Raw genomic sequence first — 144,179 nt, forward strand, 5'->3', positions numbered from 1 at the left:
AGCCTAACAGTTGAGTTAAATCTCAAGGCACCACGTGGTGGGAGGAGAGAACTAACCCTAGTAAGCTTTTCTCTGACCTCCCCATGTGTACTTTGGCATATGGGTGCCCACAGACATATGAATGAATGATGAATGAATGAATGAATGAATGAATGAATGAATGAATGAAAAATAGGGGACCCAGCTACAGAAAACAGTTCTCCAGAATCCCATTTCACCAGAGGCTCTGGGGGAGGATAGTACTTGAGTCTGTGCATTCAAGAACCCAATCCTGCTAACAGGAGCCTGAATGCAAAAATGGTAGTTGCCTCCCCACTTCCACCTCTTACATCCCCCCACCACACACACACACACACACACTCACTTTTCACACACATTACTTCCCTAAATTCTGTAAGCTTTCCTTGGTCTGTGAATTAAAAAAAAAAAAAAAATCCAATCCACCCTTCTGTTTTCTCAGGTGCTCCATACTGCCCTCTGATGCCCATTTCTTCCAGAATGGAGAAAAACTGACTCTGTTAGTTCTTTAACTAAAGGAACCAGCAGAAGTCCCTATGAGATTCATCCATCCTGCAAGCAGCTTCACCCTTTACTTGTGGGATCCAGGACACACCGTCTGGCTAGACACAAAACCAACAGTCATTAGAACTTGTTTATCTTGGTTATTGTCCTAGTGCCTAGTCTTTCCCTGGGAGAACGAGGCAGAGCTGCCTCTGGCTCTCCACTCGATGTCTATTGCCCGTTTCCCATCTAGGGCCAGTCATCTGTTCCTTCCACAAACACAGAGTTTCCCAGAGTTAATCTTCCCCTAAATGTCTTCATGCTTGTGAAGCTTCATTATAGCCATCTCAACCTTCCAGCAGATGCTACTCTATGTATAAGCAGCTTAAATCACACACATGTGCGCACACACGTGCAAGCACACACACACACACAAACACCACCCACTCATACTATGCTATTATCTTTCTACCTCTCATTAGTCTAGGGACCCTTTCAGCATGCTTTGTCTTCTTTCTATTTCAAATTAGTTCAACACCCCACAGGTTCCCTCCAGTGCTTGGATGCTATGAAGGCTGCCTCCCCTGAACACTCCTTGGGGATGTCTGGATTTCCAAGTCTTGCTTTGCAGTGCTCAGACACTCACCTTTACTTGGACTCCTTTCCTGCTCTCAAAAACTCCCCAAGATGCAATGCAGCACACTGCTCCCTGGAATATAGATACACATTCTTTCCCCACCATGTACAAAATCCAAACTCTCTTTGTCTGGATTCCTAGGGTCACAGATGAGGCCACAAGTTCAACTGGGGAGGAGGTCACATACATCTTGCATTCCCTCCTTTTCCTGGAAATAGAAATTAAAGCATGAACATTTGTTTTTAAGCAGATCAGTCTCCTAGCTGTGTATCACAGAATGTTCTAAGAGCATCTAAACTGCAGCTGAATGTTCAAGGACACCTCAAATAGGTACCCAGGGATGTCTCTTGATCTTTCTTCACTCACAAGGTATCACTCCTGTCTAACAGTGGGGCAAAAGCAGAAGAAAATAAAGCCACACTGACCAGAGAGGCAAGGAGCCATAGAGGCTGATGACTCAGATAAGGTTGGTGGTGATAACTGCAGAGCCTGTGGACAGCCCAAGGGTAGGCTGTCTGCAGCATGAGAAGGCACATAAGCTACAGTCAGCTACAGCTCATGGAGCTAATCAATGTCCAGAAACATGGTGATTGGCTCAGATCAAATGTGAAGCCAACACTAGGAAGTCCTAGAGCTTCTGACTTCAGACCCAAAAACTGGTGGGACCTGAAGTGAATGGAGTCTGAATGTTGTCACAAGAGGGCTCTAGTGACAGTCTGAGACTCCTACCAGGAAGTGTGTTGGGATATGCCATGTGTGAAGAGGGAATGCCTAAACTCACTACCAAATAAAACTTAATGATTCCCCTAGCATGGATTATTTAACTACAATGATTTTCTAATCAATACACAAGCTACCAATAAAACTGTAGACATAATCTAATATCACATTTTATTCCATCTGTTACTTACAGAAGAAGAGAATCTTTAAAAATTCTACATAATTCTATGTTCAGACAAATTCTCTTTAACATGTAAAATATATAAAAAAAATGGTATGGTATGGACATATAGGAATTCAGAAAATATACTTCCTCATGTCCCATTCCAAAAAAAAAAATTATATAAAGCTATATAAAGGAGCTAAGGAGTTGCTGGAATGCTACATATTGATACTGAGTTCTGCTAAATATAGATCTGTAAAAGTGTCTTTTATCTGTCAGATGTAATTGTCATCTTGGAGGCTTACTGCAGATGAATAAGTTCAGCTGTTTTAGTTCGTTTTGAACTCTGGCTGGCTGGTTAAACTCGGGTGTTCCTGTGCAAACTCCCCTCCAAGCTGACTGATCCAAACTGGCTTCTTCCAGCTTCTGACTAAATTGCTCTGCTTGGCCTTAAAATAACTCTGGCAATCTGTCTTCTGGCTCCTTCTCATTCTCTGGCTCATTATGTCTTTACCTACAACCTATCTCTGTAAAAATGGCCCAGTAAAACCATTCTCTCTCTCTCTCTCTCTCTCTCTCTCTCTCTCTCTCTCTCTCTCTCTCTCTCTCTCTCTCTCCCTCTTCCTCTGTTTTCTGTTTTGTTCTCATGAGAATTGGGAATATCCTATCTCTGACTTATTCTGTCATCTTTCTCTGATTCCTCACTTTTTCTGACCCTCAATGAGATGTCACTTTTAAATGTGACTGCTTGTTTCTACAAACTAACTTACCTACATTGAGATTAAAGGTACTAAGGGTGTGTGTGTGTGTGTATCCCAGTCAGAGGGATTAAAGATGTGTCATTCGAGTTGGATCACACAGATCTAGAAGGTCTTTGGATGTGCTTTCTTGCCAGAGTAGCCATGTTGGTGGATTAAAATTCCTCTACATAGATCTAAATAATTGGTGTAAATGTCATTGCAAACAAATTTAAATGTCAGAGCAAAGACTTGAAAGAGAATCTATATAACATAAGTATAATGTTTTAACATCAACATCCTTGTTTATACTAAATAAGGTAGGAATTTGGGGCAGTAAGAAGAAAATAATGTTGTCTGTGGAAGAAAGTATACTTAAGTCAGATTTACTTTCTAATATACCATATGCCCTGGTTACCCTTAACTGACAACTTGGCACAGCTTAGAGTCATCCAAGAGAGAAGCCTCAACTGAGCAATTGCCTAGATCAAGTTGGCATGTATCAATGTCTAAGGAGGATTGTCTCAAGTATTAGTTGTTGTAGAAGGGACCAGCCCACTGTAGGCAGTGTCCTTCCTAAGGAAGGAGGTCCTGGGCTAGTAAAATAATAATAATAATTAATAATAATAATAATAATAATAATAATAAAGAGCTAACTAAGCATGGCCTATTGAGCAAGCAGTGTTCCTCCATGGTTTCTGCTTCAGATTCCTAGCCCAACTTCCTGCCCTGACTTCCTTCAGTGATTAATTGTGACCTGAGAGTGTAGGCCAAATATAAACCCTTTCCTCCTTGAATTGCTTTTGGTCGGGGTAAAACACTGAATGAAACTAGGACATCATAGTCAAAAGTATGATTTTATTTGTTATTTTATCATCAATAGAGATGGACATTTCCATTTGGGTGATAACAATATCTAATAAGTTAATTCAATACTCCTGCTAGAAACCACCAAAAATACCAGAAAGATGGCTGTTGAATCTTTCTTTAAATCCAAGAAGGCCAGACAACACACTAAGGAATTACCATACTAAAGTATAATTGAGAATGAATTTCCCTGGCCAGGGAAATTGAGCAAAAAGCAGTGTTTGTCCTGAGGGCATGTCTCTACTAACCCGAGCTCCAGTTCAGATCCAGTTCAGTGACTGACCTGGGTGGAAGGAGCAGGAAGTATTTCAATTCACACGGATACTTCCTGTATGAAATAGCCTCTTCCAGATAAGAGTGAGCTCAGAAAAACCCCTTCCTCCTCACCTCATTGTTACCACAAGCACCCTGAGACACCAATAGGAGAGCTGTTAGTCAGAACCACGGGGAGAAGATGAAACTAAAAACACGTCTGAGAAACTGTAAGCACACAAACCGCCATCAAATAGATTTGTAGCTTTGTGAGGGACAAAAAAAAAAAATGGAAAGAAAAAAAGCCCTCAGGACATGGATTTAACTTACTCTTTCTAGACCAGGAGTTCCCTAAGGCATGCAATCGAACTAAACAAGAGCCTTCTTTGAACAGCACACCTGCACAATGCCTCAAAGAATCTCTAAACATAATTTATTAGAGGAATACCACCCAGATACTCAACAACGGGAAACCAGAGAGGATGCTAACAGGCAGAAACTGATTCACAAACCTCAGATGCACCCAGTTGTTAGACTTCATTTTTTAAAAAATATTCAGTGATATACTGTGGTTAAGAGTTCTTCCAGAGCGTTCCAGATCCAACACACAACACCCACACGGTGATTCACCGCCACCTGTAACTCTAGTTCCAGGAGATCCAGTGCCCCCTTCTGTCCTCCCTGGGCACCAGTCACACATGTATACATGTAGGAAAATAGTCACACACAAAAATAAAAATAAATATTTTCTTTAAAAAAAAAATCAATGATGAGGCTCAATGGAGAACACCTGTGTAGCATGTCCAAAGCTCTGGTTTTCATCAACACACATAAAAAGTTCAGCTGCCCTTATTGTATTGTATAAAAATGACCTTTTAAAAGAATATGTGCAGTAAATCTCTACAACAAAGTTATAAACTATTCCAGTTATAAAATATTTCAGCACCCTCTTTTGGTAACAGAATGCCTGGAAACATCTTGAAATAAACAACAGTGGATGGTTCTAGCCACTGACAAGCTGAGCTACAGAGTACAAGTGAGAGAAGACATGGATTAGAAAGTAATCCCTTATGGTTTGTATGTGATTGGCCTAAGGAGTGTCACTATTAGAAGGTGTGGCCCTGGAGTAGGTTTGTCACTGTGGGTGTGGGCTTTAAGACTCATCTGAGCTGCCTGGAAGCCAGTCTTCTAACAGCCTTCAGATGAAGATATAGAACTCTCAGCTCCTTCTGCACCATGCCTGGATGCTGCCATGTTCCCACCTTGATGATAATGAACTGAACCTCTGAACCTGTAATCCAATCGCAACTAAATGTTGTCCTTAAAAGAGTTGCTTTGGTCATGGTATCTGTTCACAGCAGTAAAACCCTAAGACAGTAGAGCAGCATTTCAAATGCAGTGCAGTGTTTCACACAGAGAAGAGGGAGAAAATCAGGAATTGTCGATATTTGAAAGGATAGTGGTGGAATGTTGGTGAAAGTCACCAACAGACACATTTAAGAGTCCAAACTTCCCCAATAGTAATGAAAAGCATGCATGCATATCCATCCCTGTGATACATAAACTGAAGAAGAGGGAAGGAAGCTACCTGACCACCAACTTCTTAGCTAAAACAATGATACCCAGGCCAAAAGGGTATAGCCAATGTATTGAAAACAAACAACTGCCAGTCAAGAATTCAACTTCTGGCCAGGCAGTGGTGGTGCACACCTTTAATCCCAGCACTTGGGAGGCAGAGGCAGGTGGATTTCTGAGTTTGAGGCCAGCCTGGTCTACAAAGTGAGTTCCAGGACAGCCAGGGCTACACAGAGAAACCCTGTCTCAAAAAACCAAAAAAAAAAAAAAAAAAAAAAAATCAACTTCTGGAAAAAAGAAAAAAAAAATACAAACTTCTTTCAAAAAAAAAAAAAAAAACCTGCAGCTTTCGCTGGTTCTGTTGCCCACCTGTGGATCCTGTCCCCGAACTGGGCTGTCTTGGCTGGCCTCAGTGGGAGAGGATGCATCTAGTTCTGCAGTGACTTGAGATGTCAGGGTGGTTTGGTACCCAGGAGGACCTAACCCTTGTTAGAGATGGATAGGAGGGACTGGGAGGCAGGGAGGCTGCATTTGGGATGTAAATTGAATTGATTAATTAATTAATTAATGGGGAAATGAGGCTGAAAGGGGATTTTCAGACCAATGGCATCTGAGAAACCACTCTGAGCACACCCAGCCAACAGCAAACCCAGAGGATGTCCTTCACAAAAAAGACTAAGAACAAAGTGTCAGAGTAGATCTAAATGTTGCTTATATAAAACAGCAGTATAAAAATGCGTGGAGGAATGAAGATAAACAAGGAATTAAAACATGCAGCAACAAGAGGCTGGTGGTGCTCAGCTGGTAGAGTGCTTGCTCAGTGTGTACAAAGCCTTGGGCTTGGTCCCAGCACCGCATAACCTAGGCACCGTGGCTGGCATGTGCCTGTCATCCCAGAACTCAAAAAGTAGAAGCAGGAAATAAGGAGGTTACATTCATCCTCAGCTGTGTGAGTGAATACCAGGCCAACCTGGGGTATACAAGACCCTGTCTAAAACTAGAAAGGAAAATAATAATAATATTCAATAATAGTCACGTGTCCACTTACACATTAGCAGTCCTATAAAAGTCTCTCCTCACCTAGTAACCTAGTTGCCATTTTTGTTTTTGTAAGTATGCTTCGTGATGTTCCCACGACAGAAACCCCTACCCTCTTCTCAATACATTTCTCAGAATTCAGAAAGGGACACAAGCCTATATCAGCAAGGAGGGAAGAAAACAAAACAATCCTGACTTCTTGAATTATCAGAACACTAGAGATACCAGCCAACCTCAGACCTTGATAAGATAACTGCACAGACAGAACGTTCACAGATAACTACCAGAAAATATCTCCCAACAGGCAAAGAGACAAAAGCAATGATTATTTTAAATACCCCATACCTTCAACCAAATGCAAGCAGGCAACATAAAAGATGCTTCCAACTGGAAGAACAAATGGAGACCACAAACTTAGGAGGCAGATTTAAATACAAGCATACTGGTAATTACATTAAATCTAAATGTTCAAGCAGGGGGGAAAATGAAGTAGTCATGCTTGATTAAAAAATAAATAAATAAGACCTGCAACATCATTCTGGCAAGAAGCACATGAAAGCTCTAAGGTTATAAAAACATTGAAGGTGAAATTGTCATTTATACTGATAGCTACTTGATAATTATTCAATAAGCTGGGCATATCCTATTGCCTATTTGTCTTTATTTATTTTAAAAACATTGTTTTATATATGGCAATATAGTTTATATATTAAATAACACTATACTAGGATGACTTTATACAGTTTTAAACAGAAGGAAAAAGAAACAAATAAAAATTGAGGAGTTACAAACCTCTCTTCCCCAAACTATTTGTCTTAGTTAGGATTTTACTGCTGTGAAGAGACACCATGACCAATACAAGTCTTATAAAGGACAACATTTAACTGGGGCTGAATAACAGGTTCAGAGGTTCAGTCCATTATCATCAATGTGGGAGCATGGCAGCATCCAGGAAGGCATGGTTCAGGCAGAGCTGAGAGTTCTGTACCTTCATCTGAAGACTCCTAGGAGAAGACTGACTTCCAGAGAGCTAGGATGAGGGTCTTAACCACACACCCACAGTGACACACCTACTCCAACAAGGTCACAACTCCTAATAGTGCCACCCCTGGGCCAAGCATCTACAAGCCATCACACTATTTTAATTGTTTTTTTTTTATGAATAGTTCAGTTTTTAAAATGTATTCAGTGACTTTTCATGTCTAATTCATAGTGCACTGGTGGTGGATAGAATTAAAAAGAAAGCCCAGCTTTCACAGTTACTGCATCAAAGGAAGAAAATATGTTTGACTCTTTGGGAGTGTTAACAAAAAGGAAGGAAAGAAGGAAGAAGGGAAGGAAGGAAGGAGGGAAGGAAGGAGGAAGGAAGGAAGGGAAGGAGGGAGGGAGGGAGGGAGGGAGGGAGGGAGGGAGGGAGGGAGGGAGGAAGGATGAAAGACAGAAAGGGAGAAAGAAAGAGAAATGATTCTTGATGCATCAATACCCAGAAAACTGAATTTTAATATCTACCACAAAAAATAAACAGCCATGATGGAACTGAAACTAGAAAACAAAATTAGCTTTTTATCTTCTCATGACTCATGTGTTCCTTTGCCTAGGTAGATTTCTTCTTTCATATCGCCCCAATACTACCCTCTCTTAGTCTCCTTTTAAATAAAATAAAGTTAACATTTTGTATACTGATGGTATACAAATGGTATGTTGATATGTATTTATGTTTTGAAATTGTTAATAAACTAATTAATGAACTGTGAACTCACATACTTATTTTCCAGGGTAAGATCCACTTACAATCTCTCAGAATTTTCAGGCATAAAATATCTTTTTATCATATGTTCTCCATCACAACAAGACGTTCTAAAAGTACACTATTTAAATATTCCCAATATTCAAAGGCAGCGGGTAACATCATTTAAAGTAGATATGTCTGCTAAGTCGCTGGAGAATATAAATGGATATAAACACTCTGCACAGCTTAAGACAGAAAACAAAAAAGGGGAAGGAGGAAATGGAAAGTGGAAAACAGCAAAAGGCAAACCAAAAACACATAAATCAATCATGAAATAAATATAAGGATTTAACTGCCCCATTAAAATAAAAATATCCTCCAATTCTGCAACAAATTCAAATTCCCTGATATATTGACAACAATAAATAGACATAAAACAAAATAGTAGGGAGAGTGGCAATGAATACATGAATGAGTACAGATTTTTTTTTTCAGCCAAGTATCAAACAACCCCACAGAAGCGGCTGTGTTGAGTTCTGCAAAGTATTTATTCCAAGCATGTAACACTCAATAAAATACAAAATGTCACTTTCTATTTATAAAAGTTACAATTCACAATGAAAGTATAATACTCATAAATTTTTATGTCTCAAATAATTCAGCAAATGAAGGGAAAAAAATTGGTTGCAACCATACAGAAAAACTGGTAGATACAATGATGACACAGCACTAAAACACCCACTCTTTCTACACCAGGAAAAGAGCAACGAACGCAGACACCGATGATGTGAAGGATAAAGTGATGTGGACACTTTATGAATACATCATATGATACATCAGATGATGGACCCTATGATCTCTAAGTGCACCTCTCCAAGCATCCATGAAATGGTCACAGGGGCTGAGTACAAAGGGGACTTCAGTAAGGTCTTAAGTACATTCCATGTGTATGCAACATTTTCTGACCATACGGTAAGACTAGCAATTCACAAAAAAAAAAAAAAAATACATTTATGTTCAAAAACTTGAAAACACTTTCATAAATAAGTAGCTCAAAGACAAAAAAAAATATGGTAATCATACAAAGTTACATGGATGCACCCATCAAACATTCGTATCACTGGAAAATCTGATCTGACTTGAAACTCCACAGCAGAGGGACGATGAAAATATAGTACTTTTATCACACAGTTGATAAGAAATGGGGTTATTTGAGATATATTCTCTCTCTCTCTCTCTCTCTCTCTCTCTCTCTCTCTCTCTCTCTCTCTCTCTCTCTCTCTCTCTCTTTCTCTGCTGCATGTGCAGGTACCTGCAGAGGCTGAAAGAGGGCATCAGATCCCCCTCAGCTGGAGTTAGTTACAGGTAAGTGTAGGCAGCCCATTCTAAGTTCTGGGAAATAAGTTCAGGCCCCCTGCAAAAAACATCAAGCACTCAGCTAAGCCATTTCTTCAGCTCCCCACATAAAGCTGATATATGATCTCATTAGCTAGCCCAGGTTGGTCTTGAACTCACAATTCTGTCTCTATTTCCCTAGTGCTATGAATACACACATATGCTACTTTGACTGTCATGCTATAATACTAAATGATTAACATTAACTACGTACCATAATAATTATTATAGATAATATCACATTGAGTGCCATAAAACAGAATCTAGACAAAACCATATATATGTTCAGATGGGTTTGAGCTTGTGTGTAAGTTTCTATGTGTCTTGTGTGTTCATATTTTTATAGCTGCTTTTATCTTATTTTATTTTATCCTCCTCTTTGTTTAGAGTATGCTTGCGCTTTTTAATACTTAGTATATGTCTCTATTGCTTTAAGTGCACTTATTTTAGAACCATCTTCAAAGGCAGATATGGTGCTACAACGTAGCCTGTAATCCCCGCATGTACTTAAAGGAATCAAGAGGGCCCTGATTTCCAGCCTGGGAAACACAGTGAGACTGTGTCTCAAAAATACAAATAAACCAAAGGACAACAACAAAACAGTTTCACACCGCGTCACAACTCTCCTTTAATTGGAAATAAACTTATGGAGTCCCTGTTACTGTTGCTGGCAGTTCCACTCTCTGAGTCTTATTGTGTTTCAGGTTCTTGTTTCCAGAAGTTTCTCTTCCTCTCTCTCCTGCTTACTTCATCACTCACCCTTATTCTTGTTCTCTCAATCTTTCTCTTCCACTCAAAACGGTTTGGTTGTTCACTAGCCAGTATCCAAGGTCCCCAAAACAGAATCAATCACAACGGGCTTTCTTTACCTTACTTCCAAGATGGGGGTATAAAAACTGAGTTTACCATATAGGGCTATAATAATTAAATACATTAATTAAATACAAGCAAGAAACCTAAAATAGTGTCTAATCAATGGCAGGTCCCCAGTTTGTGCTTGCTCTAATTCCAGGGAGCAGTGCCTTTCCCAGAGAGGAAACCCCTACCCTAGCCCTCATTTCAAAGAGCAAACCAAACACTAGTCCACTTTTTTTAAGTGGAAACATTTTATCTTCCTTTAACCCAGCAAGATATAAACTCCAGGTGTGGGGAGCAGGTGTGGCGGCAGTCCCAAAGGCACCAGGGACTGCAGCTAAGTCTTATGACTTGCACCTGACTTCCTCATACATCTGAATATAAGCCACAAACATCGTGAGAGCTGCGCAGGTGTACCAGGTTACTGGCGAAGCCATTTTGGTGGAGATATGCCCCTGCTGCCCTGATTAGCTGAAGCTGCATACCTGGTGAGGTGATGTGGCCTTCTGTGAGTGGATGGGAACTGATAGTATATAAGAGTGAGAGGCCCAGGGCTCAGGGTCTTTTGCCTACACAGTCAATGCGCAGCCCAATAAACGTGTGCAGAAGGATCCTATTGTGGCGTCTTTCTTGCTGGCGAGACGGGCGCTCACAAATGGTGCCAAAACCCGGGAAGTAACATCTTCAGGCATGAGCGAAGACCCCCTGTTACAGGGAGGATTCAGAACTGCATCACGGGGAAGGAGCGGTTAATGAAGTGTTCCTGCAACACAGACTGTTGAGAAGGATTCAACAGCGTGGATTCAGAACTCTTCAGCTGGGGAACAGTGGTACCGGTAAGTAAAAAGAAATTAATGTGAGTCTCTGAGAGGTATGCTTTCTTACGCAGTAGGTCCAGTAATTGTTGCTTGCCTTGATAAGAGTAGCAACTTTTGCAGGAGCACCAGGGAAGCATATCAGAAACAGAGAGAAATTAAAAAGAAGGCATGCGCAGAAATCTAAGTAAAATAAGAAATATAAGAAGAGAAAAATGAAAATAAGCCATTTCAGAGCTCTCCTAGGGACAGAAGGAAAACGGGAGACGTCCTGTTTCCTCTCTGGCTCCTATGGAGATATTCTTAGCTCTGGTTAGGATACCTGGGTCCCTTTGAGACACCAAGTTCTATTCCCTGCCTGTCTATTATCTGTTTTTGGTGCACCAAATTGTCCATATGTCTGTCAATTCGTGTTTGTTTTTGTTTTGTTGTTTTAGAGGCAAATATAAAGTTGCCAGGAAGCAGGCACAAAGTAATGATAAGGTTCCTGATTTTGGGACAAGTTAAGGTTCATGGTTTTGGAACAAGTTAAGGTTCACGGTTTTGGGACAAGTTGCACCAAGCACCATGGGGAATTGAGGTTTGCAGAGGAACAGAGGGTTTTACCAAAAGGGGTTTTGCTAGTCTGGAAGTTAGTGAGAAATTGCATAGAAGATAGAGAAAGATGTGGCACAGAACTCCAGAGAGGTAATGAGGTGCTGAATCAGATGAGAGAAGAGCGCTTTCAATTGGCTTGGGAGAGAGGGTCTGTTTGTGTTTCCTCAGGATCATCGACAACAGCTGTGGGTCCCAGAATGGCTGACCAGAACAATTCAAAACAAGCAGAACTATGAGGACGTGGATGTTTCTGTGGCTGGGAATGCTCCGGCTAGTGAGAACTGAAGAGCTATGAAGAACTGAAGGGGCTGTGTTCCTGAAACCCATGTCATTGACACATTCAAGTGTTTGCTCAATTCTTTACATCTAATGCTTCGCTACAATTGCCTTTTTTCTATGCTGCTTCAGCTAAAGGGATTGTTATATTTTCAGATGATTCAAAATATTTCACAGATGAGTGATTGTGTTCATCTGTATCTACTAAAACTAATGCTACCTGGATTCGAGGGGTGTGGCCTGCCAGTATATCCAAGGGCAATGGCACTATACCCTCCCAACCTAGATGGGCCCCTCTTTCCTTTTTGTAGGAGTGTTCCTGATTCCCTTCCACCTTGGGCAGTGCCCCTTATATGTATGGTTGTTATGTGGGGTGAATTGTAGTTGCACTGAACTCCCCCCCCCCAAGCATGGTGGTGGAAGGGGCCTGGGGTAATGCAAATTTTATTGGAATGATTCTAATGTGTTTGAAACTTCTGTATTTCAATTTGCTGGAGGAAGGAATGTTTCTTTTCTGGCTATGCCTGTTTGTATGTGATCTCCTTTTGTGTTTATTGTTTATAAGAATGTTAATTGTAGTAGTGATATTCGTTATATCATTTGGCTGTTGTGACTAGGATGCCTTGCTTTGTACCTTTGCCTTTTCAAATTACTTTGTTTACAAACTGTCTATCCCTTGCTTCAGGGCTGATGAGCAGGGATGGGAGCCCTGGGATGTATGCTTGTAATAGTGTGTGTGTTGTGTGTTTGGCACATGTGTTAGGTGCAGCATGTGCAGGCCCGCGCTTTTGCCATGGTTGCGTAGGCTTTTGCTGCAGTGGAGGCGAGACAATCTCCTCAGATTCGGTTTGCCACTCTAAAAGAAATTATGCTGCATTATGCCATGGGTTGCGAGGCTAAGCACTGCACAGAGGATAGCTTGCTGTTGGCATCCTGTGGAAGGCATGTCTGATTGCATGAAGGTTCAGTGTCCTAGTTCCCTTCCCCCAGGAAAAAACGACACGGGAGCTGGCCAAGACCTCTCTGGGTGAGGAGCCCAAGGGATGGTTTTGTGTAAGGTCCCTATGCTTGCACACTGGGGATCAGACCTCTACCTTCACCCATGAGGCTTGCTTGCAGCAATCAAAATCTGGCCATAGATTAATCAACATCCTGGCCTTTTGATGCACCTGCCACAAGCAAAACACAATCTCCCCAAGTGTGGCTTGGCATGACAGAGAAGTAGTCAGTGACGGATAAGACTCCCTGGGCATGTCACCAACCTAAGACAGGGATCAAACCAATGCTGTTTGTCTCCCAAGGACGGGTAAGGGGCATGGCTGTGGGGGGGCTATCTACAGACATTCTCTCTGCCAAAAAAGAAAAAAGGGGGAGATGTGGGGAGCGGGTGTGGCGGCAGTCCCAAAGGCACCAGGGACTGCAGCTAAGTCTTATGACTTGCACCTGACTTCCTCATACATCTGAATATAAGCCACAAACATCGTGAGAGCTGCGCAGGTGTACCAGGTTACTGGCGAAGCCATTTTGGTGGAGATATGCCCCTGCTGCCCTGATTAGCTGAAGCTGCGTACCTGGTGAGGTGATGTGGCCTGCTGTGAGTGGATGGGAACTGATAGTATATAAGAGTGAGAGGCCCAGGGCTCAGGGTCTTTCGCCTACACAGTCAATGCGCAGCCCAATAAACATGTGCAGAAGGATCCTATTGTGGCGTCTTTCTTGCTGGCGAGATGGGCGCTCACATCCAGGTTCCCTGGGCCTGCCCTAGTCCTGGCTCCCAGTGGTCCCCCATCAGTCACCCGGTGACCATTTCATGTCTGTTCAGATACTATTTCTAGCCACAGAGGTGGCATCTTACATTTGATCTTGGCTAGTCTTTCCTGCCTTCTCTTTTCTATTATATCTATCATTGGAGACAGTGGTTAATCATGTGGTTGTAGCTCCTCTTGAGACATGGATTGGTAATGTGTCACGCATGCACACACACACACACACACACACACACACACACGGGTGTGCGAGCGCGCGCGTGTATGTGTGTCACTGCTCTGATATTGGTCCCCTGAGCCATGTTGCACCCCACCCTTAAGTGGAAACTTAAGGGTTCTTTGGAAAGTCAGTTGTTTTGGAAGGTGCTTTGCTGGGGCAAACACATGAAGGAGTGACACAAGGGAAAGACTAAGGCAGACTTGTGAAGGAGTGTTTTCCTGAAATGGACACAAGGGAAAGAAAGACTAAGGCAGACTTGTGAAGCAAACACATGGCAGGACATGTGATGAAGGATTCTTCACTAACAACACACATGTGTTTGTTGGTCCACCTTAACATTTCATCGTTGAGCTACATTTGTCAGGACTCCATAGAGAGAAACACACCAAAAAGCTTCTGGTGGTATGCTGCAGTTTCCTCTACTTCCATGGACTCAGGCTGATTGGCAGAGTGATGTCAGCTGAGACAGGCACACTGTGCTGAGGCAAGACCCATGGAGGACACATGATGTTTGGAGAGATATAAATAGGACTCTACAGATAGTGTCAGAGGCTGAGCTTGGCTTGCTTATGGAGCTAGCTGTACAATACTTGTTGGTCTGGAGTCCCTGCTGACTCGTGCCAAGGCTGAGGCCTGGCTGTCTCTGCTAGGTAGTACCACTGCTGCTGATAATGTGTTTGCTATCCTGAACTAGACTATTGGTGTATCCATGAAATGTTTGCAAGTGGATCAAACTGCCGCTGCTGACCTGTGAGCTGAACTGCTAATTTCCAGACAATACGGATGGGAGTTGCTCCAAAGAACCTTTCTAAACAGGTCCACACCCCTCCATCCTTTTTTTTTTTTTTTTTTTTTTTTAAGATTTACTTATTATATGTAAGTACACTGTAGCTGTCCTCAGACACTCCAGAAGAGGGCGCCAGATCTCGTTACGGATGGTTGTGAGCCACCATATGGTTGCTGGGATTTGAACTCTGGACCTTCGGAAGAGCAGTCGGGTGCTCTTACCCACTGAGCCATCTCTCCAGCCCCCCCCCCCATCCTTTCTTTCCCACTATCTCTGGTGGGTGGTGGACTAGAAGGAAGGTTAAAGCATTTAAGAGCCATCATTAAAAATTGGACTTGAAAAAAAAATTAAAGTTACAACCCCCCCCCCAACACCATGCCAGTTCAAGCCCTCCAACAACAATAATGTGAATCACCCAGAAGACATAAATCAAGGTCTTCTCTCTTAATTCAGGGGCTTTTTAAGATGGCAGATTTGGCTCTGCTAGATGGTACTGATCCAACACAAGCCCAGCTAATTAGACAGGCTTCATCCTGAAGAAAAGGTTGTTTCTGGCTGCATCTCTGTCTCCTCTGCCTTCCTCTACCACTTGTTAGGGTCCCATCCCAGCTCCTTTAAGGAAGCCATTCTCATTATCCCTCGTTCAAACATAACTGTATTAACAAAAACACAACACCCAAGCCCTCTCAAAAGTAGCTAGAATTTATCAGGATTCAATGGGATCCAATGGATTTTTTTTTTCCTTATGCTCCAAATCTAAGTGGCCCTTGTCACTATCAGAATGACTAAAATCCAGACAGCCATATCAAGGGGTTGTGAAAAAAGTGCAGCTTCCACACACTGTTGTTGTCAGTGGAGATGTTAAACACCCAGCAACAATATGACCCATCCACTCTACCCCTAGATGGCTCACAAGAGACACGGGAAGAAAAAGCAAGAAAGGGTTACATAAATGTTCTCAACAGCATCACTCAAATGGTTCACACAGCAAACAAGCTGAATGTCTTTCAACAGCTGAATGGCAAAACCAATTGTGTCACAAACATACAATGGACAACAACTCAGCAATAAAAGAAACATGAAACAACATGGCAAAACTTAAAATAGCCATGCTCACCGAAAGAAACTGGACTGTGTACTAGTATATCCCACTGGTATAAAAGCTGAGAGAGTTACAGCTATTTATCAGTGACAAAAGGTAGAACATTTATTGACTTCAAATAAAATAGACTATTACGGGACAGGAAGGGATTACAAAGAAAACAGGGGAGAATGGTCATAAATTTGTTTATTACCTTAAATGTGATGATTGTTTTGTAGGTACATACTTGTATCAAAACTTAGCAAATTCTACACTATAAACATGTGTGATTCCTGTACTTTATTTTTAAAAAAATCTAAATGCTGTGGCAGAGAGAGCTTGGTCCTATCTAAGGAAAAAGCAAGAGAGCTACCTAGCATGCCTTTACATTGCACCTCCACACCAGCCACCAGGTGGCACCAATCCCGACTGTGTACTTTAACCTTCACTCTGGCTGTCCTCAGCTCTAAATGGTACATTTGCATCATGCCACTCCCCTTAGGACTCAGGAATCTTTATAGAGAAGTGGGTGGAGAGACGGTAAGAGCTGGAGAAAGTTGATGTCTAATAGCAAAACAATTTTTGCCAGGAGTGATAGTGCAATTGCAAGTGTGAGCTCACACGCACAGCAACTGGGACTGCATGCACCAGACTGCATGCAGAGGACTGCATATAATCAGGCTAGCCACGATCCCACCATACATGCCAGAAGTGGGACACCTCATGGAATCCCTAGACCTAATTTCCCTAGACCAACAGTCTAGTTCAGTAGAATCAGGATATCAAACACAAATCAGTAGCTGTTTGACTACTGATGGCTTCCAGGGTAGGGACAGTCAGTTTTCTTTAGGAATCCAGGGCCTCAGAGACTCCCCATGCTCCAGGAGGGTCCCTACACCAGTGTACACAGAAGCAATATTAAATAGACACCATGGGGATTTGAAAAGAGAAAGATCTTAGGAAGCTGGGAGGAGATTTCAGTAAGAGGGGTGTGAATGGAATTTCAGGAGAGGGAATAGGAAGTCGATTTGACCAAAACACATTCCATACATGTGTAAAATGCTTAAACAGTAAATTGCTAAGATTTAAAATATGCAAAACAAACACAGACTCTTAAAAATAAATTTACACTCATTATTTTGGCTTTGGCTTTTTTGCTCACTTCTCAACAGATACTAGTAAGAAAAACCCTTGGAGAAAATAGTCTATTGCTTTTCTGCCCACGTGTATTAAGCACCTACAGGAAGACACAGGGTGATTCTGTGGAGTGGAGGGGCACAGGAGAACGAAATGAAGAAAATGAATACACGGTATCCAAGTGCCCTCGTCCGCGGCTGGCAGTCTGGGGCTGGCATTCTGACGGCTAAAACAGTCGCGTGTGGGGGGGGGGGTAAGAATGGCGGTGTGCTAGCTGAATTTTTCACCTTTCAAGTAATTAGATGGCATCCAACGGACAAGCAGAGTTTGGCACAGAAATTGAAATTAGTGTGGTGTTCTCAGGGAGAATAAGCAGGGCAGAAATAAGAGTCTGTAGAGTGGAGGCCATTGTTGGCGAGCGGGTGTGGGTGAGTGGAGGCCATTGCTGCAGAGTGGGTGTGGAGGAGGGGGGTCATATGAGACCACAGAGGGATGCTCTTGGGAAATGCCTGATGCTAGAGAGAAATGGGCCTTCAAGAGGGACTTGACATTTTAACAGGAGGAAGGCATGATGAGATGCAACACAGAAAGTGAGCAGAGGGGATGGGTTGGGTCTGCATGAGACTGAGCCTAAGCTGAGGACTGGGCAGGATCACAGCCATCTGGGTCACAACTTGTGAAGCACTGACCTCAGGGAGGAAAATTAGCCATGTGGAAATAGCAAACAGCGAAGTGTAGGTAGTCCTCTCTAGGTTCCTCTCAGGGACAAACTAACGATGCAGTCATCAGATATTTCTGGCATCTTAGTTAAGATTAAGTGACATATTTTATCTGATAAGCAGAGAATTTGTAGACACTTGAACTGTCATTAATTAAAGTTTGGCATCAGAGCATGGGTTTGAAATTCAATCATTTGAGAGCCTGTGCCCCTATGTCACTGCCCACCATCACCATCATCACAATCACCATCACCCTCATCACCACCATCACCACCACCACTATCACTACCATCACAATCCCCACTACCACCACCATCACCCTCACCACCACCATCACCATCAGCTAAAGAATAAGGAGAAAGAAAAGGAAGTGCCACGAGATTACAAATGAAAATTCAGAGAAACTAGTAATTATTTTTAAGAAAGTACAAGAAAGGAAAGGATTAAAGGGACCCTACAAAGTCTAACCTTTGGAGGAAGTAAGTGTGTGTGTGTGTCTGTGTGTGTGTGTCTGTGTGTCTGTGTGTTTTCAAAATTGAAATTATCTGTGAAAATGGTCTAAAGACTAGAGCTGATTCTAGCATAGAGGTCAGTGGTTTGGCAGAACCAGAAATGGGAAGTGGATGCTAAGATTTTGAAATGACAAGAGTTTCTCTTTTACTTAAAGCCAAGACTGAAAGGCAGGGGCTGAGTCCCACCAAAAACTAGAAGTTTAAACAGACAGCTTTTTTTCATATAGAAAAAGAGAGAAAAGTTTGGAAACTAAATTGAAAAATAGATATGCCGATGATCAGTTAAACATGGCTATTTAATCTGTATATTTATCTCTTTGCACTCCCAGACCCCTTACTAACATGAGAACAGGGGATTAAAATCTTCCAAGCCTACAGGGACAAAGAAGGTAGAAAATGAGCAATGGCACCAGATGATGAATGATGGGAAGGGAAAGCATTCGCAGACCAAAGAGAGCTGCATCCCAAGTACACACGGAGGATGCCAATGTCAGCACAGGATGCAGAACAGGAAGGGCAGGACATGGCTCCAGGAAGGAACATCACCAATAAGAGGAGGAAATCGGCCATCGTAGGACTCTCCTACGTCTCATACAGCCAGCCTTACATGAGCTGGTGGGTCATCTCCTCCTTCAGGGATACCAGGCCAGCAGTAGAGTGAAGATCAGATGCCCAAGTAAATCAGGGCCTTGTGAAGATCATGGTCCTGACTTCCTCTTATTGTTCTCTCTGAGCTACAGTGCTAGGAGGACAGATCTCAGGTGGGAAATGGGTAAAGGGACCTATGAAACTCACAGGTGCTTATATTTGTAAATTACAAAATAAAGACAACATACACACAAACAGAGGCACACACAGCACACACACAGAGGCACACACATATAAACATACAGAGGCACACACATACACACAGAGGTACACACACTCACACATGCACAGGGACAAGCACACAGAAGCACACACACACAGAGGCACACATACGCACATGCACACATACACACACAAAGGCACACAGGCACACACAGACACACACAGATGCGCACATGCTCAAACAGACACATACATAGAACCAAGCACACACATACACACAGAGGTGCACACACACAGAGGCACATACACAGATGCATACATATATATACACAGAGGCACATACGCACACAGATGGACACACACATATACACAGAGGCACACATTCACATGTGGGCACCCTCGTCACCCACTAAAGCGCAGTGAGTAAGCACAGCTCATAGGAAGGGTCAACCAAGGATTCCAAGACCTTGGAAGCAATCTTCCAGAATGAAGAAGGAGGCCTGATGAATCAGGATAAGAAGTGGGGGCAGGAGCGGGAGGGGAAGACGACAATGAAGAGAGTGAAAACTAACGCTAACATTTTTAGAGGAATAAGAGTAGATTATATGCATGACACAAGTGCAGACAAAAATAGGTTGCTATAAAAAGGAACACTCGGGGAATAATAAAAAGGTCATAAAATTTAAAAATATACATAGAGAATAAATGAAATAAAATAAAATCAATAGACTACTTGAGAAAGTTGAAGAAATGTCACAGAAGACAGAAGCAGAGACCAAGGCAAGGAGAACAAGGCAGAAGAAATGGGATCAGAGGGTTCAATAATGAAATATCCAAGGGGAGAGAAGTTGAGAGAAAAATGATTATTTATATAGTAGTTAAATTCTCCAAAATGGAGAATTGGGGTTTCCAGAATAAGACACCTGCATGAAGGTGGTTTTTGTTTTATTTTGTTTTGTTTTTTTACTACTGTACCAACTGAACACCCGTGTGGGGAATAGGCCACATGTCCCCTCTGACGAGCACTGGAAAACAACAGAAAGATGTCTCCACAGATGTGAGGAGCAATTATTTCAGCTAAGAATTTAGACAAATCATCACACTTCAAATAAAAAATAAGACCATCAAGAAACTTCCAGAAAGCACAGGTAAATGGTTCACTTTTCACAAAATACTTCCTAAGAGGCAACTTGAGAGTGAGCCCAAAGAGGATCTATAAGATCCAGAAAACAGACTTTGTACAGGGGAGGGGGCCAAGGGAAGGATTCGCTATGGAGAATGCTAAGGAGCGAGCAAAGGGGACCGACTCGGCAAGTCTGCCACCTGTGTGGCTTGCAGTTGTGGAGTGTGTGGATAGAATTGGTGACACATGACAGACAACTAAGAAAAAATTACAACCAGGGCCCTGCAAGATGGCTCAGCTAATATAGACGTATGCCCACAAGCCTGAAAACATGGAAGACGAGAACTTGCTCCTGAAAGCTGTCCTCTGACCTGCACATGGGCCCAAAGGTACCTGTGTACACACACACACACACACACATGTGGTAATAACAAAAAATAAAATATTAAGATACAGTCATCATCTTTTTAAAATTCATTTATTGTTATTTATTTATTCATGTTACATACAACCCGTTCACTGTCCCCATCTCAGTCACTCGCAATCTTTCCCCCCATCCCCTCCCCTTCTCCTCTGACAAGGAAGGGATCCTCCTGGGTCTCCCCCCCACACACACACACTCTGACAATCAAGTCTCTTTGGGGATAGGTGCTTCTTCTCCCACTGAGGCCAGACAAAGCAGTCAGACTAGAGGAATATATCCCATGGGCAGGCAACAGCTTTTAGGATAGCCCCTGCTCCAGTTGTTTGGGACCCTATGAAGACCAAGCTACACATCTGCTACATGTTGGGGGGGTGTGCTATGTCCAGCCTTTGTATGCTCTTTGGTTGGTGGTTCAGTCTCTGAGAGCCCCAAGGATCCAGGTTAGTTGACTATGTTGGTCTTCCTGTGGAGTTCCTATTCCTTTCAGGGACCACAATCCTTCCTCCTATTCTTCCATAAGAGTCCCCAAGCTGCGTCCACTGTTTGGCTGTGGTCTCTACATCCATTTGAGTCAGCTGCTGGGTGGAGCTTCTCAGAGAACAGCCATGCTAGACTCCTGTTTGCAAGCATAACAGAATACCATTAACAGTGTCAGGGTGCTTGCCAATGGAATGGGTCTCAAGTTGGGCAGGTTATTGGTTGGCCGTTCCCTCAGTCTCTGCTCCATCCCCAGTGCCTGCATTTCTTATAGATGGGATAAATTTGGGGTAGAAGATTTTGTGGGTAGATTGGTGTTCCTACTGATCCACTGGGGTTCCTGCCTGGCTACAGGAGGCAGCCTTTTCAGGTTCCATATCACCAGTGTTGTGAGTCACAACTAAGGTCACCCCATTGATTCTTGGGTGCCCCCCTTATCCCAGGTCACTGACACATCCTGGAGATACCCCTGGGAGGTTCAGAATCAGGTGTGGTGAGGTACAGGAGAGATGGCCAGATGGCCATGAGAATGAATAGGACTCTGTAATCATTGTATCTTGACCTGAGTTGTATTTAAAAACAAAATACAGCTCTGATGACTTGTAGGCAGATGTAGTGACCTTTTTGCCATTTTAAACACAAAATTGCATGTCATTTATCAATATGTATAAGTTAATACAGGAGTTAACAACAAATCAAATACTATAAACTCCCAGTCAGCATCTTATTTGCCTATAAATAAATAAAAATAATGAACTGAGGTTCATTTTTTAGATAGTGTGTCAGTCAATAGGCTATGTGGGCAGGCTGTCCTTGAACTCTGGGTGCTCCTGCCTCAGCTTCGCAAGCTCTTGGATTAGAGGAGTGGAAGACAACTGGCACCTCCTTAAAAACTGAATAAACTCTCATTTACAAGCAACTGCAGTCTTTTTTGTCTGTCTGGCTAGGCTTCTACTGCTTGCTTGCTTTTTGTTTATAAAAGAGTAGATGCTTATCAGAAATGTCATCAGAAATCTGTTTATAGGCTTATCAGAAATAATACTTGAAAATGGAGAGATTAAAAAGACAGGAGAAAGAGCACAAATTAAGATTCTGAGTATTTCCCTGGAAAAGAGCATACACAAGATAAGACATGTTTAAGACACACAGGGTGTGCTTGTCTCTCAGTTAAACTCACTGTCAGTGAGGATACACAGTTCCATGCTGTGGGGAGGAAGCTGGTTCTGTGCACAGATATCTCTGAACAATACTGTGATGGTTTGTACATGCTTGGCTCAGGGCATGGCACTGTTAGGAGGTGTGGCCTTGTTGGAGTAGGCATGTCACTGTGGGTTGGGCTTTAATACCCTCATCCTAGCTATCTGGAAGCCAGTCTTCTGCCAGTTACCTTCAGAACAAGAGGTGAAACTCTCAGCTCCTCCAATCCCATGTCTGCCTGTACACTGCCAAGCTCCTGCCTCGATGACAATGGACTGAAACTTTGAACCTGTAAGCCAGCCCCAATTCAATGTCATGCTTGTCAGAATTGCCTTGGTCATGGTATCCGTTCACAGCAGTAAAGCCCCAAGACAGATGCCTTTTTGTGCAGCTTCTCAGCATCCTAAAGGTAATTTCTCACAGAGATAATTCCACATAATTCCTGTGATATGAGTTGAACACCACTGTGACCAATCCACGTGATCACAGTTCACTCTCTGACCTATATGGGCTGGACACTTACGATTTCTGTACTGTGACACCAGTCCACTGGTAGATAGAAACACAGTTCGTGTGATCTGTCTCATTCGGACATCATCACGGATTTTTTGGTCTTTCCAAAAAAAATAAAAATAAAACCTAGTTTAGTTTAGCTTGTCTCACGTTTTCATTACCCAAATAGAGAATTGGCTATGCCTCAAGAAGTGTTTTGTGGGAAACAGCTGTAGAAACCTGAATACAATAACTAGATAAGTATATTTCGTTTCATAAAATTAGCTGAGGTAGCTTGGTGAAAGTATAAATTACCTTTAGAAAAGAAAAGGAAAGGAAAGGAAAGGAAAGGAAAGGAAAGGAAAGGAAAGGAAAGGAAAGGAAAGGAAAGGAAAGGAAAGGAAAAGAAGAGAAAAGAAGAGAAAAGAAGAGAAAAGAAGAGAAAAGAAGAGAAAAAGAAAAGAAAAGAAAAGAAAAGAAAAGAAAAGAAAAGAAAAGAAAAGAAAAGAAAAGAAAAGAAAAGAAAAGAAAAGAAAAGTTTAAGAGCTGGTGAGGTGGCTAAGTCACCTAAGGCTTGTCCTGCAAGTGGAGCTGAGACAGACGACCTGGAGAGAGCGAACTCCCATACCTTGTCCTCTGACCTCATGTACTGTAGCATGTGTGGGGGCACATATATACACAAAAGAAATAAATACGTAACTAAAATAAGCAAATATGTAACTAAATGTAATTTTTAAGGGGGGGGGGGGCTATAGAGATGACTCAGCAGTCAAGAACACTTGCAGTGCATCAGAGTTAAGTTTCAGCACCTATATCTAGCCGCTCATACCACCACTAACTCCAGATCCAGGCGAACTTACAGATCTTACACTGTCTTCAGGCCTCCATGGTCGTCCACACACATGTGCACATATCTATGCTCAGAAACATAGCTCTAAATAAAAATCTTTTTATAAGTGAAAGAGGGCTCTTGTGGACATTTTTGTTTCCCTCTCTTTACTAACTTCCCTCTTTCTATTTGAGCTACCAATTTACAATGTCTCCTGCCAAATCACTGGTGCAAATTATACACTTTCCCTCAAGTTTCGGTCCCACTTTCTTACTTTTTCTTAGATGTGTATGACTGTTTTGCCTGCATCAGTATATGTGTACCACATGTGAGCCTAGTGCTCACAGAAGTCAGAATTGGGCACCACATCTCCTGGAACTGGAGTTTGAGGTGGTTATGAGCCACTGTATGGATGCTGGGAACTGAACCTAGGTCCTCTGCAAGGGTAGCCAGTGCTCTTAATTGCTGAGCCATCTCCCTAACCCTATTCTTACTCTCTTCTATCTCTGGCCCCAGTTTTGTAATTGGCTGCAAGGTGTGCATACCTATTTCCATCCCTTTGTCAATACTACTTAAGCACTGTCTAAAAGGAAAAGACATTCCCGGTCTCCCTGCAGAGACCTCCAGAAACATAACACAGGCTTTACATCCATGATTCTCACAAGCAAATAAGTAAATAAACTCAAGCAAAAAAATCGACATGGCCATTAAAAGTGTGGTAGAGACAAATGCCAGCTTCCTTTCACAAGTATTATACCAAACTCAGCGTTGAGGATAAAACTCATGGCTTCCCCTCCAAGGCTCAGGAATCATCATGGAAGAAGGGATATAAAGAATGGAAGACCCACAGGAGGAGGAGGCCTGTTACAAAGAGACACCTGAACATAAGGTGGCCATTGCATTGAAGCACTCAGTGGTACAGATGTGGTACCTGATAAAATCTGCATTTCATCTTAGAAAATGGAAGGGCTCGAGAGGCCCCACCCCTCCCTGAGGGAGGACTGACAGTTTATGACAAGGGGAAGGAGTGTTACTTCCTTCAGTGAGGTTGCCACTGCACTGATAAGTTAGGGATGCTCCAGTAACTAACACCCCGCCCATGCCCATGGAAACAATTCTGATTAAACCCCAGTCACACATACAAAAAAGAAACTGAAGTCGAAGAGGAAACCATTGGGAAGAAGAGTCTCAATGGGACAAGGATAAAAGAAGGTCATGGGGTGAAAATGACTAAAATTAATTAAAAATATATATGAAACTATCAGAGAGTAAATTATATAATTAAAATATGTGTAATACAAATAGATAGAATAAAAGGTTCTTGTGCGTGTTAGCAAATACTTTACACGTGAGCTACATCCCCAGCTCTGATTCTCCATTTTCATCATAACCAGTCAGTGTTGTATTTTTATCACAGATAATTTAAGCTTTGAATTATAATTTCCTTTTGGATAAATAGGTGGGGCTTTGTTTGCTTTTGTTGCTGTTGTCATTTTGGTTGCTCTGCGCCAGTCCAACAATTCAAGAATAACAGGAAACGAACAAAAAAATTCAAAATCTTAAAATGAAAATACAAAACAGCCAAGAATCACGGCCAGCTTTTTTACTTTTTAGTTTGAGTGGAGCAGTCAGTGTGCTCCGCATTCCCAGGTGTGGAGCGTCCTGTGGACTCCTCAAGGGCAGACTCGACGAGGATTTTGAGATGGAACTCATCGCCATTCCTGTGTGATAGTCACATGACATTCTCATAACACCTACTGTCAGTTCCACTAACAAGGCAAATAGATTTGTTCCATTTTGTATTTACAGCCAAGCCAGCAAGCCAATTTCTTATCGGCAAGTTCGCAGTTCGTCAGAGCCACACACTCATCAAAGAGAAGGAATTTGAGCACAACAATTTCACCCATGACTAGGACTAAATAGAGACCCATAGTATGAGGTATTGTTTGGCCAATGCAAACAAGTCTATCATCAGGTACCCCACTGCCTGCTTGGACCTGGGCGAGAGTCAATGCTGAGTGATCTGCATTGGCTTTAAGAGAATATCCGTCCATGCAATGCCTGAATAACATCGTTTCAGATAAGCCATCTTTTCTAGGAGGACAATGAAAACATCCAGTCTTTCTGTTTATTGTGTATTACTACCACAAGCAGCCACCATGGTATCAGAGAGGTGACCCCCTGATCTGAACTGACTTCTGGTCACCTTTGGGGTACACCAAGCCTTCCCTTGTCGGGCTGCAAGTTTCTGAGCAGGCCCCCATCTAAGCTATCCCTGTATCTGGGCACTTTGCCCACTTTTCAGCTCAGCGAGGATAGGCTGTGGCGCGGCTGTGGCAAGAGCTGCCGCGGGCATGACGGAAGCTGCCCAGGAGAGCTGCGGTCCTCAGCTAGAGGAGAAGTCCCAGGCGGCATGGCCTCGAGCTGAGATTTTAAAGTGGTCTACGTAAAGAGGGGGGGAGCACGTGTCTCTCCCCAGAGCACTTGGCCGAACTTGTCCAGGCCGTGGTCACCCCCTACTGCTCTTCTTTCATAGGATGTCTGTCTTTTCCTAGCCAAGTAATGGCCGAAGGAAATTACTTCAGACTTTACTTGGACGGTCATGAGACTGTTTTGATTTGGAATTTTTAATATTTGACTTAAAAGTCACCTTTCTGGAATATGAAAGTGTCCCTGGGATTTTTTTTTTCTCTGAAAGCAATTTAAAAAACAAAAAAACTCATTAGGCTTACTTGAACAGTAAAAGCCAAGGTCACAGCTCTGAAAGGGTTTTCTACAAAAACAAAGATTGACTCGCCCATGTTAAAGCGATAATACAACACTGCACATCCATGTTTCTCTTTGAAGCCAGCCTCCCTATCCTAAGCTGCTCCTACAGCTCAGTGCAGTGCCTTTGATTAAATATCTTCAAGGCTGAGCTTTCTGCTTCCAAAATCTAAACCTTGTGGTGGTTATTTGGTTATATCTCTGGCACCTTCTGCACCTTTTATATAGCTATATATGTATGTACGCAGTGTGTGTGCATGTATGTTGACATGCGTATAGAGGTATATGTGTATGTGAAGCTAGGGGCATGCGCACATATATGTGTATGCATGCATGTGCAAGTTTAAGGTTGATACTAAACATCTTTCATGATCTCTCTCCCTTTTATATATTGAGACAGTTTCTCGCTGAACCTGGAGCTCAAGGGTTAGGCTGGTCTGGCTAGTCAGCTTGCTCAGGGGATTCTCTGTCTCTTTCCATACACCATAATTATAGACAGGCTGCTATGCACAATATGCTAGTTTAAGTGAGAATGGCCCCCATAGGCTTGTATATTTGAACACTTTGTCCCCACTTGGTGGAACTATTTGGGCAGGATTAAGGGGTGTGGCCTTGTTAGAGAAGGCATTGCTCTATTGAAAGAGGTGTGTTACTGGGAGTGGGCTTTGAGCTTTCAAAATCCAACCTGTAGATCAGGGCATGAGCTCTTAGCTACTGTTCTAGCAACATGCCTGTCTGCCTGCTACCATGCTTCCAACCATGTTGATCATGGACTGACCCTCTGACACACAGTAAACCAGCCCCCAATTAAATGCTTTCTTTCATAAGTTGCCTTGGTTACAGTGTCTCTTTACAGCAATAGAAAAGTAGCTAAGACTCCCACCCAGAATTTACATGGGTTCTGGACATCCCAGATCCAGTCCTCACTGAGCCATGTCTCTAGCCCTATACTGTCTTTGTGTTAGGAGGTAGGGATGGGCTCAAAACTAGGATCACATCCACTGTAAGGTTAAATTAAAGTATCTCAACATATCTACCCAAGACTACAGAATCACATCAGAGGTGGCCACACAGAGCTAAAACAAGTACAGCAAAAGCCAGCCTGGTTTCCTTTGCCCTCCTATGTCTTTAATGAGCAATGACATGAAAACACTCGAGCTAAGGCCTTGTTAGACATAAACGGCTTTTCTCTTGCTTGCTTTCAGCTTCCATGATGCATTTTTCTGACAGTCTGTGCCTATTAGCACGTCGGTGTCTCTCCATTGCACATCTGCCCTTCTAAACTCTACTTTGCAATGGGACGGAGGCCCTGCAAAGCATGTCTCTGCTCTGCCAGATGTGGAGCACTGTCCGCTGGGAGTGATGTGGCTGCTGCCATCTTGAAATCAGAACAGCTGTAAATATCCTCATGAGATTCTCGCACAATCAATTATTAGTGTTCCCTCGTGGAAGGGGGTGTGTGGAAGGTCATTAGACCTTCGTGTGAGGTTCCAACCACTCTTCTGCACACCACAGCTGCACACAATCCTGCCCAGATACACGTGATATCCAGAGGTGATAGACTTCATAGGCTACAGGGAGTTAAATGAAGGGGCTCCAGTATGAAGTTTTCAGTAGGTCATCATCAATACTGAGATGGGCTTTTTGGTGATGTTGCTGTTTGGGTTCACCCACGTATCATCAGTAAGCAAGCCAAACAAACTCTGGCTTCACCAACCTGTTTGAGCAGGATTGTCTCTTTGACCTGCCGTTGGTGCCTAGGGGAAACAAATGATTGCCCTCATCTCCCCAGGGACGCTGAATGACACCATGTGGCTCTGGTTAGGTCTGCCAACAGGGAGAGCTAGAGGGTCCTTCCTGTCCCTTTCCAGGTCTTTTCATGGTTACCCCAGGAAGAAACCTCCTGGAAAACCAGTAGCTGGTCACAGTAAGAGCCTGTTCCACTTTTCAACTTTTTTCGAATTCCCCAAATCACACCGGTGGCTCAAAGGTACCATGGCCACCTCCACTCAGGTACTCAGCTTTCCCAGAAGTCCAATCTCAAGATTTTCAAGGCAGAGGCTCTTCTGAGCTCTTAGAACAGTGGATTTTAGCCTGTGTGGCTCGACCCCCTTGGTAGTGGGGGAGGGGGGGCGGTGTCAAACAACCCTTTCACAGGGGTTGCATATCAGATATCATGCATATCAGATATTTACATTAAGATCCGTGGTTGTGTCCGGCCAGCAGATCACAGGTTTGGGTTCTAGCCTGGAAAGGCATTTTGGAAACCTGGAAGAGAAGAGGGGCTGGGCTGCGCGAGATAAGGAAGGAACCAAGACAAAGGTCTCTGCTCAAGGTTTAATTTTTACTATTTCGGCACTCCGTTATGAAGGAAGGGGGAGGGGCCCAATTCCCGCCAAATAATCTTGGGGTCCAGTAGCAGGGTGACCATGTGATGGCTCCAAACAGCAAAGCGGCAGGTTCCAGCAGTGGGCGTGGCAGAAAGATTGAGCGGGAAGCTCCACCCCTGAGCAAGCAGGTTTCAGGCTGGGGGAGGGGAGACTACAATCCGTAGCAGTAGCAAAATTACCATTATGAAGTAGCAAGGGTTTTATGGTTAGGGGTCACCACAACATGAGGAACAGTATTAGGAAGGTTGAGAACCACTGTCCCAAATTATTAGCACCAAGCAGCCAGAGTCCCCTCCTCTGGAAACCTGAGTCTCAAACTGCGGGATATTCCTAGAGGTTCTGGGTTCAGAGAGCCCCATCTGTTTCCTTTGTTTCTCCAGGATGCTACTGCACATAATCACTGGCTGTGTGTTGCTCCAGCATCCCCGTATCTTTTCAGTCCCCTGCACATGTGTAGTTAATTCCAACATCCACCTCTCACTATAGAAATAACTGTATGGATACTGCTTTCCCAGCTCAACTCTGCCGTAAAAAGCTGCTGGTTTCAAGGCTCACCCTCACCAAGTGTTAGGCCACTTGTATTTCCTAGAGCTGAGCTGAGAACCAATGAAAGAGAAGCAGAAAAATCATTTCAGTGAAACCAAAGATACTAGATATGGATCAACTAGTAGAGAAGTAACTTACCACCGGCCCAGGGTAACACCTAGCTGAGGACCTCGCTAAAGCAGAGGCCATGGGAATGATGCTTAGTGGTTTGCTCAATCTGCTTTCTAATTCAACCCAGGACAATCTGTCTAGGGATGGCACTACCCAAAGTGGACTGACTAGGCCTTCTCACATTAATCATTAATCAAAAAATGTCCCCAGAGGCTTTGCCTATGGGCCAGGTAGGTAGAGGCATTTCTCAATCAAAGTTCCTTTTCCCAGGTGACTCTTGCTTGTGTCAAGTTGACAAAAAACTAACAGGAATTCCTTGTAAAAAGCACTCGGGGGTAGAAAAAGGCAGGTCCTGAGGCTTGCTGGTCATGAATCCTGCCAACTTGGTGAATCCCAGGCCAGCGAGATACCCTGTCTCAACACACACACACACACACACACATTCACACACATGCACATGCATGCACACACACATACACACACATATGCACACACACTCTTGCACATGCACAGGCACACGCACATACTTACACACACAGAGACACATGCACTCTCACACAGAGAGACACCCAGACACACACACACACACACACATTCACACACATGCACATGCACGCACACACACACATACACACACATATGCACACACACTCTTGCACATGCACAGGCACACGCACATACTTACACACACAGAGACACATGCACTCTCACACAGAGAGACACCCAGACACACACACACACACACACATTCACACACATGCACATGCACGCACACACACACATACACACACATATGCACACACACTCTTGCACATGCACAGGCACACGCACATACTTACACACACAGAGACACATGCACTCTCACACAGAGAGACACCCAGACACACACACACACACTCACTCATGCACACGCACACACATGCACACGCACACACACACTCACTCATGCACATACACACACATGCACACGCACACACACACTCACTCATGCACATACACACACATGCACACGCACACACACACTCACTCATGCACATACACACACATGCACATGCACACACACACTCACTCATGCACATACACACACATGCACACGCACACACACACTCACTCATGCACATACACACACATGCACATGCACACACACACTCACTCATGCACGTACACACACATGCACACGCACACACACACTCACTCATGCACACGCACACACATGCACACGCACACACATGCACACACTCACTCATGCACACGCACACACATGCACACGCACACACATGCACACACTCACTCATGCACACGCACACACATGCACACGCACACACACACTCACTCATGCACACGCACACACATGCACATGCACACACACACTCACTCATGCACACGCACACACATGCACACACACACACACAAAGAAGGGGAACACTCAGCTAGCAACTTCAGAGTTACTGGGAGGAATTCATAAGCACAGGAAGATTCAACTCCCACCTTCCTTCCTGGGACACCTTTGCCCCCACACATATGCATCTATCTTCCCCAGCAGCCCTGACTTGTTGACCTCAGAATGAGGTAAATTTGTGAAGGCTGCAGTTATAACCGCCCAGCAGCCGTGCCTTATGACTAAAATGAAATGAAATGCAACATTTCTGGAAAAGTCAATTATTTCCAACCTGTTCCATTAGAGTCAAACATGCTAAATGAGCATGTAACATATTGACTTCTGTGCCCCGTGGCATCTGGGGGCCATAAATGCTCTGCTTATCATAATGCTCATCTCCATAGCTCTTGCAAATCAGGACCCTCCCCGGGAAGAGCATCCGTGGCCTGTTCATAACTCAAGATGGGAAGGAGACAGGCTGCCTAATTGGGGGAGAGGGAGGCACCGATCCCTCCTGCCCTCACACTGCTGCGCACATGGCTGGACCTGTTACATGCAGTCACGTGACCCGGAGTCAGGGTTCTCTCCACCTGCATCTAAACAGATGGCGACTGCCCCATGCAGCAAGCCGTTCTCTGTGAGAAGGAAAGCAGGCTGCCACCAGGATCGCTTCAGGCAGGAGAGAGACAGAGGAATCCCAACGAAGCAGCGGAAAGACAAGATAGTGCATTGAAGTCGGACCAACCTGCCTTTGAAGCTGCCCTCTCTGACTTGCTAAGGTGCTGGATGAATTCTTTAACTTCCCCGAGCCTCACGTTCTCTCTATAAAATAAAATAAAATAAAATAAAATAAAATAAAATAAAATAAAATGGAAAGTGCCAACTTCATAGGCTTTTTGCAATAACTAAATGATGCAAAAGGTACATGGAGCTGCTTATGCAGAAGCCTGTATATTGGAAGAACTTGAGAAATGGCCAATATTATTATGGTTTTTGTTTTATGAGTATGACCAACTTTTCAGTTTTTCTGTTTGGGGGGACTAGGCTTTCAGTATGCCATCTCACCACCTCTGCTCTGAGTATACCATAAGCCAAAGGGCAGATAAGTAAATGTTACAAATGAGAGCTTGCTATATAGGTCCCTCCAACAGATGCACACCTTGACCCCTTCCCCTTGCCCTACCCAAACTCTACGACATTCTTTCCTTCCCCTTCCTTTCCTCCAAGCCCAGCTACAGAGAGTATGCTGATGTAAGGATATGAGCATCCTGAACTCTGCTGTCCCAGTACTCTCTGTTCCTGCCCAAATTCTTCCACTTCCCATTGCTGGTTGGCTGAATCCTAATGGACCTGCTTCTAATGAGTGCCTAGGGGCAGAGGCATGGCTTTGTACGGATCCAGCAGCCAAGCCCTGGGCATCCATCCAGCAGAGGTGTGTGCTCAACCCTCCTCTCCCACCCTGAACTTTCACACAGGTGTGGCACTTTGGGATTCTCCAGGAGATCTGCATGATTAGTTAGAAAGAGTCCCGGCTGACTGTCCCTTTCTCTGCAAGTGCAATCTCTCCTAATAGCATCACCCAACTGAATGTCTCCTAATTCTGCCGGAATGCATTTTAATTATCGCTGCTTCTTATGTTGGTGAGCTGTTGCTGGAGTTTTTGATTTGTGATGGAAAATAGGGAAGCCATAAAGTATTTTGGTGACAGCTCCCTGATTAGGCAGCATAGCAGCAAAACAAGTTGTCACAATAAAACTGATTAATCAAGTTGTCAGAGTAAAACAAATTAATGCCACAAAAAACCTTTGCTAGAAATTACCTCCGTATCTGGGAGTCTTTGACGGATGGATTCCTTCCATTGGCAGAGACTTTCATCTCATGTGCTACCCTTGCAAATCTGTGCTTGGGATTTGAGGTGGTCCCGATGCCCTGTAGGAAGGGACCAAGCGAGACCACAGAGACCTAGTTACAGAGCAGCTACTGACTTGATGTCTAGAGACGCGTTGTTCCTGCCTAACTGATTTGGAAACTGTTAGTACCTGCAACATAATTCAATGGCCATTAAATTTTAATGTGAAATAGATACAAAAGCCATCTACCCGAGTTCTTACCAAGAAGCCTGGATTTCATTGTCAACTTATTAAGATGCTTAATCCTAATGTTCTGGTTGGAAGGACATTCTGCAATTCTTCTTATATATCTTTCTGTCTCAAGGAGAGATTTTACCCATGGTGGAGATGACAGTGATAGTCCTGTCTGCTACTACAGTTTATCACAATATAGATGATGGCATCTGACTATGCAGAATTCCACCACACTGTGTCAACTGGTGGCAGCATGACTTTCTGAAGAAACCCATACCCATGTGCTTTCCCCCACCCCCTGAAACACCATGTTTTGTAGCTCAGGCTAGCTTAAACTTACACTGTAGCCAATGATGACCAAAAAATGGAGAGATATGGGGGAGACAGTAGATTGAGATGTAAAGACCAGAGTTATTTTCAATTTCTACTGTCTCCCCCGTATCTCTTCATTTTTGGTTCTCCTCAGTAGAATCCCAAGAACCAGACATGGTGGTTATCATCATCTCCACTTCATGGCCAAGAAAAGGGTCCTTAGTGATCAATAACTTTGCATCAGAGGAAGACTTTTGCGGCATCCATCCCCAAGCCACGTGGGCAGGAAAGCTCTCGAGTCTTATTCTTCCAGTAATAAAGCCTGTCTCATGCCACCTGGGACCCTAAGCAAAACCCAGCAGCAGCAGCAGCAGCAAGACCATAGACTGGCAGCTCTAGCATCCACTGTGGGTGATGCCCTGGATAGCTGACACCACTGAATCCCACTTGCCCGGTTCTACCTCTCCATTATCAGCTCCTACCAAAATGTGATTCAGTCTCCATGCTCACTCCCTGAACCTTTTCAGCCTTTTCCCTTCTACAGATGGCCTCCAGCAAGTCTGGCTCTCTGAGCCTTTATTCCGTGGTGAGAACCCAAGCCCTTTGATGTCTCCTCATGTCCACAGAATCTAAATGTGTTCCTCCTCGGAAGATGGCTCTCCATCATGTAGAGGCACAGCCCCACTGTCTTGCTTTCTGAACATGACCTGCTGTTCCAGGCCACCTACCTTTAGCTACAGTGCTTATCCTGGCTCTAATTCTACCTGTAAGCATCAATTCCTTTGTCAAGATGAATGGATACCTTCTCTGGGTACCCCCTCTGTCATGACTATGCCCTAGGCAGATTTCTCTTTTTTAATCTTTGTAAACAGTTGTACCATTATATATTAATTTGGGTAATAATTGGTTTCATTGTGGCTGTTTAATACATGTGTATAACATACTTGGATCATATTCACCTTTCATTTTCCTCTTAGACAAGACCTGCTCTTCATGGTCTCTTTTCTTTTCCCTAATAATCTCTCTTCTGCTTTCATGTCTTTTGTGTGTGGGGTTTTTTTTTTTCTACATTCCACAGATATGAGAATGTGTGATATCTGTCTTTCTGAGTCTGGTTTATTTTGTTCAACATGATGGTTTCTGGTTCATCCATTTTCCTGCAAATGTCATGATCTAAGTAGATTTATTTGATAGTCAAACTCAACATTCCATCACAGTCATTTGCTAATGAGCCTCTTCTCCAAAATGCAAAGACAGTATGCTATCCATCACTGTGTCTCCTAGCAGTGCCCAACACATAATATGTTTATGATCAATACTCACTGAATAAATATGAGCAGAGGTGAATGGATAGACGTGACAAAGCAGGAGTCTTGTAAAAACCTTCTCATGAAGACTCAATGGTCTTTCTGTTACCGAGATGCCAGAGACTTTGCGGAGAACAGCCAATCGAGAACACACTACCGCTGTTCTTCCTCAAACATTTACCAGCCTCTGCTGAGCTGTGTCAATGGCCTAAAAACACAAGCAGAGCTGAAGGTGCTGACTCTAGTGTCACTGTCCCTGACTTCTTATGTCGACGCCACATTTCCTGTGCATCTGGGATCTGTTCCAGCTTCACCAGATGTTCAGAAAGAGAAGAAATGGTGAGACATTTGGTACCACCTCCTTGTTTTGAAGGTGACTCAGAGAAATGAACTTGTACCAGAGCCACAAGCATCTTAGGAGCAGATATTGAAATCTAGTAACCTGCTAACTGGGCCATTGCTCCATCTTCTGTATGAATGATCTTTCGTAATGTTAGAGGTAGGAGTCCATTATCCTAGACTTCAATAAGTCCACAGACTTGTACCATATACAGTTGTCACAGAATGGAATTGTTTTGCGGTCAGACAGCATTAGTCATAATCACACAGTACCATCTACTTGTCTAGTGACGTGGTACTGGTTAGGTTTTCTGAGCTTCAAACTCCTCACCTACATTTATCAGGGCTTTGATCTTAGTTGACTAAGAATTCCTCTTTCTGTGATAAAATACCCTGACAAATGCAACTTCAGGTAGGAAGGGTTTGTTCTTGGCTCATAGTCTAAGAAGATATAGTGGCTACAAAGGCATAGCAGCAGGGCCTTGAGGGGGCTGGTCATAATATGTTCACAGCTGGGGAGCAGAAAGCAATGGATGCTCTTGACTGGCTAACTTTCTCCTTTTGATACAGTTCAGAGTCCACTCTCAGGACCCATCTCCCCCGCCTCTCTTCATTAGCCCCATAATGATAATTCCTCACAGGTATGCCTAGATGCTTGTCTCTTCAGTGATTCTAGACTCTGTCAAGTTGGTAATCAATATTAGCCATCAATAGTTAATGCCAGAGCTTTTGGTAACACTTGGCACACATTAGATGCTGAATAAATAAGCATCTTAAATTGGTTTTGAGATATGAGAGTAATCACTTTGAAGCATTCTCTCAAAGGAAGATTAAAGTCTCCCTTGACAACATTCTGCCAAGGGTCAGATATTCCAGAACATTCAGCCCTTTGTTCTAGACTAGAAAGTTCTCCCATATTTTTCCCCAGGTCAAAAACTTTTTCTAGCCAGGCAGTAATGAAATATGCCTTTAATCTCAGCACTCAGAAATCAGAGGCAGGTGGGTCTCAGTTCAAGTCCAGCCTGGTCAACAGAGAGAGTTCCAGGACAGCCAGAAACCCTGTCTCAGAAAAACAGCAAAACAATACTACCTTTAATAAGGTCCTTCATACAGTCTTGGCTATCCAAAATCATTTTCTCAATTCAAGCAGGAAAAATATATTTCTTGCAAAATGAAAAGGAAGTTTCATAGTTTTAAAATATACTTTCATGCTAAATCAATGCTCAATGCCCCACTATTTATAAACTAGTCTCTTTTTTGTTTTTTTGCTTCCACCTGGTTTATTTTCCATTTTGCAACTTAGTCTATTTTTTACCAAAGATGTATATGTGTGCCATTTAAGGAGGAAATCATTCTACAAAGCTGAATATTAAAATCAGTATGTCCCCTGCTACCACCATAATCTCCATTCCCTCCCTCGATCCCTGGAGGTAAGCACTTTCCATTCTCTATCCTGGCTTTCTCTTTCTATGTCAGAAAATAACATGCTTGTGTCTCTACTTTAAAAAAAAAAAAAAGGTTGTATTTTATTGGCATACCTGGACGGTGACAATGTAAGTCTGCCCCTTCCTCCCCTATCACTTGAATACCACCTTACATCCCCATATCCCCATAACGCCACAAAGCAAAGTTGTTCAGATCAGCTTACAGTTTCTCTTCATAGCAAATCACTTCTGTATTTTTATTGCTCTTCTATTCTTACATGTTTTCCCCCGTGTTTAATAATGGCCTTCTTTGCTCCTATATACTTATCACCAGTTTAGCTCCAGACACACACCCTTTATGTAAATCTCTTCCCTGAACAGCCAAACACCCTAGGGATCCCATCAACTCTGATTGGAGATGATCTCTTGAGATGCACTCTGCTCCAGACTAGGTACTCTCAAGGCCAGCTACACAACAGTCACTTGGGGAACTTCTTTTCCCAGAAGTACTGAGTATTTCCTGCACCTCAGGCTTCTGTTCAAGGGGATCCCTCAGATACATCATTCTTTGTCTTGGCCTTGACCTCTCACCTTGGTATAGTGCATCAACAAGGTTAGACATAGCAAACAAACTGCCTGAAATATCAAAGTCTTAAAATATCTCTCTCCAGGCTCATGATTAGCTGTTTGGCGATAGTTTGTGTTGGAAATTTCTCTCCCCTTGGATTTTGAAAGCATCGTTCCATCACTGTCTAGCTTCCAACATAGCTGCCTTTAACGTTCTACAGTCTTGTCATGATGTGCCTTGGGGTAGCTGCATCTTTCTCCCAGTATGATAATCATAAAAACTCAAGTCATTCATCCTGGGGAGGTTTTACAAGATCCTCTTCCCCATCTGACTTCTTTATCCCTCTCTTCCCACATTTTGAGCGTTGGGGTTCTTTGAGACCTTTTGCTTAGCTCAGCATTTCCCACCCTTTTTGCTCTATTCCAGGGCCTTGGTTTGTGCAGTAAGTATATAATCAATATATACTGTTGGTATTATCCTTGCAGAGCTGCTGATACTGGTTTTGTTAGGTCTTTCCCTTTGGACTGCTTGGGTTTCCTGGGGCTCCAGCATTCGGTCTATTAACTTTTACTTGATCCTTGATTTCAATTCCACAGTGCCACTATCCACCCCTTGGATCATTGACTGTGTCACCTGACTATAGTGGCTTATGGGCACTTTTCTGTTTGTATGACAACAACTGTAATAATCATGCTTGAACTTTTTAACAATTACATTAATTATCTACTGCTGAACAACAAATCACCCCGAAATTTTACAACTTAAAACAACAAATACTAACTCTTAGCAGGACTCACTATCTAGACACGGCTTAGCTGCCAGCCTCAAGTTTCTCACAAGGATCCAGCAGGTTGTCCCTGTGGCTGTTAGTCTTATCTGAAGGTTCAACTGGGAGACAACATTAGCAATGACCTGGGTTTTGTTTTGTTCAGAAGTTATTTCTGAAACCATAGCATGGTTTGCCATTCGGAGACAGAACTAGTTTTCAGGTTCACTAAGTCCTGGCTTCTTTCTGTCCATCGGTCTGTCCATTGATACTTCAATTTATCTCTCTTCTCTTTTTAATTTTACTAAAAGAAAGATGAACCGGGCAGCACCTTCAGCTGCCTGGGAATCTCCTTAGCCAGATTACACCGTCCTTTAGGCAATCTCCTACTTTTCATATTATGTTGGGCAAAATGTTAATAGCTTCTGCATGGCCTAACAAAGATTACCCTTCCTCCAGGTCCCATGATGTATTTCTAACTTGCTTTGAGGCCCTGAGTACTAGAGGCTCATATTTCTACTAGCCATCTATATCAACTTAGGTTTTCTATAACTCTCCTCTGCCTTCATCTCCTGACAAGATAAAGTAGTCCATCTTTAGATATTTTTACAGTATCACTCACTGATGGAAACAAAACTTACATTTGGAATATATATATATATATATATATATATATATATATATATATATCACTATCCTGTATTAAGACATAAAACAAAAACAAAGAATCTCTTACTGTGAATCCATGCCTTTGGGCCCAAAATCTCAATTTGGGTTTTCTGGATATCTCTGCCTCAGGTCTCTCAAGAGACTGAAATCAGTGGATGCTATGATCCCATTGTAAAGCTAGATTGGGGGAGATTCCATTCAAGCTTCCTCACATGGTTGTTGGTAGAATCCACATTTCCTGAACTACTGAAGCATGAGGTCCTCTGTTGTTTGCCTGCTGCTGGTTAGGTGGGTCCTCCAGCTCCCTGCAAACGGAATTTCTCCACTGGGTAGCTCAAAGCATGGCAGGACTTAGACAATAAGATAAGGAGGCTTCAGACAGAACCACCATCTTGCTTCTATGACCTAAGCTATTGTTAACACTTTTGCTGTATCCTATTAGTTAACAGTGTGACAAAAAGTCCAGTCCTTTTTCAAGATAGGTGATTATCAGAAAATAGCATGATATCAAGAGGCAGTGATCAGTGGAGACTTGCCAGGAGGCTGTCTACCAATATATAATGTAATTACTAGAGTAAAAAATGAGACAACATGGCACATCAAAATAACAGAAACACAGAACACAAGACAGACGCCTTCCTTTATGGTGATATTTCCAGTCTCTCATTTCTCTGTTGAGGGATGTATCACACTGAACGGCTTTGATGGCTGCTGATGCAAACTTTCCTAGAACTTTAAAGATCTAATTATAATACTTATGCAACCATTTCTCCTGGTATTAAATTTGTGTAAGTCAAGTATTATGCAACCAGGAGAATTACTATAATTTGGAGGAAAGAAATACATATTGAGAAACATAACCACAGCATCCATGAAATAAGCAACACTGGAAGACCCTCAATTTCCTACAACAAGCATGACAGGTCATGCTGTGTCTCCTCTGGCTTGCCTGCTTGTCTCTCTGCTTCACGGTGATGTTGGATTCATTGATGATTAGCACATAAGTCATTTATCCATTTGCTGCACAAAGACAAAGTAGCAAGTGAGTACCTGCTGTGTGCTAGGCTCTGCACAGAGCCCCCAAGGGAATCAGTCATGGTCCTATCCCTTCTGGAATACATAGTTTGTCAGGGAGATACAGGAATCAAGGAAAATCCTACTTACAAAAAAACCCTGAGCAGGGACAACAGAGCTAGGAAAAAGGTGTGTGTGTTGGGGGGGTGGTGTATACATGTGTGTATGTGTATAGATGTGTATGTGCTTGTATATGTGTATGTGTGTGTATACATGAGTATATTTGTTCATATATGTAGGTGTATGCATGTGCTTATATGTGTGTATGTGCGTGTTTGTGTATGGATGTATGTGTGTGTTTGTATGGTATGTATGTGTGTGTGTGTATGTGTATATATGTGTAGGTGTGTGTATGTGCTTGTATGTGTGTAGGTATATGCATACATGAGTATATTTGTATGAGTATATTTGTATATACTCATGTATATACTCATTTGTATGTGTATGTATGTGCTTTTATGTGTGTGTGTTCCTGTTTGTATATGGATGTATGTGTATGTGTGTGTTTGTATGGTGTGTGTGTGTGTGTGTGTTTGTATGGTGTGTGTGTGTGTGTGTGAGAGAGAGAGAGAGAGAGAGAGAGAGAGCAGACAACAAACAAGGTGTCATTCAGATCTTTCAAATCTATTTTGCTTGTTTTTTTTAAAGTCTTCTTCAGATATGAAAATGAAGAAAATACTCTTATGGTGTGTGTGTGTGTGTGTGTGTGTGTATACATGTGTGTATGTGTATAGATGTGTAAGTATGTGTATGTGTTTGTATGTGTGTATGTGTATGTATATGTGTATATACATGAGTATATTTGTATATATGTATAGGTGTGTGTATGTGCTTGTATGTGTGTATGTGCATGTTTGTGTATGGATGTACATGTGTGTGTTTGTGGTTTGTGTGTGTGTGTGTGTGTGTGTGTGTGTGTGTGTGTGTGAGACTCTCATAGACTTTTCATCATATGAGAATAAATGCCACAGATGGTTAGGTTAAAATCCATAGATATATTAAAAGAAGAGCTGTCAGGAACAAATTTCTGACTCAAAGCTACCAAAAATCAAAGTGGGTAGCCATAGAAACCCATTCCTTTTGCTCTGTCTGTTTGTTTGAAACACATTAGTCTGCCCTCCCCACCCTCCACTAAGCCCTTGTCCTCTTTTTCCATGCTTAGACTTGGAAAACACTGCGTCTTCTACCTACTCCACTCTTTTCCATCCAATATCCCTTCATCTTGCTAGTTCCCACACCTCCTCCAGCTCAGCTTGAATGTCCCTCCCTGCTTCTGAAACTCTCCATGAACAGTGACACCCATAAACCAGAGTACCCCACTAGCCCCAGAGTTCTTCCTAATACTGCATGTTCACTGCCCTTCTGAGTTCCTGATCTATGGTCCACCTAAAGACAAGCACAGTGTTTATCTGTGCACCACCAAGGCTCTAGAATGGAGTTTCTAATGTAGGCATTTGAGGGGTATAGGTGAACTGCTGCATGATTGAATAAAATGCTCTATACCCAAGAAATAGACTACACGGTCCCATGATAGCAGATAGATTCTGAATAAGACAACAAAGGTGACAGCTACAAATGGAATCCAAGGATTAGTCACTGAATTTCAACTTGACAATGTAAGGATACAGCAAGGAGTAGTTCAGTGACAGCAACATTTATTCGGTAGAAGCCAAACATTCTGCAATGCTAGGTATCCAATAAGGTCTGGCAATTTAACATATTCCGTGCAAACGGACCCCTGAGTTCTGCCAGGTATTCCTAAGAGCATAGGCCCTAAAAAGCATTGTCTTCCTTTTCTCAGACCTTTCTGTGTGACAACAACAGACCTGCTTGTCTTTAGGCAACCCATAGGCTAGAAACTCAGAAGGGTAAATGTCACCAGCCACCAGCATAAATTGAACAACATGAAATACCCACATGTAGTCACCCAGTTGTAAATTCTTGGAGCTTGTGGGGTGTGTGTTGGCTCTATTTGATGTAGGAACCCAAATAAAAATCCGAACAAGAGGCCAATACTTGAGGAATTTTTATTTTAAAGGAGGGAGGAATAAATGAAGAGAAAGATGTAGGCTTGCAAAGAAAGCCAGAGGAGGAGGAGGGGAGTATCCATGGGGAGCTAGGACCAAGGCAAGCTTAGCTCACAGCCTCCCCGTGATTAGCTGCATGGCAGCCATGAGAGACTAAGCTGCCTCACTGTAAAGCTGTTTAACTTGTTAGGACTTTAATCAATAAGAACCAGAGTAACATTTGTGCTTCATGTTCCTTTTATTTACACAGAAGACAAACTGAAGAGAAACTCTATTTCTCCAGCCAAAGACACATCCTCCGGGGAGCCTGGTTTCTTCAGAGTCAACAACAAGCTGGTGGGGGTGGAAATTAAGCACTGGAGCAAGGCTTGTACTTAGCTCCAGCCCAAAGACGGTCTCTTAGCTTGCTCCTTTCCAGCTGGTTCCAACCTCAGCATACTCCTCAATTAAAATTTCACCAATTTGCAGTCTCCTGCTGAGGCATCTGGCTGGCGAGAGGAAGGGCAGTAGCAGTGGGAACCAAGGTCAAGTCCAATCCCACATAGCCTAGGTGGATGCCAATCCCACATGCCCCTCAGGTAATACCACCTGCTGACACTAAGGGCCCAGGAGCCTCTTCTAGAGCCTCCTAGAGTAAAAGAAGGACCACACTTTCAAGACCTGGCTTGGGATCCCCTCCCCCTACTTCTTACTTCCTGTGTTAGTCGCTTTCCTCATGACTGTGACATCTACACTGACAAGAAGCAATGTAAGAGGGAAGAGGTTTGCTTCTGCTCATAATCTAAGGTGATGTACTCCATCTTGGAAAGTCAAGGCAGCAAGATCTTGAGAAGACTGGACATTGCATCCATAGCCAGGAAGCAGATGTTAGTGGATATTAGTCACCAGGCCACTGACAGGGGCTATTTTGATACGATGGTCCTGTTTCCCAATTGGTTCTTGATCTGTCAGTAAAGAAAGCCAGGGGATGGGGGGATGGCAATTGCTGGGTAGAAGGTACAGGCGGGACTTCACAAGGAAGGAGAGGATTTGTCTGTGGTGCTTTGGAGGGAGAAGAAACCAGCAGTCATGTGAAGTCTCAGGAGGAGCTGGAGCCTGTGGCCACTGCTACAGGTAGCTGTCCAGGGATGATTGACAGGGGCTAGGTGGTACCAGCCACTGAAGTTTAGGGAAGGTAGGAGGAGCAGAGATAAAAATATTATTAAGGGCATGCTTTTCCAGGTGGGAGATAGTAATGCCCAGCAATTGTGTCCTAAGGCAAGTTAAAAAGGAACAAACTCTGTGTGTGTGTGTGTGTGTGTGTGTGTGTGTGTGTGTGCGTGTGCGTGTGCGTCTGTGTGTCTGTGTGTCTGTGTGTCTGTGTGTCTGTGTGTGTCTGTGTGTGTCTGTGTATGTCTGTGTGTGTCTGTGTGTGTATTTTATCCTTGGATTCAAGAGAAGCTGGGAGGGGTCTGGTAGCACAAATCTACACGTAATAAGCCACTTCCACCAGGAAGTGTATTCAGTCCAGGACCCCAGCCCATGGAATGGTGGCATCCATACCTAATAGCTAATAGTTAATCTTCTCACCTCAATGAACCTATCTAGCCAACCCCTCCCAGGTGTGTTTGTGTATGAACAAGCATGCAAACCATGAACACAGCCATGTCAAGGACACCAATGCCTCAGACTCATGGGAATGGCAAGACCTTCCCCTGCTCCTACTGCGGCATGTGTGTTGACAGTGTGTGCAGAAAATACCTACCACAGCTTCCTCTGCCTAGGAGACTGCAGTTTGAGACTGTTCCCCTCCAGAGACCCCTCCAGATACCCCTACTGAGATTAGCTCTAAACTGAGTCTTCATTCAGTCACAACTGCTGGAGCCCTGCTTACATCAACATCAGCCCATGGCTGACCCAATACAACTTTTCTGTAGTGTGTCTGTCCTTTCTTCATTCCTGGTCACCCCAGTCAGGTCAGTTCCAAAGGTGAGCAGGTTGCTGTAGACATAATGAGGTTCTTGGGTCCTAGGTGATTCTAGATCACATCAAATTGACAATCAATATCAACCATCATACTTCCTATGCCCCGTCACCCATGAAACAGGCTCTCTAAACCCCAGCTCTGCCATCTATAAATGGAAGCGTCCAATGTGACTGGTAGGAATTTGGCAAATATCAGCAACTATGTTCAATCTGTCCTATCCCCACCCAGGCTCCAACAAAACACTGAGCTATGCACATGGTTCTGGCATTTCCCACACTCTTTTAATAATCTGACAAATGTCCATTTTGGCTCTGCGCAGAAAAGCTTGGTCTCTAGCCCTGCATCCATCACACTCCAGGGGTTCAATGTCTGTCAAATAATCACAGTGGAGAGTGTGCTCCAGGGTCATCTCATGCTATCAGTACATGCTCATAAGAGATCCATGGAACTTACCCAAACTTCAGGAAATTTCTCTGTGTGTGATGTTCCTGGTGCTCTATTCTCTCCTTGGTTTGTCTGTTAGCCCCCTGGCTCATTAAAATCAAATCCATCACTTAGGGGGAGGAGCCCATACCCCACTTAGGACTTGTAGACTAGGCAAAAGCTTCAGCAGTCCAGTGGATGAGAAATTAACATTCACAAGGATAACGACTCTCAAGCCAGCGGTCCTGATGCTCTCCTCATCTGCATGGGCGATAACACACCTCATGTTGTCTTCCAGGCAGCAACAGCCCAAAGAACCACTCAACCAGCCCCAGGAAATAGCTAAATGGCAGGTCAAATTACCCATAACTTTGACGAGGAGGATGGCTGGCTGATTCCAGCTCCTCTTTAGGGAGGAATGAAATTCAGAATTCAAGCATCAAGAAAGGGAACCATAAAAAATAATAATAATAACAATCCACCCCCATGTGGAATTTATATCCTGCCATAAAACTGCAAGGACTTAGGATTCAAAGGCATCTTGTATTAGCAGGGAGCAAGCCTCCCCCCCCAGCTAGACCAAGCTGGTTGCCTTCAGACAGTTCCTGTCCAGGCCAAACAATTCAGACTTTTGAGATGACAGCACACTGGTTTGTTTTTAAATTATAAGGCTGCCGGGAAACATTGTCTTCTGGCTGGAGCTGTGCTGCATGGTATTCTGTGACAGTCACTGTGCGATGTGGTTGGTAAGTTCACCCTCCTGCCCAGGTACAGTCAAAGGAGGGACATGCCTGGTGCACAGCCAAAGCGAAACAGAACAGGAAAACTTACTCCGCCACAGCCCAAAAAGACACTAAGTTTCCCAGTGCCTTGCACATGTGCCTTGGGCATATGTACCGGTTGCTAGTGGTTTTTTTTTTTTTTTTCAAAGGATCCTGAGACTTAGCTAAATATTTGTGCCAAGCCACAGGGCAAAATTTGGATTTGGATTTGGATACATTGTATTCATTCTCTGTTACGGTGATAAAATATCACAACTAAAGCAACTCTGAAAACAAAAGTGACTATTTTAGCTCTGGTTATAAAGGGGCAGGGTCTCCCATGGCAGGCGAGCATGGCAATGGCAGTGTCAGGCCAGCCAGGCAGTCAGAAAGCAGAAGAATCACATTTCACACACACACACACACACACACACACTCACACACACACACACACTCACACACTCACACACACTCACACACACTCACACACACAGGAAGCAGAAAGAGAGCTCAGAAAATGAGACTAAGATATAAAACCTCAAAGCTCACCCTAGTATCATACTTCCTATACTTCCTCCAGCAAGGCTCTACCTCCTCAACGTTCCATACTTCCCCAAACAGTGCCACCGACCGAGAAACAAGTGGCAAATACCTTAGCCTATAGAGGATATAGTTCATTCAAAACACTACACAAATGAAGGGTTATAGGAGGAGAAGGGATCCAGGGAAGCTGGGCTCCCAGTCTCTCAGGTTAGGAGCATTTCATCTCATTGGGAATCTACCTCCTCACCTACCTTTCTCACTCATGCTTCAAGGGCATTGTTTTGTCAGATGGAAGATGCAGGCATTGCTTCATCACCTGGAGGCCACCAGTGGTCATCTCACTGAAGCGCACGTAGACTGACCAGCATTTTGATTGCAACCCCATGAGTACTGAGCCGGTTCCTCATTCCTAGACACTGTGAAAGACAAATATTTATTGTTTAAAGTCACCAAATTTTCAGATCAATACACTATAACTAGTACATAATGAAATCAATACCCAGTTTTCATAGGCTTCATATCCAGCTATCTGCTGAATGAATACCTCAAAGGTTGATCAAACCCAGCACTTCCGAACTAAATGTACTTTCTCTGTGGCCCTCTTCCCACTGCCAGCTCATCCACTTGCTCCCTATCTCACTGAGTGGTAGCAGCAGCTTCCTGTTCATGGAAGCTGGAAACTCAAACACCACATTGCCTCCTTCCCTCCCCTCCAAGGCTTATCTCCCAACTGACTCTTCCTGCTAAGTAATGCCTCAAATCCATCCTCCTTCCCCCTCGTGCCTTGAGTCAGGCCATTGTCACCTCCCTCTTATCTTACCAAAACCTCCCCTTTACCTCCTCTCATCAGGATTATATGAATTTAAAAAAAATCAAACATGTCACCTCCTTCTGTGCATGAAGCCCTTCAATGGCAAGGAGATGTCTTTAGAGTAAAGCTTAAGCGCACAGTAGTTGATAAGAGCCCCTAGCCTCATGCTTTGTTTTATTATGCCTTACCTGGGCATACTTGCTCACATCTTTACCTGTTGAACTATATGGGTTCTCTTGGAAGAAACACCGTTTCCCTGAGACACATGGCAGTCTGCAGAATGATCCTTTCAGCCTGAAGGTCACTTCGTCCAGCAAGATGCCCCTAAACAATATCAACCTCTAAAGACCTGCTTCAGGTTGTAATCCCCACATCTCCAGCCTGATCCCAGGGTGTACCCGAATCAGTAGGGAGTGCCTTTGCCATCCATCATCAGCAATGGGGGAGGGGGAGCAAGCAGGATTGACACCAGAAGGAGGTAAGCTATGGTGTAGCCTGCCCCTCTTGAGGATTCTGAGCCTTCCGTTAACCCTCAGACCCCAAGTCAGAACAAAAAAGGGTGACCTTTCTACATGTGTCCCCCAGTCACTAGATGCAAACAGCACAGAAACAAGGTGTGATCCTTTGAAGACGAAGTCTTCACGGGGCGCTGGGGGGCTGAAGACCCTCCGTCTGTCTCTGCAACAGTATTCCCAACAGCTCTGCACTAAGTTCTTCCTTCTGAAGAAGGCTCTAGGGAGTGGTGCTCCTCGGTAGGTTGTTATTGGTCCCCAGCACCTGGTACCAGCAGCTGATTGCAATGGCAGAAGTCTAGTCTGCGAGTTCATGGGGTTCGGTTTGTGTTTTTGTTTTTATTTTTGTTTCTCTCCAGCCTTAGCACTTAAAACTGCCTGGCATACAGTAAGTGCTCAATAAGTCTGCCGCGTGAATGCAATAGACCATCATTAGCTCATACATGAACCATGACCCGTGGCCCTCCAAAGGAGGGAGTGTTGGAAGAGTGAAGAAACAAGGGTGGGTGCAGGCCACACCCACTGGGTAAGCTCTCTGCTGCTGCTGGAAATACAGAGCTGGAATTACCAGTCTAGAACAACCAGATGCCCCAAAGGGATATTTTTTTCTTCCTCATTTTATTCACACTTATTAAATTTTAAACAGGCCTCAAAGATTCCAGCCTAGCACGGAAATCAAAGACAACAAAACAAAGGGCTTGTTTTCTATTAATACAGTAGAGCAGACGGCCCTGCTGCTGCAGAGCTGTGAATTATGGCGGAAATTAACTGTCTGGCTGCTCTGTGTAGATCCTGAGCTCCATCTGTGGTGGCCCCATCTGGGCTGGGCACTCCTCACAGAGGTCAAGAATTCAAACCCGGGGGACCTGAGTTGCCTGCAAATGTACTCCCATACAGGCGGCTCTTGGATAGATGTTGGCTGCCCAGGAAAGCCAACCAGGTCAAGAGACTGTGCTCTGAATAGCTGATTGCCAGTATACGTTTCCTGACGCCAGACCCATGTCCTGGAGACTTGAGAGCCCGAGAGGGTTCTTTAAGATTTTCCCTATGAGGGCCTGAAAAAGATGACTCAGAAAGTAAAGTGCTTGCTATACAGCAAGAGGATCTGAGTTCAGATCCCTCCCTGGGTATGGGAGCATGCTCCTGTAACCACAGTGGTGGATGAGCACTGGGTAGATCCTGAGGCTCTCTAGCCAGCCAGTCTAGATAAAACAGTGAGCTTCAGGTTCAGTGAAAGACTTATCCCTAAAAGCTAAGGTGGAGAGTTATAGGACACTTCCAACATTGGCCTCCATATGTGCGTGCACGCGCACACATACTCATATAGACATGTGCACCTGTGCAACCATCACACACACAAAACGCCATAGAACAACAACAACAAAGAATACCAGGATGGCCTATTAGGAGGTCCCAAGATCATGAGTGGCTACTCTCTACCTTCCCTGCCTCGGCTACACCCCAGCCCTGGATAGGAGGTTTTCAAAGCAGCCTTTTAGACAGACTTTCTCGAGGAAGAATGAAAGTTCAGCAAAGGAATTGTGCTTTTTGGATATTTGTGTTTGGTAATTTTGGGGTCTTAGAGAGCCCTGGCTAGCCTCCAACTCACTAGTAGCCAAGGTTATCCTTGTTTGGTTATGGGTATAATCGTGTGTGTGCTTGTGTATTTGTATGTGTGCATATGTATGCTCAATTGTGTGCATATCAGTATGCTAGTGTGTTTACATATATATGTGCAATGTGTGTGCCTGTGCTCGCGCAATGGACTGGTGTGTGCACGTATTTGCTGTTGCGAGTGTTTCTGTGATTCTGTGTGGGCTGCTGTGCATCTATACACATCAGTGTTGTATTATGCTTGTGACTGAGCATCAGTGTGAGGTTAACATTTATCCTCACTACAATCACCAGAGAGTAACAGCTTAGCTCATGATCTCTGAGGTTTGGGTCCAGGGTTAGCTGGTCCCACCGCTGTGGCCCTGAGGTAAATCTGAACAACAAGGCTGGGTGGATATGCTAGAGGACAAGGTGAAAGACAAGGACAGGAGGTGGCCAGAGGCAAAATAATATTTCCAGTCTAACCCAGGGACCTATTTGCTCCAACTGGTTCCACCTCTGGTCTTTGCACTAATTTTGAAAGTACTGCCCCCAGTTGGGACCAAACTATCAACGTGTCAACCTGTGGGGGACACTACAGAACAAAAGCACAAGAGTCTCTGTCCATGTTTGCTTCTGTGTGGGTGCGTATTTGTACTCACGTGTAGCTTATGTTTATATGCTAGTGTGTCCTTTTATGTGTTCTCTCTCTCTCTCTCTCTCTGTGTGTGTGTGTGCTTGCTCATGCTTCTTCAGAAATGGTAGTGTGTTTTCACACAGCCTTCCTTCTCCCACGTTGGGTTTTCAGCCCAACCTGAAAACCTTGGGCCTCTGGGGATTCCCAAATGAAAACACACTAGGCTCCTGTCCTAGTCGGGGCTTCTTTTGCTGAGATGAACCCCCATCACCAAAAAGAAAGTTGAGGAGGAAGGAGTTTATTTGGCTTCCCTTTCCATATTGCTGATCATCATCAAAGGAAGTCAGGACAAGAGCTCAAGCAGGGCCCTGGAGGCTGCAGCTGATGCAGAGGCCATGGCGGGTGAGCACACCAAGCCGCTTGCTGGCTTGCTTCCTTCCCCAGGCTTGATCAGCCTGTTTTTCTATAGGACCTAGGACCACCCGCCCAAGGATGGCACCTCCCATAGTGGGCTGTGCCCTCTCCCATTGATCAGTAATTGAGAGAATAGCTTACAGCTAGACCTCATGGAGGCATTTCCTCAACTGAGGCTTCTTCATCTCTGATGAATCTAGCTTAGGTCAAGTTGACACAGAAACAGGCAGTATGGCTACCAAGATTGCCATCCCCAGTGAGATGGCATGTGACAGTCTTGGGTGTTTCAAATGCAGGAGCCTCAAAGTCCCCACATGCAGGAAATTAGATAATTCTACAACTGGACTAGTTGAATTTTACCACACTTCTAGATGCACCCCCGAACGTAAAATGCAGCATCTACAGAGCTTAGTAAAACACAGCGACCTTCAGTACAGTTCACACACTAACGCAGTGGTCCCACAACTATCCACACACTGTAGTACAATCACTAGGTCCTTGCTTTTTCTTCTTCCGTTTTCTCCAACTTGACTCAATATTTAGCATCAGTATGAGGAGCACTATGCTGAGTCCCAAAGAGCAGGCAAAGCTGGAGACACACCAGCCTGCCCTTGAAGAGTTTCTAGGGAAAGAATTGGGCGAATGTAGAAGACAAGGAAGCTAGACGAACAAATTTAAAAACAAGAAGCTTTAAGGGTGACGGATGGGGCACACTGGCTTATCTGGACTTCCTCAAGATGGTGAGGACATGTGGGGTCAGCGCAGTGGACAGGACAATGACAAGAGCTCCTATGAGTGGAAGGAGAGAGACTTACTTGAAATAGAGTCGATAAAACCAATGTCTTTCTGCTTCTTTTTTATTGTTTAGGTTAACGTATAAAATAATAGAGTTCATAATGGCACTTTCATTCGTATGTGGCTGTATTCTTTGTTCTCCCAGAACCTGCTCTTTCTCATCAGAAACACCTGAAGTCAAAGTGTGGCCACACCACTCACCAGCTGAGTAGTTTAGCCAAGTCCTTTAACCTGTGTGCCTTTAATTGAGAGCTAAGCTAATCATCAGGGCCCCAGGGTCACCAGGTGGCCGCAAGGACCAAATCAGCTAACACTGGTGAAGAGCCACGTCCAGCACACAATGGCAACAGTGAATATTAATTCATTAATTCCAGACATTTCACTAAATTGTCTTGGCATTAACTCCACATCTCCCTTCTGATGTGCTGCCGGACAGTGAGGAGCAGACATTGTCACAGAGCCAAACAGTGATCGACTTCTGTTTTCTATGCCTGACATCCTTCTCCCTGGGGTTGGTGATATGGAATTTAAAAGGAAACTAAAGTCAGCATACAGACACACACACACACACACACACACACACACACACACACACACACACACACACTTCTTTGTAAAGAAGGTTGCTATGGAGATGAAACAGAGAAACAGAGAAGACAGAGCCACTGAAATGGCTATAATTAATTTAAATATTAAAAACAATTAAAATTGTATTAAAGAAAGTTCATTTGAATAAAGCCTAAATTGGAGGAGCAGATCACATAAAACATGAACAAAAGAAAAGCGTTGCTTTGGGGGTTGGGACAGCCACCCTGGCGGCCTTCAAAGAAGAAAGATAAACGATTGCACAATATTTAGGCACAATAAAATATGCAACCTAATTTATCTCATGTTCCCCAAAACTAGGCAGTTCTCCAGCAATGTTCTTTGCTCTAGTGCCTAATGCCAGGCTGGGGGACACAGCTTACCCTGTATCAGGTAAGTTCATCCAGGTTGGGGTTGTTTGTTTGTTTGTTGTTTTTTTCTGTCAGTCACTGTGGTCACAAATTATTCACCCACAAAGACGAAGGCAAAGGGAAGGGATGAGTGTCAGGGGCTGCACAGCATGGACCATCCATAGTCCTAAGTGCTTGTGACCCTTCCCATCATGTAACGCTATCAACTGTTGCGCACACCTCGCCGGCAAGGAAGACACAACATGGTCGGATTCTTCTCAACAGCCTTTATTGCAGGAATGCCTCGATGCTGCTACAGGGACCCCGGGAACCTAGGGAGGTCTGCTTATATGCACCCCAGCACAGGGAAAGGCTTCGTGTCCTCCTGGGATAGGTTGAATCACTGTCACCTAATTAGCATGTACCCGCTTGGGAGGGGTTGGCGCCAGACTCAGGCTTACGCCTGCGCAGTGGTGTTGTTTATGACAAAGGCACACCAGAAACCGGCGCCATCTTAGAGTTGGCTTCCTACAATCAACAAACTCCATAAGAGAAGCATTGGGAGGGGAACTCTGTGTTCCCAACACTGAATTCAGAAACATTTGTAACTCATGAAAGATCCCACAGCTATTTGGTAGCAGACAAAGCATACTAACTCAGACCTGGTCCTGAGTTGGTTCCAAGTCCGTACTCTTACTTCCATACTACCCGGAATGCTCATGGGAGAGAACAAAACTGCAACCAGATGACATGCTTGACTACCCACAGTGCAGCAGGCCCTCGGCTACACACTGTGGGCTTGGCATTTGGACTTATCCTCACCACTAACATCCATTTCATACAGAATGAAGCATAGGCTCTTACATGGTGTAGCTTGCTGAATGGCACAGCCAGCTCCAAGATCTACCTAACCCATTTGTGTGTGTGTGTGTGTGTGTGTGTGTGTGTGTGTGTGTGCATGTGTATTTGTGGGCATAAATGCACATATGTATATGGATGTGGAAGACAGAAGTTGATGTCAAGTGCCTTTAATTGACCTTCTTAGTGTGTGTGGAGTGGGGGGGTGTATGCATGTATGTATACATATGTGTGTGTATGTGTGCGTGTGTGTGTGCGTGTGTGTGTGTGTGTGTGTGTGTGTGTAGAGGCACACACAAATGACATCAGAGGACAACCTTAGGTGTAGGTCCTTGCCTTCTAACTTGTTTGAGATTAGGTTTCTTGTTACTCACCACTGCAAATGCCAGGCTAGCTGGCCTTCAGACTCTGAGTGCTCCGGGTCTCTGTTTTCCACCTCACTCTAGGAACTCTGGAATTATACATGTGCACTGTGGCCTTACAAAAGTCCTGGGGATCCAAAATCAGACTCTCACATTTATGTACCAAGCACTTTATGCCTTAAACCATCTCCCCAGTCCTCCATATTTTTTGGATACAGCATCCTTTGCTGAATCAGAAGCTTGTAGATTCGGCTAGATGAGCCCCAGGGCTCGTCCAGGGATGCTCCAGCTAATGTTTTCCAAGTGCTGAGTTTCAGGAAGTCTAGTCAGCTCTTTTTATATACTCAGTTTTTCAGTTTTATATAACAAGCAGTTCACTGACTGAGCCATCATTGGGCCCCATCTAATTCTATCACATGACCGTACATGGGCTACCTTCCCCTGAACTCCCAGAGCACTGAGGTCTATCTACTGCTGGCACATCCTGCCCTAGATTGAGTAACATTTTAGCAAGAAGGAAAAGGTGAAGGGAGGCTGGATATTTCCTTAAGAAAACTGAGGATAAAGCTTTGCAAAGGGGACTTGAACAGAGAGAGCTTGTTCTTGTTCATAAGACCACAAGAGCATGGGCATTCACAGCCCAGGTTAACAGCCCTCAGCACTGGGACAAACACAAGGCCTTTCGGCATGGGCAGCCTAAAGCCCCAGAGTCTGGATAGAGTAACAAATCTATTTATTCAAACAAAGCGGTGTTGATTGTCATAACCAATGTCAGGGGGAGGAGTCTGTAGACGGAGTAGGTTCAGAAGGTCCACCTCAGGTTTGTCAGGTGACTGACAGAACATGGGAGCCAAAGCGGAAGTGGGAGTATATGCACTGGAGCCTTAATTATTTGGTGTCTTTTAGTCTATCCAAAGAAAGGACATTCCAGAAACGTCTTCAGCACCTCACCAGCATTGCTACCAGCTTGGACACATAAACACACCTTGAATCTTGCCTGTAACCATGAAGTGGACCTATGAGACCCCTGGAGAAGATCCCGATTTTAACAACAGAGGTTTCTAGGGACTTACACTATAGCCTGGAGGAAATAATCACGGGAAAATGGGATTAAGAAATGGTCGAGAGTACTGGAGCGAACCAGGAAAATGAATGGTGGCATCGGCTCTCTCAGTGCTCAAGGAGCTGAGTTTGGATTTATTTCCTATGGGTAGAGTTTCTGTGGGTCACAGGGGGAAATGCCAGACCATAAGCTGCCAAGGAAGGGGCTGTCTAATTCAAGGTTTAATTAGCCCACTCCCTGGATACATTCAATACAGATGGGCAGGTTCCAAAGATGGATTTATTGATCATATGAAAACTCAGCATTTGAGGGAGACCTCGGGGGCACACAGCAGCCCCCTGCCTGCAGTGTTATATGTGAATAAGGGGATAATGATGCCCTCCCTCCAACAAGGAAGATAAAAGATTAGCTGAGGAACTTGTGTCTCTAGAAATATTTACTCCACCATGTAGTTCATTAGCGCACACAAATATGGTGTGACAGCAATATGCCCTCTATGTTGTTTCCAGAGCAGCAATCTGCTAGGTCTTGAGAGAAAGCGCCTGAGCTAGGAGATGTTCACACCCATCACAGAGCAGCCTGAGCTAGGAGACATTCAGGCAGAAAAGGGAACAAGTTAGACCTCAAGAGTTAGAAGGTGAGCTATTTTGACTGGTAGGGTGTCTCTGATATACTCGGCAAATCTTTTATAGTCATGTCTGCCTGCCAGGCTCTGTTCCAGATACTAGAGAGGATCCAGTTCTGCCTCCCACATTGACAAGCCATGTTTCTCTCCTCACTCACAGATGGACAAAGGACCCAAATGACCCCTGGGGCTGTAGAAAAAACACAATAGAAGATGGCCTCATGCCTGGTCTCTGCCACCCACCAGCTCGATGACACTGGGGAAAGCAGTGCCTTAAGCTTCTGTTTGTCCCAGTGGGAAAATAGAAACTCTTGAATTAGCTATGCTCTTCATCGCAGTGACAAGAAAGCCTGACCAAAGAGACTCAAGGAATAAGGGACTTGGGTTTTGGTTTGATTTGGTTTTTATTTGCTTCTAGTTTGGGTTTACAGTCTATCATGGGGGGGGGGGGGTCATGGAGGCAGGAGGATGAGGTCACAGTGCATCTGTGGTCAGGAAGCTTTCTCCTTCTCCCCAGCCCACTGGATACTTCCACTCACACTCAGGATCTGTGGTCCTACCTCTGTTACGTCTCCTTGGAAATGCCATCACAGACACACCCAGAAGCCCCCTAGGTGATTTCAAATCCCATCACATTGACAATTCACACTGCTACCATTTGAATAACTGAATTAATACCACACATAGCAAGGTCATCAGGCCAGATTTCCTGGTTTCTCCAGTGCAGTTATGAGTATTTGGGGTTTTTTCCCTCCAGGATCAAGTGTAGATTCCCTAGGAGAGAGAGGAGAGTCTAAATGTCACAGCCCATATCCTTCAGAATTGAGGGTCAGGTGGTAAGGCAAAGGATGTTGGGACCAGGTGAGAAGTTGGGGTCTGGAGTTGGGAATGATGCGAATCCTTCCCAGGTTTATAAAGCAGGGGAGGTGCTCTCTGTCCTCAGGAGCATCTGGACCACAATAAAAGATCATGTTCCCATCACAACCCACATGTCCCAAAGTGATTCCAACAGATTGCTTCACTGGAGCCCTAGAAGAACCTGTCGGTTAGCTGTTGTTACTTGCCCCCATATTAGAAAAAAAAAATGAGGCTTAGTTAAACCACTTGCACAGACAGCAAACCAATAAGCAGCAGATCTGAGTTTAGACTCAGTCTAATCCTCAGTCATCACTACCCAACAGAAATCCAACACGAGCCACCACTGTGACTTCCGATTGTCCGACAGCCACATTGTTAAAAAGTAAGAAACAAGGACAATCGACTTAATCTCCCTGTCGAGTTTTTCATTTACTTATTTTGTACTTGGATGTGGGTACACTTGTGTCATGGTGCACGTACGTATGTGGGGGTCTTTTTAAGTGATGCACCTTACCTTCCCCTGGTTGGAGGCAGGCTATCTCTCTGTTGCTGCTGCAGTACAGCAAACTCCAGTCTAGCTGACCACCAGCTTCTGGCCAGTTCTCCATTCTCATCACAGGGACACTAGGATAATAGACACGAGCCAATGTAGCCACCCACGAGTTCCAAAGCTCAGACTCAGGTCACTGGGCTTGTGTGGCAATCTTCCTCTGCCCTCCTAATTCCTGTTCATCTAACCCCATAGATACAAGAACACTGTCATTTTAGCATACCATTTAAAGGAGGATAGTTTCATTGTCTTTGCGTATAGTCTTTGAAACTCCATTTGTGATTTCTTTTTCCCTTTCTATTGTGATTTTTTTTAACTGTGACTGATCTGAATTACTAGGCACATTTCAAGCATTCCATAGCCACAGAGGACACCACACTGGATACATCTAGACCAGAATCCTGTTGGTAGATCCTTCCATCTTACATTTTGCATATTTTTCTTTTCCCATCTTTTTTTTTCAAAACTAGTATAAGTGTAAACTCTTTCCTTAGCTTGAAGGTTGTGCAGAAATGGCACAGGAGCTGGCTTTGTCCCCTCTGCTAACTCCTGCTTAGAATCAAAGCTCACAGGGGCAGGCGACAGATCTAACTTATACACCACTGTGACATCCCCCAGCAACTAAATCATAGCAGGCACTGACTAAATATTTGTGGGATTTCGTTTAACTGAAGGAGGTCAAACAGGATTTATTATTTCCACTTGAGAAGTGGCAGAAATGAAATCGTGAAGTGATTCGTACAATGCACACGGCTAAATACAAGCCCCAAGCTGGGTTACTGCTGCCCGCTGCTCCACCCACGTCACCTGCTGCTTTTAATATCTGCCAACACCCTGCTCCACAGTGGCGTTGGCCATCACAATGACCCCGGGTTGTCTCTGTCTCTTTGCCTCTGGGTTTGATCGCGGGCCTCGGCAGCATGGATGAGAAGAGAAGTCAGTGATCCTATATGTTTAGGAGTGAGTCCCAACCGTGTTCCCAGCAGGAGTGCTGAGCCTGAGGAGAGCCTATGTCATGTCCTCTCTCTCCAGGCCAGGATCTCTCCAGGCCTGGAGTGTTCTTGAAAGTTTAGAGGGAAAAAATGCATTTCCATTCTCCTTTTCGAGCTAAAAGCATCCTTCTCCTTCCCTGGGAAGCTAGTGAACCAGTTATAATTACACCCCATACACTGGGGAGTGTGAAAGTGACAGTTAGCAACACTTAAGCCTGGGATGTGTGGTGGCTGCAGTCAGCGTCGTATAATTGCTACAGCATCGATCCCAACAATTAGCACGGGGAAGTAGAGATAGAGTGGAAGGTCTCCAAGAAAATGCCACAAACGCAGAGTAAAAGGGGAACCTAAAATCTGTCTTGGAGACAGCTTCCCTTCCTCCAAATGTTAAGACTTTTCTCTTATTACTGCCCTCAAAGTTTTACTAGAATCTCCCTGGGGTACAAAGGGCCTAAGAGCAGAGCCACTGGTGAAGAGAGAAAACCCTGGACATTTCCTGATGGGCTGTCTACTTCCCAAGTTCTAGCCCAGGGGGTAGGGAAATGCAGGCTATGGCAAGGTTGGTGATGCTGGATTACGAGAGGCATGATGGAGAGGGTAAGGCTGGGAGGGTTGGGACCACGTTTGCTGCTGCAGGTGCTGCAGTCATCAGAAAGCGGCCTGATGACAGAGAGCATGGCCGCTTCCTGCTTTAGATAGAATTGGGGACAAGGAGAGAATGCAACGGCTGAAGGAGGATGAGCAGGCACATTCTGTTACTCTGGGGCCCCAGGCAGAGCCCCTGTACAGCTAGGGAACACATGCTCACCCATTAGAGTTGCTATAGCAACACCCCACAGACTAGCCGGTCTAAACAACATTCACTTTCCCACAGTTGTAGAGTCTAGAAGTCAAAGACGATCAAAGTCGTTGCACACTTGGTCTCAGGCCTCTCCTCAGCTTCCAAGTCATGACCTTCTTACTGTGACATCATATTGCGTGTGTGTGTGTGTGTGTGTGTGTGTGTGTCTATGTGTGTCTCTGTGTCTGCTTTTCTGTGTGTGTCTATGTGTGTGTGTGTGTTTCTGTGTGTGTCTGGGTGTGTGTGTGTGTGTCCCTGATGCCTCCTTGCATCCAGATCTCTTCTTATATAGACATCATCCAGTTTTCATTAGGACACCTCCAGTTCCTCATCTTAATTATCTCTTTAAAAGACCATTCTCCAAATACAATCACATTCTGATGTGCTGAGAGTTAGGAACTTGGGGTAGAGGTGACATGATTCAGCCTGTAATGGATCAGAAACACTCCTTTAGCCTTGAAGGATGCCCAGGTAGATGTCCTCAACCTTGGCCATTAGAGAGCCTCTGCCCCTGAGGAAAGGATAGACCACTGAGACTGTCTTACCATCAAAATCCACAAACACAATACCATACAAAGTAGAGTTCTATCTATTCTTCTCGAGTGAATATAGGATTCACTGATCGTCTTACACAGTAAAGACTGAGTAGTCTAAAAGTGGCCATCTGCACACTGGGAACAGAGTCCAGTAGCTGCTCCATCCATGAAGCTGCACTCCTCAGCAGTTCCAATCTGGTGCTGAAAGCCTGCAGGATTGCTAGGAGGCTGCTGCTCTTCACACCCTGCTGGAAGGCTGGAGAAGCTGTGTTCTGCTGTCAGTGAAAACTGGCAGCGGAGGCAGCCACAAGGCAGATGCTGGTCACTCAGAAGCAGGAAGCAAAGGCAGGCAAAGTTTCTTTGGACCTTTTTACATCTTGGCTGCCAGTGGCAGGTACCACCCACTCCAGGGGAGGGTGTTCTCCCCTCAGTAAATCCTTCCTGAAAATTCTCTGGTTTTTGTACCGGTCAGCACATCTTGCTCGGCAGGTCTGTGCTGGACAAGACAACTAATGTCTCTTCCCCCCCCCTGCAGCTTGCATGGGACCTTTCAGTGCTATGAAGCCAGGGCGAGCTTCCTGGTCCGATGAAGCTTCGTTTCTGTGTCCTACTTTTAAAATAAACAAAAGAGTGGAACAGACAATTTACATGGCAAGGAGAGGTAGCCAACATCAGAGGGCACCAGGGAGATACAAATTCAAACCACAATGAGATGCCACTTCACAGCTAGCACAGTGGCTAAAATGATGGCGAGTTGATTCCTGCAAGTGCCAGCAAGACTGCAGAGCAACTGCCTGGTATACACGCACCTGATTCAAAAGGCATGGCCGCCTAGGAAAACAGTTTGGTCGTTTCTCCTAAGGAGAAACGTGCTCTTATCAAATAACTCAGCTTCCGTCCTCCCAGGCATCTATCCAAATGAAATGGAACTTACACTTAAAGAAACCCCGCGTGTGGACTTGACTGTCCTGTGCCGGCACGAAGTAAGATGCCTTAGCTGTGAGTGTCCAGACCATCTTATGCCCACAAGATAGCTCCACAGCTCTGTTCGCCCGTATTCAATTCTGACATTTCTTCCACGGGGCTCATTCCCCTCTTCCACAGCACTCCCTGTACCTCAGGAGAGGATGTATGGTGAGCAGTCACTTGTTGTCTGCACCTTGACCAGCCACAAGTCTCTGCAGTCACCACAAATCTCTGCAAATAGATGTCTCATTGATCGAGGCTTAGGGCAGCACTACTCTGCAGGGATGGACATAAACATTTAAGGGGAAGTTTAACAACGCGTCACTTAGCAGAAGCATGAGACTCACCCTTAGTGTCTCTGACTCATGGGCCTTTGACCAGCCTATTCACAGGTAAGATATGGGAATAGCCAACAGAGGACTCTCTGCCTTCGATGTCACCTTCTACAGACACCAGAACTCGGTAAGAGCATCGAGTTGAGTACACGTGCCAATCCCACCATGTGACGTTACAGCTTTCCATACAAACAGTATTGGAATTTCCTCCTCCTCTTTGATTTGTTTAGGTTTTTTCTCTTTCTTTATATATCCACCCTTCCTCCCTTCCTTTCACTTTTTCTTTTTCTACTACTTTTGAGACAGGGTCTTACTATGTAGCCCAGGCTGGCCTGGAACTCATGGCCCTCTGCATCAGTGTCTCAAGTGCTAAGATTACAGAGCCATACCGACACACCCAGTTCTTCCCTCTTGAAGTTTCTCCATTAGCTCCTACCAAATTCCTGCCTTTCTGGTGCTTCACAGTCTCTTTTGTGCCCTGATGAACATGCACCTGCACTTTAGCATTAAAACAGGACCAGGATTTGAATGGTAGCTTTATCACTTTCTGGCAGCAATCTTGGACATTATTGTCCTCTGGCCTTCAGGTATATCTTCTAAAATCTATGAATTAAGATAAGGGATACATCTCAGTAGTATCTAGTATTTGCAAGGCCCTGGGAAACACACACACATACACACACACACATACATACACACACATATACACACACACACATACATACACACATACATACACACACATACACATGCACACGCACACACACACACACACAGAGCGGGTTGGGGATAAGAAGAAATGGGAGAAGGCAGGAGAGGACAAGAGAGAAGAGGACAGGAAAGGAAAGCCAGATATGGAGGAATACACTTGTAATACACATGAGATACTGGAGAGGCAGAGGCAGGTGTATCCCTGGGGCTCACTGACAACTCGCCTAATCTTCTCACCAAGCTCCAAGATAAAGAGAGAGATCGTTTCACAGTCAAACGAGGTGGACAGCACTTGAAGAACACTCAAGATTGGTCTCTACCATCCACGCGCATGCGTGCACACATAGGTGCATGTACACCTTGTATACATTCATATAATCACACATGCATGGAGATACAGAGACAGAGAGAGCTACAGAGAGAGACAGAGAGACAGAAAGAGACAGAGAGAGACAGAGAGAGAGACAGAGAGGAGAGAGAAAGGAAAAACTAAAAACCAAATCTATACAATGATTTCTACCTCATTGGATTGTCACAAAAGTGAAATTGAAAGAGACTATGCACACAAAGGGAAAATTCTGTATAATCCTTGAAATAGATCAGTGCCGCAAATGTAGCTCCTGGCAGTATAAAATGTTTCCAGTAGTAATTCTCAACAATAAGGACGTGGCTAATAAGTTAAGCTATATATGCCATGATTTATTTATAGAATGCTGTATAATACAACCATTAAAATAATGCTCTGAAGAATATTTAATGGCACAGAAAAATGATCACAATATAATTTTAAGAGAAAAATGGGGCTATAAAACTCAGGTCTTAATTCTGTTCTTAAAAGAAAAGAGTGGGGTGTGTGTGTGTGTGTATTGTGCGTGCATCTAGAAAACGAACTAAGGGAAAATACGGTGAAATATTGATTGACAACCCTTCCTTTTTTACATCTCTTTTTCATTCTTCAGCATTTACAAGTTTTCTCTAATACGCCTGCATTGGTCTCATAACAATACATGTGTTTTTTAAAACCTCAGATACCAACTTGCTTGTTCAACAAAGTTTTTTGGCCAGGTTGGTTGGCTTTCTTTTTGTTTTGTTTTGTTTTGTTTTGTTTTGTTTTGTTTTGTTTTGTTTTGTTTTAGCGCACACTGTGAGCTCAGCAATATTTCCGGCTCTGTGTACACTGGGTTGAGAAAGTTAACAGGCACAATTTTCTCACAATGCCCTCCAGCCTGGCGTTCAGCTCCTCTAATCTCCTGTTACTGCACAGGTTTGCAGTGCTGTACCTTTAATTCATTCACTCCTCAGGGGGAGGGCCCATGCAGTTCCCGTCTCTGAGGCCCTATCCCATCACGCCACTTACATTTAGCAGAAATTCAATAATGGACTTCATCTTAATAACCTGATGTCATTTGATAGTGTCCAGTTTCCTGAAACTGTTTAGTATAGGCTTAGCAGAGGATATATGCCTTCACATGCTGGTTTCTTACTGTGTTGTCTCCTTCTTCCACTGATGTGGAGGTGATGGGGTTAACTATTCATTCAAGGTCACAATCTGGGGTAGCATTATGCTTTAGACACCAAATCCTTTCACTCATACAACCCAACTCCAAAACGCAGGTGTTGAAGGCTTAGTCTCCAGCTGATGGCACTTTTGAGAAGTGAGTGAACCACAAGGACCCTTGCCTTCATCAATGGATCAATCCATTACTGGAGTCATAAGATTATGGACCTACTGGGAGGTGCTGGAGAGCTGGGAAATGAGTCTGTTGGAGGCTTGTCACCGCAAACATGGCTGAGTCGTCCCTGCCTCTCTCTCTCCAGATCCCCCGCCCCTCTCTTCACCACTTCTCCCTCTCTCTGCTTCCCTGGCTGCTTGAGAAGTAAGCAGCTCTTTTCTTCCACCACGATCTTTTCCTCAGCCACAAGCCTGAAATCAATGGAACCAGGCCACCACAGTATGAAACAGTGAACCAAGATAAACACTCTTCTAAATGGCGTATCTCGGCTATCTGACACGAGAAGCTGGCCAGAACAGCTGGGGTCTCCTGAAAGCAGAGGCTCTAAGAGAAAGAGATTTTCTTTCCCCAGACTCTACAAAATCTACAACTAATCTGGGCTTTCCCACACTAGGCATCTTGTGGGCACAACAGATGTTCCCCGTGGTTTCTGTTCCCCACATTTCTCAGGCAAAAGGCAAAGCCTACGGTCCTTTCTTATAATAATATTTTAATGCATAAACAAATACATAGGATTACAAGGAAACCTACTTACACTGAAGTACAACTCTTGAAATAGTATGTCTCAAACATATGTATTATCCAGGAATAGATTTGCTCCTTTGAACCACGTTTTTTAAAAAAAGATATAACACTACCCTTGAAGAACAAGCAATTAAGTTTTATTTTTAAAAGACATAAGGGCTGTTTTGCCCAGCTTGAATATGAACAAGAAACAGTGGGAGGTAATACATTTGCCATTTTGTACAATCCAATTGATTTTGACTTTGTGTGTGTCCGAGCAATTCAGTCTTTAAAGATACATTACTGCAAACAGAATTAAAGCTTTCATGATATTTACTAATTAAAAAGACATTTTCTCTCATAGAACACCAAAATTCCTCCCAAACTTTTTAGTTAAACTCTAGTCAAATGTATGTATGTATGCATGTATGTATGTATGTATGTATATGTAGTTACTATATGTATGCATGCATGATTGGGGGCAGGGGTGGGATATGTTCACATAAGGGTCAGAGGTGTCCATCTTTATGTTGATTCTAGGGTTGAGCTCTCAACCTCAGGTTTGTGAGGCAAGTACCTGCTGAGCCATCTCACCTGTCATCAACTTGCATTTTGCCTATCAGTCAAGGAGCTTGTTTGCGCCAAGGTCAGCACCTTTAAGAGTTTATATCAAGATGAAAATGTGAGTCTGTGGTTCAGGTTCAGTGCTATCAAGAGACAAATGCTTTTCGAAAGAGTGTTAGTTTTTAGGGTATTTGTGGGTCTTTACTTTGATACAATTTGACAGAATCTTGTATGTCAGCTCTGATTGGTGAGCTCCTCTCGTAGCATTTGCGAGTTTTCCAGGATGTGAGTCTCAACCTTCTTTGCATGCCAGCAGCTTAGCCAGGGAACCTAGAAATGTTTTCAGGAGCATCCCTGATGGCTACAGCAGATCCTGGAATCAGGATTCATCTCACATAAACAATTAAAAATATCTGGTTGTCAGCCAACCATTAGACATGCTTCTGCCAGTCCAAGTGTTCTAGCACCAAGTTTTCTTCTTCTTTAATAAAACTAAATAAATAAAAGTAAAACTCCCCTTTTAAAGACAGCAAGCTGCTTCTCCATAGGAATTCTTAACAATTGTAAAGGGATCTTATCTCCAGGTTCTGGTCTCAGTTCTCACGACCTTCCAGAAGTCTAGTTACAGAAGATCTGGTGTCTTCTCCTGGTTCTGAACATCAGGCACACACATGGTACACAAACATACACTCAGGAAAACCAAACATACACAGAATAGGAGGGAATAAGTCAAGGATGCTCCCTGCAACTTAGCTGTTGCTATGTGAAGCACCTCACTTTCTGCTATTCTTAGATGATAAAACCCTTGAACACTATTGTTCAAGACTACTTTTTGAGAAAATTAGTGACTTTTTGAACAAAGCTTTCTTTTGGGATTTTTGGGTGAAGCACTAAGACACAACTGTTCATTGAAAACAATCCCCAATAATCCATTCTAGGGCATCCCCAAGAAGACTCCAACTTGGCCTCATCTCTTAAAGGTCCCACCATATCCCTACAGGCTGGGGACCAACTCAGTAAGTACATGAGCCTTTTGTGGAAAATTAACCAAACCACAACATGCTTAAAGCACACCAGCCAATATTCATAAAGTACCTCCTTGGACCGGGAAATTATGTCCAGTTTTTCCTTTTATTCCAGCTGACAAAGCCACTCATGAATTTTGGTGTATGTTGCTTGTGGTCCAATTTCCTTAGTGGTATAGGCCCCTTTTTGTTTATCATCTGGTAACAAGATTCAAGAGTCTTCTCAAAATGTTTTCATGAAGTTGTAACTATGTATTGGAATCACATGGCTTTTCCATTATACATGCATGATGCATACATACATATGTAACCTCTCCTTTTATTTGGATGCATTTTTCCAAACAGGCAGAAGACATACAGTCTCTGTGTCTTCTTGCCTTCAAAATTACACTCTCAAGATTTTTCCATGAAAGAAAAAAAAGTGTCAAAATGACTTTTTTCTTTTTGGCCCAATCATTCACTAATGTAAATAAAACTAGACACATTTTACAATATACCTTCCTTTTCTTTGGCCATGCAAGATAAATTGGGTCTGTAAAAAATAAATAATAAGGCTAAGACAAAATATTTTATTCCACTGACATTCTTTGGAGTCTAATACTTTGTTTGTGGTTCATAAGGTAATTTGTTTGATAAATTTACATAGGAGGGAATAATTTATATGTTCAGTAAAGTGTAAAATATTCATTAAATTCTGTAACAAGTAAGTAAAATAAGACAGATTTTACCAGTCAAGAGTTCAGCACTATTAGTAGCTTTTAGCCTTGGTGTAAATGGAAATCCTAGCAATTATGAAGGGTGCTATCTTCCCTGACAGGAATTCAGCTCCTGGGGCAAGTGCCTGACTTTCTAGAAATCATGGCTGCCATTTCTGATATTGTCAGTGTTTCTCACAAAGGTGTTCTGTAAACCGGTAGTATTTTCACCAAATAATAGCATAGGGACATCAATAGCATACTTAAGACTACACTACTTAACACAGATGCTTGACGGATAAAGAGCAAAAAGGCAAAAACAAAGCAGAAAGAGGACTGACTCTGCTTCTCTCAGAGCTTATCACACTGCAGGATTCCCACATCACTGTGCCACCTGTCAACAACCACGATAGAAAAATGGTGCTTTCTATACCTGTCATACAAACAGCCCAGCAGTCAGAAACATCACAGCTGGACCAATTCCCCCACACACACACACCCAAACCCCACTGGCTACTGAGAGTTAAAAATTCATGTGAGAATGAATCTGAGTTGTAAAACTTTAGGGACCTTTGAAAATTTCTCCACCCATCCCACATGTTGAACTACAAACAACTTCAGAGAAGAAATGTTGGAAGATCCTGCTCTCAGGCTGCCCCAGTGATGCACATGGCTACGAGGTACGGGCCAGGCAGCCACAATGCAGGAGGGTCTGAGCTGGAGTGATCTCCAGCTGCGTCCCAGACAGTCTTTTAGCTGCTGCAATGCCAAACTACAGGTGGGTGTAAATAACATTACAAATATCTACAGTGACTGTAATGTGATATGAAAATATTTGTGCCATTAGCTGATGCCAAGATCACAGGCCATGCTGATCCTACTGGTTGCTTCTAGACCTGGAAATTGAAGGAAACACCACCTTTTACAGAGAGGCTGGGAGAAAAAAATAACAAATCTGAAAGGGCTGGAGAGATGGTTCAATGGTTAAGAACACAAATTATCCCTATAAAGGACCTGGGATTGGTTCCCAACACCAAGAAACTCATAAGCATCTATAACTCCGGTCCCAGGGAATCAGATGTCCTGACCCTAGGAGCACCTGAGTTCCCATGCACAATGCCTACACAGATACCAAAGACATGTAAGAAAAAATAACTCTTTTTCTTAAGAAAAAGAGAAAAAAAAAAACAAAGACAAAAAACAAAACAAAACAAAACAAAACTCTCTTTCTACCTCCTACTTGTGGATCAAGATGTAAGCTCTTGGTTACTGCTCTTCCTGTCTTCATGCTGCCATGTCCCAGGCATGATGGTCATGGACAGCCACAGTCACTGTTCTATTGCCAAGAAGAGACACCATGACTGTGGGGCAATGGGTTACTCGCAGGCAGCCTGGTTTCCAGTCGAGGCTAGATCTTGAACCCTGGGACCCAGTAGTGATATTTCACTTACATGGGACAGAAGGAGTTCTCTCATGTCTCCTGGACCCTGGCTCCTGTTGGAGTTACCGCCCCTCACCCCCCACAACCACCACAGGAGAGGTGTGGCTATCAGCCACTTAGGAATAGCACTAAGCCTTCCCAAATGCAAATAAGGTTTCCCCCAAACTCTCAGTCCAAGACAATGAGAGGTGCCTGCTGTCAGACCCTGAATCACCCCCAGAACTGTATATAAAGCCATGCAGGGAATTAAAGGTATGCAAGAACTATTCCTTTGTCTGAGCCTTTTGTTCCAAGAGCTGTATGTAACACTTGTGAAGAGATCTTCTCTCCCGAAGAGCCACCCAAGGTCCTGAAGAGCCACCCAAGGTCCTGCCGCACTCCTCACTGGATTGTCAGCTTTTCGCTGACCCAACTCAGTTCAGAAAGGCTCAGAGGGAGTGACCTGGAAGGCATGGCAGAGACTTGGTCTCCCTGCCTGCACTCACTTCCCTTCACTGGAGCCTTCCCACCCGGCCTGGACAGAGATCTCCGTGGAAAACCTCTGGTACCTAGGCCCACACATAACCAAGGCAATTCATATACAAGAAAGCATTTAAGTGTGGACTTCCTAACCATTTCAGAGGGTTAGTCCATTATCATCATGATAGGCAGCATGGTGGCATGGCAACACAGATGGAGCTGGAGAAGTTGCTGAGAACACTACATACTTATCTGAAGGGGACGAGGTGGTGGGGGTGGACCTGGACTTTTGAAATCTTAAAACCAACCTGCAGGGGCACATTTCTTCCAACAAGGCCATGGCCCCTAACCCTTCTAAACCTTTCAAAGAATTCCACTCCATGATGACTAAGCATCCAAATATATGAGTTTATAGGGAACATTCTTATTCTAACTACCATATGGACTCAGCCTCTGAAACTGTTGACCCCAAATTAAACATAGGAGAAAGAGGGGAATAGACAAGTTCTTATAATGCTGAATTAAACTTATTTTTTTTCTTTTTTGCTTTTAAAATGTTATTTTGGAGAAATGGTAGATAAGAGTAGATAGGGTTTTTTTTAATGACTTTGCTAGAAAAAAAGAGAGAAATCAACAACCCTGTCAGTTACACACATACACACACACACACACACACACACACACTTTATCTATTTTGGCACTGTGGGTAGAATTTAGGTTTCACATATGCTAAGAAAATTGTCTACTATGGAGCTATGTGTAGCCCAAGTCTAAAACACCAGTACTTAATTGATATTCATTGTCCCTGGACACCATGACACACTAAACTAAACTGTCTACTCTCTACAACAAGACATAATGAGTGTGCATCCCCATTCTTCTGAGAAAGTGGCCCCTCCCTAGAGCAGAATGAAGTCCTAGAAGATCTAAGCCATTTGGGACAACCAATCTCTTATCAGAGGGAAGACTGAAGGACCCTGGACCCATGGGACAACACAGAGCCATGCCACCACCAGACTTCTTGCCATGTGAGATTATAGTCAATTGTTTATGTCCATTATCTTTTTTGATTGACATTTAATAACTAGATTATTTAAGATGTACAATGTCATGTGTCAATTCATATACACTCTGTGAAATTACCAAATTAAGTTAATTAGCATATCCATTACTTCAAACATTTGTTATTTCTTTCTGATGAAATATTAGAATCTTCTAGCTAATTTGAAGTATTCAGTGTGTTATTAGCTGCATTCACCCTACTGTGCCATCGAAAGTGAAAACTTACTCTTCCTCCTATCTAATTATAGTCAGAACCAATTCTTCAATAGTCTGTGACAATTACCATTTTACTCTCAACTTCTATGAGATTAATCTCTCTATGTGTTCCGCATATGCTATGGGACAGATTTTTGTCTTCCTGTACCTGCCTTATCTTTCTTTATTTTGATGCTGTTGAGGACTATCCATGTCACAGATGATAGGATTTCCAGCTTCTTAATGGCTAAATCATAGTCTGCTGCATGTGTGTACAATATTTTGTCCATCCACTCATCAGATAATCGACAGTTAGGTTAATTCCCTGTCTTGGCTATTGTGCGTACTGCTGCAGTGGACAGAAGAGTTAAGGTGTCTACACTGTGTTGATTTCATTCCCTTTAGTATATACCCAGTAGCAGGACTCCTGAATCATATGGTATGGTGGTTTGAAAGGAGTGACCCTCATAAATTCATATGTTGGAAAAGTTGGTCCTCAGTTGGTAGAACTGTTTTGGAAGATTAGGAGGCATGGCCTTATTGGAGGAGGTGTGTCACTGGGAGTGGGCTTTGAAGTTTCAAAAGACTCACCCCATTCCCAGTGTCCACTCAATGCCTCCTACTTGTGAATTAAGATGTGAGCTCTAAGTTGTTCCTTCCACCATGCATTTTCTCTGCCATCATGAATTCTAGTCCTCTGAAACCAAGCCACCTTCTTTTATAAGGTGGCTTGGTCATGGTGTTTGTCAAAGCAATAGGAAAGTAACAACAATAGATGGTAATTCTGGTTTCAATTGTTTGGAAAACCTCTGTAGTTTTTAGGGAGTCCTTTAACATACAGATGATGCCATCCTACATGCACCTTGGGAAACATGAAGAAGGGGCCTTGGCTTTGCAAATGCATTCCTGCATCATGCCCTCAATGTGTTAGACCATCTCAGTATATAAAGATCATCTCTCCTGTAACTCCAACTCAACCCACACACCCCATCATGCCTTGCTTATACCCTCCTGATTATGTCATTAATCCATCCTGCAGAATGAGCAAAGAGGCCAGGCAGCACCCAGATGAAGTTGTTTTCCATCACATTTCACATGCACTCTGCTTTTCTGGGGCCCAGCAGCACTGGGCCCTTCTAGTCTCAGAAGACATAACACCAGAAATTTCCCCCTCTGGGATAATGATGAGTTAAGCTACTTGTAAATGCAGAAAAAAACTGGCTTCTAATTTCCACAAGAACATCCATTGCCCCAGGAACGGGGTGCAGCCCAGAGGGAAATCCCAGCTAATGCTGCATCATCCAGGAGCTTTCAACAGTAGCTCCTATGAAGGACACCCCTGAATGTGCATCGGGGTGTGTGTGTGTGTATGTGTGTGTGTGTGTGTGTGTGTGTGTGTGTGTGTGTGTGTGTGTGTGCACTGCTACAGACCAATGGCTTCTCACTTGCTAGGAAAGCCCTCTGCCACTGAGCCACATCCCCAGCCTCAGTGGGATTTCTTTCAACACTGTGGCAACTTTCTCCCTGTTCTGGAACTCCAGACTGGTGAATTTCATGGCATCCTCATGAGGTTGATAATCGAAGACTGTCTCGCAAGAATACAATTCAGAAATAGCTTTACAATGTGCAGGAACAACAATGCCCCCATGATGCCTGCCTGATATGTAGCTGAGAACTGCTACTTAACCACAACCAGGAGGAAGAGAGAGAGAAAGTGTAAAGTGTGTGCACAGCAATGGGGCCAACCCAATCAATCACTTCTAAAGGGCACGCTTCCCCCGTAGAACAGGTTTAAGGAAATAAGCACGCAGACTTAATGGAAATTTTCAGAGTCTATTGATTGAAATCTGTTGCATTTTCTTCCTATTTGAGAACACATCATTTTTGCATTAGGCAATTGGTTTATGACTTAGGTAAATAGAAAACACAAAAACTTTTCGGAGATGGGGGAGTTTAGCAAAGATGCCTCATTCCATCACTCTGAGGTGCTCGTATCTCTCTCCCCATGGTCTCTCTGATGAGTTCCCTCCAAACTCTTTCAGAAGAAAGCCCCCTCTCTGCCCAACTGCTGAGAACAGTAGTCATGGTGACAACAAGCAGCTGCTCCCACAATGCATCACTCTCCTTTGTCTCCCTTTTCTGCAGAAGCCACCCCTCCACCTGCCTGGAGACCCCTTCCCTGGCCTTCTTACCCACCCCTATCCATCATTATCGGCCTCAGAGGCAGTCTCCAATCTCTCCCACAGGAAGTCATGACTGCGCTCCTGGCAGTGGTAAGAGCTTCCCTAGTGGGTTCCAATGGTGCCTTGTTCCAACCCCTGTGGTGACAATGATCATGCAGTTCTACTACCCCTTCCAAACACATTTCATGCATTTTTTTTTTGTGTTCTTATAAGGCTAAGTCACCACCCTGTTGTGATAATGACCACTTTGTCCCTATCGCTCCATTTTAAAACATTTTTTTCATATTTGAACATTTTCAAAATCAGAATGTTTTGAAAATAATGTGTACATTGAGTGTGTATGTGATTTTTTTCTTCTAAAATAGAAAATGTTATTATGTTGAGAGCATACCTTAAGATCAAATAACTATGTTTCACGGGTTTTGCCTACACGCTCCCGGGGAACAGGATCTGCGTTTCAGTCACCTGAGCATCTCCAGCCCTCAGAAGAGCGCCTGCCTGCTATGCAGCTGGTGTCTAGTCACTGACGGGAGAGGGTGAGGAATGAGAGTGGCTTAGTTAGTCCTCTCTCTGCTTCTATAACAGGTAATTACACAGAGAACTGCAATTACCTCTGAGCTCTGAAGCTGGGAAAGCTAAGGTCAAGGTGTGGCCAGATGCGGTGCCTGATCGAGTCATTGTCCCTTTCTGTGTTGGTGTCATTGTAGGTTGTGTCCATGGCAGAAGGTGGCAGAGCAACAAAGAGCACTCTCTCCAAAGCCCCTTGGTATAGGGGCATGAATCCATTCTTTATGGCAAAGCCTTCATGACCTAGACATCTCCAATTAGGTCCTAGGCCCAAACATTGGTTTAGGAATATTTCCAGTGTATGAACTTAGGGTATTTGTTGAGACCACAGCAAGGGAAGACGACAAGGAGGAAGGGAGGGAACCCTAAAATTTAGGAAGCTCCTTCATTTACCTACCCCATCGGCCTGTAACATACAGGGACTTCTCCGAGAGGATTTTCCTCCTTAGCCCTCCATGAATTTCCCTGGGGGAGGGGATGTGAAGACAACACAACAGTCACCTCCCACATGGGACACACTAGGTTCTTACTCCTGTAGTCCTCAGGAGGCTCCCACAGGCCTCCTCTAGCCTCCTCTAGCCTCTACCATCTCTTGGTGGCCTCAAGAAGAGAATTGAGGCTTTTTTTCTGCTACCGGAGACTGAATCTAGGACTCAAAGCATGCTGCTCAAGCCCTCTACCACTGAGCTATATCCTCCAGTGGTTTTGATTCACTTCTTTTTGCTGAGATCTTTGAGGCCTGCCATCTGACCACCTTGGAGGCTTGTTTTTTAAAAGCAGCAGCCATGCCTGGCAATCATTCCTCATCTCTTCTCATCCCAGCTCCTTACTCGGTCCTCCCACTTTCAGGAAACAGTGCCGTCATCTCTAAAACAACCAAGCCAGAGAGGCATTCCTGATCCTTCTTCCCTCAGAGTCCCATGGACTGGGTTTCAGTTCCATGTCAGGACCATTGATGCTACATCATGAGTCAATGCAGTCCTTCGGCCGCTGCTCCTTTCCTAACAGCCTTGCCTTTGCACACAATTCCCCTGGCTTCTGTACTCCTCCCTCCTTCATCTTTTGCCCTTCCGCACTTCAGACCTCTGCTTCAACTTTATTTCCTTCAGGAAGGTTTTGCTGCTCTGTCGTTTTAGTTCAGGGCCTTTTGGCACCAGCTCCCCTAGCATGCCACTGTCTCTGTCATGTCCCAAAATGTTACCTGTTGTTTGCTTGGCTACACCTAAATGATATGGGGACAGGGAAAGAATCCGCTTCACTCATAATAGCACCAACATAAAAGAGCTACGCAATATGTATTTCTCAAATTGTTGAGTTCAATAAAGGAGCTGTGAACTTGATTGGGCAAGGTTTAATTCACTGGCAAATCATTTGGCTCGGTGCCGTGAGACATTAAGTGTAGGGACGAAACCAGCTCTGCTGATGTAGTAGTAGAACTCAGTTCATCTCATCAGGCTCAGCATCTCATGAGGCTCACGTTCTTCACCTGGGAAATGGGGATTAAAAAGGCATCATATGGGACTATCACAAGCTCAAAGGAGCGTGTGCATAGTGACACATTTCTCAACAGCTATGACTTCTGTCCAAATGTATCCATGGTCTCCTAGTCTCTGAGTGACCTCACCCTGGCTGCTGCTGCAACTGCAACAAAGGCCGTGCATGGAGGCTCATCCTGGAGCAGCAGAACTCACACAGGCGGGGCTCAGCACCACGTCCAGCAAGCACATTCCATCTCTACCTCTCCTGCTGTCTCATACCACCCAGCTGTTTCCAGGAGTCCTCATCCAGGCCCCCTTCCAGCATGCCGTCTTGGTGGAGGATTTAATGATCCTGAAGGCCTGGGAAATACACTGAATTAAAAGACAAAACAGATCGCATTGTGCATTTTAGTGAAACAGCAATTAGGAGCAGCAGCCACCGTGTGCTCAGGAGGGCAAGAGAGACAGGGAGAGACGGGATAAAGTGACCTCATAAAGACACTTAATTTCATTACCACCAGACACCGTTTCCCATTACTGCTCTTGGTGTTTAATGGTTTTATGATTCCATCTATCGATGCTTAGCTAGTTCATTAACTGTGCTGCTAAAAATACAATTATCTCCAACAAACCTTTCATCACTAATAAAAGGAGGAGGGGTAAGCTCCATCATTACCAGAAAGCAATGGGGTGGACACATTGGTATAGTAATACCTTGGGCCCAAACTAAGAAACTAAGACTCCGCTTCCAGTTCAAAAGTAAACCAAGCAACTTCTTTGTTTTGTTTTGTTTTGTTTTGTTTTGTTTTGTTTTGTTTTGTTTTGAAACGGACTCCAACTAGCCTGTTGGGCCAATTTTGCACATCCAGTTGGCACTGACTTTGATTGAGCCAGCTGAGTAAATCTACCATCAAGTTAGTGATGAATCTGAGATGTGAGCATCTACTGAATGGCCTATTCATTCATCGGTTATTTACAAAGCCTTTCCTGGATACCATACTTTGGTCAGACAGATACCAGACACATAAAAGAGACCAAGGGCATGTAGATCCCATCTTCAGAAATCCTAAAGACGAACAGAGACTATGTCTGTACTAAGATTGGTGAAGCGAGCTCCAGTTATTGAGCTGAAGGTCAATATAGACCTCTATCCCTGCTTTGGAACAGGGGAGGAGAAAGTGGATACTGAGCAGAGTAGGAGATGGAGGTGACTTTTCATCTCACTTACCAGAGAAGCCCAAATCAACACAATGAACTTCCATATACAGTATGGTGGTTAGAAGGAAAATGACTTCTGTCTTAGTTAGGGTTTTACTGCTGTGAACAGACATCATGACCAAGGCAACTCTTATAAGGACAACATTTAGTTGGGCTGGCTTACAGGTTCAAAGGTTCAGTCCATTATCATCAAGGTGGGAGCATGGAAGCATCCAGGTAGGCGTGGGACTGGAGGAGCTGAGAGCTCCACCTCTTGTTCCAAAGGCAGCTAGCAGAAGACTGGCTTCCAAGCAGCTAGGACTAGAGTATTAAATCCCGCACCCACAGTGACACACTTACTCCAACAAGGCCACACCTCCTAATAGTGTCACTCCATGGTCCAAGCATATGCAAACCATCACAGCCTCCATAGACTCAAAGAGAGAAACACTATTAGGAGGTGTGGCATTGTTGGAGGAAGTATGTCACTGGGGGTGGACTTTGAGGTTTCAAGTGCTTAAGACAGGCCCAGTGTCTCTGCTCCCTACTGATCTGGGTATAAAACTCTCCATCCCTCTGCAGCATCCTGTCTCCTTCCTACCATGATTAAAATGGACTAAGCCTCTGAGCTGTAAGCCGCTCCCAATTACATACTTTCCTTTATAAGAGTTGTCCTGGTCATGGTGTCTCTTCACAGCAATAAAACCCTAAGACATGTACCTGATGGGGTCTGGTCTGCTCTCCAGCCACTTTGTCTTTACCTCTAAGGGAAGCTAAAGTGGAGAAAGAGAAGGCCAGTACACATAGTCTGGAGTCAGAGGAATGACAGAAGCTTGTATAAAGTTTTAGGCAATCTGTTTGTCCTAAGGGTATTTTTTATGGCTAGAATGTGAAGCATCCACCTCTAGACTCACGTTTGAACATTTGCTCCCCAGCTGGTAGCCCCATTTTAGGAGGTTGCAGAACCTTCCAGACATTAATGCTAGCTGGAACAAATTGGTTCCTGGGAGTCACCTTGAAGGTAATGCTTACTTCCAGTGCCAACCCCAGTACTCTGCTCTCTGCTTAGCCAGGATGTGAACAAGCCATACCATCCCTACCATAGCACAAGCTGCTTCTGCCACCATGCCTTCCCTGCCATAAAGCTGGGAGCCTATCTTCCTAAACTTGCTCTGCTAGACTTTCAGTCATGGTGGCAGGGAATGTACCTCCTACAAAAGAACCCCTGTCTATTCTCCTGGAGCCCGACCATGTACCCATCCTGGCCCTGTCTCACACAGTTCCCGTGGTCTCTGTGTGGGCATCTGCACTATTCCTTGATGTGTGGCAGCCACTGCACTTTTCTGTCTCTGTCTAGAGTGCTCCTCCCATGCCCTGCTCCTCTCCCTGTTATCTCCTTCTGGATGAGTTTTGCTGCCATTTGAGATAGTATGTGGTTTACGATGGCGTTTCTGCTGACAGCCTCCTCAGATGAGATGCTGGCTCCCAGACGGCAGGCATTCCTGCTTTGTTCAATCCCCAGCACCACATACTTCCTGCCATTTAAATGGTAAGAAGTATCTTCTGGCCTGCTGATGTTATTAGTCACTGACTCCCAGCCCAACTGTACCCTCTGGATACTGTAAGGCCAGGGTCCATCTACAGATAACTCCCTTAGATGATCTCTCAATAAAAATTCTGGGAGAAGGTAAGAGACTATGAAAGCAGGAAGCCAGTGTTCTCCCGCTGTGTCATTCACTCCCCTGTTGATATCTCTGAAGTAGGGATGTCTCGTTTGCATCTCCCCAAGTCTAACAAAAACAGAACCCGTGCACAGCCAGTGTCCCTTGTGACCCCTACTCTGTGTCCCCAGCTTCTTATAATGCCTCTTCCTCCTTTTGCTTGTCAGCCCCAGCTACTGTAGCCACTTCCTATGAGAAATACGCTCTGGGTCACTTTAAAACTTTACTTTGCCCTCCAGGTTTCTATACCTACTCATACCATCACTAGGGTTAGATTTCCTCTGTTTGACGTGCCCGGCATGGATTCTATATTCCTGACTGCATCCTGCCAGAGGCAATGAATCCAGAGGGGATGCAATGAAACCTGGCAGAGGGAAGAGTCAAGATCACAGCATGGCCCAAGGAATTCAGACAACCTAGGGAATGGGTAGCACCCTAGTGGAGAGGACTCCACCACTCAATGCTGAGAAGAAGCTCTAAGGAGGGCAAACTGGTCCACCAGTAGCCAGCATCCACCCTTGATGATGGACTGATGTTGACTCTACCCCCCCCCCTCCTTTCCTTCCTTGGTTCCTGTGTGCGGATGATGATCATGTGATTGGCCAGTTTCCTGTTCCTGCCACCACACCTTGCCTTTCAGGCCATGAACGCTGCTCTCCTTCAGGAACCATAAAGTAAAGCAAACCCTTTCGTCCTCATGTTGCTTTTGGTCAGAGTATTTTATCCCATCAACTATACCAGCAGTAGACATTCTGACCTGGAGATACTTCCCAGGCCTGGGGTTAATGGCTGACCCTTGGCTAAGCCTCTTCTTGCTGCCAGGAAGGAGCACTAGGTGGGTTAGAAAGCTGTGCTCCCAGGATTCCAGAACCCCTCGTCCAGAGGCTGTGCTTCCCATGTCAATGAACATCCCCCTCCCTGTAAACGACTCCTGGATTCTGTAATTACTCAGGAAATGTCATGTTTGCCACTGTGCTGTTAGTAGAGCAAACAACTCCACACCAATGTAAATATTTTTCATGGCGCCATTCCAGCTCTCTGACGCATGTGCCTCCAGATGCTCACACAGGGGACGGGCGCACAGCATCATCTGTTAGGAGATGTGCTCACAGGAGGCTGCCCAGAAGCCAGTGCCACTCTGCTGGGAAATCTAGACCGGTCCTTGCATTAGAACCCATGTCTATGCTCTCTCACTAGAGAATGCTCACTCTCTGTGTGAATCAGGAAAGCAAGAACCGGTGTTCCAGTGGTTTTCACAGCAGCCCTTAGTGCAAGCGTCACAAGGATAGAAGCAGCACAGAAGCCATTTGCCTTCAGGCAGGTGGCTGGACTGCACTGGCCTCTGTTGCCTAATCTGTAAAATAAGAATATTGATCTCATTGCCTAATCAAAATGAGGTTACTGTCATGAGTTACTGTCCTCTGAGCCAAACAACTGCCGTCTCGGGTGTTCATCTGTGTCCCCTTGAGCAGATCATCCCGCTGGGCTGATTCACAGTTTACACTGGCCTCCAACAGACAAATGGATTTTTAAAACTGCGTTTTGGGTATCTGATGGAGTTTCACACAGCTATAGAGGGCAAAAGCCCAAATAATGGCATCTGAAGGAAAATGCATAGAACTGGACATTATCATGTGAAACAAAGCAAGCTGAAGTCAAAAGGACATATGTGACATGTTTCCTCTCACAGTGGAACCTAGATCTGAGCATACATGTATACATACTTGATATGTGAACTGGATATATTGTATATCATGTCTATCAGATTGTAAGTAATATATCATGTCATATATCATACGGAGGTAGAAAAGGGAACTATAAGGAGGAGGAGAGGGAATTGTGGGAAGCAGGAAGGAGGGACAGAGTAAGGGAGTGGGAGACCAAACAAACAAAAACCAACAACAACAACAAACATTTTCATCATCCACATTCTGGTGGGATGGCAGGCAGTATGAACTCTTAGAAGCAGTTTGAAATTTCTCAGAAAGCTTTCAAATGCAGGACTGAGCCCAGGCCATGTGGATAAAAGCAAGCACCATATAGGCCTGGGCTATATAAGGAAGGTTGCTAAGTAGGCAGGCAAGCCAGTAAGCAGCAGTGCTCTCCCATGGTCTCCACTTCAGTTCCTGCCTCCAGGTTCCTGCCTTGAGTTCCTCCCTTGGCTTCCCTCGGTGATGGACTGCAGCCTGTCAGCCAGAAATCCCTCTCTTCCCCCAGAGTGCTTTTGTTTAGTGTTTTATTATAGCAACAGAAAAGCAAATTAAAACAGTCTTGAAATTATCAATCCCACACATAATATATAAAACATCATCAAGAAAGAATAATATTATAGCAGTTTGGGGGTTTCCATTTTGGTTTTACTCTGTTTTGGGTGGGGGGGGGGCATACTGGTTAGTTTTATGTCAGCTTGAAACAGGCTGGAGTCATCTGAAAGGGGGAAACCCAAACACAATTTCAAAAAATGCCTCCATAAGATCAGGCTGGAGGCAAGGCTATAAAGCATCTTCTTAATTAGTTAATTAATTTCTCAATAACGTGAGAAATTCCAGCCTATCTTGGGTGGGGCTACCCCTGAGGTGGTTGTAATGGGTTCTATAAGAAAGGAAACTGATCAAGCTGTAGAGAGCAAGCCAGTAAGTAGCATCCTCCATGGCCTCTGCATCAGTGCCTGTCTCCAGGTTCCAGCCCTGCTTGAGTTCCTGTCCTGACTTCCTTTAGAAATAGACTATGATATGGAAGTGTAAGCTGAATAAGCCCTTTCCTCCACAACTTGCTTCTGCTCATACTGCTTCATCACAGCATTAGAAACCCTCACTAGGACATGGGGGCTGATTGTTTGGTGGATTATTTGATTGGTTGGTTGGTTGCTTGCTTGCTTGCTTGCTTGCTTGCTTGAATGGTTGATTGATTGGTTGGTTGGTTGATTGGTTGGTTGGTTGGTTGATTGGTTGGTTGGTTTGTAATGACACAATCCTAGAGAGAAGTCAAAGTCCACAATGCAGAAATATGTAACTCAACAGCTCCCACCCACCCCTCACAATGAAACAGAAGAGCAGAGTATACCATATGTGAGCCCATACATAGCACAATTGTCAGTACGCATTTCTAAGTGATGCTGTCAGAAAGTGCACAAAACAATGGTAGCGTGCTGTGACTTATGTGGAAAAAACCACGCAGGCACCTGCATCCAGTGTGTAAAGAATCTGGAAGAACACTCAGGAGATCACTGTGAGGCTAAACGCAGGTGGCCTGCCCATTTGACACAGCTGTGGGCCGAGACGTAACCTTTACTCTATTTCTTGTATCTCATGCTAAGTTTATATTTTACTTACTAGAAAACATTCAAGGGATAAATAACAAAAAATTTAGCCCAGCCCTGAATCTTGACCTTTCTTGATGGTATGTATCCTTTCTACCAATGTCATCATAATTTATGATCAGTATTTCACAATGAGTGCAGAATTCATATAAAAGATAATTAGAGAAAAGCACCTGAGCAGCTGGGGCGCAGGGTCAGCTGACACTCGCCAGCTACCCACAACACCCGCCACAGGATCTTAAGACTTCTGGTGAGTGGAACACAGCTTCTGCTCCAATCCAATTGCGCGGGACCTGAGACTGCATTAGTTAGGGAAGCAGAAACCGGCCTGAGTAGGGCCACAGGCCTCATCCGGCCGGATCAGCGCCAGGGTAGCGGGAGCGCAGGGTTGCCTGACACCTGCCAGCTACCCACGACCCCCGCCGCAGGATTTTGGGACTGCTGGTGAGTGGAACACAGCTTCTGCTCCAGTCCAATCACGCGGGACCTGAGACTGCTCTGGTTGGGGAGAGAGAAATCCGGCCCACACAGGGCCACAAGCCTCTTCCGGTCAGAAAAGCACCTGAGCAGCTGGGGCGCAGGGTCTGCTGACACTCGCCAACTGCCCACAACACCCGCCACAGGATCTTAAGACTTCTGGTGAGGGGAGCACAGCTTCTGCTCCAATCCAATTGCGCGGAACCTGAGACTGCATTAGTTAGGGAAGCAGAAACCGGCCTGAGTAGGACCACAGGCCTCATCCAGCTGGATCAGCGCCGGGGTAGCGGGAGCACAGGGTTGCCTGACACCCGCCAGCTACCCACGACCCCCGCCGCAGGATTTTGGGACTGCTGGTGAGTGGAACACAGCTTCTGCTCCAATCCAATTGCGCGGGACCTGAGACTGCATTAGTTAGGGAAGCAGAAACCGGCCTGAGTAGGGCCACAGGCCTCACCCGGCCGGATCAGCGCCAGGGTAGCGGGAGCGCAGGGTTGCCTGACACCCGCCAGCTACCCACGACCCCCGCCGCAGGATTTTGGGACTGCTGGTGAGTGGAACACAGCTTCTGCTCCAGTCCAATCACGCGGGACCTGAGACTGCTCTGGTTGGGGAGAGAGAAATCCGGCCCACACAGGGCCACAAGCCTCTTCCGGTCAGAAAAGCACCTGAGCAGCTGGGGCGCAGGGTCTGCTGACACTCGCCAACTGCCCACAACACCCGCCACAGGATCTTAAGACTTCTGGTGAGGGGAGCACAGCTTCTGCTCCAATCCAATTGCGCGGGACCTGAGACTGCATTAGTTAGGGAAGCAGAAACCGGCCTGAGTAGGACCACAGGCCTCACCCGGCAGGATCAGCGCCAGGGTAGCGGGAGCGCAGGGTTGCCTGACACCCGCCAGCTACCCACGACCCCCGCCGCAGGATTTTGGGACTGCTGGTGAGTGGAACACAGCTTCTGCTCCAATCTTTAAATAGTGACAACGATAACAACTAACCCCAGAGATTACCAGATGGCGAAAGGTAAACGTAATAATCTTACTAACAGAAACCAAGACCAGTCACCATCATCAGAACCCAGCACCCCCACTTCACCCAGTCCAGGGCACCCCAACACACCGGAAAAGCTAGACACGGATTTAAAAGCATATCTCCTGATGATGATAGAGGACTTCAAGAAGGACGTTAATAACACACTTAAAGAAATGCAGGAGAACACTGCTAAAAAGGAAGAAGACAATAAAGAGGAAGCACAAAAATCCCTTAAAGAATTGCAGGAGAACACTGCTAAAGAGTTACAAATCCTTAAAGAAAAACATGATAACATAATCAAACAGGTAGAAGTCCTTACAGAAAAACAGGAAAACACATCCAAACAGATGATGGAAATGAACAAAACCATACTAGACCTAAAAAGGGAAGTAGACACAATAAAGAAAACCCAAAATGAGGCAACACTGGAGATAGAAACCCTAGGAAAGAAATCTGGAACCATAGATGCAAGCATCAGCAACAGAATACAAGAGATGGAAGAGAGAATCTCAGGTGCAGAAGATTCCATAGAGAACATCGGCACAACAATCAAGGAAAATGGAAAATGCAAAAAGATCCTAACTCAAAACATCCAAGAAATACAGGACATAATGAGAAGACCAAACCTACGGATAATAGGAGTGGATGAGAATGAAGATTTTCAACTCAAAGGACCAGCAAACATCTTCAACAAAATTATAGAAGAAAACTTCCCAAATCTAAAGAAAGAGATGCCCATGAACATACAAGAAGCCTACAGAACTCCAAATAGACTGGATCAGAAAAGAAATACCTCCCGACACATAATAATCAGAGCAACAAATGCTCTAAATAAAGATAGAATACTAAAAGCAGTAAGAGAAAAAGGCCAAGTAACATATAAAGGCAAGCCTATCAGAATTACACCAGATTTTTCACCAGAGACTATGAAAGCCAGAAGATCCTGGACAGATGTTATACAGACACTAAAAGAACACAAATTCCAGCCCAGGCTACTATACCCAGCCAAACTCTCAATTAACATAGATGGAGAAACCAAAGTATTCCACGACAAAACCAAATTCACACATTATCTCTCCACGAATCCAGCCCTTCAAAGGATAATAACAGAAAAAAACCAATACAAGGACAGGAACCACGCCCTAGAATCAACAAGAAGGTAATCCCTCAACAAACCTAAAAGAAGACAGCCACAAGAACAAAATGCCAACTTTAACATCAAAAATAACAGGAAACACCAATTTCTTTTCCTTAATATCTCTTAATATCAATGGACTCAACTCCCCGATAAAAAGACATAGACTAACAAACTGGCTACACAAACAAGACCCAACATTTTGCTGCTTACAGGAAACTCATCTCAGAGAAAAGGATAGACACTACCTCAGAATGAAAGGCTGGAAAACAATTCTCCAAGCAAATGGCATGAAGAAACAAGCTGGAGTAGCCATTCTAATATCTGATAAGATTGACTTCCAACCCAAAGTCATTAAAAAAGACAGGGAGGGACACTTCATACTCATCAAAGGTAAAATCCTCCAAGAGGAACTATCAATCCTGAATATCTATGCTCCAAATACAAAGGCAGCCACATTCATTAAAGAAACTTTAGTAAATCTCAAAGCACACATTGCACCTCATACAATAATAGTGGGAGACTTCAACACACCACTTTCACCAATGGACAGATCATGGAAACAGAAACTAAACAGGGACACAGTGAATCTAAGAGAAATTATGAATCAAATGGATCTGGCAGATATCTACAGAACATTCTATCCTAAAACAAAAGGATATACCTTCTTCTCAGCACCTCATGGTACCTTCTCCAAAATTGACCACATAATTGGTCACAAAACAGGCCTCAACAGATATAAAAATATTGAAATTGTCCCATGCATCCTATCAGATCACCATGGACTAAGGCTGATCTTCAATAACAAAATAAATAATAGAAAGCCAACCTTCACGTGGAAACTGAACAACACTCTTCTCAATGATACCTTGGTCAAGGAAGGAATAAAGAAAGAAATTAAGGACTTTTTAGAGTTCAATGAAAATGAAGCCACAACATACCCAAACTTATGGGACGCAATGAAAGCATTTTTAAGAGGAAAACTCATAGCTCTGAGTGCCTCCAAAAGGAAACTAGAGAGAGCACACATTAGCAGCTTGACAACACACCTAAAAGCACTAGAACAAAAGGAAGCAAATTCACCCAAGAGGAGTAGACGGCAGGAAATAATCAAACTCAGGGGTGAAATCAACCAAGTGGAAACAAGAAAAACTATTCAAAGAATCAACCAATCAAGGAGCTGGTTCTTTGAGAAAATCAACAAGATAGATAAACCCTTAGCCAGACTCACTAGAGGGCACAGGGAAAGCATCCTAATTAACAAAATCAGAAATGAAAAAGGAGACATAACAACAGATCCTGAAGACATCCAAAACACCATCAGATCCTTCTACCAAAGGCTATACTCAACAAAACTGGAGAACCTGGATGAAATGGACAAGTTCCTAGACAGATACCAGGTACCAAAGTTGAATCAAGATCAGGTTAATGATCTAAACAGCCCTATATCCCCCAAAGAAATAGAAGCAGTCATTAACAGTCTCCCAACTAAAAAAAGCCCAGGACCAGATGGGTTTAGTGCAGAGTTCTATCAGACCTTCAAAGAAGATCTAATCCCAGTTCTTCACAAACTATTCCACAAAATAGAAACAGAAGGTACTCTACCCAACTCATTCTATGAAGCCACAATTACTCTGATACCTAAACCACAAAAAGACCCAACAAAGATAGAAAACTTCAGACCAATATCCCTTATGAATATTGATGCAAAAATCCTCAATAAAGTTCTTGCTAACCGAATCCAAGAACACATCAAAACAATCATCCATCCTGACCAAGTAGGTTTCATCCCAGGGATGCAGGGATGGTTCAATATACGGAAATCCATCAACGTAATCCAGTATATAAACAAACTCAAAGATAAAAACCACATGGTCATCTCCTTAGATGCGGAAAAAGCATTTGACAAGATCCAACACCCATTCATGATAAAAGTCTTGGAAAGATCAGGAATTCAAGGCCCATACCTAAACATGATAAAAGCAATCTACAGCAAACCAGTAGCCAACATCAAAGTAAATGGTGAGAAGCTTGAAGCAATCCCTCTAAAATCAGGGACTAGACAAGGCTGTCCACTTTCTCCATACCTATTCAACATTGTACTTGAAGTCCTAGCCAGAGCAATTCGACAACAAAAGGAGATCAAAGGGATACAAATTGGAAAAGATGAAGTCAAAATATCACTTTTTGCAGATGATATGATAGTATATATAAGTGACCCTAAAAATTCCACCAGAGAACTCCTAAGCCTGATAAACAGCTTCGGTGAAGTAGCTGGATATAAAATTAACTCAAACAAATCAATGGCCTTTCTCTACACAAAAAATAAACAGGCTGAGAAAGAAATTAGGGAAACAACACCCTTCTCAATAGTCACAAATAATATAAAATACCTTGGCGTGACTCTAACTAAGGAAGTGAAAGATCTGTATAATAAAAACTTCAAGTCTCTGAAGAAAGAAATTATAGAAGATCTCAGAAGATGGAAAGATCTCCCATGCTCATGGATTGGCAGGATCAACATTGTAAAAATGGCTATCTTGCCAAAAGCAATCTACAGATTCAATGCAATCCCCATCAAAATTCCAAATCAATTCTTCAACGAATTAGAAAGTGCAATCTGCAAATTCATCTGGAATAACAAAAAACCTAGGATAGCAAAAACTCTTCTCAAGGATAAAAGAACCTCTGGTGGAATCACCATGCCGGACCTAAAGCTCTACTACAGAGCAATTGTGATAAAAACTGCATGGTACTGGTATCGTGACAGACAAATAGACCAATGGAATAGAATTGAAGACCCAGAAATGAACCCACACACCTATGGTCACTTGATCTTCGACAAGGGAGCTAAAAACATCCAGTGGAAGAAAGACAGCATTTTCAACAAATGGTGCTGGCACAACTGGTTGTTAACATGTAGAAGAATGCGAATCGATCCATTCCTATCTCCTTGTACTAAGGTCAAGTCTAAGTGGATCAAGGAACTTCACATAAAACCAGAGACACTGAAACTTATAGAGGAGAAAGTGGGGAAAAGCCTTGAAGATATGGGCACAGGGGAAAAATTCCTGAATAGAACAGTAATGGCTTGTGCTGTAAGATCGAGAATTGACAAGTGGGACCTCATGAAACTACAAAGCTTCTGCAAGGCTAAAGACACCATCAATAAGACAAAAAAACCACCAACAGATTGGGAAAGGATCTTCACCTATCCTAAATCAGATAAGGGACTAATATCCAATATATATAAAGAACTCAAGAAGGTGGACTCCAGAAAGTCAAATAACCCCATTAAAAAATGGGGCTCAGAACTGAACAAAGAATTCTCACCTGAGGAATACCGAATGGCAGAGAAGCACCTGAAAAAATGTTCAACATCCTTAATCATCAGGGAAATGCAAATCAAAACAACCCTGAGATTCCACCTCACACCAGTCAGAATGGCTAAGATCAAAAATTCAGGTGACAGCAGATGCTGGCGAGGATGTGGAGAAAGAGGAACACTCCTCCATTGTTGGTGGGATTGCAAGCTTGTACAACCACTCTGGAAATCAGTCTGGCGGTTCCTCAGAAAATTGGACATAGTACTACCGGAGGATCCAGCAATACCTCTCCTGGGCATATATCCAGAAGATGTCCCAACCGGTAAAAAGGACACATGCTCCACTATGTTCATAGCAGCCCTATTTATAATAGCCAGAAGCTGGAAAGAACCCAGATGTCCCTCAACAGAGGAATGGATACAGAAATTATGGTACATTTACACAATGGAGTACTACTCAGCTATTAAAAAGAATGAATTTATGAAATTCCTAGCCAAATGGATGGACCTGGAGGGCATCATCTTGAGTGAAGTAACACAATCACAAAAGAACTCACACAATATGTATTCATTGATAAGTGGATATTAGCCCAAAACTTAGGATACCCAAGATATAAGATACAATTTGCTAAACGCATGAAACTCAAGAAGAATGAAGACCAAAGTGTGGACACTGTGCACCTTCTTAGAATTGGGAACAAAACACCCAGGGAAGGAGCTACAGAGACAAAGTTCGTAGCTGTGATGAAAGGATGGACCATTTAGAGACTGCTGTATCCAGGGATCCGTCCCATAATCAGCTTCTAAACGCTGACACCATTGCATACACTAGCAAGATCTTGCTGAAAGGACCCAAATATAGCTGTCTCTTGTGAGACGATGCCGGGGCCTAGCAAACACAGGAGTGGATGTTCACAGTCAGCTATTGGATGTATCACAGGGCTCCCAATGGAGAAGCTAGAGAAAGTACCCAAGGAGCTAAAGGGATCTGCAACCCTACTGTTGGAACAACATGATGTACTAACCGGAACCCTGGAGCTCTTGTCTCTAGCTGCATATGTATCGAAAGATGGCCTAGTCGGCCATCAATGGAAAGAGAGGCCCATTGGACTTGCAAACTTTATATGCCCCAATATAGGGGAATGCCAGGGCCAAAAGAATGGGAATGGGTGGGTAGGGAAGTGGGGGGCGCTATGGGGGACTTTTGGGATAGTATTGGAAATGTAATTGAGGAAATTATGTAATAAAAATATTAAAAAAAAAAAAAAAAAAAAAAAAAGAAAATGTAAAGAACAAAAAAAAAAAAAAAAAAAAAAAAAACAAAAAAAAAAAAAAAAAAAAATAATATATTGTCACATAATAAATGCATATGGAATGGAATTTGATATACATATCTTTTTAAAAAAATAAATAAAAATATGCATGCTCTTCTCACTAGAAAAAAAAAAAAAAAAAAAAAAAGATAATTAACATGCTTGAATACATACATATCTTGTGCCAACCCCCATTCCTAACACTTCCCATGCATCATTTCACTGATTTCTCTATGCCCTCTGCAGTAGAGACAATTATAGCCCAATTCCACGGGCGGGGTGTGAGAGACAGTAAGAGCACTGGGCCTAAAGCCACTAGCTGCAGGCTGGAGATATTGTCTGACTCCAAGACTATTTGACTCCAGTTTCCAACTGCCTTCAAGTTGATCTTAACTGTCTTACACCATTGCTCACTCTCCCAACCCCCTCAGCACCCCACACAGTACCTACAAATTTAGGGGGACCTCAATGGTGCTATTTGAATGGGTGGATAAGTGAGTGAACAATGCTCCTGCCACAACAACCTAAACACTATACTTCTAGGCCCTGTGCATGCTGTTCCCAGACACAGAGAGGAATGCAAAAGAATAGGACTGCTTATAAATAGCCATAGGTTTCAATTACTGCCTAGAGAAAAATATGAAAAAGGAATTTACTAGGCTAACAAAGATGAAGGGGCTGGCGGCTTCACACAAGAAAGGATATTTTTAAGCAAAGGTGCTGTAGCTTAGACAAGATCCCAAGAGCCTAATCTGTCACATCCACATGAAACACCTTACATTTCAGAGCTTGGAAATGTCAAAGAACCAAATGCCCAGACCCTGCCATACAGGACCCACGGGTTCCCTCCCAAAGCAGTAGCCTAGGCAAGGTCATCCTACAGCCAGAGAGCTAGACAGCAGAGATCCCATCTGGGACCCCTCCCCTTTCAGTATTAAAACAAGGGCTCTGCTATCCATGACACACTACCACCTCAAATAGCTCATGTATTCACCTATAAGTCTCTTTTACAGTCTTACAGCGAATGCCCCTCAGGCTTCCATTGACAACTTGAACCAAGGCCATGATTCTCGTCTTACATGATTTATATGGGGTTTAAATAATAAATTGCATGAATGTTGCTCCAAGTAGGTCATTAAATAAATCAGTGTATAATTTATATAAATGAACCTAAATCGTGTAGTAGAAGGATTTCATTAGAAAATCTATCCTGTGGGGAGCTAAACTAGAGGACAGGTGGGAACACTGCTGTTCTGGAAAAATCCCTGCACCCGTGATCAAAGTCCAAGTACTCTGCACTGCAGAGCCATTCAGTTCTGTCGCTCTGCTAAAACTGCAGTCTTCAGGACAATCTGCTTCCACCTCTGAGCTCCCAATCTTGTAGCACAAGACAACACAACCTCAGAGACAAAATCAGCTCCAAGCCAAGCCAGCTCCTTACCATAACCACGGCAGACCCCTGGATCAGAGAGGATGCCTTGTGCACTCTGAGTGAGAGAGCCCCTGTGGTGCTTCTGTTCACTGCAAGCACATCTCCTTCGTGAACACAGGCCAGAAAACAAACCCACGAATCTTTGACTGCCAGGTATATTCACCTTGCCATGGGCAGATGTCTGCCTGATGCTACTGACTGCAAGCTAATGCGGCCCCTGATCTCCCATACAGAGTAGATTCCAGCCTTAGCCTCCTCCTCTTCCTCCTCTTCCTACTCTCCCTCTTCTTCCCTTTCCTCCTTCTACTCCTCTTCCTCTTCCTCCTCCTCCTCCTCTTTTTCCTCCTCCTCCCCCTCCACCTTCTCTTTCTGCTCCTCCCCCTCCTCCTCTTCAGAGGTATAAATGATGGACTGATCCAATAGGTAAATCCAATTAAGGCAGATTGTGTTCCTCAAGATCCTTTGTAGCCTCACCCAATGACAAGAATAACCCCTCCCAGCCCCCAGTATCATCAGCCCACAGAGAAAGGGGCATTGTTAACCTAAGCTTCCATCAACCAGGACTTGGATCCTGAAGGCTGACCCCTAGCCCAAAGATCATAGGAACCAGAAGTTCAAAGGAGAGGAGAGGACCCTGTACTCCTTTTGTTTTTTAAGGAACTTTTTTTTGAGACAGAGTCTCACTATGTAGTCCTGGTTGGCCAAGAACCCACTTTATAGCCAGGCTGGTTTCAGACTCACAGAGATCCTCCAGACTCTGTCTTCTGTGTGCTGAGATTACACTGTGCACCAGCAGACCCATTCAGTCCTCCATTCTTTTCATTGTTGTTTCAGAAAGGTTAATAAGATGAACCTAAACAGTATAAAAGATGAGCACAACATTCCAGCAAAGTCCTCAAGGAAAGGAGAGAGAGAGAGAGAGAGAGAGAAAGAGAGAGAGAGAGAGAGAGAGAGAGAGAGAGAGAGAGAGAGAGAATCTTGTGACTCCACGAGTCCCATTAGCCCTTGCCTTAGTTAGGGTTTCTATTGCTGCAATGAAACACCATGACTGGAAAAGTAAGTTGGGAGGAAAGGGTTTTTTCAGCGTATGCTTCCACAATACTGTCATCAAAAGAAGTCAGGACAGAAAGTCAAACAGGGCAGGAACCTGGAGACGGGAGCTAACACAGTGGCCATTGAGGGGGGCTGCTTACTGGCTTGCTCTCCATGGTTTGCTCAGCCTGCTTTCTTTTAGAATCCATGACCACCAGCCCAGGGATGGCCCTGTCTAAAATGGACCCTCCCCTGTCAATCACTAATTAAGAAAATGTGCTACAGCTGAGCTTACGGTGGCATTTTCTTAACTGAGGTTCCCCCTTCTCAGATGAGTCTAGCTTGTGTCAAGTTGACAGAAAACCAGCCAGCACAATGCTGAGCCTACTTTCTTGGCTTTTCCTTGCCTTACTAACAGGCACTACTATTCTGTTTGATGGATGTTATTTTTGGTCTGATTTGGTTTGGGGTGTGGGTGTGTGCGTGTGTGTGTTAGTTTGGTTTGGGGAGAGTCCTCTTGGTTTTGTTTGCTTCTTTTTGGTTTTGTGTGGTGGTTTGTTCTATCTTTCACTTTGCCTTTTGTTTCTTTGGGCAGTGATCTGGAGTAAGGCAGACTGACCTCCAGGTCCCCGGTGTAGCAGATGACCTTGAACTCCTGATTCTTCTTTTTCCACCTCCCAAGAGCTGGAATTGCAGGTGCGCACCACTGAACGCAGTTTATAATCTGGGCTTCATTTTTCTTGTTGATGTTCTGTAGTACTAGAGTTCAAAACCCAGTACCCAGTACTCAAGCATGCTATGTAAGTGCTCCTACCACTGAGCCTCAGCTTGCAGCCATTTCCCTCCCCATACCCCACCCCCACCCCCCTGCTGCCCTCTCTGATCCACTGTTACTTTCCCTACACCTCTTGCCTCCCTGACCCCTGCTCTGGGAAGGTACATGCCTCCTCCACTTGATCTCCCACTTGCTTGTTTTGGCATATAAATGACACTGACACCCCAGGAACCTTGCCTAGCTTACCTGTTCTCTTTTGCAGAAGTCATACAAGAGTGCTTTGTCGGTGGCCTCATCACTCCCTGTACCCACCTGACACTCTTCTCTAAAACATGCCCACAGACATCACCACTGGTATAGCCATGGTAAGCCTGCTCTGGCCACAGCAGGGCTGTAAGTATCTGCTGTGCATGCCCTGCATAGATGTCTCTTCAAATAATTTATCCCTTCTACAACACCCATTCCCTCCTCTCCAGTATTCTAGGACCCTGCCTTCTGCTAAGCCTAGGGAAAGCCTTCCCCATGAGCCTTGTCCAAGTTTCCAGCCCCAGCTCAGTGTCCCATTCCTACAGCCAATTACTTCATAAGCACACACTGGAACACCAGTCCTGGTACAGCTTTCAGACATGTGTCCTGACTCTCTGATGTCTTCAGTAACAAGGATGCGGTAACTCACAGACTACAGCATCTGTGGGAGAAACTTTGCACACGGTACACACTCGATAAATTTAACTGTCTGACTAATACAGAAGAAGCCCTTAGACAGCACCCAAACCCCCTCCACACAGTCTCTAACTGCCCCCCTGAAAACTGCAGGCATCGTGAGCTCCAGGCCCTCCACCTGTTCCTGGCCGAAAATTACAGCGCACTGTTGCGTGAAGGACTCAACCCTCTGGCGGGATCTGAGTGGGGATCATGTGAAAGGCAGAGCTAAGGGCTGCAGGCCGTGATCTCAAAAGGTCAGGCCTGTCATGGATGCATCATGTGAAGGTTCTCAACTGAATCCCCAAGCAGGACAGGAACAGCCTCAGATCAGCCTGGGCAGCAGCATGCTATAGGGCCCAGTACTTCCTACGTTAAACAAACCCCTCTCTGCCCCTGCCATCAGTTTCAGGGACTTTTCCTGCTTCCTACTTTGATCTCTCTCCCCATTGCTTTTAACCACTGTTATTATTTGGTTCTTAAGTGTGTTCCAAAGTCCCAAGTGGTGCTACCAAGAGGTGCTAGGACCTCAGATTGCTGAAGGTGTGTGTGCTCTTTACAGGGTTACTGGAACTCCTGCCTTGACTGCCTCTTTCACTCCTTGGCCCCATGAAGTGAGCAGGCCTCTGCTTCTACCCACTCCCACTGTTGTGTGTACTAATCTGCTAGGAGCCAAATGCTGACAGTGACAAGCAGCTGAAACCCAGGAAATGGTGAGCTGAGGTAAGTGAGCCCTTACTGTCTTCGTTATTACAGTTATTTCTTCTCAGCAAAGCTGAGACTGTACAACTACTTTTCCCAAATATGGAAACAGGAAAAATCCAAGTAGATGATAGATACATACATACATACATACATTCAGACATACATTCAGACATACATACATACATAGACAGACAAATATCTCAAAAACTACTTTCTTTTTAACTAAAAGTAAACACTAACATTCACTTAAGGTTCATAATCTATGCCCAGAACTATGGAACTCTTACCTCATTGAACATATACAATTCCCTTAGGTGAATTACCATGGCTACTTCTGTTTTAAAGAAGGAGCAACTGCGGCTAGAGAGATTAAGTATCCTGACTTCGTAAGTCTTCCTACAGCTACACAAACAGGAGTGTAGTTGGGGTTGGGATCTATGTGTTCACACTAAAGACACACATTTCTCATACCCCTTACTGCCTCTTGAGATGGTAGGCGTGCCTTTCCAAACAGTAAGATGAGCCCCACCTAGACAGTAGCAAGTCAAGGAGATCCCTTGAGGGGAGGGTGGCCCATTGAAAAGAAACCAAACACCAAGGGAGTTTTAGATCCCTAATGACTAGGGCTGGAGAGCTGACTCAGCAGGTAAGGACAAGAGTTGCTCTTGCAGAGGATCCGAGTTCGGATCCCAGCACCCACACCGATGGCCTACATCCCCTGCAACTCCAGCTCCAGGAGGAATCCAAGCCTTTGGTTTCCTTGAGCACCTGCACGCTGGTTCACAGATGCGCACACGTACATGCACAAGTACACATAATTTTAAAATAACAAAATAAATATTGTTTAAAAGACATTAGTAACATTTACCAGACGCTGGCCCATCCCAAGTGCTACGTCCCTAGATATGATAGGAACCATGGGTTGGTGGAGATTGGTGGCTTAAATAATGAAGCTGCAGAGGTTAGCTTTGAAAGCAACCCTTCGAGGCTGCGAGAACGGAGAAAAGGAGCCGCAGACTGACTTTATCTCCGCCATCGTCATCATTGGTTATAATATTTATTCTGTACCCGCTGGATGTTGAGTCTGTGATATGGATTATCTAACTTCTGAGGGTGGAGCAGAGTGTATGTCTGCATTTGCACATGGGGTAGTGCAAGCTTGCAGAAGCCAAAGGAGAGGGCATTGATGGATGGATTGAGTGGTGCATTGTGGGTCAGTGGTGATCACAGCTGCGTCCCAGAGGAGGGTCTTATGTACCTTTTATCACTCACCACCTCATTCTTTTGAGATGGAATCTCTTACAGAACCTGAACCATGCTACTTTTGCCTAGGCTGAATGGCCATGGAGCTCCCAGGGTCCACCTGTCTCCTCCCTACAGCGTGTGTTCCAGGCACACATGGCCACGCCTGGCTTTTACATGAGTGCTAGAGATTCAAATTGAAGACCTCATGTTTACACAGCCACCTCTCTAGCCCTCACAACAACCCAAGAAGGAGTATAACAAACCCACCTTCAACAGGAGACCAAGACACAGAAGGCTGCAACAACTTTCTGCAGATTCCACAGCAAGCGGATAGAAGGACAAAGACAAAACCCCCATTTACTACCTCTTGAACGTGGGTCTACACAATCCCAGAGAGGGACTTTCATTAGTCAACACCCTGAGTGGCTCAGAGCTCCCAACACAGGCTGGGGACACTGGGCTGTGGGTGAACATGGAAGAACACCTCCCACAAAGGACAGAAGAGACCTGGGTGAAGAGGGGTGGTCAAGTGTCAGCCATGGACAGTCCAGAGGGAGCAAAGCAGGAGGAAGGAAGCATTTTGACATCAGCCTGTAACCCGGGCCAGCAGCATCTGAAGACAGAGCCCTGGGTCCTTCTGTCTCATATTTGCCACATCCTGGTTTCATCCAAAGCTCCTCTCAAATAGTCACTGACCTGTGTGAGCAGAACTCTCTCAGAGCTGTGAGTTCTCAAGATCAAAACTAGCTCTTGGGGTCTAGCAAGGAGCTTGAGCAGTGAAGAGCAGCAAACACAAGCATGGGAACCTGACATGATCCCCAACACTCATGAAAAAGCAAAGGCCAGGGATGGGAGACCAGATGCACTCATAATTTCAGCACTGGATAGGGTGGGAGGGAAGCTGAGACAGGAAGCTCCCTGAAGCTTCCTAGACAACCAGCAGAACCTAATCAGCAGGTCCCAGGGAGAGAATTGTCTAAAAACAAGGTAGATGGCTCCTGAAAAATGAGCCTAAGGTCAGCTTTGGCTTCCGCATGTGTGGATGTGTGTGTACACACATATACACATGCACACACACATTCACATATGCACATGCATATATATGTATGTGTATGTGTATATGTATATATATATACACACACACACACACACACCTCAATTTTGGATTCCTTCTTCATGCTATAGGAAATTCTTTATGTTTTTGTCAGAGGAGGTTATTTGGCAAAGTGTCTGAAAACCTACCACGAGAAAGGTCTTGAATTTACACCTCTTTCCACACCTTAGAAAGAATTGTCATTTCAGTAGGCAAGGCATGAGAGCTGATTGTAATGCTGGGTGCACGCTGGGCTTGATGGCTGCAGGAACGGTCTGTTTGCATTAGGACACAGGCCTGTTAGCCAGGGTAAGTGCTGATGGCTGCATAGAAATTATAGTGAAATTTCAGCCTGGAAGATTGAAGTTGTAATTGATCTCCATTTTCATATTCTTTTAGAGATTGCTGTAATATAATTATCATGAACTATTCCACAAATACATATGAAGCATTTGCAACATCAAATTATTGTGCTAGTATCTTAAAAATATGCCAGGTTTGTGGTTCAATAATCCCCTGCTGTCCACAGGGGACATATTCCAAGTCTCCTAGGGGATGTCTGAAATAGCAAATCATGCCAAACCCTGTGTGTTATGCTTGTATACATGCATAAATATTACCCACTTATAATTAAACAAACAACAACTAATGATAAACTGAAGCATTAATTAACACAATATTGAAATATCCATCATTAGGCAAAATAACTTGAACACAGCCCTGCAATGCCATGACCTGCTGCTAAGTGACTGACTGGTAGGGAGTGCATAGATCACACTGGACAAGGATAAGTCACAAACCAGCTAAGGTGGAGTGAGAAAACATGAGATTTCATCAGACCACTCCAAATATCATATGATTTAAAAATATACTGTTTCTTTCTGCTATTTCCATTTTAATATTTAAGACTGCTTTTAATCAGGAAAAGCTGACAACACAGTTTGTGTCGTGACCAATGGCATAGTACAAAGAAGGACCCTTTCCCGTTTGGCACACATGGGAGCTACAAGGCTTCCCCTTTTGTCTACGGCAACGCCAGAGAAGACCACCCAAGCTCCCCTTCCTTGCTTCATATATGAGCCACCAAACTGCTTCATCCCCGAATATTCAGCTACAACAGTAGGAGCAAAATTCTTGTTAGGGAAACTTGAGTTCTATCTGGGGATGTGGTGCAGTCGGTAGCAGGCATGCAAGTAGCCCTGGGCTCAACTCCCAGCACCTCATAAACTCAAGATGGTGGTATGTGCCTGTGATCTCACCTTTCAGGAGACAGAGGCAAGAGAATCAGACTTGCAAGGTCATCCTGGCTACATAATGAATTGAGAGCCAGTCTGGGCTACCCAAGAACATCTCAGAAAAAGAAAACTTGAATTAAGAAGGTTGTTTTTTTCCTTTTCCCAGGTCCTTGAACTTAGGCAATTCTAAGCCTGAGCCAGCAGACAGCCCTTCAAAGACAACATGTCCTCTGGGCAGATCCTGTCTAGGCCATTGTCCTGATCCTAGCTGCACACAGCCAGCTTCCTCTAGCCTTGTCCCCTCCTCTGTAAAAGAAATGACATTTTGCCTAACTTCTGAAACACTTGTGTATATTGTGGTCAGAGCATCCTTCCAGTAACAGAAGGCCCTCTCCATCCCCACCCCAAATCCTTACAATGAAGCCAAGATTGCATTTTATTTAACAACCACAGGTACCAGTGAATATGCTTGGCCTGTGGGAAGTGGCACTATTAGGAGGTGTGGCCTTTTTGGGGGAAGTATGTCACTGGGTAGGTGGGCTTTGAGGTCTCCTGATGCTCAAACTCCTCCCAGTGTGGAAAGAGAGCCTCCTCCTGGATGCCTGCAGATAATAGTCTCCTTCTGGCTACCTTGGATCAAGATGCAGGACTCTCAGCTCCTTCTCCAGGACCATGACTGTCTAGATGCTGCCAGACTTCCCTCCATGACAATAATGAACTAAGTCTCTGAAAGTGCAAGCCAGCCTCAATTAAATGTTTTCCTTTGTAAGCCTTGCCTTGGTCCTGGTGTCTCTTCACAGCAATGAAACCCTAACTAAAATAGTGAACAACACCCCTTGCTGCAGCTCCAGGACCAAACCCTGGAGGTCACTCCTGTGGCCCCATGAGCAAAGGCTAACCAAGCCTTCCTTTACCCATGCTTTCGTTTTCAAAGCATGCCTGTGGAGTCACATCCCTGAGTGTCTCATTGACTCAGCCCAGGTCATGGTCTTGGATCCAGAACAGGAAGATATTCCTATGTTGGCATCACGGAGATGAAGCAGTGGTCCACATCCCACCAATATCACTCACAGGTGGAAGAGGGTTTATCACTGCAGAGAGAGAAATGCCTGCCGTAATTTCCTTTGTAGATCCTAGATCTTTGCTTGTTTTTCAGCACTGTTGTTAAATGATTTTCACTTAGGCCATGATATTTTTAGAAAATTCACACGAGCTTCTAAGGACTTCAAAGCAATGTATGAATTCACGGGTGACTCTTCCCCTCTGCCCCACCTCCCTCTACCCCTTGCCCACACTTTGCCCTTTGATGAATGGGCCCAGGTGCTGAGACACAAAGGATTCTTTTGTGGGCCAGTGAGGTCTTCCGTTCCTGACACTCTTCCCACAAGCCTGAGCCACTTGCCACAGAAGATTCGAGCCCCACGAGACGGGAGAAAGAGAAGATGTCAGCACTAACTGGCTACCTGCTACTGCCGGGACTTCTGCCAAAGGCCAGTGGGGATGGGCAATAAATTGTTGTGCAACATGCATGCCAACATAGCAGCTGGTGACAAGGCGTGAGAGGAAGCCACCAAGCATGGGAATTTCAAGGACCCCTCGGCACACGCCAAAATGGGAGTTATTACAAATCCAGGTGTTCAGGTCTAATTGCACGGAGCAGTTTGAAATGTTAGTCTGCTCTTGCAAATGTCTCTCCTCTTGTGAGGAGTGCAGAAGAGAGACTCCAGGCCAAGGCTTAACAGGGAAGAGTAAATACCTCGTTCCCTCCTTTACTTGCTCCTCCCAGGTGATTTGACAGTTTTTTGAGCCATAGATTCACAGAGCTACATTGTTAGAATTGACCTTGAAGGCATAGGCTCTAGGTCCTGCTGGAGCCAGGCAGCTATCAAACTATGCCAACCTGGCCCCTGGCAGGGTAAGTGTGTGCTTCTAGAAACTTGTCCAGGGATGCCTCTTGCATGGCACAGAAACCAGGCATGCCTGCAGTTCACCCTGGGGCTCCCTTTAGTGCAAGATGAGTCAAGCACACCTGTTCTGAGAAGCTGTAAGCCTTGAACATTAAGTGAACTTCAGAGTCAGACACTCCCACCTTCCCCTCTCTTCTATGTCCCTGCCAACTATGTGACCTGAGACATGAACTATAGTCTAGATGTCGAGTGACTCCCAAAGTCTGTGGTTAAAGGTTCTATCCCCAGAGAGGTGTTATGAAGGGGTGCTGTGGATATCTAGAAGGAAAAACCATGTAGCAAACCCTTGGGTTGTTGAAAATATACCCTTGAAAGGAATTATGGGACTCCAGCTTCTTCCTGTATGTCCCCTCTGCTTCCTGGCTATAGACTGAGCTGTTTGCTCTTCCATGTGCTCCAGCCATGATGGTGTGCCTCCCCACAGGTTCAATCCTTGAGGTGACTCCATCTTGGATTAATACCTCCAAGACTGTGAGCCAAAAATAAAACCTTTATCCTTAAAAGTTCATTATCTCAGGTACTTGCTTATAGCAAAGGAAAGCTGACTGTCAAGGCACGGGTCTTAACCTGTCTGTGTTTCTTGGAGTCTCTGTTTCCTTCTCTATAAGAATGGAGATAACAACATGAACCTCATAGCCTAAGGTAAGCATCAACTCAGTTACATAGACAAAGCACTTAGATGGATATACAACATAAAATAACCAAGTATTCTCTGCAGCAGGTCTTTTTTTCTACTCCTCGGCCATTGCTTCTAAGTGTGTGTAAAATTCCTTGGTAAACATATATCTTGTTATGACAGTACAAAGTTATCATAAACCTGGCTTCTGCTGGGGTTATGGAGACAGTGAAATGAACTATGGGTGTCCTTCCGAACAAACCCACCTCTATCTAATACTGTTGGACAAACCCAGAACAAAGAAAATGGGGCAGAACCTAACAAGCCTCTAGAGCCACAAGCAGACTGTGCTGGCAGCTGTTCCGCGTTTACTTCGTCACGGGGACACACTAAAGTGCAACAGGGCTCCCCGCCTGCTTGCACCGCCCCTTTACCCAGTGTCCTCTGTGGCTTAGAAGATGCTTTCCAGGGAGGACGATAAGATAGGAGATGTGCGGATTTGCCTCTGCTCATAGACTCTTTGTTATATTTCTATTCTGAGACAGGATGAACAAGGAACAGAAAACCTGGGTCTGTTAAGTGGTGGAGAGCATAGCCCACCCCATCCCACACCCCCCCCCAGCAGTCAACAAAACAGAATGTTTTAAAAAGTAAAAGAGGTGAGGGGATTGCCCAGTGAATGAACTACTGGCCGCACAAGCATGAGATTCTTGGTTCAATCCCCAGTACCCACGTAAGAAAGCCTGTCCTGTTGTGCACTCTGTGGAGACAGGTGATCCCTGAGGCTCCCCAGCCAGCCAGACTCACCTACCCACCAAGCCTCAGGGCCCAGGGAAAGACCCTCTATCCAATAAACAAACAGATGGAGCCGCAAGGATGGCTCAGGTAAAGGTACTTAATGTGAAAGCCTTTACTTGAGTTTGATCCCAGAGACCCATATAAACATAAAAAGAGAACCTACCCGACAGAGTTGTCCTCTGACATGTGTGCTGTGAAGCCACACACACACACATACACAATGTGCATGCACACACAACCATGTCTTTTAAAACAAGCCAGGCAATGCCTGAGTAACCATACCTAAGGCTCACCTCTGCATTCTCATGAGCATATACATACCTGTGGGCATGTGCACACACACGCACACACACACACACACACCACAAGGAAATTCATTCACACAAATACTGAGAACAGGAATAAAGTGAGAAAGCCCAAAGAAGTCACAGTGAATTAAGTCAATACTGACAGCAAATAGCATCATCCCTCCAGGGCCACAGAGAGGACAGAGTCAGTTTTTCAAATACATCCCATCCCCAAATTAGCATCTATCTCCCATAGAAGGCCTCTCTGTGCTCCCAGACACAGGTGCCACCAAGCCTGTCACCATCAAGCCAAGGACAATCATCGTGGGACTAGCTGGAGCCCTCCCTTCCCACCACGGGCTAGATGCAGCTCTTCTGTGACTCCCAGGAGCACCTGGATGTCCAAGAGCCTGAGGACCCCAAGGCCCTGACCTCGTCGAAGCCCTGGTGACCTCTGAATCAGTTCCAGCTTTCCCACATCTCAGACTGTGCTTTCCCACCTTCACCCCCACCCCCGGAGCTCCTCGGCACTTACCTACAACCCAGCACGCGGGCCCACAATCCCACACTCCATCATGTACCTAACTGTGAACAGCCAATTCTCTGCCAAGCGCCTTAACAGTCCCTGGATGGCAGAATCTTCCAGAGCCCAGGATGTGAGGAACCTACCTATGCAGCCTGAGCATCCCGCTGAGAGTCTCTGGGTTCCTGACATTGTGTCAGATTCATCCCATGCTCCCATCCGACCTACCTACGCTGGGGAATTCAAGAACATCTGCCCCTTAAATAGCCAACTAACCCTACAGAAACATCTGGAACATGAGCCTGCCCCTTGGGATGGCCTTAGAAGAGGCCCCTGATATCAGCCGGACTTTGCCCTGTACCCCCCCACCCACCCACCCACACCCCACTAACGCAGAGAACTTCTTCTTAGCTTCAGGCTCTGAACTTTGTTTTTGTTTTCTAAGTTGTCCTTGGGCTGCATAGGATTTAACAGGAAAGAGTTAGGAGCACAAAGCCGGCAAATCAAAGGGCATGCCTGGCATTCCCTTCTGTCTCTGTGACATCTTCATTGGAAGCAGAGAGTGGAGTTCAGAGAACACTGACAGCTGCAGACCCTCCAGCGGGAGGCCAGGAGCCCACGGTCCCTCCAAATGGCAAATTCTGCTGTTCCCTCATCACCTACAGTGGCCTGCAGGCTGTCACCTGGAGCCTTGCTGGCCTTTGTTCCCTTCCACAGACTCACAGGCAAGGCAGGCACGTTCTGCTGACACAGGTGCCACGCCAAGGAGCTGCGAAGGTGATACGAAGTAAAAAGATACAAAGTAAAAAGAAGAATCCGTAATGAGAGGGTAAAGGGAGCATGGGTCCTTTTTCCCTCTGAAACATCCCATACTCCTAGCAAGAGTTTAACTACTCTACTGAAGATACAAAACATACCACTGCCCTCCTCACCAAAGCAGCTGTTTGGTCCTGTAACTCCCGCTCCCTCCCCCTTCCCTTCCTAGCCAGTACTCTCTGTACTCACTGTGAGGTTTAGTCCCGAGAATCCCTGCATGTGAGGAATCCTTTAAAACAACCCTAGAAGGGAGGTGTGGCACAGTAAATAGAGTGCTTGCCTAAGGTGTATAGCACCTTGGGTCCTGTCCCAGCATCACACAAACCAGGTACGCACGCCTGAAGTTCGACCACTCAGGAAGCGGAGGGCTTTGCAAAGTGTTGGGGTTGATTCTACTTAAGAAATATGCCTTTAATCCCAGCACTTGGGAGGCAGAGGCAGGCGGATTTCTGAGTTCAAGGCCAGCCTGGTCTACAGAGTGAGTTCCAGGACAGCCAGGGCTACACAGAAAAACCCTGTCTCAAAAAACAAAAAAACAAAACAAAACAAAACAAAAAAACAAAAAAAAAAAAAGAAAGAAAGAAAGAAAGAGAGAGAGAGAGAGAGAAAGAAAGAAATATCATAGCCAGGCATGGTGGTGTGAGTTTGATGTCAACCCTGGCTAAGTAGCCATCCATACCCTGTTGAAAATGGGGGAGTGATTTAAAGAGAGAGGAAGCAATAGCATTGAAATGGGGAGTGTTGGAGGAGCTGACCGAACACACGGGCTCTCAGCAGAGCTGGGCTCTGAAGTATTAGTGGGTTTTGGTTTGGTTTGGCTTTTTTGTTGGTGGTGATGGTGGTTTGTTTTTGCCACTCACCAGTTTCTACCATTTGCATCAAACAATGCAGAAGCCAAGGACCTGCTCTGAGGTAGGAGTTTAAAAGCTATGCCCCTGCCCACCTGTTGGTTCTGTGGTCCCTGTTTCTTCAGTTAGTCACTGACCCTTTCTCTGAGCTGGCCCCAGCTTCAGCAGACTTAAAAGAACCCCTTTCTCACTCGCTGTGAGTGGACTTGTTTTCCAGAAAATCTCTCAGGTAAAGCTACCCTCCAGAAGACTGTGGTGTGAGATAAATTGTCCACACCCCAGCCCAGGTACCCAGTATCTCCTCTCCCCTGTGAACCTCAAATCATTTCAAAGAAGATTCAGTAAAAAACAACAAGCTTTAGATCCCCTTTCATGACCTTTGCGTCCTTGTGTATCTAGTTCTAACTCTGCCATTTTCTTGTGATAGATAAGTGCACAGATGTAATTAATAGCGTGCACACCACTGAGTGCAACACCATGGCCGTTCTAACTGTATTGGAGTTCATTGAGATGTATAGAGCTTGGGACAGGACAAATGTCTCTTTGAGTGGATATGTTAATCTAGCTGTGTGATGTTTCTATTGGTGAATTCATTGCAATAAAGCTGCTTTGATATTTAAAAAACCAGTAAAAAAAAATGTAACTGCACCATAGGAATATCAATTCCAAAAACATTCAGGAATCAAAATCAACTTAAAAGATTTGGCATAATGCACATAACAGAATGGATGTCAAAAGGATGAAATAGATCAGTAAAGCTGGGACAAAAATAATCTCCAAGATATACTATTTAGCTTATGGCAAAAGTCCAGTTGCCCTAAGGGGACAAGGTCATCCCCTGCCTAGCAAGGAAGGGCTACCCATTAATCACCAGAACTAACGCTGGCAAAGCATGCCTCTCGGCTGACAGCCAGGCCCAAATGGTTAAGCACAGTGAGACAGGCTTTGGGGATGGTTTTGTTCCAGGAAAAATCAAAGCTGTTTCCTTCTGAACAGAAACCTGACCACGGTCGAAAAGAATAAAGACAGGCACAATTTTTTGTGTGTGTATTTGTGCTTCTCAGGCATAGAGAGCAGTTGGCTTGAGATCAAAGCTAGAAGTTTCTAAGCACATAGAGGCGGAGACTATGCATGATCATGTGTGTGAAGACAAAGGCCTACATCAAGCGTCTTTCCCTTGGGTGCCATGGTTTTATAAGCAAGATTTATTTTTAATATTAACTTAATTACTTGTTCATGTACTTACTTGTATAGATCTCTCTCTTTCTCTCTCTTTTTCTGTGTGTATGCGTGTGTGTGTGTGTACCCTTGTGTACACAGATACTCTCATCAACCAGACGAGGCATCACTTGGCCATCAGTATCTTCCCAGTCTCTAGCCATCTTTATTTCCTTGTTTCTACATCTCTCTCTTTTTTTGTTTTTGGTTGGTTGGTTGGTTGGTTGGTTTGGTTTTTTGTTTGTTTGTTTGAGACAGGGTTTTTCTGTGTAGCCCTGGCTGTCCTGGAACTCACTCTGTAGACCAGGCTGACCTTGAACTCAGAAATCTGCCTGCCTCTGCCTCCCAAGTGCTGGGATTAAAGGCATGCTCCACGACTGCCCGGCTCTACATCTCTTAAGTAAAAATTGAAGAAGAAGGAGGAGGAGGGAGAGCAGGAGGAGGAGGAGGAAGAGGAGGAGGAGGAGGAGAAAAGGAGAAGAAGGAAGAGGAAGAGGAAGAAGAAGAAGAAGAAGAAGAAGAAGAAGAAGAAGAAGAAGGAGGAGGAGGAGGAGGAGGAGGAGGAGGAGGAGGAGGAGGAGGAGGAGGAGGAGGAAGAAGAGCAGGAGGAGGAGGAGTCTAGGAGATCCCATTCCCAGAAAGGAAAGACACAGAGAGCTGCTGTGTTACCTGGGTCTAAATTTCAAATGGAAGCTGTGCACCCTCAGGAGAAATTCAAAGAGTGGGAGCCACACCAGAAGGAATTCTTCAAGAGCCAAAGCTTTCCCTTTCACTTAAATCCAAACAGTCTTCTTGCAATTCTTCAGTGCTAGAAATCCCATGGCTACCTCACATGGACTGCCACACTCTCACTTTGGACTCTTGGGCATATTCTTAAGCATATTCTCTAATCTTTGGCCAAGCAAATGGGTGTGTGGAAGAAAGACTGTATTTCCCAATATGCCTGCTCTTAGGTATGGAAAATAGGAAAAGTCAAAAGAAAAGAAAGGGCTGGTGAGATAACCCAGTGGGTAAATGCTGGAAGGCCCTGCTATTAAGGTTGCAGTCTACCGAGTTCTGATAAGGTCCCTGAGCTTGGTGCAAAATGGAGAGCTCTTTTTTTTTTTTTCAGCAGGGCTTCCTCTTCTCTGCCCAATCTTATCTGGAGAGCATCTCTAAGCACAGATGCCTGACCTTACATGGAGGATGGCCCTGTACAGAGCTTCCTGCAGGTGCTGCATGATTCAGCACTTAAGTCCCACTCAGCACTTCCTGCCAAAATGATAATTAGGTACTGTGCTATGACCAATCAGTCCTTCCCACCTGTAACTCCCAAAGAACCTGTGAGGACAGTCACGTAGTCTATGGCCGGATAACAGGTTCAATTGTTTCTCTCTCCTGATAAGAGCCTCCCCAGCAGGTTCTTGGAATTCCTCTTCATGGAAATGAAGCATTCCCAGGCCTTTACTGTAGGCAATAATGTAATATCCACCCTGGAAGTCCCTACCCACTCTCCAAGATCTATACAGCCCTTGTTTGTTCCTAATAAAGTTAAGCTGTGTTGCTGAAGCTATTCTGAAGTCAGTAAGTCAATGCTCAGGGCTAATGGCCAACAGTCCCCAAGGAGAATGGGGGGCCACAGGTAAAGGCACTTGCAGATTTCCTGAGTCCAGTCTCATGGGACTTGGGACCATATATCACTGGGCAAGTGCCACTGAATCCCTGCTTCAACTGATCAGAAGACGAGCTGTATGTGTGAGCTCAAAAGCACAGCTATTTTAAGAGTCTTAATACCAGCACTTGGTATTATCAGAGGCAGATGGGTCTCGATAAGTTAGAGGCCACCCTGGTCTACAAAGTGAGTTTCAGGACAGCCAGGGCTACACAGAGAAACCCTGTCTCAAAAGGCGGGCGGGGTTGACTTTTGTTCCCATCTTTTAAACTCAAAATCTCATTGCTGAAAAGACAAAACCATAGTTCTGGAAAACACACTATCAGTTGCTAGGAGTTTGGGTGATGCAGGTAGAACTATGAAGGGGCAACGTGGGAGAGTTTGTAAAGCTAAAGAAATGGTTCTGTAACCTCCTTGTGTTGGTGTGACTCCATGAATGTGTGGGAAAAAAAACTCATATATTGAAAACTGAAGTTTACAAAATGGTAGCTTGAGTCAAATTTCAAAAGGTCTCTGTCTCTGAGATAATTTCTAAGGTCTCTAAAATAAACTGGCCCATGGGGTTGTTCATTGCAAAAACTAACAAGAATATGTAGCCACTCCTTTTAGGTTCTAAGAATCGGGAATGACAATACCTATACCCACAGAGGCCACTGGGTCATTCAGAGATAGTGGTGGGAATGACCTCTTAGGCCATGGGGTCCAAGCCACTGGTGCAGCTGGACAAGAGCAAATCCCAAGAGCTGTTAGATCCTGTACAGGCACCTTCTGTGCATGATGATTCATGGGAAAACTTCAAAGTACATAAAATTAACCAACAAAAGAGAAAAGGAAAACACGACGTTTGTTCATGCTAAACAGTTGACCATTAGTATCCTCCCATCCCTCCTCCCATCATCACTCCTCCCATCCCTCCTCCCATCATCACTCCTCCCATCCCTCCTCCCATCATCACTCCTCCCATCACTCCTCCCTTCATCACTCCTCCCATCATCATTCCTCTCATTGCTCCTCCCATCACTCCCATCCCTCCTCCATTCATCATTCACTCTTCTCATTACTCCTCCCATCACTCCTTCTATAAATCTTCCCATAGCTCCTCCCATCACTCCTCCCATCACTCCTCCCCTAACCCAAATAAAAGTATAACGGAAGCATTATGGTCTATTTTCTACACATAGCTGCCCAAAGACTTCCAGTGGCTTCCAGAAACCTAGGAGCAATCAAGGAGTTAGAAAAGAAGCTAGACCACAAGAAGAAGCACAGATGGGATTAAATCCTTCGTCAGCACAGAACAAGAGAAAAGAGTCAACGTTGAGGATTGATGAGAAAGCCCAAATCTGGGGTTTTCTCTCTCATTTATGTTTGGGGATTGAGATTGGTGCCTAGTGTCTCAAAAATCACCCCACAGCACACCTGATGGTTGTATAGATTCCTCTTCCCACTCTTGTGCTCCAGGAGTGGTGACATTTATAATTTAGATCACTTATCAGTCAACCAAGGACCTCAGCCACAGCTCTGAGAGATGATTCTCAAGCAAAGTCCAGCCAGTCACTTGAAGCACCTTCTTTGTCTTGCTTATCTGCCTCTGGAGCTAAGAACTCAGGCACTCTAAAAGTAGAGAATATCCCTCAACCGTCAGAATCAAGAATTCGATGGGTAGGGGTATGTCTGGAGAGATCTCATTAGTTAAGAGCATCAGCTGCTTTTCCAGGAGACCTGGGTTCAATACCCAACACTCCATGTAGTGGCTAATACTGTCTTAACACCAGTTCCAGGGGAAATCTAATGCCCTCTTCTGGCCGCCATGGGTACTGCATGCACATGGGATGCCTACATACAAGTGAGATACACACAGGCATAAAATGGAAATAAAAAATAAATAGAAAGAGAGGGGCAAACACACCAGCTCTCCAGTGGGGTGATAGCACTCCCAACAGATCCTCAGCAGGCCTGCGCCTTGAACTACTAGCCACATGCCACCTGACTTTCCCCAGCTCCTTTTCACACATAAACCCACAGCTCCTGAGCCCTTATTCTAGGCCTGGTCTCCAGGAAACATCAACTAAGACATGTAGCTGGACTACTCTCACTCCTTGCCACTTCAGGAAGCTGCAGGTCTCCACTTCACACATGCGCAGTCCTCCAGCTGCGACTGCTCAGGGCCCTCAGCTGTTCCCAGCAGTCCAGACCACCTCTTTCATCTGCCCTGTTTTGTGTAACAAGCCCCAGGAGGCTGGAGCTCTAAGCCTGCAGTGACCACCAGAGGGCAGGAAACACTTTCACTGGTGCAGGAGGTGAAAGGGCTTCGCAGAGCAGTGTTTTCCCACATCCGACTCCATTCTGGCACCAGGTGGCACCTCCGTCCTCCCTCCTTCCCTCGCCGGTCTTTTCTGGCCCGGCGCCTCCCAGCCGCAACTGCTCAGGTTAAGGAACATCAAGATGGAAACGTGCCACTTGATTAAGATAAAAATAAAATAATCAAAATATGTACCACGTTCCTCCTCAGAACAGATGGCGGGGGAGCTTGCCTCATAACGTGAAGCATCAAATATGAATCAGAGGCTCATCTTCCCGCATAATCAAGAACTTGCTCGATGTTTGTGCAACAGCCGGGTGGGAGTTGGAGATGCTATCAGCGAAGGTTGAGAAATAACAAGGAATCCACTCGTGTCACAAGCCACTCAGTCTGTGGGGTAACACCAGTCTCTGTCAGATCCCCTGTCGGTATGTGGGGATGCTATGAGCATGTGAAATAAATGACAGATGTTTCTAGAGGGCCCGAAGCAGCCCTCCACCACACAACACCCATTAATTCTCCTTCCAAAGAGGGTCCCCACTACTCTGTGCTTTTTATCTCACAGAGACATCCCCGTCTAGACACTTGTCACCCCACCCCAGTGACATCACCCAAACCCATTGTGCCACGATTTATGTGTTTGCGTGTTTCCATTCCCTTGAGCTCCTTGAGAGCAGAGATCATTTCTTCTGTGACTTGATAAGCCGGGCCTAGCAAAGACCTAAATCAATGTTTGGTGAATAAATGAATAAAAATAATCAGAATTATTCAAAGAGTCTCTTAGTTCGTCTGGCTTCCTCTGCTGTATGTAGTCACTCCGCTCCACTGGACCACCAGCTTAAATCTTTTCAAAACCTTCAATAAGACAGATCTGTCTGTGCTATGAAATTATTACTAAAATATATGGAAAAGTAAAAGAAAAAGAGAGATAGATACAGAATAATGTGTGCTAAAGATGTAGATAATTGATTTAGGATGAAGGGAGAGCTATAGCGCACACACACACTCACACTCACACACACACACTCACACTCACACTCACACACTCACACACACACACTCACACACACACATTCAATATTCCTGAGGTATCCAAGGAGTACACAAGAAAGTCACTCATGTGCCACCCTATCCTTCTCGTGTGTGTGTGTGTGTGTGTGTGTGTGTGTGCGTGTGTGTGTGTGTGTGTGTGTATGTTCCTCAATATTTCCAAGATATACAAGAAAGTGAAAAAATAGTCCAGAGAAGCGTCTCAGGGAAGGTGAAGAAGTCTGATTTTTATTTACATATCCCTCTGGACCCCTAATTTTAACCTTGCATACGAATTTCTCCCTTTCAATTTAAAAGTCAGTTAATAATAGTCATTTTAAGAACCGTGAGTCAAATAACTCCCCTGCTCAAACATATTCAACGCTTGCCCGTTTCCCTCAAGTCGGTTATGCTCTTAAACCCCAACTTGAATTACTAACCTGTGCTTGATTAAAACTCTCCGCAGACCCTCTCATGAGTTAAGCAAGTCTCTATGCCGTGGGAGCACGTGCACCATCAGGGCTGTTCACAAATGTCCCAGTTCACCTTTCAGCCATGGGGCAGGATTGTATTTCTCTGCTTCTCTGGAGCTAACAGTGCCACACCCCTTACTGGGCATGGGCAGGCGGTGGTGGAAGCACACAGAGCCTACAGTAGACATCTTGCCTCCTGACATCTGTCCACTTGTGTGACCTCCTCTCCTTGAGCATAGGCTGAACCTGGTGGCTAGCGTATAACGAACAGACAATAGCAAAAGCAACGTTCACTCTTCTTTCTCTTCCCCTTCCCACGTCCACACTTATCCTAATGAAGGTCACCTACCAAGAAACTACAGTTGCCCTCCAGCCTCTGATGCAGCGAATCCTGCCAATGACCACATGAATGAACTTGGAAGTACATCCTGGGACCAGTGGGAACTTGAGATGACCATGCCCCCAGGAGACACTTTGACTGTGGTCTTATTAAAGAGCCTGAGCCAGAAATCCAGCCAGACCACATCCAGATCCCTGACTTCAAAATGGCAACATTGGTAGTGCGTGTTACTTAAAGCCGCTAGTTTTAGGCTATTGTGCTGTGCGGCAACAGTCAATGACCCTTGCTGTCCCCTTGATGGATACGAGTGAGATAGTCAAAGAAGACGACTTTGACTGAACATGGTGTCTCATGCCTATAATTCCAGCACCTGAGAGAGAACTGAGTTCAAGGTCAACCTGGGCTACACAAAGAGACCCTGCAGAAGACAAAGCAAGAATAAGACAGCTTATGTGTTTGAACAGACATTCTTAAGAGAACAGAGGGATGCCTTCCCTTCTTCCAGTGTCAGGCGCTGGCCAGATGCTATGTGCTCATTTTTAACTTTCAAACCAGCCTCCCAGCCTATATTGTCCTTAACTTAGCAAATGAGCAAACTGGAACAAACTGTGTTTAAGTGATTTGTCTGAGAGCAGGGCACGAACAAACAGCAGGCATAACAACAAGCACAGATCTGCCCCTCTCTAGAGCATCTCCACCGTGCCTGCGCACGTGGACTCCCATACTGGTACACACAGAACTCACCATGCCAGCACACAAGAAATGGATCTTCAGGGACAAAGATCATGAGGAAAACCCAGGGTCAGGTTCTAGCTCCACACACAGCTTCTTGCCCACAGCTCTAAAGAGGATATGAGGAAGCCACTCACAGACCACCTTCTCCTTCAGCTGAGGCCCATTCTGACCCATCCTCAGGAAAGGCTAAACTTTGCTGGAAACAGTACCAAATGAGAAGCGGGGAGGGATGTTCCTGGTTCAATAGATGCTCAGACTTTCAAGACAGGGAACATTAAAGCAAGCTTCAGTCCTTCTGAGCTGAGGGTCTATACGGCCTCAGCATTCACCCATGAAATGGTCCTTGTCTTCAGACCCCCTTCAGTAAAAGCCAAAAAACACTGGAAGAACTAATGGGCCATGAGCCAAGACATCTCCCACATGACTCCTCTATCCAAGCAACACCTAATTCTCCAAACCCACATTCCTAAGAGTCACCTCAGTATTTTGATTCAAACCCACGATAAACTTGTGGGTTCAACAAAGGAAGAAATTGATGTTTTAATACAACTCATTATGGCACCTTTATTAACCACAGAAATAGAGAGAGGATATAAAATAGAAAGATTAGTTTAAAATCAACACTGTGCTGGTAAGGGCAGCGCGCGATTCCGTGAACATTAATTGCTAGGTAGTCTCATTACTGATTAAATAAGAAATCTCAAATACCATTAAACAATTGTGATTAAATGCACGTCATCCTAATTGAATGTGTGGTTTATTGCCTTCCTCTGAATCGGCAGGTCACCTTCCTGTTTTGTGCCTTTGGAAAGGGCACATCTATGCGGTAACAGCATCATGCCAGGATTTCTGAGAGCCTGAATCCCTCTGAGTTGTATCCTAAAACATGGCTGTATGTGCAGCTGAGGAAGGAGGGTGCCCCACAGTAGGGAATCTGAGATGATAAAAAGGAAACCCCATTTCATGTCACATACATTTCCTCTCCTCTCCTTACTCAGCTCTGGCTTTCTGAGGCCGGGGGTGGGGGGATGGGGGGACTTACAGTCTATCTGCCTTTGGAGTCATTTGATAACTGGGGGAGTTGCTATCTTCATGGTTTACAGAGGGAGCTTTGCACCCTGCAAGCTTGCTTTAATGAGGCAGAGACTGTGGGGCAACAGAAAACCTGAGGTTTGCTCTCTCCCCTGGGCAGTGTCTGCCAAAGGTCGTCCTCTGGGGTTTTCCAAACACAAGGACACTAAATTGATCCTTGACCCTTCGGATCTGACCTTTCTGATTCACACGTCCTACTCTGCTCATCCCTTGGCTGGGACTAAGCACCAAGATGAAACAGGAGAAATGTCATGTCATGTGTGCCTATGGGCTCTATTGTCCCACATGACACACCATCCTGTGAGGGACCTAAACAGTAACAGCCCCAGCCCCAACTTGAAAAACATTACACAGTAAATTGTTCTTGCCAGGAAAGAGATGGGGTGGGAGGGGACAGGAGAGGGGGAGGGGGAAATAGAAATCCTAAATTTCAAATCTGGTGACATCACTACTCCAGGTAACAGCTCGAATTTCCCCACTTCTGGAAACTTCCCAGCCTCTCCCTCTCCCACACCCTATTCCTCTCTGTACCCTTTCCCTCCAGTGGCATCTACACTGCACCTCACAGACCCTCAGTAGACACCACTGTGTTTGCTTTTGCAGTCTGTTCCCCCGAGATGCTCTTGTCACTGTTGGGAAATTACTACACTTGACACTTCTTCAGAGTGGCAAACAGGGATTTGTTTCCTCTGGGTAGCACTGCCTTGCCACCAGGGGTCAGTCAACACATCTCTTATGCTAGATACCAGGGCTGTGCAGTCTAACAGTCTGCTGGTGAGTACTGATTTGTGTGCAGGTGATGACCACGTGGTGCCAGGAGAGAAAGATGTAGGCATAAAGTCCCTACACTCCAGAGGAACATAATGGAACCGGAGCATCCCCAAAAGCTGTCCACTGTCTGAAACAGCAGACTGGCCTAGGTAGGGAGCTAGGTAGTGATAGGTGCTAAGCATAACACCTAACCTGCTGTACTGGCTAGTTTTGTGTCAACTTGACACAGCTGGAGTTATCACAGAGAAAGGAGCTTCAGTTGCGGAAATGCCTCCCCGAGATCCAGCTCTGGGGTATTTTCTCAATTAGTTATCAAGGGGCGAGGGCCCCTTGTGGGTGGTACCATCTCTGGGCTGGTAGTCTTGGGTTCTATAAGAAAGCAAGCTGAGCAAGCCAGTGGAAGCAAGCCAGTAAGAATATCCCTCCATGGCTTCTGCATCAGCTCCTGCTTCCTGACCTGCTTGAGTTCTAGTCCTGACTTCCTTTGGTGATGAACAGCAGTATCACCAAAGTGATACTGTGATTCGGAAGTGTAAGCCGAATAAACCCTTTCCTCCACAACTTGCTTCTTGGTCATGATGTTTGTGCAGGAATAGAAACCCTGACTAACCCTGGCTTAAAATGGGCATCAGTAAGCGACTGTTGGATGGATGGATGGATGGATGGATGGATGGATGGATGGATGGAGGAAGGGAGGGAGGGCTAGAGGAAAGGAGGGATAGAGGGAGGAAGGGAGGGAGGGAGAGAGGGATGGAGGGAGAGAGGGAGGAAAGAAGAGAAGGATGGAGGAATAAAGGAGGGAGGGATGGGTGGAGAGATGAATGGAGGGAGGGAGAGATGAGGGGATAAAGGGAGGGATAGGGGGATGGAGAAAACAATGGATGAATAGATGGAGCGTTAGATGGAGAGAGGGGTGGGTGGATTGATAGATAGATGATCTTAACTTTATCTCTGTATGCAATATTCTACAAGCCTATGGTCCAAGGGCTGTGGGTGATGTCAACTTTAATTAGGACTGCTTGTTAAGAGCAAACAAGTTTGTGATAGGGTGGGAGAGGTGAAGGGAATCTGCAAGGTAGCTAGGCCCTCCTTAGAGTTCCCAAAATAACAGGGCTGAGGTGGCCCTGGGAAGGGACAGAGAAGGAAGTGGCTGCATCAGCTTTCCCCACCCTCCCACTCTGCAGCTGCAGCTCTCTCATCCCCGGGTCCCTCTGCCTCCCTCCCAATCTCAGAAAGAACAAGACACAGCAAGGCTAGAGAAAGAAAGTGCCCCGGGTCACTCCTTCTGTGTTGGTAGACATAGACAAAAAAGGCTTGGGCTGAGACAGCCGCTGCTGCTTTTCTGGCCAGCCTTCTGGGGTGGAGAAAGCCTCTGCACTTCTGTGAGCCAGAAATAAATGATGGAGGAAGGACTGCGGCTCGATTGACAGGCTGCTGCTAGATGCTCAGGCAGGAAGCCTTTCTTCCTGAGCCCATCCATTCTTCCTCAGTACGAGACAAAAATCAATAACAACTCACTTCAGATTTACAATGTTCCCAATTTGGAAGTTCAGGTTTTAAGCCTACCTTAAATATTCTGCCCAGGGCCCTAAGTCTGAGCACAGAATGTTCTAGCCTGTAAATGCAACCAACAAAGAGGGTCTGGATGAATCTGGATGCTTCTCCAGTGCAGAATACAAAGTCAGGAGGGGGAGGAGACAAGAGGAGTGCTTTGTGTGCAAGGCTAGCCTGGGCTGCATAGGAAGTTCAGGACAGCCTGGGCTACAGAGTGAGTCATTGACTCAAAATAAAACAAAACAAACAAAACAAAAACAGGAAAATGTTTTGGAAGTCAGAGGCCCCAGTCCAGTTCCAAAGCCTCATTTCACTTCTTCCCGGTACCACAGGTCAGGAGGCGTGACAAACTGTCTTATCTTTGTCTAACCTTTGCTGGACCCATGCTTGCTTCAGGGTTTAGCTTTAATATATGGCTTCAGTTTAATAGCAAAGTGGTTCTCTTAAAATGTCAGGTGATAAAATGCTGAGTCACTCATGGAGAAAAGTGGGGCCCTGAGTAGAAATGAGAATCACTGGGGGAGGTGGGGGGGGGGGGTGAGGAGGGATACCACATATCCTCAGTCTAAAGAGAAGGAGACAGAGCTGAAGTTCAGATCAAATTTAGGAGGTGGTGTTCAGCCACCAGGGGACCATTCGCTCTGAAAGATGAGAATGAATCGGATAGAACGATCCACCATCAGTTGAGATACTGTCACCCAAACTGTAAACACAGCCGTGTGTATGTGACAGTCAACACTGTGTACTTAACAGCTGACTAAGCTGTACCAAACAGAACCAAAGCTACGAAAAGAATCAAGCAAACAGCTTTTGGGATACGCAAGATGCTACACCACTGCCAATGAAAGTTCGTTTGTTTTTGTTGATAATTGTGTTGTCTTTATAAGTGAATCCAACTGCATGGTAATAATCGACCCGAGCAGAATCATTAATGAATCCTAAACTCTTCATGCAAAACGGGGAGAAAAGGGATGTTTGTATCTTATTCATTCATGAAATGCACAAGAAAGATTAAATTAAAATTTTACCTAGCTAGAAGGACCTCTGTTTAGCAATTACACAGGGAGGGGAACCCTTGTCTCAGGGAGAATTGTGGTTACTGGGGAGAAATAATAAGATGATCAAAACGCTGTAGATCATTTGGCAGAGCAGTCATCTGTCACACACAATGCCCTGGGTTCAGTCCTCGTCATTGCATAAACAGGGTGTGACGTCATATATCTGGAACCTCGGCACTCGGGAGGTAAGGGTCAAGAGGATGAAATGTTTAAAGCCAGCCAGGACTATATAAGACCCTGACTGAGAGAGAGAGAGAGAGAGAGAGAGAGAGAGAGAGAGAAGGAAGAGGAGGAGGAGGAGGAGGAGGAAAGAAAGATAGAAAGAAAGAAAGAGAGAGAGAGAGAGAGAGAGAGAGAGAGAAAGAAAGAAAGAAAGAAAGAAAGAAAGAAAGAAAGAAAGAAAGAAAGAAAGAAAGAAAGAAAGAAAGAAAGAAAGAAAGAAAGGTGGATCCAGCTACACAATAAAGCATAAACCGCAGGGTTTGTATCCCTCCTCTTTGTGTAAAACATGCAGATTTTCCCAGAGACGCAGCACAGCTTTGGAGCTTCCAGAGCTGGTGGAAGATGAGACCAAGTGTTTTCCCACCAGCAAAATCAAGCCAACACCTGCATGATGGAGCTTCCTTCCATCATTGATGGAATGCACTTGTCTTGTGTCTGTGCCAAGAGGTAAGATGGAGAAGTGTGTGCTAAGTATCGTTCACTGCCCTGGTGCACCACAGGGCATGGCTGAGGTATGATGGAGGCCCATCGTGGCCATCCCAGTGCTCCCACCTGGACCTCACACTAAGCAACCAGCCCCACTCCAGAACAGTGCATTTGAAGTCTCTGCTCAGACTCTGTGTAGGATTTCTTCAGCCCCCTGGGTGGTGAGCCTGGGCTAGGTGAGATCCCTCTATAAAAGACCAAACAAGCCCCACAGTTACCAGCACCATCCTAACCCTCATGGTTGTGAGGTGCCAGCTGCCTGAGCCTCCAGATCCTCTCATCAGCATGCTCCCTGCTGTCAGGTTGCAGCAAGAGACATGATTTCCATTTCTCTGCAGCAGCCAGGTTCCACCTAGCATGCAAAGGCAAGGGCTTGAGATGCATGCAGGGACAGAAGCAGCAGCTAGGAAATGGGCTGCCCAATTCCAGGGCTCCTTTAGAGGGAGACTGCCTGAGAGCCTTCCGGGTGCCCGTCCCCACCCAGGTCCCTGCCAGAGGGAGCTGTCACTCACCCCACCCCCCACCTACTGCAGTCACACCCGCAGCCATCAGCTCACCTCATACTCGCAAAAATTACTCTCTGTCCGAAGAAGGGTTAGAACGCTGGTGATCATAGGTAAGCAGGCAGCATGCTACTGTGTGGCCTCTGAAATAACTCTCCAACCTCTTTTTTTGTTGTTGTTGTTTGTTTGTTCGAGACAAGGCTTCTCTGTGTGGCCCTGGCTGTCTTGGAACTCACTCTGTACACCAGGCTGATCTGGAACTCAGAGAGCTGCCTGCCTCTGCCTTCGAGTGCTGGGATTAAGGGTGTGCACCACCACTGCTACCCAGCTCAAGCTGTTCACCTCTTAAGTTGTTGTTGCTGCTGCTCCTACCCACAAGCTTGTCCTCCGAGGGAAAAGAGGAAGAGTAAACTGCTGCCCAGACCTCTAGGTGCTGCTCTCTCTCCCCATGGCAGCCAAGTTCATCGCTGCTTCCTGTGTTCCGTAGTCTGCCCAAGAGATCTCCCAAAGGTTGCAGTGTCAGACAAGTCAGAAGCAAGCTCTGGTCCTAATGCTTATTAGATGTGCATCCACAGATGAGTCTTGCCCTCCCTCATTCCAGTTGCCTCATTTGTATGATAGAGAAAATGCTGTCTCAGCCTTGCCTCCCTCATGCCTTATAGTACTCCAGGAGAGGATTGAGGCTCAGTGCTAAACCATCTCATATAGATGACATGCTGGGTTTTCAATGAGAGCTTATTTCCAGTATGGCTTATCCCAGCACTGAGGTTTGCAGATCTCTGTGTACCCCAGGCTAACCTTGTGTACACAGTGAGTTCCAAGCTAGCTGGGGCTACATGATGAGGCCCTGTCTCAAAAAAAAAAGGGTGAGAGGGGAGAACTTATTTCTAATCTCCTTAGTAACATAATTATTGATATTGAGCAGAGCAGTCTCTGATGCAGATACTTCAGCCATATCATCTTACTTCATATCGTTGGCCTGTAAGGTCGCCATCTTCAAACCCTTATGTGTAAGGACAGTGCTCAGAGAACTCAGAGAACTTGCTCAAGGGCAAACGTCCAGGAGGTATCAAGGTCAGAGTCAAATATGCTGATTGCAAACAGCAGGCTTTCCGATCTTCACTGCCTCATCTCCCTCTTGTCTGGCAGAACCCCAGTGGGACGGACACTGACCAATGAGGCACATGGGCACACTGGATTCTGGAAGCAGAAGCAGCCAGGTCTAAGATCCGTGGTAGCAAACTCAGTGGCCGCAGAAAGGAGCTATTCATTCGGTGGAGGACTGGAGCCTCAAGCAAGTTGTAAGGGGTGGTTTGGGTTTTCTAAGACACCTAGTAAAGTGCATATGGCGTTGGAAGCTAAGTCAGGTGACACTAAGTGTCCTTAAGCTGGTCAGTGTCAGGGTGGTATGGCGGTCAGATTATCTCCCTTTTACCGGAGGTCCCCAGAACCGCAGCATCACCTGGGAGCTGATTCGGAATGCAGAATCTCAGGCCATGGAGAAGACCCTGATGTCCAGCATGATCCACGGGGTTCTTGTCACTCTAGAGAAGCAATGGATTATCAGGGCCACCAGTGGCTGCTGTGGGAAGAGCAGGCAGCTTGGTTGGAATCAGGCTTTGAAAACCCTGGCAGCCAAGCTGCAACCCAGCTTCCTTAAATCAGCCTCAGTGGGAAGGCCACGTAAGGTCCGGATTTCAAACTTCAGTATAACAGACGCTGCTGTGTGACTGTTAAGGGAAAGAAATCTGATGACAAGGGGACTCGGGTTCAAATTCTGACCCTGTTTACTGACCGTTTCACCAAGGGCGGGTCACCTCATGTCTCAGGGCTCCAGGGTCCTTGTGTCAATAGCCATGTCCAGCCCACATAAACCATAAGCACCCTTATAAACTGTAAAGTGCTGTAATGGTGGTCCCTACTCTTCTGGCCTTCTGTGTCACGTTTCCTGCAAACCCAAAGGAAGAAAGAAGGGCCTTATATCTTTTTATTTTGTCATTTAAGTTCACCCTATTTGAACTCACAATGTCATGCGAAGGCTCAGAGGAAAAGAGTCATCTCCTGGATGTGTCTCACTTAGTGCTCTGTGGGTCTCCTGCCTGCGGCGGCTCATCTTATTTCCTTCCCAGCACCCCATAGTGTGTGATACAGTGAAGGAGAGAGGTCAGACCTCACAGGCTTTGCCGTCTGATGGGCCAGTAGCTTTCAACTACCAATTCATGTCCAGGATCCCTGCCAGCATACTCCATTTGTGGACGCAGGCCAAAAGCTCTTCTTCGGTTTCAAGAGTACCTTCCTTTGGTCCAAACCAAATAGATCACTGAGAGCTGAGGTGGGAGCTATGCTGGAAGGAGCTATGGAGACAGTCTGCATGTGACTCTTAGCTGCCGCTCTTCCTTTATTTACCTCTGCTTCTATCTGCTCTTCCCGAATCTCCTGATGTCACCTACTGCAGATCCCTAGCCACCATTGAAAGCTTTTTAGACGGTTGCAAATATTCCACCCAAAGTCAAGCAATATGGAATGTCTTCAACTCGGGTATGAAACCACATGATAAATGGTGAACAAAAAAAAGCCATTGGTACCCATCTACAAGTTCAAAACTGAGATCTGTGTCTGTTTTGAGAATGGCGCACGGGAGCTGGAGATGTGGCCCGACCACTAAGAGCACTGGATGCTCTTCCAGAGGACCCAGGTTCAATTCCCAGTGCCTCATGTTGGCTAGCAAGCGTCTGTAATTCCACTTCCAAAGGATCTAATCCTCCTTTCTAGACTCCACAGACACTGACTGCAGAAGGTGTAAGCAAAACATAAAATAGGGTTTTTTTTAATCTTAAAAATTACCCAAAGCTTTGGGGCTTTACCTGAAAGGCAGTGTCAAGAGTAAAATCTAAGACAAAAATTTTAAGTTATTATATTGTTATATAATATTATAATAGAATAAACTTAAATATATTTGCTAAACATGATTGTTAGCAATATGCGTACATTTAGAAATTGCTCAATCAATCTAATTAGCATATGAATAACCCCACATAGTCCAGATCTCTTGAACTTACTCCCCCCGCCAGTTACATTGTGTGACAAGAATCTTGCTCTTCTCAAAGACTTTTGTAATGCCATCCTATGGTCTCTTTATGAAGTCAGTCATTGTAGATCTCACATAGACACGAGATCTAAAGCACTGTTTGATGCCTGGATTATTTTACTTAAAGGTAGCATCTTCTACTTCACCCACGTTGCTGCAAAATAGAGTTCTCCTTTTATGAGGCTGGTCAATATTTTATGCCACGTCTTCCTTAGCCATCCAACAACTGATGGAAAATTTACATTATTCTATGTTCTGACCATTATAAAAAGCTGCACAATGAACATGGGAATATAGACATCTCTTGAACATGCTGATTTACATCTTTTGGATATGGATGAAATTGATAAATAATATGGTACTCCTGTGTTTAATTTTTGAAGAGCATCCACATGGTTTTCCAGAATGGCTACATTAATTTACATTCCTTTCAGCATTATACATGAATTCTAATCTATTCACATCTTTGTCAATACTTTTCTCTCATCTTTTTGATAACAGCTATTCTAATGGTATGGGTGATGTCTTTTGGGATGACTAATATTCAGCTTAACAGATTTGGGGGGAAGCTCAGTTGAAAAACTGCCTCCATCTGATTGGCTGAGGACCTGCCTCTGCCCCGCCCACTGCTGTCCTTAGGCAGGTGGGCCCAGGCTGTATTAAAAAGGAGTAGCTGGTGTGAGCAACAAACCACAAACCTCAGCCCTCCATGGTCTCTGCTGCAGGTCCCTGCTGAATCCCTGCCTGACATCCTTGATGATGGGCTACAGCTGCAAGGTGAAGTGCACCCTCTCCTCCCCAGGTGGCTTTTGATCACGATGTTTATTAAAGCAGCAGAAAAACAAACCGGAATGCTCAATTTGCATTTCTGATGGTTAGCTTTTTCCTGGGCCTACTGGGTGTCCGTAAGTAAAAATATAATGTATTAAACAATCAAAAACTGTATGTGAGAGGCAATACATGAGTAGACTGCATATGATATCTGACCCAAGATGCATTGCGGATGACAAACATTGTCAGAAGGGTCTTATTTCATGGACTCCACCGGGTCTGTTTTCTTTAAGTTAATGATTCTGAAAGTGGGTAGAGGCAGGCAGGCAGTGGCCTCTGACAGCTACAGTGTGCCAGGGAGCTGTCATGGTAAGGTTGTCACGGCCCAGGCTTGGGTGGACTTGGTCTCAGCTGTGCCTGTTGTGAGCTCTTTAATTGAGTTATGTGCGTCGTTGTGATTACATGTGAGTTTAATTGCCATTTAAAATGTCTTTTAAAATATTCCACAATGGTTTGGCATTGAAACAAGAAGTTACTGAACAAATAGAAAGGTATAGAATTCGACCAGCAGGGTGGAATTTGGTATTCCTGGAGCAAAGGCCTGTTAGTGGGGTCATGGTTGGAATCCACCCTTTGGGGCTTGGGGGGGGGGGCGGAGGGTTGAGAAAAAACACATATCTTACAAGACCTAAGAAAGGAAGCTGTTGTGTTTTATAACTGATATATATATATATGCATATATGTCACACATGCACATATATTTATTACATGTCAAACAAAGCAAATAAAGACAAAAGACACTGCCAAGTCCTCAAGAACAGATGAAATGGATCAAGATGAGAGGCTGGTGGGATCAATTTAGCAATCTCACAGGGCTATAATTATAGCATTATGTCATAGATTGCACTACAATTTCATGTGCAAGCAATGAAGAACATGCTGTCGGTGCACATGCGAGGCAGGTATGGTGGCTCACTCCTGTAGTCCCAGCCACTCAGGAGTCAGAGAACAAGAGAGCCACATGATCCTAGGAGTTTAAGGACTGGACTAAAACCAATTCAAAATGGAGATCATCTTAAAATATTTCAAATAAAATTACAAGACTGTGGTTTCAAAAATATAATCAATACTAGAAGCACTAATAACATTAGACACTATTAGAAACAATAACTGTCAGAAGACAATAGCAAGAGAAAAAGAAACTCAACCTAAGAATTATGTTTCTGAAGAAGAACTCAGAATGGGAAAGAGGAGCCACAACTGAAGGTAAAATAAAAGAGAACACTCCAGAAATCAACATTACAGGAAGCTGTGAAGAGAGATATCAATAATTAAACAAGAGGTAGGTGTCACTGTTAGGCCTAGCTACTTAGGAGGCTAAGGAAAGTGGATAGTTTGAGCTCAGGCATTTGGGGCTAGCCTGGGCAACACAGAAAGGCCACCCACTTCAAAAAGGGGGGTGTGAAGGAAGAGGAAGAGAAGATAAAGGTGAGTCAAGAAAGAGTCATGTCCAGAAATATTCCAGCAAGTTTCTTCATTCTAAACAGCAGCAGTAATAAACAATTTCATGTACATCATGACCTGACAGAGACAGACAGAGGGAGGAGAGAAGAGAAGAAGGAGGAGGAGGAGCAGGAAAAGAAGAAAGAAGAATACAATAAAAAAAGACATAAGGGAATAAAATCATACTGGCCCTGGTTCATTTCTCCAACAATAAAGCTAGTGATCTCTGATATGAAAAAGACACAGACCCAAGAATGTCCTCTCCATAGGCTCTAGTGTTTCAAAGGGAACCACATTCAGAACGCCCATCACTCACGTTTTCTTTAAATCACGTTGTTAATTTACACTTCAACTTCTCAAGTGATGAGTTGACATCAGGAAATGTAAAAGGAAGGAAGGAAGGAAGGAAGGAAGGAAGGGAGGGAGGAAGGGAGGGAGGGAGGGAGGGAGGGAGGGAGGAAGGAAGGGAGGGAGGGAGGGGGAGGGAGAGAGAGAGAGAAAGAGAGAGAAAGAAAGAAAGAAAGAAAGAAAGAAAGAAAGAAAGAAAGAAAGAAAGAAAGAAAGGGAAAAAAGAAAGAAAGGGAAAAAAGAAAGAAAGGGAAAAAAGAAAGAAGGGAAGGAAGAGAAGGTGCAAGCATAAGCAATGGGCACGGGATCCATTCAATGTAAAGATCAGTCATGTGATTGTTAAAGCATGGTTACAAGACAGAATAATTTCAAAAAAACACACTAGAACGGAAAGCCAAATAACACCAAAAAAAGTGATTAGCTAGTAACTCAGACCCTAAACACAATAACCGTCATGAAGGCAGGAGACACAGAGTACAGTGAAGTCACACGGTTTCTTCATTCTACACGGCTGAGGGCTGAAAGGTAAAGACTATCAAACATCTTGATGCCTTAATAAAAGAAACACTGTTTGGAAACTCCAAATGGTATTTAGGCCTGCTGCCTGTGGTGGCTTGAATGTCTTGACCCAGAGAGTGGCACTGTTAGGAGGTGTGGCCTTTTGGGAGTAGGTGTGTCCTTGTTGGAGGAAGTGTGTCACTGTGGAGGTGGCCTTTGAGACCCTCCTCCTCACTGCCTGGAAGACAGTCTTCTCCTGGCTGCCTTTGGATCAAGATGTAGAGCTCTCAGTAGAAGGATGTAGAGCCCCTTCTCCAGTACCATGTGTTCCGGGGCACTGCCATGCTTCACACCTTAATGATAATGGACTGAACCTCTGAACCTGTAAGCCAGCCCCAATTAAGCGTTGTCCTTTCTAAGAGTTGCCTAGGTCGTGCCGGGCATGGTGGTGCACACCTTTAATCCCAGCACTTGGGAAGCAGAGGCAGGCGGATCTCTGAGTTCGAGGCCAGCCTGGTCTACAGAGTGAGTTCCAGGACAGCCAGAGCTACACAGAGAAACACTGTCTCAAAAACAAAAACAAAAACAAAAACAAAAACAAAAACAAAAACAAAAACAAAAACAAAAACAAAAAAAGAGTTGCCTTGGTCATGGTAGGATTTCACAGCAATGGAAACCCTAACTAAGACGCTGCCTATCGGTTCTTTCCATTCCTTCTTTGTAAAGATTCCTGAAGCTTGACACCAAGGCTCAGCATTATTCCTGGTCAGTGTGGGCCCTTCCACACCCATGGGCAGACCCACCTGATGCCAGACTCATGATGACCCATGTTCATCTTGTCTAGTGTCATCCCTAGCAGACCTCACTCAGGCTATAGGGACAGCTCTCCACTGTAACCATGGTCACACACCAGAGAGCACTTAGGCAGACAGCACAAGAGCCGTCCTCCTAGGCAACATTTGTTTCCAATTTTACAAATGAGTCTGAGGAAAATTATTTTTCCCAATTACTATGATGAATGGCAGAGAAGAATCAATTTCTGGCTTAAAGTTCATTGGAGCCTACCATGCCGTTTCCCTCATCCAAAAAGAGAAAGAGAACAGAGAATAAGTCCATAATTTATTGAAGTATGAGAACAGAGACTGCCTTTTTCACAAACTAATGAGAATAAAGCAAAGAAAGGCACCAAGCTAACCATCCTGTCCTCAGAGCTCACCAACCCCCCCTAAACCTTCATAGATCGGATAGAGGCTCCTCCAGGGCAACCAGCTTTTTAATAAAAAGGATCCTGGACCCTCCCAGGCAATGCGCTGGTCTTGGGTTTGCCTGGCAGGGACCAATTAAAGGACCGCCCATCCTATTAGCATCTGCAGTTTCTACACTAACCTTTCTCTTGCCTAGAATGGTTTGACTAAGCCTGAGAAATCTAAGCTCTAAGGAGTCTTAAAGAAAGGACAGTATTTTCTTATTTAAAAAAAAAAAAATCTCCAGGGGTTTCTTTTTAATCTTTCTCCCCTGCCCCCCTACCCCACATACACACCAACCAAACAAGCCTTCACACCACATCTACCGAGGCAGCAGTATACCAAGGACCCTGGATAACTTGCTGCCCACAAATCATAAGGACTAAACCAGGGTGTGTCATGCCCTACGGATTGATCCAACTCCAGCTCCCAAGCCAGCCCCCTCCCAGACGCATCGGGCTGCCTCGCGTTGCACCTGAGACCGTCTTCGCCCCCAGGAACCCTTCTCCCTGCAGGGTCAGCCTAGCCCAATGCCCAGAAGAGGAGCCACGCCCACCCCAGCCCTGGTGTTGTGGTCCTCCCTGCTGGGGCTGCATCCTGGCTGCTTATGGGTCGCTGCTGCCACCTGTCGGCTGCCTGTCTAGAGCAGCGCTCTCAAGGAGACCCTGGCCCTGCAAGGAGAAGACTTTACTTGTAGATGCTTCCTGAAGAAGGAGACATCTTCCTGTCCTATCCAGGTCACTCGTGCTGCCCCTGCAAACTGGACTTGCAGATGTGTGTGCTATGCCTAGCTTCTCCTGGGTTCCTTCCAGAGGCGTACCCCACGCCCTTCTTAGCCCAGATCGATCCCTAAAGACCACACACCTGGCTCCCAGGTACCTCATAGCCACCAGGACCTACAAATCTGGGCAAACTAGAAGCTAGCCCTTAGCTGAGACATCCTGGGGGCACAAAGAAATACAGGCAAAGATCGTTTAAACCCAGATGCAAATGTCAGAATTCCCCAGAGCAGAAACCAAGAAGCTATTAATTAATAAACTAATTAATACTGTCACAAGTTCCCCCAGATATCCCCAACAGTAAGGCAGCTTGGAGACCCACAAGAGCAGTAGATCTAAATGACCTTTTTGACTCAAATACACACACACACACACACACACACCTGAGTCTATGGAAAAAAACAGACAGCAGCCTCTGCCCTTGGAATAAGAAAGATTTTCACTAACTTGCCCAGCAGCCTCTTTGGGTCTCCTACCTAGTTAAGCCAACTCTAAAGTCTGTATCCTAAAGACTGAGTAGCCACTAGAAGAAAAGAATACATGCAAACTGGAAGGGATGGTTTCGATTCATTCTTAGTCACAGCTACTTTGGAATGGGGTGTGTGGCTAGTGAATCCTGCAGAGCTTCTTGAACCCTGGAAGTAAGTTACACACTGGCTGCCTCCTTGGTTCCCATATTGACTTTCCAGGTTTCTAGCGCAGGCGCTGCTCTCTCTTTCTGTGGATGCAACGAAACCATAGGCTTCATGCCCTTGCGGCCCGTGTTTTATCCACAAATTCCTTCTTCCTTACATTGCTCCCGCCTGGTGTTTAGTGAGAAAAGTGACCAGTACACTGGCTTTCAGCAACTCCTGAAAAGTCAGCATCAAAAGTTATCAACTGAGTTTGAAAGCTCAGGTACCAAAAGGAGCATGGATTCTGCCGCCCGAGACCACACAGCGTCCTAAGCTGGTGAGTCATTTGCATAGAGTCATCTTAGGCCTTCGACTTTTCTGTGGGGCCTGTGGGGTCACCGCAGGTCCCCAAACCCTCAGCTCCAGGTTTGGGAACAGCTTGGCGCTACCCTTACATGTGGTCTCACCTCTCCCCACGCTCCCCGGCTCTGCTGCAAAGACCTTCTCTCTTCCTCTGAACTGGCCAGGCCTCCTCCCACCACAATATGCTTTGTCCTGTTGGTTTCTTTGCCCGGGTGGCACTTCTCCAGGTTTTAGCAGGCTTAAGCGCTTAGTCTTGGAATCCCGATTCAAGTACAACCACCCTACCCAATCGGAAGCCAGCTGGGCCCCGATACCCAAACACTCTCCTCAGATCAGCCTGCCCTTGCATCCCCTCACTGTCTGCAATGAGCCTGCTTCTTTTTCAGATTTCTTCTTTTCTGTCTCCCTGAGACAATGTGCGCTTTATGAAAACCAAGACTCGTCCACAGAACGGAGGCCAGCACTCCGCCATGATACAGTGATTGTTCTGTGAGTGAACACGGTCACCCTACCCAGCTCAGACAGAAAAAAGATATGAAGACTGTTCATCGTGTGTCTTATCTTCTGCGGTCTTCACAACAGCCTTTAAAAGAATAAATATTAACCCTGCTTAATAGACAAGGAGCCAGACATACGGAAATGCTAGGCACTGGAGGCTGTGCAGCTGAAGTGGGCGGGGCCAGGAACAGTGCTTTACATATGCATGTTTATAACCCCAGTGCTGGGAAGGAGAGATAGGCGGACCCTGAGGCTCACTAGCCAACCAGCCTAGCCTGCTCTGAGAGTCCCAGGCCAGTGAGAGACCCTGATGGATATACATGAGGAATGGCACCTGAGCTTCACACACACACACACACACACACACACACACAGGGCATGCAGTCACAAAAGGACAATATTTTAAACCATGAGCAGTGCTTCCCAGTACCTGGGAGTGACAGCCACTGGTAAAATTGGGAAATGGGCTAATAGCCAGTGTCCTTAGGTTGGCATCTATCTCCTAACACCCTAGCCCCTCCTCTGGAGAGCAGCATGTGGATACCCAGGGAAGGCCTAGCCCTGCTGGTTCCCCTGTAAGTAGCTGGTACCGTGGAGTCCTCTGGCTGCCACATCTTCTGGCCTGGACCATGTTTCCCTTTATACTTAATAACAAGTGTGACTAGCGTGGCTGCTTTAACTGCTGTGCTCCGGTTGATTGACAGGCAGGAGGCTGGCAGACACAGCTGCAGGCAGGGACTTGGCAGGCACCAACCATGTGCCCTCTGCTGTGTTGGATGCTAAGGAGTCACATGTTTAGACAGTCCCTCAGTAGGACAGGGATTATCAGGGACCTCCTCTGCAGGTCCCAGGGGATTAGGGTTGCCTTGGCCCTGAGAAGCACTGCAAAGGAGATACACAAAGCAGGGTTCCAGTAGATGAATAAAGTTTGGGACACTCACACAAAACAAAGGTTTTAAATGGGGGAACGGGGGATGTGACTCATTGGTAGCATGGTCCAACTTGTCTAGCATGCATGAGGCACTGGGTTTGATTCCCAGCAACACATAGAACAGGCGTAATAGTGCACACCTGTAACCAGCACTTAGGAGATACAGGACTAGGTTCAAGGCCAGCCGAGGCTACTTAGTGAATTCAAGGCCACCCTGGTTACATGAGTGCATTTGAAAGACAGACAGAAGGTAGAAAGGGAGAAAGGGAAGGAAGGAGAGAGAGAATATTTAAAATATCCTACATATAACTGGACCCCAGAACTTGTCTAGCTGCAGTATAATGACCAGTGTAGGGGTCTGTCTCTCTGGTGAGGCTGTGAGCTGCTCACGTGACCTAACAGGTGGTCGGCAGACATGATCAGCTGGGTTTTGGCCTCTGTGTGGAAGACATTTTCATAAGACCCCAGACCTTAGAGGTCATCTCATACAACACATGGGGACCCTGCATCCAGAGATCATTACTGTGAGGAAAGGTAGCCCAGGAGAACACAAGGAGCCACAAAGACCTAGGAAAAGCCAGCCCCCTGCCTGCAGGCCTCCATCACTCTGAGGCTCTTAGCCTGTGTCACCAACCACTTGGAGCAAACTGTTTATAACTCAGCTTCCTCATTCTTTACCCCAGGTCTAAGGATGAGCCTGGGCTCTGCATCAGGTCATGGTGACCACCTCCTCCACACACTGCCACAAACCCAGCCTTCTGTATGGCACAAAGAGCTTGTCGGAGAGCTCTTAATATGGGGCTGAGGAGCGAGCGAAAGGAAGCACTTGGAAACAGAAGAGATGGCCCTTGTTTTGCCTGCTGCAGAGACCTGGCACTAGGAAGCCTTGGTAGCAGGCCTTAATCACCAGCCTCTGCCGCGGTCCCTTGTATCTTCAGAAGCAGGAAACACGTAGGACCTTATGAGGCTACCTGAGCCAGGCATGAGAGAGCAAGGCTATGTAGCTCAAGGGATTGGCAGACAGACTCCACCACTGCCTGCAGAGGACTGGCTGCTTCCTTACAGGTGAACTCAGAGTGGGAGAAAATGTTTCAGGAATTCAGGATGAGCAAATGTCTGCATGCAGAGAAAACATGGAAAGAAAAGAAAGAGATTTGGCAGACGAAGATAAAGCCAAGCGCTTTATCTTGAAAGAGATAGAAGACAGTGAGAGATGGAAGTTAAGAACTTAATGAACTTGGGGGGAGGGAATAGATAGGTTTCTATCATCAATTAGAGTTGCCAGGGCATGTGAGGCCATGAGGATTATGAAAGGTAACTAGAATGTCCTAGATCTCATCACTAACAAATGCAAACCCTTTGCTTTCATCCCCCAAACTTTGGTCACCTGAGACCTAAATCCACAACCCCCAACCACTCAGTTGTCAGCAGTCCGAGATTTTGTAATCTTATCTCAATAAAAGTTAAAATGAAGGCCCAAACCCTCTGAGGTTCCTCTTCTCATGTAGACACCAGTGAAATCTCTCCACAAAACCACCAACCCTCTGCTTCATCATCCACACTTCACAATCTGCCTCTGCCTCTCAGCTCACCAGCAGCTACTTTGCCACAGTCAATTGGTGAGGAGATCTGATGCTAACATGTCCTGAAGTGTAAGGAGTGGGAAAGGTGGAGAGACCAGTCTACTGGGGACATCCGGAGCTCAGAAGCAGCAGACGCTACCAGAAGCACTGGCAAGGGCAGGAGACAGGGCAAGAAGAAACTCAAAGGGACCTGCAGAGATCACTTACCTGGGTCAGGATCAGTGCAAAGACTTGGGACTCCTGCTTTGGGATCTCAGGTCTGAGGCACAGGCTCTATGAGCATCTCTGTTCCTTTACCCTTTCCAGTCCCTTTTTCACTTCCCAAGCTGCTGTGAAAGGGGAGTGTGGCAAAGAATTTGCCTTTGTTCTAAAAAGTCTACCCACAGCTAAATTGAAGGCTTTTGGACTAATAACGTTGGTGGAAATTTCAAGACAGCCTAGTATTGATTAGGTCACGTGGTTATTAGTAAACAGCCTTATATCTTAGAAAGCCTTATCTATAAGAAAGGGAGTAAGCCGGGCGTGGTGGCGCACGCCTTTAATCCCAGCACTCGGGAGGCAGAGGCAGGCGGATTTCTGAGTTCGAGGCCAGCCTGGTCTACAAAGTGAGTTCCAGGACAGCCAGGGCTATACAGAGAAACCCTGTCTCGAAAAACCAAAAAAAAAAAAAAAAGAAAGAAAGAAAGGGAGTAAGCTGGACAAAGAGAAATACACAATGTGCAATCTGAGGAAAAAGGTGGGCATCAGGAAATGTAATGGCGCTAACCCAGTGCTCCGGGAAATGGAAGGTTTAAAAAGAAGCCAGAGACTGTTTGCAGAAAGCAATGGGAATGCAACTGATGTCAAGGAGAGACAGGCAGGAAGCACTAGAAATGAAAGCCTCCCGAAGGGAAAACCTTGCTGGAGTTTATGGGGAATGTGCTAATTGACACATATGTAACAGTGTTCAAATTCTGGCTTAGGAGAACTATGGGGGAGGGGAGGGGCGCATGAGCGCGCTCACGCTCTCACTGGGCACCACGCAGAATCACTCATCAAAAAGTGATTGTCAAGAAGTTGGATGGTGGGCTCCGCATCTGTAGTTCTCCAGGCCACAGCTCAGCACATGCCTGGAGCTATAAAGAAAACTTACAGTTGCACAAGAACAGGCCGTGGGTGGAGAACGTACCCATGACGATGTGCCCGTGACGATCATCAGTTTCCGCTAAGCCAATGACTGTCAACTGTTGCTGGGGTAAGAGCATATCAGCTTTTCTAATGGCCACGGAGGGATGACTCGGTGGGAAATTGTTAAGAGGGAAAGGAAGGGGTTCCCAGGGCATAATGAGGGTGAATATACTCACAATGCATTGTATATATGTATGAAACTGTCAAGAAAGAGAAAAGGGAAGGCCTGGTGGAGTTAGGAGAGAGGAAGAAAGAGTCTTGTTATACACCCAGTCAGCCACTAGAGGGCGATGCTTCCTCGTGAAACATTTCACCAGCTCAAGGGCGTACAAGGATAAGAAAAACCACATTCCATGCACGCAAAATATGCTTTCTTGGGCGTGGATGGATTCCACAGCATATTACCTATAAAATTTTCTCCTTATCTTGTACTTCTGTAATGCTAATGTGATACCTCAGCGAGCCGGTATCTTAGAACCAGTTTTACTGCCATCCTAATCTCAGGCATCAGATAAACACTTCAGAGGCCATGGGCTGTGATGAAACGTAGCACAAAGTAAAGAAACAGAAAAGCAAATTCTGCCTACATTAGGCTTCACCAAATCTGGAATCTTAGAACACTGAGACATAATCTCAAAAAGTGTTAAGGTTTCACTATGACAGCTCTCTTTGTTATTCCCACCTTTCCGTGTGTGTGTGTGTGTGTGTGTGTGTGTGTGTGTGTGTGTAGGTATGCACATGCCATAGCACGAATGTGGAGATCAGAAGACAACCTTGGAGAGTCACTGCTTTCCACCCTGTGACAGCAGGGTCTCTCTCATTTCTGCTGCTGTGCAGACCACTGGCTTCCGGCTGGTTCTCTTGTCTCTGCTTCCATCTCAAAGGAGTCATAGCTCCACACCACCACATCCGGCTCTTTATGTGGATTCCTAGGGTCAGACTCAGGTTGTCAGGTTTTGGGGCCAGCACTTTTGAGCCACCTCCCAGGCCCACTGAGCCACCTCCCAGGCACCATTAAGAATCTTATTCTGTGTTTTCATTTCAGTGATGATCTAAAACCTTTTATTTTTAACACTCAGGGTCAAGCAGATATCTACCTTCAAATGCAGTCTAGTTCCTGAGTCTGAGACAATCCTGCTGTGTACCCCAGTGATCAACGACGGTCACCTCCTGAGCCTTGAGAACAATGGTTCACTTAGAGGAGGCCCCCAAGCCAGCATGACTGTCTAGACACCAGCATGGCCAACTATGAAGGGGTATCAATCCCATAAAGTGAATATCTCTACCTGAGGCTTATTGGGTTTAGTTTTGCTTTTGCCAGTAGATTTATGAGGTTTATTTTAAAGCTATATTCATGTCTTTTGGAGTAGGCGTGGCCTTGTTAGAGAAAGTGTGCCATAGGGCTGGGCTTTGGGGTTTCAAAAGCTAAAGCCAAGCCCAGTGTCTCTCTCTTCCTGCTGCCTTTGGATCCAATGTAGAACTCTGAGCCACCATGGTTTCTGCCATAAGGATATGGACTGAGCCTCTGAAACTGTAAGCCAGCCCCGGTGAAATGTTTTCCTTTGTAAGAGTTGCTGTGTGCATGGTGTCTCTTCACAGCAACAGAACACTGACTAAGACAAAGAGTAAAATATAAGCAAAAAAATAATTTAAAAAAAAAACGTGTTTAAAGAGTAATGGAGAATGGGGGTGACAGGGTCTTGGGGCTGAAGAACAACAAAAGACTAAAGAGATGCAAACCTAGCCACAGTGGCAGCCATGTGAAAGAGCAGGTGTGATGTCTATTATTTAGAAAACAAGAGACAGGAAGGCAAGGAGGAGGGGGAGGAGGAGGACAAAGGCCAGGCCATTGTTTTGTTGGGTAATGTGGGTATTAAGGAAAATTAGACCCCACCTGCATTCAAAAGTTGTTATAATTAATGAAGACCATAGAACAAGATTAGAATCAAATAAAGTCAAATTTTGATTCTTTCAGTTTCTCCTCACCACATAGATTGATTTCCAAACTAATTCTAAATTCATCCTAATCTTGCCACCACAAATTAATACTAATGTAGTGGCGTTTGTTTGTTTGTTTGTTTGTTTATTATGTGCATGCACAGAATGTGTATGTGGGCACAAATGTCATTGTATGCGTGTGTGTCTGTATGTGTGTGTGTGTCTGTGTCTGTGTGTGTCTGTGCATCTGTGTGTGTATGTGTGTGTCTTTGTGTGTGTCTGTGTGTGTCTATGTGTATGTGTGTCTGTCTGTCTGTCTCTGTGTGTGTGTCTGTGTGTGCGTGTGTGTGTGTGTGTGTGTCTGTGTGTATGTGTGTCTGTGTATGTGTGTCTGTCTGTCTGTCTGTGTGTGTGTGTCTGTGTGTATGTGTGTGTGTGCGTGTGTGTCTGTATGTGTGTCTGTGTGTGTCTGTGCATCTGTGTGTGTATGTGTGTGTCTTTGTGTGTGTATGTGTGTGTCTTTGTGTGTGTCTGTGTCTGTGTGTCTGTGTGTGTCTATGTGTGTGTGTATGTGTGTGTCTGTGTCTGTGTGCATGTGTCTGTGTGTGTCTATGTGTATGTGTGTGTGTGTCTGTGTGTGTCTGTGTCTGTGTGTGTCTTTGTGTGTGTCTGTGTGTCTGTGTGTGTGTGTGTGTGTGTGTGTGTGTGTATGTAGTTGGCTCTGTTTGCCCTCTTCCTATGAGTTCAGGGGACGTAACTCTTGTTGCCAGGCTTACCCAGCAAACACCTTCACCCACTGAGCTGTCACCTCAGCCCCAACACAGTAGTTTTCTGGAGCTAAAATATAAGTACATTAATGTAGTGATTTTAAATAAGATTAAGACTTTTTGGTGAAAAGATGGACTTCACTGGGGTTTTTTCCCTACTTCAATGGCTTAAGATATTGACTTTCCAATTTTTGAAAGAAACAGACTTTTTTTTTCTGTCTTTAAATTCTCTGCTGATTTTTGCAGGCTCCTCTGGGTGCTATAATTATTATGAAACAATGCGATGCAAATACCACAGATATTTCACCAGACAGCTCAGCTTGAATGTGAATCACCTGTTAGCTACTGACTCAGTACAATTCATGGGGAAAGAACAGAAAGCCCTACTGCGTGAGCCTAGTTGACCCCAAAGAGACCCTATGAGTAACTTATGTTTCTCATGATCACAAAATTTCATTACAGGAGGTTGAAAGAGTGGGCCTAGGGATCCCGGGGTGGAGCGGGCAGGATGCCCCACACAAGTGCTGAACCTGAGTGTGAACACACATACACAGAGTGTGAACACACACACACAGACACACAGCAGTGATGGTTCTGCTACCTGTACGGCTCAGCGCACACAGCCATGAATGTGCTCAGGAGCATGAAGGTCGCCAAGTACAAGTTCATGTTAGGAGCCGAAGAGGGGAAATGAAGCTTAGAGTCACGGTCTGCCAACAATTTAGCTCATTAATTTCCTCAAAGATTTTTAAGGAGGAATGGCATGTTCTTACATTTTAAGTCACTATCTGGAATCTTTCCAAATTTGATTACTTACAAGAATTTATATGCCATTAGGAGACCCATTTTGTATACCACCCCCTCCAAAAACAATGTAAAAGTGAATATAATTTCTGTAGAATTCATGTTTTGAAATAAACTGTTCTGTTCTAAGTGCCCAGTGAATTCTAAACACCAAAGGCCCTGACATCCACAAAGTAAAGTCTGAAGAAATTCCTCCTAAACAGAGAACTTATTTTCCTCCCCTACCCCACACTAACCCTCACTTCCTCTTCCTGGAACCCCTCCTCCCATAGATTTGTATCTTGGGTTTTTTTTAATATTTATTTTCCTTTTAATTATGTGTACGTGTCTGTGTCTGTGTCATCTATGTTTGTGTCTGTGTGGGGACAGTGCACATGAGTACAGGTTCCCTAGGAGACCAGAGGCACTGGGTCCTCTAGAGCTAAAGTTACAGGGGATTGGAGCTACCCAGCATGGTTGCTGAGAACCAAACTCAGGACCTCTGGAAGAACAGTACATATTCTTAAGCACTGAGCCATCTCTCTAGCCCCCATGTCTTGGGTTTTAAGCACATTATAAGTATGAATGTCTACAACAAAAAGCTATCAGCTTTACCTTTAATTTCCTGTGTCCCTGGGCTGTATTAACTTTCTTCTCAGACTGAAAGATTATTACATTACCTCGGAACTGACACAATGAACAGCTGTTGGGATTTAATAACCGTTACGCAGAAATGCAATGGATTGTAAACACCACGCGATGTGTAGCTTCCTCGAAGCTTAGGGCTCTCCTTAGCATATACTCTTAAATAGGTGCTGTAGATGCCAGACTGGGGGAAGCTGCAACATTACTGTGTTCCTGTCTTCTCTAACATAGGTACTAAGAGATGGTGTTCACAGAATAATAATAATAATAATAATAATAATAATAATAATAATAATCACAGAATATTAATTCAAAGAATAATAATAAACACAGAATATTAATTCAAAGAAAGCTCAAATTTTCTTTAATGAATGCAAAAAAAGAAAAAACCATGATGAAAGGCACCTGGATGTTACACAAAGAATAAGAACTTCAATGCCCCAGGGCCGGTTGGCAGGTCGTGAGAGCCATTCATTTTCTCAGCAGAAAAGACACCAAGGTCAGGAAGTTCTCTGAGTCTGGGACGATGTACCAATAAGATCAGGGATAAATGAGTTCATATAGTTTTAGCTCAAAGATAGACAAAGGATTCTGTGAAAGGGGGAAGGAGGACTCGCAGGCCACAGATGTCTGGGAAGCTGTTAGACATCCATACACATTAGTGAAGAAGGAAATGAGAAATCTTTCCACGTCTCACAGTGGGGTGACCCCTAGAACCTGTCGTTAAGTGAAGATTAGGAATGAACATGCAACAGGACGTGGAATATTAGAATTCTCCTCAGTGGGGATTAGTTATATACATACGTAGAGCATCTGAGGTACCCCTGTGCTTAGTACTAAGGAGAAAATGGCACAAGCCAAAATAGAGAAATGGTTTAGATACTATACCAAGGGCATGATCTGACCCATAAGAGGAAACTGATACACTGGACTCCAAAACATCTAAATTTTAATTATTTATGACAACACTATCAAGGGAATGGGGGAAAGATAGGCCATGGAATGCAAAGCCATGTGTTCAAGTGACACATCTGATAACAAACAGTTCTCAAACATGTAACAGGAGATGACGGACCAGCAGTTGCCTCCTGTAATGTGAATGAACGGATAGAGATAGATACGAGACCCTAGAGGAGACTGGAAGAGCATCACAAATCACAGATAGGACTGCTAAAGAGTAGAGACAGTGGGCAGCCCACAGAGAAGCAAGCAGCGCTCAGCTCCCCCAGGCAGCGCTCAATGCCCTGTGCCGGCTCTAACTGTGGGGTGGGGAGTGGAGTCTAATCCACGGGGTGAGCCAGGCAGCCCTGGTGGGAAGAGAGTGACTGGCCCACTAACAGGTCATGTGGGCAGGGGCAAGGGGTTCATTTAATCCTATCATATGTCTCAGAGAGCTGTGGCCCTGTCTTGAGAAGGAACACATAAGAAACAATTTCAAGTCAAGAGCTTGAAGTCACCCGCCACAGTCCCTGGGCGGGAGACAGCTGCACAAGGCAGTCATGAAGGGGTGACGCTGGAGCGCCTGGAGGCTCCAATGGGCAGACAGGTCCTTGCTCAGTGGCCCCGGCCAGTTTGTGGAGGAGCGGAATTACTGCCACCAGATTGACTCCGGGAGCCAGGGGGTCAGTGAGGCGTGTGAACTCCTTGGCAAGTCGTCAAATGGCTTCCATCCCAGGACCAAGAACTCCTGCAATGCAATCCAAACAGGCACTCCTGCAGTACAAGCCGTACTGTCCACCAAGGTTAAGGGAGAACCAGGAAGAGACCAGCCCCAAAGTCCAATTGCCGGGCAATATCTGCAGGGGAGGGGAGAAGGCTGACAGACCGCTGTGGTAGGTAAAGACACTCCATTTTATATGCTAGGCATCCATCTTGGTACCTACCAGACATTTGTCCCTGATAAGGAAAATAAGTTCCCAGTAACCCCGACTCAGCAGCGACTCCCCACCCAAAAATGTACAGCTGGGAATACCTACTTGTTATGATGACTAATTGCTTTCTTTTGTTTTTTCTTCAGTAACTTGCTTATGCAGATGCCCGAAGATTTTTTTTTTTTTTGAGTTTCCTTAATCACTTAACTCGAGAGAATAGAATAGCTTTTGCTGGCTTGCATAGATATTGAAGATCTTCGTGTGGTTTTCTTCCTTAAAAAGCCCTTCCCCACACCCCTCCTGCATGGCAATCTCAAATTTGACTCAGAGATTGTTCGTCCTGCTAGCAGCTAATCAATAAATCTTTTAATTATAATTGGATGGAGTCTGTGGTCTTTTCCCTGGAGTCACAAACTCTATAACAACCACAATCACCTTTTAGCTAAAATCCAAAGAAAAGGATGAGTTGAGGAGCTTTAACACACACACACATACACACACACACACACACATATATATATATAGTATACCCATGGAATACAAAAATCCTATCTTTAGAGAATCCCACAAACTATCCAATGGAAGTTTGTGACTGAACAAGGAAAATTCAATAAGTCAAAATAAACATTGATGCTTCCAAGTAATAACAGCAGCTCTCAGGTTTAAAACACATGTGTAATTAAAATGTGTGTCAGCAAGGCTAAAATAGTAGGAGGTAAATTGACTTTAAAACAATATACTGTCTACAAGGGAGAGTGGCTGGAAAGATGGCTCGGGGGTTAAGGGCACTGGCTCCTCTTCCAGAAGACCCAGGTTTAATTCCCAGCACCCACATGGCAGTTCAAAATTGTCTGTAACTCCAGTCCCAGGTAACCCAACACCTTCCGGCTTCTGCAGGCCCAGACATGCGTTCAAAGCACAGAAATACAAGCGCAGAGGGCCAGCAAGATGTTTCAGCCAGCAGAGTACATGCCTTACAAACACAAGCACCTGAGTTCAGTCCTCCAAAACCCACATCAAAACCAGACGTGGTGGTGCACAGTGTTATGCCAACACTGGGGAGGTAGAGACAGGCAGGTCTCTGGAGCTCACCAGCCAGCTCAGCCTCCTCAGCACGATGGAGGCAAATAAGAACCCTCGTCTCAAAATGAGGTGGACAGTGTCTCTGAGGAGCAATGCCCAAGTCTTTCTTCTTATCTCTACATACACGCACACACACACACACGTGCATATGCACCCCACACTCATACACGTGCACATACAGACAGAAAAATTAAAAAGGAACATTATAGAATACTTGCCTCAAACTAACATTAGATGTAATACTAACTCTCGACTGGCCAGTGGCATGCTCAGAGATCTCCCACGTGAAGATTTCCCTAACCCCTAAGTTGTCATGTCCTGCACTATGCACTGGCCGCACTCGAATACATATACTCTATACTGGATTACAGTATTACTTATCTTGATCTCTGTGGTGTGTTAATCAAAGGGGCATTATGAGTGTAGAAAGTCCACAGTAACATTGCACAAAGTTCCCAACAGCATCTAGTTTATAATACTTCTTAGACAAATGGGGCGGGGGTGGGGGGGTGGGGAACCAGTCTTTCCTCCTCGGGACACCAGGCAGGTCAACCAGTGTTATACTGTCAGCATCATTAAAAATCATTCACTGTTAATCCCTTTATGTTCTCATTGTGAGCCCTCCTTCTGATGTCCTTTGGCCTGTAAGTAAGGAAAGATGTTTGGGCATGAGGTAGTGTGATTCCCTAATTGACAGCTGTTGGCCTCTCCCTAGCTGCCCCACGCCCTTGAGCAAAACAAGTAGATTTCTTTTTTTTTTTTTTTAAAGATTTATTTATTGATTATACGTAAGTACACTGTAGCTGTCCTCAGACACTCCAGAAGAGGGAGTCAGATCTCTTTACAGATGGTTGTGAGCCACCATGTGGTTGCTGGGATTTGAACTCTGGACCTTCGGAAGAGCAGTCGGGTGCTCTTACCCACTGAGCCATCTCACCAGCCCACAAGTAGATTTCAAACAGACAGCAAGACTACCCCAGCCATTTTGAACACCCTGCTGAGCCCTAAGGAAGGGTATATGTCCATCACAGCTGCTAGCTCTGCCTCCTGAACGTGCGGCTCCACACAGGATGGATTTAAGCCACTTGCACTGAACTTTTTAGCTATCACAAAGTTTAGTGAACTTTAAATGATAGAAACATTTCCACCTAGACCATAGAAAGCCCCAGGACCCAACAAGGGAACGCTATGGGTGATGCTAAAGGGCATGATTGGTGCAAATACAACAGTCATTTTCATGTGGAGTGTGTTGTGATTGGTACAAATTCTCTCCCTCTCCCTCTCCCTCTCCCTCTCCCTCTCCCTCTCCCTCTCCCTCTCCCTCTCCCTCTCCCCCTCCCCTCCCTCTCTCCCTCCCCCTCCTCCTTCCTCTCTCCTTCCCTCTCTCTCTCCCTCCCTCTCTCCTTCTCCCTCTCTCCTTCTCCCTCTCCCTCTCCCTCCCTTTTTCCTTCTTTCTCTCCTTCTCTCTCTCCCTCTCTCCCTCTCTTCCTCCCTCTACCTCTCTCCCTCCCTCTCTCCCTCCCTCTCTGCCTTTCTCCCTCTCCCTCCCTCTCTCCTCCCTCCCCCTCTCTCTCCCTTTCTCTCTCCCACTCTTCCTCTCTCTCCTTCTCCTTCTCTCTCCCCCTCTCTCTCTCTTGCTATACCACCAGGCTTCTCAGCTCACCGGTCAGTTACCTACTAGACCCTCTCTGTGCAGCTTCCCCCAGTGTTGCAATATCAGACCATAAAATGCTTCTCTTTAGTGGTCAATTCTTGGACTGAGCTGGAACCACAAAGGAAGAAGCGGCAGATGGCAGAGCCGGAGGAGTGGCAGCAGCCATGACAGCTGGGTGACAGACAGAATAAGAGGCAGCGGTGGCAGCGGGGCAGCTAGATGCTCAGTGCCTAGAGCAGAGCTAGAGCTAAGCAGCTGTCAGACTGGTCTGCAAAAGCAAAAAGAGGTAGCCGGCCACTTTACAGCCAAGCAAGGGGTGGCTAGAGAGTTCCGGACAAAGCAGGAATAAGGTGACGACAGAAGTAGAAAGGTCAGTGAACTGAGGCTAGGGAAGAATGGAAAGATGTAAAGACCCAGGAAGGAAAAACTTCAGACTGTGGTCACTAGAAGAGTGTAAACCAGAAAGCTGTAAAACATTTAGGACTGGGTCTCAGACACCCTAATCCTGGGAACCAGCTGTAACACTGTCGTGACATAGCCGTAACCAGGCCTGCCAAGAAGTTGAAACATTGGCAGACACTCGGGAATCTCCACTCCCTGGGCTCACACAACTGGTGTAACACTTGAGAAACTAAGGGTTTTAGTAGCCTAGGCTCTCTACCATTTCAGCCAAGGATCTCAATGTGCAGAGCATTCATGAGAGTCTGACACTAGAGGGCGCCACCAGCTGCTTCTGCTGCTCCTGCCTGCAGCTCAGTACTGCAGCGCCACACTGCGGAAAAGATACACTGGGCTCCCAGGCCAGCATGGAAGAGCCTCTCTTCGTCCACCCACAACGTCCGGCTGACCAAAGGACTCCAGCCAGCTGATAGGTCACACTTGCAGTGACTATGCACTGGCCGCGCTGTGCCACACCTGTCACATAACCTGTGGTTGTACACATTGTTACTACACATCAGCCTTCTTGAAATTTTCTCTGAAAGCCACATTTTTGCAAGTTATAAAATTACCTTTCAAGTCATGTGTAATATAAAATCAAAGTCTGGGCTGGTGAGATGGCTCAGTGGGTAAGAGCACCCGACTGCTCTTCCGAAGGTCCAGAGTTCAAATCCCAGCAACCACATGGTGGCTCACAACCATCCGCAACGAGATCTGGCGCCCTCTTCTGGAGTGTCTGAAGACAGCTACAGTGTACTTACATATAATTAATAAAATCTTTAAAAAAAAAAAAGAAAAGAAAGAAAGCATAAGCATTATTATAAAAAAAAAATAAAATAAAATCAAAGTCTTCGCATCAAATTTCTGTAAAATGTTATGGTCCACAGGTCGCAAGTTCCCTTATCTATAGCAGTTAGAGTAAGGATATAGGCAATTCTGAGTAATTCCGTAGCTGACCCCAATAGTATGTACGTTATTTAGTTGTAACAAAGTTTTAATAACTATTTCAACAAAACATGAAAGATCAAAGCCTATTCAAGGGTAAGCCAAGGAAGAGATTATACTTGCGTGCATCTCTGCCTATTGAATTCCCAGGCTCACGTAGCAAAAGCTGTGGGAGGGGCAGCGAGGTGTCCCACTGGGAAAAGTGCCTGCCGTGCAAAGCTCGTGACGTGAGTCTGATCCCCAGAACCCACATAAAGGTGGAAGGAAATGACTGGCTCCACAAAGTTGTCCTCTGACCTCTACACATGTGCCGTGGAACATGTATACACATACACACACCACACCTACATCATCACCATCACCATCATCTTCATCTCAAGGTTTATCCATCCAAATCAGCCAGGACAGTGGAACTCAGCCTCAGGCTCCTTTTAAATCCTTTAAGCCTTAGATCTATGCAGCTATACTAACTGAGCATTTACAGTTACTGTATTTAAAGACTTTCAAACAGGACAACACAGATCATTTTTCATAACTGTTTCTTTTTACAGTGACATTTTGTAGCAAGAAAGAAAAATAGGCCAGCAATGACAAACTTTAATCCATACTGACATCTTCACAGAATCCAACTTCCATTCACTGAAAGACATTTCCTCAATACACCCATTTTGTTTCTAATCTGTATTAACTCACACCTCTAGCTGTCATATCAAAATACAATTTAGAACATATTTTCCCCATCCATTTACATCTCTGAGACATTCATACTTTACTCTCCAATTTTCAGGAAGAGAAAGACAAAATCGAGGTGGCTGGGACAATCTTAAACAGAAAGGTGTTTTGTTAATTGTTAGTGCGTCTGCTGTAATGCGTTCCATCAGCCTGCGTGCTACTGAAGACAGTGATTCTGTGCCCTAATAATTTTTTTTCTATGCAAAAGCAAGAGATTTATTTTCTGGCGCATTGGGGTCAACCTTCAATTAGTCCCTCGAGGCCAGTAACTAGAGGGCAACCCCCAAATGGCTATTACAAGCATTTTTTTATACTTTTTAGGGGCACAGGTTACATCAGCAAGGTTACAGTTCAAACGTATTGGCTAAGCATGTTGACCTTTAAATCTATTGGCCAGCAAGCGTGGGCAGATCTGCACCCTAATAATTTAGGTTCACATACTACAGCTACCTCCCACGGCTTAGGTGCCTACAGTGTCTATGAAAATGTTAGAAGGCTCTGATGGGACGGGGTGTGAAGGGGCACACGCATAATCCCAGCTTTTGGGGGGGCTGAATGGAGAAGACATAGAGTTCCAGGGTCCCCGAGTGAGATCCATGTAATAGAAGGAGAAAACCAGCCCTCATAAATTACCTCTGACTGTCACTATACACTGTGACCCGTGTGCCTGCCCTGCCACACACACACACACACACACATACACACTCCACAAAATATGATTTAAAACAATTACTTTGGCACTGCCTTTTTAAAAGTAGAATTAATGAAATAATTAGTTTAGTAGTGCCTGGGACAAGACTGTCACTGTTCAGGGACAATGATTTTGTGGAAGCCATAAGGGCCAAGGAAGCAACTGAGATGTAAATGAATCTTTAGCCGTTCTACCAGCTACTAAGGACAGTGCCAATGCTCCAGGAAGCGCTCTGCCATCACCCAAAGCCTTTTGATGTGAGAGTGTTTCAGCCTCATCCTAGACAAATGGCAATTACAAATACCACCAGCAGGCTTTCAAGAGTGAAAGCAGAAACAGCTCTCCCTACCAGGTCTCCTGGGAATTACATCAAATGGAATAACCCAAGCACAAAGACAGAACAAGACCATTCTACACTACCACCATTGCATGTCCACCTCCTTCAGAATGCAATCACTTATAAAGCAGACTGACTCATTCACCAAAGTAAGTTAATGAGTGCCTTCCATGGGCACGGCACTGTCATACACGCTAAGGAGAGTGAGATCAGACAAGGAACTCGATAGACATGGCTCCTGTCTGGCCAAGAACTCCAACATGAAACAGCTATCTACATAACTGTCTGTTTTGTTGTAGGTTAAGAATGTCATAAAATCATATAATAGAGGCCCTGATCCAAAACAAATGTACTTACCGGAACAAGAAAAGCCAAAGTCTTGCCAGATCCGGTTTTGGCAGCGCCAAGCACATCTTTACCCTATGGTCTGCCTCTGTATCTCTGTTACCACACAGTACTGCCCTTCCTGCAAATCTGGCAGCGTGGAGAGAAGAGTGAAGCTTCAGAAACTTTCTGTAGGATGGCTCTACAGGCTGGGCTGTGTGTCCCTCCGTCTCAAAGTTCCTACATTGGCAGGGTGTGGTGGCACAGCATGTCTGTGACCCCAGAATCTGGAAGGCTGAGGCAGGGTACCACAAGCTTCAGAGCTACCTTAGCAAAACAGTTAGAACGTGTCTCAAAAGGAGGAGGAGGAGAAGGAAGAGGAGGAGGAGGAGGAGGAAGAAGAGGAGGAGGAGGAGAAGGAAGGAAGGAAGGAAGGAAGGAAGGAAGGAAGGAAGGAAGGAAGGAAGGAAGGGAGGGAGGGAGGGAGGGAGGGAGGGAGGGAGGGAGGGAGGGAGGGAGGGAGGGAGGGAAAAGAAAAGAAAAGAAAAGAAAAGAAAAGAAAAGAAAAGAAAAGAAAAGAAAAGAAAAGAAAAGAAAAGAAAAGAAAAGAAAAAGAAAAGGCCAGACATGCTGGCTCACACATTTAATCCTATCACTTGGGAGGCAGAGGCAGGAGGATCTCTATGAGTTCAAGGCTACCCTGATCTACAGAGCAAGTTCCAAGACTGCCAGGGTTACACGGTCAGACCACGTGTCTCAACAACAACATCAAAAAGGAAAGTTGAGGGAGGAGCTCCTACATTAAAGACCTGAATCTTGGTAACTCAAGATGTGTCTGTTTGGAGATAGGGCCCCACAAGGAGTAACTAAGTTAAAATGACTCCTCAAGGGCAGAGTCTAACCCAACAAGATTGAAGCCTTTCTAAGAAGCCATTTGGACAAAGACACACCAAGAGTACAGGCACACACAAGGGCAGCCATGTGAAGAAGCAACAACCTACATGGAGCCCGTACCTATAGACAGACATCCACTCTCCCGGCTTCATTGCATCACTACCCACAATATCCAAGATAAAGAATCAACCTCCATCTACCAGAGGATGAATAGACAAGGAAATGTAGATTCATATATACATTTACATATATATACATACACACATATACACACATATATATGTACATTTGCATATGCACATACATACCTGCATACATGCATATGCACACACATACCTGCATACATGCATTTGCATATGCATACATACATACTTACATGCATACATACATACATTTGCATACACACACACACACACACACACACACACACACGATCAATCTTCTCCAGCCTTAAAGAATATCCTGCATTGGTAACAATGCAGATGAACCCACTACATTAGGTAAAATGAGCAGGAAAGACAAAGACCTCATGACTTCACGTGTGTGGAATCTAAAAGAAGCATACTCACAGAGGCAGAGAGTAGAATGGAGTTAGGAGACGGTAGGGATAAAGGCAAGGGGACTGAAGACATGAGGTTGAGTTACACAGAGTAAGTTCAAGGGATCTCGTGTAGATTACAATGGGCACAGCTACTGTGATTGTAATAGCTGGAAGAATTGAAAACCACTGGAAGAATTTTAAATGTCTTTACCATTAAAAGTAAGTATGGAGCTGGACTCAGGGGTTAATAGTGCGTCGTTCCTTGCAGAGAAAAGAAGTTCAGTGCAACTGTCTGTAACTCCAGTTCTAGTGCATCTTGCTCCTCCTACATCTGCCAGCACTGGGCGTGCATCCTGTGTACGTGCACAAAGGCGAGCAAAACACCCATACACACACAATTAAAATAAATAAATTTATTTTTAAAATTCGAAGCATATATAACAAACACTGCCTTGAACACCTACGTCCAGAATGTTAAAATAATAAGGCACCACAGTGATTGTAGAGGGAAAAACCATGTTGATCATCCTTCAAGGGCCAGTTTAAGAACGAACAGACATCTATAAAACAACTCCCTCACCTAGGCTCAGGAAACACTGAGGAAGAAGGGGAGGAAAGATCATACGAGCCAGAAGATGAGGGAGTTTGCTATGAGATTGTCTCCTAGTGATGTCAGAAGCTACACCCATAAAGCCTCGTCCACATGACTGCCTACGTATGAGATGGAAAAAAAAAGACATCAAAGAGGAAGGGGGAAATCCCATGGGGCCTCAACCCTACACAAAGAGCTATAGGCAGCTATGGAATGTGGAGAGTGGGAGAAACGGTCTTCCCCAGGAAAGAGCACACCCATGGGTTATCAATAACAAATGATCAGCCTGAGAACATACACACAAGTGACATACAGATGGAGTGGGTGATATTTAGGAATACATATACATATATGCACTTAACAATAATTAATGAAACAGGAGGCCATGAACTTGAAAGAGATCAAGGTGGGGTATATGGGAGGGTTTGAAGGGAGGAAAGGAAGGGAGAGGATAATATAATTATATTATAATCTCAAAAATAAAGAAAAAATAAGAGACAAAATGACTTCAAGCCACAGCCCATGGTGAGAATGCCTCAGTTACACACCTTAGGAAAAAATGAAATTAGCTGAAAAATTAAATTCTGACAGCACAAGTCTCTCAAAGCTCCAAGCATGTATTTGTGCTTGGTAATTCTTGGTTGATAATTCTTAACTGAAGCATGCTGAAGGAGGAACATCATAGATTCAAGTTTGCTTTTACTGTTTAAAAAAAAAAAAAAAAGATTTTTTTCCTCCCCAAAGCGACTTGGGGAGGAGAAGGTTTGTTTGACTCCTATATTGTGGTCACGTCCATCATGAAGGGGACTCAAGGCAAGAACTGAAGCAGGGCAGGACCCTGGAGACAGGAACTGAAGCACGGACCATGGAGGAACTCTGCTTGCTCTCAAAGGCTTGCTCAGTTTGCTTTCTTATATGGCCTAGGTTAACCTGCAGCACCCAAACATATACACACACACATACACTCATACATGAGCCTGCTGATGGCTAAAACCCTAAGCAGTCCGAGTGTGACTTCAGAACAACACAAATGCTCAGGTTTTGCTTTGAAGACACCATAAAGAACATTGTCACCTCTAACTTTACACCATTCAAATAGTCCTTAGCAAAAACTGACTGTCCTGAACTTCATTTTAGATATTGAGAATACATTTAGCATAGAGGCTAGAGGCAAAACTCTCAAGCCACTCATGATCCACAAAGGGGAAAGCTATATGTAGTGTCTACTAAGTTATACCATAGATGATACGCGGGTGACTGCTGAATTTCACTGCACAGTCTAAGTATTCCCTTAAGATAGTGGAAGTCCCTCCCTAGGTTATCCAGGCTGTCCTCAAATTTGAGATTCAACTGGCAGATGCTCTTCTAAACAGACATCAGTATTTGTTCTTCCTTCCATGCACTGGTGGTACCCTCAGCTAAGGAACTGTTTCCTGGAGTAATGAAATACCCAAGGGAGAAGGGATAGACAGCCAGCTCTGAGGTTTCCCCTGGATATAACACAGGCAGGGTGACAGGGTTGCTATCAAAACAGAAAGTTCAGCAACCTTCGTAAGGCCTGTTGGCGTCTTAGAGGGACAATCAGAAAGATCAGGATTGTTCCAGCATAGCCAACCATTGTGCTAGAGAACTAAGCACTCTACGTGAAAAGAGAATACTAGGGCAGGAACAGGAAGTTTTAACTGCCCTGCTGCCCTAGAATGGGTTTCAACAAATCATGGCTGAACAGATCCAATCCAATTTGCTACCTGGTTTCAAAAGGACTCACAAAAGCATGGCTACAACTGGTCACGTATACATCATCATAGGTTTGGCAAGCTCTGTATCCCACAAAGCCTCGTGTTGATTATCTGATCCTTTCCCAACCCCACCATTAGAAAATTCAATTCACAAGAATATGTGAAACCACAGCAGAAGATGGCCCTGATTACCACAAAGTCTTGCTCTTTTTTTTTTCTTTATCCACTTCTTAGAAACAGTGAGATAACCTCTAGCCCTGGCTATATATATATATATATATATATATATATATATATATTCCTCAATAAGCTTAATATTGAGGTCTGCATTATACACACACACACACACACGCACACACACTCACACCATAGCACAGCTTCAGAAATACACCCCTCCGATCACTTGCTTTAGGGACAATTGTTGACCAGCAGTGCCGGCTGTCCACCCCATCACTCAGAAACCCTCCTTTCCCTCAGCTGCTCCCAGTCTATGCCTGAGCTCAGCAGCTGTCACTCTCTCACTTATCCATGGCCCAAAAATACCACACAAAAGTCTAGGAACAACTCCTAAGTGGCTGGCTACATTTATCACAGCACACAGTTATAACAGTTGTATTTTATTATTACTGATCTCTTACTGCACCTGAACTTAAGGGAACTTTATAACAGGTGTTTCTGCATGGGAGAAAAATGTGGAATTTAAGATTTGCTGTCTTCATGCTTCAGATCGCCACCTCAGTCTTAAAACTCATCCTTCGAAGTAAGGGAAGGCAACTCCCCTACGGTGCTCCATGGCTGCGTGGGAGTTGGGGTTTGGAGGGGAATTCTTTAGGCCAGTTCAATTCAATGCCATTTGTTTGAGCAAAACAATGTATGATTCACTTGTCTCTAAAACTAGGGCAGGTCTGGGAACTTCAATAAGATTAGACAGCCCTTGGAGGAAAACAAAATCGAGCCACTGAACATGACCCAACTGGTCAACCAGCCAGTTAGTGCAGCCTAATTTGTTAAATGTTGACAGTCCAGTGGGTTCAGTGACTACAAAGATCTCCAAAGGCATCCTGACCTGGTATTAATATTAAACTATATTGGTTTGACTTGTCGGCCCAGAGCAGAAAGTCGGTCCACACTATGGCCTCCTACAAACCTTAATACTATCAACTTTGAAGCCAGAGACATCATCAGCCTGGTAGAAATGGTCTTAAAATTGAGCTTCAAGGATGAGGGGTAAAACTCAGCTGGCAGAGGGCCTGCCTGATGTGCACGAAGCCTTGGCTCCTGTCACCGGAACCACATAGACCAGATATGTAGGCCACACCTATAACCCCAGCACTCAGGAAGTGGAAGCAGGAGAATCAGAAATTCAATGTCATCATCAGCTACATAGTACCACATGAGACCCTGCTGCAAAAACTAATAAATAAATAAAGAGTAAATTAAATATTGAGTGAATGCTTGATACTTCAGAATATGGAGGACTTTCAACATTTTCCAGCATTGGTTGACATTTTGATCTTACACTTGCCAATGTGGAGAGTCTGCTTCATGTAAAATAAAATAAAATTATTATTATTATTATTATCATTACACAAGTGTGTGTTTAGAGCCATTTCAGAAGCTATTGGAAGCCCTGTCTTAATCATGCGCCAAAGTTCACTAGATTTTTGATGAAATTCACCAGGTCCAGCAGCAACTTTTCAAATCAAGTTTTCTAACACAATACAATCTCAAGACGATTGAGATTTGAAGCTGAGGACTCACGTTGAGGAAATAGGGAGAAAAGCCTTTGTTTTCCAAAGCTAAACCATTACCTTTCTCAAAGAACGGGAGCTGTCTCACAGTAAAAACACTGTCACTGGTAGCAAACAAAGATTCGAATCTGAGCAGAGGGGCCACGGGCAGCACTTGCTGGTGTGGTAATGGCACGTACAGTGCCATGTACAGTGCAGAGAGTGTGTGTTGACTCTCCAGGAGACCGCAGTGCAGCCCCTTGATGTAGCGTGGAACAGCACAGCCAGACACAGCGAGATTCACTGCAGGCTTTTTTGAGTTAACTTTTGATTGCGTACTTCAAGGCACCTTTTACTGCTCCCAAGTTCCTTTCCACCTCCACATGCACCTATGCAATGGGCCATAGCCTGTTTAAGAAGCTAGACTACACTATCAGCATCCTAACTGGCCTCTCAGACTCCAGGCCCCTCAGACCTTGAATGAATCCCCTGAGCACTGGCTGCCTCTGGCTCTATAGACATTTTTTGTTTTTATTCTTCCTGTAGTGAGTCTTCTACACAACAGAAACATAACTAGAGC

The 144,179-nt window shown here is 44.8% G+C and overlaps 1 long non-coding RNA gene across 2 annotated transcripts; it reads right to left on the reverse strand.

The window, feature by feature from the left end:
* Nucleotides 1–21,277: 21,277 nt before the first annotated feature.
* On the reverse strand, nucleotides 21,278–105,845 carry LOC147002009 (uncharacterized). 2 transcript variants are annotated; one of them, XR_015044531.1, is made up of 7 exons: nucleotides 105,715–105,845; nucleotides 104,441–104,635; nucleotides 45,437–45,601; nucleotides 43,912–44,142; nucleotides 32,742–32,851; nucleotides 31,668–31,744; nucleotides 21,278–21,352 (listed from the first exon to the last, which is right to left on the reverse strand). It is a non-coding gene; the product is annotated as an uncharacterized LOC147002009 (long non-coding RNA). The 2 variants fall into 2 exon arrangements; XR_015044532.1 differs by lacking the exons at nucleotides 21,278–21,352; nucleotides 31,668–31,744; nucleotides 32,742–32,851 and adding an exon at nucleotides 42,916–43,509.
* Between the last annotated feature and the right edge of the window lie 38,334 nt (nucleotides 105,846–144,179).

Source organism: Mus caroli, unplaced genomic scaffold (assembly GCF_978045245.1).
Source record: "Mus caroli unplaced genomic scaffold, Mus_caroli_1 scaffold_11, whole genome shotgun sequence".
Taxonomy (NCBI): domain Eukaryota; kingdom Metazoa; phylum Chordata; class Mammalia; order Rodentia; family Muridae; genus Mus; species Mus caroli.